Raw genomic sequence first — 144,179 nt, forward strand, 5'->3', positions numbered from 1 at the left:
AGTCCATTTATATCTTCATTATAATATGAAAAGTAATTCTAACAAATTTTCACATTTTTTCTAAGCCAAAATCATGAAAACCGAAATCTATTTCCCTTGTTTCTTATAGGTTGAGTTCCCCATTTGTTATATTATAGGTCGAATCTTACTTAGACCATTTCCATTGAGTTTTCCGTTCAATGTTTTCTTAGAACATGATATACCTATTGCTGGTGAATATTGGAGTTGAAATTTGCATCTAATTGTTGAGTTGCTCTTGAAATAGACTTCAGAATCACATAGGTCATGACTTTTTCATTTGAAAAAAGAAAGTGAAATTTGAAAAACAAAATAAAACAGCATTGGTCGAAAAATGTATTCATAAAAGAGTAGAAACTAAAGTAATTCACACCATAGTAACATTTTTATGCTTTTGCTTGCTATTTTAGTTGAAGTTATGACTTGAATTGTAGAATAAGCATATCAGCATAAAATTCTTTTAATTCCATATTGAAATTAGTGGTGTAATCTCATTTTTCTTGAATCAATTTGTACCTAAATTTTTTTTAGTAATCATAATCTAAACCTATTCACTAGTTCCTTTTGAGTGTCTTCGTCTAAATCTGCTTTAATTTTTGTTATCTTTCCTTTGAATTCTTTGAGTTTTTTCATATATATTCTTTCATTTGAAAGTTATCTAGTTTCAAATTAGTCCTTCTTGATTTTTTTATTCTTACTCTTAAGCGAAAAATAAATTGATTAATGCTTAATTGTTTTTTAAAACTTACCTTTCTTTTAAGGTATCATTTTAGATGTTGAATGGAGAATTGTTGAAGTTACTCTTTAATAAAACAAATTTACTTTAGAAGAGGGTTGGATAAAGCATATAAACATTTTTTGTGCGTAATTAGAATAGATGTATAGTAACAAGAATAAGCATACAAAAAATTATATTGTTTCATCCAAACTCATGAATTACGTCTAGTTCTCCATCTGGTCTACAAAAATTAATTCTCTCATTATGTTAGGAACTCTCCCAAAACTTGGCTTTGATATCACTTGATAGAACAATTGAGCTCTAGAAGGAGAATTGAATAAAGTTAGTAGACACTTTTTGTGTAGAGCTATATGTCTAATAACAAGAACAAACATACAACGACTTATAATACTTCATCCAAATTCATAATCTACTCTCTTAAGTCTTCAACATAAGTTCTATTAATCAAACAATTTTATTACAACAAGTACACCAACGTTCTTGTTTGTACCCATTTTTAGCTTGTGTTTGTTCCCAAGAGTGAACTACTCTATACTTATGTTTTTCACAAATAGTAAAAACAAAGAGTGGTCATTTGATATACTGCTCTATAATCAATTATAAGCCAAATTAACTACTTTTACATGGACTAAAAATTAGTAATTTAATTTATTTGTTAATTTTGTTTTCATATAATTGAGGCATATTTCCTATATTACCGTCAATTATATTTATTAAGAATGGTGATTACGTTGTAAAATAAGAATAATTAGCAACATTAACTAGGATTTAGGAAATTGAAATCTATATACATTTAAATCCACAGTACATATATGTTTTGCTTACATTTGAGTCTAGAAGAAGTAATAGTCTAAATTGCTTGCATATTTGATTTGGAAGAATTTAAACTCATTTCAACTGCCTAAATTGTCTTTATCATACACATGTGAGCATACAACACCTTACTACAACAACACGTCTTCAACGGTCTTCTCGTGAGAAACTATATTGAGTTTAGGAAGTGAGAAAGAACCTTAACTTGATCTTCGATAATAATATCTGTAAGAAATTGAAGATGTTATATGATAGAGTATCCAAATAAATATATGTTCACATAAATCTAATTATGATGAATGAGCATGGATGAAGAGTGAGAGAGCATTACACATATATATTGATGTTGTAAATGGAAGCATATTTTCTGAGGAGTCGTTCTATGGTGTACCACTCAGAACGATCAGATCCATCTTGATAACCAATTCGTGGCATGTGCATTGATGCTTTACAGAATAATCAAAAGAATTTTGTATCAGCGTGTTTCAATCGTCAACTAAAATTATAATCATACACTAACAGATTATTTGGAAGTAATTGTCAAAAAGAACTTATAGCTGAATGTCCGAAGAATGATTTCCAAGCCACAAACAGAAAACAGGGTTAGTATATGTACACTATCTCAACTGAAAAAGAACTATCAGATACAACGTAACCTATAGCAATTGGGAACAATTTTCCTAACACTAATGAGATAAAGATGACTTCACAATAATGAGATTATGCCACACTTCGATACATTATTACACATAATTTCCTTTTCAGGTTTTGTATTCTCTTATATGATTGATATGATACATGGTAAATATGCAAGATCAAGGTACTGCAGCAGTGGCAAAACAATTTAGTAATTAAATGTAAATGAATCATCAAAATTAACTTTATGCGTCGAACAAAATCGTTAATAATCACATGCATGTACGCAATAAGCAAAGAAAATGACAATATAATAAATTATAAAAGTAAATGGAAGATTAAATATTAATTAAATAAATGCGGAAGCATGTTACCAGAATTCTGAGCAGCTGAGAATGCTGCCTTAGATAAGCAGCTTTCCAAATGGGGAAGTGAGATTTCACTGCGTGGAATTTTGCGCCTTGGATTATATGATTGAACCACAGCCAACGCAACCATCTTGGGAGTATTTCCAGTCATATCTTGTTCTTGACAACCATCTACAAGTAACAGGACACCAATATAGCAGACACAACCATACACACATATTCACCACGTCACAGATTAAACACATGCGAGAAAAGCTCTTCAGAAATTATTTACTATCTGCTATTTTGAACACAAATAAGTTAATCAAGACTAGCCTATTTTTGTACAAAACTATTCCTAATGCATCGGTCAAAACTTAAAAAAAGAAGCAATCTCCCCTCAATAATCAGTCAAATGTGCCCATACTCCAAAGACCCTAAACTTGACTGGCTAATGTTGCATTTTTTTAACATAAAGAACACAATCACATAATTCATCACATAGATTGTAGTAACGGAAATGAGCCCCGTGCCACCCCACCTTGCAGAGGAACAAAAATATTCCAGACAACATGATAGGTCTTGGAAGGTTTACGTCAAAAAAAATAAATAGGACAGTTAGTAAGTGGTGGTTGAGAGAGTTAGGAGGAGTTTCATAGCAGTAAGGGGTAGTTTTTCTTTGGCTGTTGACATTTTCCTTTGTTAGTTATGTTTTGTTTGTCTTTTAAGAAGGGGGTGTGTATTTTGGTGGTTGTTGAGTGTTTTATTTCTGAACAGGGACTGTCCTGTGTAGAAAGGAATGTTTTCCCTTGTATGTTGTTGAATGTTTTCTGTATTTTTCATTCAATAAACTGCTGCCTCACAGTGAGGTTTCTTGTCTCTGTTTGTGATTGTTTATTTTGAGATAAAATTTAGGTTTCTTCTCACCAAGAAACCTAACACAACAAGAGGTAAAAGTTAGGCGGTCAGCATTATTTCTCTAAAAACGGCTGAACTACTTCACTGAAACTTTCAAACAAATTATGGTAACATAGAATAAGACAAAATGTATTATTGCACAATGTGAAAAAAGGTAATAATAGGTAATGATATCCAGACAAATAGGTATGGAGATGACATTGAAACAGACTGTTATATAATAATTGAGAAAATTTCTGTTCTGATAGGAAAATGCGAGTTAAGGTTGCCCACTTGTAGGTTATATTCACTGGCGTGAAGCAATCTATACAATCCATATAGACTTAACATAATTATTTTGAATCACTATAGAGCTCACCATCAAGCCTTATAAGATGCAGATCACCAAGATGCAGATCCCCATGCTCAGAAGCCCGTTCATATGCATCACCAATGCTTGTAGAAAGTTTGGACAGTGCATCAAACATTCCACCGTGGCCCCAATGTCCAGACGTGTCAACACAGCTGTAAAAACAGAATATTTACAGTTAATTTTGAAATAAACAACTTCGTCAACACAAACAGTTAGTGAATTCTCAAATTTAGGAGAGAGAATATATATTTTATTATCTGTCTCCTTACATGCATTGGATATATATACAAGAGCTTATTTAATGAGCAGCCTATTCTACGGAACAAATCCCTAAAATTGTGGGATTGTTATTCTAGTAATAATAGCAAGATAATAATAGGGCATATAACAAATTAACTACGTGGGAATAATATCTAAAGTTTCCTAAAATATATTTTGACACTCCCTCTCAAGCTGGTGAATAAGTGTTTTCCATTCCCAGCTTAGATATAATTCTTTCAAAATTACTGCTGCTCAGTCCTTTGGTGAGTATGTCTGCAAGTTGACCTTGAGTGGACACATATGGGGTGCAAATCAAGCCACTGTCAAGCTTTTCTTTGATAAAATGTTTGTCCACTTCAATATGTTTGGTTCTATCATGTTGTATTGAGTTGTGTGCTATACTAATTGCAGACTTATTATCACAATATAACCTCATTGGTTAATCCCACTTTATCCTTAAGTCTTCCAATATAATCTTCAGCCATAAAAGTTCACATATTCCTTGGGCCATTGCTCGAATTTCTGCTTCAGCACTAGATCTAGCTATCACACTTTGCTTTTTGCTCTTCCAAGTTACTAGGTTTCCACCAAGAAAGGTACAATATCCAGTAATTGACCTCCTATCCACAACTGAACCTGCATAATCAGCATCTGTATATGCCTCAAGACTGGTACTCTTATTTCTTTTGAACAAAATTCCTCTTCCTGGAGTCCCTTTTAAATACTGGACAATTCTAAGTGCAGCTTATAGATGTGCTTCCTTTGGTTGGTGCATAAATTGGCTAACTAAGCTCACAGCAAATGCAATATCTGGCCTAGTGTGAGATAGGTAAATGAGTCTTCCCACAAGTCTTTGGTACATTTCTTTATCCATAGATACATCCTCCTCTGCACTTCCCAACTTTATATTTGGATCTACAGGTGTACTTGATTGTTTGCAAGTTGTTTTACCTGTTTCCTATAGCAAATCAATGATATATTTTTGTTGGGATATGAAGATTCCTTTCTTGGAATGGGCTACTTCAATCCCCAAAAAATATTTTAGCTTCCCTAAAGTCTTGATTTCAAATTACTTGGCAAGGCATTGGCTCAACCTTTGTTGTTCCTTTTTCTCAAATTTAGAAGGAATATTATTTCTCTCTTATTCTCATTATGAGGTTATTAACCTCTATAAATATAAATGAGTTAGCTGCATCTTTTAGGAAATGCAGACTGTTAATTCTAAGAAACAGATCCCTATGATTACGGGATCAATCATACATAAATAAACCTAATAAATGCAGCACATAACTGTTGCATAAATACAGCCCATCAAATATAAAAACATCCTAAAATATATCACGACAATTACTACCACGTCAATCAAGGTTTTTGACACTCCCCCTCAAGCTGGTGAATAGGTGTTTTCCATTCCCAGCTTGGATATAATCCCTTCAAATTTACTGCAGTTCAGGCCCTTGGTGAGGATGTCCGCAAATTGGTTCTGAGTGGACACATATGGTGTGCAAATCATGCCACTGTCAAGTTTTTTCTTGATAAAGTGTCTATCGACTTCAATATGTTTAGTCCTATCATGTTGAACCGAATTGTAAGCTATGCTAATTGCAGATTTATTGTCACAATATAACCTTATAGGTTCGTCCCACTTTATCTTCAAGTCTTCCAATATAATCTTCAGCCATAGAAGTTCACATATTCCGTGAGCCATTGCACGAAATTCTGCTTCAGCACTTGATCTAGCCACTACACTCTGTTTTTTACTCTTCCAAGTGACTAAGTTTCCACCAAGGAAGGTGCAGTATCCTGTGGTTGACCTTCTATCTACAACTGACCCTGCATAGTCCGCATCTGTATATGCTTCAAGACTTACACTCTTGTTCCGCGTGAACAAAATTCCTCTTCCGGAGGTTCCTTTTAAGTACTGAACAATCCTAAGGGCAGCTTGTAGATGAGCTTCCTTTGGTTGGTGCATAAATTGGCTGACTAGACTTACAGCAAAAGCAATGTCTGGTCTAGTATGAGATAAGTAAATAAGTCTACCCACAAGTCTTTGATACATTTCCTTGTCCACCGCAATATCCTCCTCCATACTTCCCAATTTTATATTTGGATCAACCGGAGTACTTGCTGGTCTGCAGCCTGTCTTCCCTGTTTCTTTGAGCAGATCAGTAATATACTTTTGTTGAGATATGAAGATCCCTTTCTTGGAATGAGCCACTTCAATTCCCAAAAAATATTTAAGCCTCCCTAGCATCTTGATCTCAAATTCAGTGGCAAGACACTCACTTAACACTTGTTGTTCCTGCTTGTCGTCCCCACTTACTATAATATCATCTACATACACTAATAAAAGTGTTACTCCCCCTGAAACTGAATGTTTGATAAATAATGTGTGATCTCCTTGGCTCTATTTGTAGCCCAGACCTGTCATGACCTTGGTAAATCTTCCAAACCATGCTCTTGGAGATTGTTTTAGCCCATATAGAGCCTTTCTTAGTTTGCAAACAGTTCCAGCAGCAACCCGATCATTGTAACCAGGGGGCAATTCCATGTATATTTCTTCTTCAAGATCTCCATGCAAAAAAGCATTCTTCACATCAAATTGCTGCAGATCCCAATCATTATTAGCTGCCAATGACAATATTACTCTGACCGTGTTCATCTTAGCAACCGGGGCAAATGTCTCCAAGTAATCAACTCCATAGGTTTGAGTGAAGCCTTTAGCTACCAACCTTGCCTTGTGACGTTCAATGGTCCCATCGGCCCTATACTTTATTGTATATACCCACTTACATCCAACTGGTTTTTTTCCAGGAGGTAGAGTGACAAGTTCCCAGGTTCTATTTTTGTTTAACGCATCCATTTCCACATCCATGACATGTTTCCATTTCTTGTTAGACAATGCTTCAGATACAGAGGAAGGTTGTGTGTGTGGAGTTGAGGTTAGTGAGAAAAGTTTTATGGGTAGGAGAGAATTTTTCAAAGGATAAAAAATTTGACAGTGGGTAAAGTGGTTGTTGGGTGCATGTTCTAGTTCCCTTTCTAAGGGCAATGGGCAGGTCCAAAGTTTGGTCCACCTGTGCTTCTAGATTTTCAGACAAAAGCTCATTAGAATCACTTAAATTTATAGGATTTGAAGGTGTTACCTCATGCAGTGACGGTGGGTTGGATTCTTGGACATTGCCGGATCCTGGAATGGCCTTTTCTTTCCTTGAATATACCAGATTTTTCCCAAACTTTCCGCCTCCATCAGGTGCAGGTGCAGGCTGTTTTGCTGGTTTAAGTGTAGGAGTTGCAGGTGCAGGAGTTGCAGGTGCAGGAGTTGCAGGTGCAAGAGTTGCAGGTGCAGGTTGTTTTGCTGGTTCAGGTGCAGGAGTTGCAGGTGCAGGCTGTTTTGCTGGTTCAGGTGCAGGAGTAGTTTCAGGGTCAACTTCTGGGCCAATTTCAGGTCCAAACGTCATATTTGGGGACATGAGAGTCTCATCTTCCTGTCTTACATTCTCCCCCTGAAGATGAGGCTGTTTAAAGTAGCTTTCTTGTTCGTTGAAGGTGACATCTCTTGACACATAGAATCTTTTTGAGTGGGGTTGAAAACATTTGTACCCTTTTTGTGTGGTAGAGTACCCTAAGAAGACACACTTGACAGCCCTAGGATCCAACTTTCCCCTTTCATTACTATGAATATGCACAAAGGATACACACCCAAATATTCTAGGTTGAAGGTTATTTGTAGGATCTAAGTGTGGGTAGAACGAGGATAGAACTTCCATGGGACTTTTAGAGTTTAAAACCTTAGTGGTAACCTATTAATTAGATAGGTGGCAGTAAGAAGGGCTTCCCCCCAAAATCTCTTAGGAACATGGTTTTGAAAAAGTAGAGCTCTAGTTTGATCTAATAGGTGCCCATTTTTCCTTTCTGCAATCCCATTCTGTTGAGGTGTGTTTACACATGAGGACTCATGGATTATCCCTTCCCTTTGGCAAAAAGAGTTTAGTACAAGGTTAAAGTAGTCCTTGGCATTGTCAGACCTAATTCTTTTGATACTGACCCCAAATTGATTTTTAATCATTGAGACAAATTGGATAAACATAGAGCTAACTTCAGATTTTTGTTTCAATAAAAACACCCAAGTAACCCGGGTACAATCATCAATGAATGTTAAAAACCATTTAGCACCTGAGATATTAGGAACATGGGCAAGACCCCATACATCAGTGTGAACAAGAGAAAACGGGAGACAACTCATCTTATTGCTAATGGGAAAAGGTACACGCTTGTGTTTTGCAAACTCACACACCTCACAATGGAGACTCTCCACATTTAAATTTTTAAACAGGGAAGGGAACTACACTTTTATAACACAGAATGATGGATGTCCTAGCCGGTAATGATGAAGTTGAGCTTTCTCTTTATTGGTCATGATGGATGTAGATATAAGACTCTTGGTAGGCAGATTAGGGTTCTCCATGTAGTATAGGCCATTCCATTCTCTAGCATGTCCAATCGTCCTCCCCGAGTTCTTGTCCTACAAGATACAAGCGTTGCTGTAAAAGACAACATTACATGAAAGATCTTTGGTAAGTTTTTGTATGGAAATCAAGTTGGTGGATAGTTTAGGGACATGAAGGACATTTTTTAAGGTCATGGATGGGCTTAGTTGGACCTCTCCTTGTCCGGCTGCAGTTATAAGGGTTCCATCTGCGGTAGAAATTTTCTTGTTGCTAGGACATGGGAAATACGTGGAAAAGTATTTGGGTAAGGGGTCATATGGTCAGTGGCTCCAAAGTCTAATATCCAGTAATGTGTAAATGGTGTATCTGAAACATTGAGCCCAAACAGAAATGGAAACTTACCAGAGTATGTCAATGTACACGTACCTGTACTGGTGGGCTTCTCCAATTTACTAAGAAAGGCTCTTACCCGTTCTATCTCTTCATGATTCAACTGTACAGATTCTTCACTTTGACCATTAGCAATGTATGCTTGCCCCTGCCCTCCTTTTTTGTATACGCCTCCTTTTTGCCCCCACTCTCGGCTTGGGTTTTTTGGCCCCATTCTCGGCTTGAGATCTTTCCATCTTTCAGCCCCCATTCTCGGCTTGGGGGTTTTCCGTGTAATTTCCAACACTTTTCCCTTGTGTGGCGTGGCTTATTACAATGAGTACACCAAACCTCCTCATTTTTTTCTCCATATTGGGAACCCAGTTTTTTTTCTGGTTGGCAATCATGATTGTTCCTCCTTCAGCTATCATTGCAGAATTTTCGGTGGTTGAGGTTTCCAGCATCAGCCCTCTCCTGCTTTCTTCACTCCGGATAATGGCCACCACTTCATTAAGCCCTGGAACCTTTTCTTTTCCCAGGATTTGGATTCGAACTTGGTCATATTCAGGGTTTAGGCCTACCAAAAAATCATAGACCCTATCTTGTTCAATATACTCCTTTAGAATTGCTGAGTCTTCTGAGCATTTTGCTTTTGTAACTCGATAGTGATCCAGCTCCATCCATAGAGACTTGAGTTGATTGGCATATTCTGTGACTGATTTATTTCCCTGTTTGGCAACCACAGTCTTCACTTTTACATCATAAACTTCAGCAGCATCCTTGGCCTTAGAGTAAGTTTGTTCAGCTGCCTCCCAAATTTCTTTTGCTGATTTCAGAAACATACAGGTATAACTGATTTCTGGGACCATTGAATTCCATAGCCATGCCATGATCATGGAGTCTTCTTCATCCCATGATTTGAATTTGGGATCAGTCTCATCTGGTCCATTATCAGTCAGGTGACTGATCTTCCCTTTACCTTTCAAGATGGTCTTAATGATTTGAGACCATTTAACCTATAAGTGGAATGAATATTCTGCATTTCTCCAGTGGTTTGGGGACTGTCCCCAGTTTCCAGATTCACTACTTCAGCCATAACAAGGAGGAATCAAGGTGGAAGGAGTTCCACTGCAATGAAGGCTAGCTCCGGGGCGCAACAATAAAGGCTGCGATTTTAGGTTACAGATCGTGCAGCAATGAAGGTTGCGGCTGCAGTTTGGTGGCACGGTTAGAGACTCCCAGGGATCGGGAGCTTTGATACCATCTCAAATTTAGAAGGAATATTATTTCTTTCTTATTCTCATTATGAGGTTATTAACCTCTATAAATGTACATGGGTTAGCTGCATATTTTAGGAAATGCAGACTGTTAATTCTAAGAAACAGATCCCTATGATTACAGGATCAATCATACATAAATAAACCTAATAAATGCAGCACATAACTGTTGCATAAATACAGCCCATCAAATATAAAAACATCCTAAAATATATCACGACAATTACTACCACGTCAATCATGGTTTTTGACACCTTTTATCATTCCCACTAATAATTATATCATCCACATAGACCAATAGTATTGTTACTCCCCTTGAATCAGAATGTTTGATGAATAAAGTGTGGTCCCCTTGGCTATGTTTATATTTAAGACTTGTCATAACTTTGGTGAATCTCCCAAACCATGCTCTAGGTGATTGTTTCAACCTGTATAGTGCCTTTTTAAATTTGCAAACTGTGTTGGCCTCAATCTGTCCCGTATACCCGGGTGGTATCTCCATGTATAGTAGGTCACATATTAAGTCCAACAAACATCACCAGGATAGACTTTGATAATGTAATAAAAAGTGAGTTTTAAGCCTAATTCAATGGTGACACATTTTGTTCTAACATTTATAGTTTTATTGTATCTACAATAAAGGCCCATTCTATCATTAATCAAAGCCTATAAATAGACTAATGTTGAACTCAAAGTAAAAATCCCCTACGTTTATGTTGCAATTCTTACACCTAAATGTGTTCTTTAAATTGTAAATGACTAATGATTCTATGAAAAGCACCTAGGTTTGTTCTAATCTATCTACATTTTAGTGTTAATTGCAAAGTGATATTTACACCCACAACCCATAAGTTGGCTATATATTTAATCGATGTGGGATCTCCAATATTTACCATGGCCATATCTATGGTATTAGTCATTATAGGATCTTGACACATCATTTTACACCTACGATTAGACATTTCAACCTACAACGTTGTATAGTCTCTTTTGCACCTATCATCTCTATCAAAACTATGTTGCTCAATATGTATTTTAGGAAGTTTTTTATTTTATCTTTGCTATAATTTAGTTCCTTATTACAGGTATATCTTGCTATTAATACTAGGATTATGTGTTTAAAAACAATTGTATTGCATGGATTTGTTTCCTTATAATTAATATTCTATATTTCCTAAAATAACCACCTGGCTCATGTATTTATAGGTTGAATGACCTCATCGTTGAAATATTTAAGAAATATATTATTTTTTCTAAATTAGAGATTCTCCGATGTCCTCTTCTATTCTTTCTCAATATTTACATTATAGACTTATGCCAGTAAATAAATGCCAACAATAAAGCTACATTACAGGAAGTAGATCTGTGCTAATATAAGGTAATAAAAAAAGAAAATCTATACAGAGAAAAAAGGGCCTATCCTATCCTAAAGTACTGAACAAAATACTGCTTAATAATAGTGAAATCTGCAAAATTCTTCCAAAATCTCCTCGGGATTGGGGACAATCAGGAAAATCAAAAAAGAAAAGAATCTACTATAAAATGTTTATCATGCAACAGAGAATGCTACCAAAACCGAAGAAAGCTCAGACAGAAAGCTGGGACATCACAACAAAAAGCTGCAGTGAAGAAAAAAAAGAAAGTTGACCTGAAAATCATAGCTGGTTCAGATGAACAAACATTTGATGGAGCTGTACAATCTCCATACACAAAATGAACGGACCCAGTAGCTGATGTAATGTCATTGTCTGTTTGGGTGAGAGGATATTTTACATTCAATGATTGATATCCAAGAGCTTTCCACCTGGATAGCTTCTTTTCCTCTGCCTTCTTCATTGCAGACTCAAGTTTTAGATTCTTTTCCTCTTCTGAGTTTCTTTTGCTCCTCCAGTCCATCATTGAGTTGCAACTTGACTTAGACACTTCCTCAAACTTGTTAACCCAAGAAAGATATGAAGCCTCGTCAAGACCAAGATCGTGAGAAAAAGTAGTACCTCCTTCCTTAACATCATCACCTTGTAAAATGTTTCTTGGACTGACCTCAAATTTCCTATCATCCATATCGCGTATTTGTTTGTCACGCAAGGCAAGCACCTTGTCAGCCATAACACTAATTTCTGATAAGTTGATATCCCTATGATTTCCGTCAGTAATCTCAGTGGGATCTAACATATGTAAACCAAATATGATGGATTTCAAATCTCCAGTTCCAACTTCAGATGTTTCTTCATCATCATGGTTGAGAATGTTATCACCAGTAACATTGATGCTCAGAAGCAATTTTCTTTCTGCCCTCCTCATAATTACCTACAGACATGAATTCCTAGAGTATATGTAACACCTCCATTATCGTAGAATAAAAATTTATAATAAACATAAACATACTTCCTCCACTGTCTTCTCTGTAACAAGGTTTATACACAACACATGGTTCATCTGGCCAATTCTATGTGCTCTCTGTAAAGCTTGCTTGTCCACCTGAGGATTCCAATCTTGCTCATAGAATATAACCTAGAGAATGACATGCAAGAGAAAATTGTCAAGTATGTTTTAAACTTGCAGGTGATAACTTAAACTTACAATGCTTAAACCATCCAGTTAAAGAAACGGGAGTCTTATTTCGATGGATTTTGTGGTTCACTTAAAAGGGTTATTTTTCATTCTCCCATAATTCTGGGATGGTTTCCAAACATGCTAGTGCATGTCACAACCATATTTTCACCTTTAAGATGACAAACATGAAATTCATGTTTAAGAAAATAACAAGACAGTAAGTCTGGTTGGAAGAGCTTATTTGCAAGGTTTTAAAAAGGTCCATCATGTTAAAAACCAAAATAAATAGAAGATAAAAACTTATGAATATACTCAATATTTCTTAAAATAGATGATAAAAAGTTATGAATATACTTAAAATAGAAGAAAATAAATCAGTAATCAGGCTCCAATCCAGTGTACGTTGAAAGCTTGTCAGAACTCACAGTATCAGCAGCCACAAGATTCAAACCAACTCCCCCTGCTCGTGTTGAGATCATAAACACAAACGCTCCATTTTGTTCAGCTTCAGAAGTCAAGCCTGAAGTAGTTGATGAGCTACTGAAACTTCTTATAGCAGCAAAGCGCTCCTCAGCCCTAATTGATCCATCAAGACGCTCATAAGAATACTTTCGCAACTCCAGAAAATCCTATATGAGAATAAAAAGATATTTCAACAATATAGTCCCGTAACTATGACAAAGCACTTAATCCAGGTAGAAAAACCTCACTTGCAAAATGTCAAGTGTATGGGTCATCTGAGCAAAAAGAAGAACACGGTGTCCAGAATAATGTAACTTCTGAAGAAGTTGGTCCAGAATAAGTAGTTTACCACTGGCCTGATAGAGCAAAAAACAATGTGGAAAACATGAAATATAGTGCACGAGCTAAGTGTATATAGTGAATAATACTCTCAAATTTAGAAAGAATAATATATTTCTTCTATATTTCAATGATGAGGCCATTGGATCTACTGATACATAAGCATGCTGGTTAATTAATGAAATATAGAGACATAATTCTAAAGAGACAAATCCATGTAATTATGGGAATGTTTTAAATACATGATCCTAGTATTGGTGGCAAGATACACTTGTAATAAAGAATAAAATTATAGCAAGGATAGAATATAAACTTCCTAAAATACATAGTGAGCACCATGATTTCAACAAAATCCCCGGGATTGTGAGAACCATTATTGTCTCTTTCAGAATGAACTAGCTATAACTTAGAAAAAGAAAATCAATAATTTAGTTCTTGCCTTTTGACCTAGTAAATAGATAGGACAGTAGAATTTGACAGGTTATTTCTTTTTTGTTGATCTCGGAAAAATTGTCAAAGTGATTTGATAAATCCAATATGTAAGGTCTTCAAGAAAAGATAGTGTTTGAAGACCACTCATCTAGAACTATTGAAGTGGGTATTTTAATGTTGTTAAGAAGTGGACTTTAAGCCTAACTCAACCCCATAAAATCAATTTGTAAGGTAAGGTTTGCATCCGCTTATATATTCTAAATTTGCGTTAGCTCTAGTCATTGTGGGACTTCCAACACACTCCCCTCATGCCGAGATATATACATCTCGTGCATGGGACTAGACATTAATGGGTGGTCCAATAGCGACCCTTTAACAAGTGAAACAATATGTCCAACAAACAACAAATATCGCTAGGGTAGGCTCTAAACATGGATTTTACGCCTAACTTAACCCCACAAAACAGGCTTGTAAGGTGAGGTTTGAACTCACTTATATACTCTAAATTAGACTTATCTCTAGTCGATGTGGGACTTCCAACAAATGTCTTAGGTAGTAAGGTTTCAAATCTTGATAAAGTGTTTGATCTAAATCATAATTGATAATTAAGTATATTTCAATAAAGTAAAATTGAATCTAACAATAAGTTCTATAAGAATATTTTAAATTGATTAAATTCTACTTTTGACTTGTCAAAATATCTCGATTATCAAAGTTTAATTTTTGGTTGATATTTTAGTCTCTTAAAGTGAGTTGTTAACAGGTTGCAATATCTTAGTTTTCAGATATATATATATATATATATATATATATATATATATATATATATATATATATATATATATATATATATATATATATATATATACTATGAACAGTTTAATCAACTAAAATAACTATCAATCACAACAGATTTATGAATCCTCATAGTGAGGAAACAGTTTTATTGAAAGGAAAAACACTGAAAGCAATCAACAACAGTTAAGGGAAAAACATTCCCTAACACAGGACAGATCCTGTTTCCGTAATAAAACACTCAACAACCACCAAAATAAACACCCACCTCCTTAAAAGGCATAAACAAAACATAACTAACAAAGGAAATTGTCAACAGCCAAACAAAACTTCCCCTAACTGCTATGAAACTCCTCTAACTCTCCCAACCACCACTTACTAACTGCCCTATTTATTTTTTCTAACGTAAACCTTCCAAGACCTATCAGGAACACTACAACAAGGAATAACATCTTTCTTTGTTCCAGCAAGATAATGTTTCACCCTTGCCATGCCACACCAATAAGCATGAGAACAAAATTTACATTTTACTTGTAGTCTATTCGTAGGAAGACTTTCACGATAGTTCCAAGAAACATCAAACTCTCCTTTTTGTTTACCCACTTTCGAAAAGCAAGACTCCAGCAGAAAACTCACTCAGTAGTAGTAGCAGATGTAGCAATTGCACAATAGCAATAGCAAAAAACTCACTTCTCCCACAGTTCACACTGGCAACTATTTTGCTCTTGTAATGTTTCTCTACTACCGTAGTTTTCTCTAAACACACTTCGCTCTTGCAGCTGTTTTGCTGCTACTCCCGATGACCCACTCCTCCAGTAGTTTGCTATTCTTGTTCTACCGCAGTTTCACTAAGTTTATACTAAAATGGTTGGAGGAGAATAAAGGAGAAGCAGAGAAAGTTGCACGTTTCTATTGTGTTTGGGGTTAAATAGAAACAAATTTTAGGGTTTCTACCAAACCGGATTATGTGACGAAACCCAGTTCACTGAAAAAACCAAACACACATTTTGTGCAATTCAAGGCTCGATTCATACTAGGATTGCAATCCATATGATTCTGAGACTAAATCACACAATATAACCACAATATAAGAGTAAAAACGAGTGTTTAAGCAATTTGTATCATGAGAGAGAAGAAGAGTATTGTTCTGTTTATTGCAAGATACTTACTACCATGGTGGGAAATGCAGCATTAACAATAAATTTAGTAATCTGACAGCAACCAATGACTTAAAAGACTCAGGATAGGTCCCAAGTTATGCAGTATAATATAAGAGAGGTAACTACCTGAACTAGATGTTCACCTTCTTCATAAGGTTCAGGCTCAATACCTGGAAAGAGATAAGGATGGCTGCATGCTTTTCTTAGCTGTATCACCTATAAATGTGATCACATTTGTCGTTAATGTGAATAGAACAAGCAGAAGATGATACTAAAGTATACCATACTTTACGGATGGTACTCATTATTTTTACTTACTAGAAGATTGTGCCAAATAATCTGTTAGATAATCGCCGAAACATCAAGGGCATGTTTGAATTTAATTATTCCAAGAGAAAAATTGCTTTATTTTCAAAATTTCTCAAGAAGCTGGCAAAAAAAGAAAGGAACTTTTCTCCTAAAATAAGTTGAATGAAATATGCACCAAGTAAATTATTATATAACCTTGATTTACAGTGGACCAAATTACCCTTCATTAAAATATGCAAAACCATCGCCTAATGAATGCTCTCTCCTTCCATTTCATGAAAATAAGAAGACAAGGATAAAGTTGAGAGATAATAATTAAAACTTGATTTTATAAACTGTTCTAAAAATTGAAACACGTATTTTTTAACATGTAATTTGAATCGCACCCCCAAAACTAGTGGAACAAAAAATAGCACAAGTAAATGTTCAAAACAGGCTTGACTAACAATATTTTGTAGTGACTGGTGATTTGAAGTTCCAGATGATAGTGCAAGTAGCTTATGGAGTTCTTTCCTCAATATTGACATATAGACCTTTTTCTGCAAGATGACAAGGGGAACTAACCTGTTGGACACAATTTTAATATTCAAAACAACTTCATAATTATAGCTTAAATTGCAATAAAAGTGTTCAAAGCAGTCTTCGAGTGGAACAAGATACAACTTACACGGTTGTCTCAGTAAGAGGTGGTAGAACTAAATTTCCACACTCGATAAGCTTTGACTTGGTACGTCGAAGCATAAAGGCTCCCAATACACTTCTTAAAATATTAAGCCTCTCCTTTACCTTTGGAGCATCATGAACTGTTTAGAAACAAAACTGCAATTATTAGAAAGGGATTAAAGAAGTTAATTTTATTAACGTATAATGTTTACACTTTTGCATCATCATAGGTACTCAACAAGAAACCTTCTAACATGTGTTAGCAAGAATGCAAGAATCTAGCAAGGAAAATTTAAAAGTACCTACAGCCTTTAAAAAGTTTACATCACTAGTTATGGATTATTGAAAACAAATTTATGAGAAAAGAAACTATGAATTGATCATTCTTAACAGCTATATATAAACTATAGAAGCTCAACTAACATACTGGATCAGTTAAAGCACCTGACGGTGGCAGTTGTAACAAACTACTCTAACAAAATTTAGCAAATAATGATAGTAATAACTTAATAACTAGTTCATAAAAGCACTTATCCACCAATGTTATTCATATCATGTCATTTACCTAGGGTAAGGTCATGAACAAAGCATGTACAACCAAAGACAAGAGGAGAATGGAGTAAAGGTCTTTTGTTGGATACAAGAGAGTAAGGAACCTAATTATTAAGTACAGAGGAAGGCATGCAATCAATCAAATGTCATGCTTTGAGAATTGCATCTCCCCAGAAGCAAAGAGGAACAATATGGTGAAGAAGAAGGAAACAGGTAGTGTTAACTGTTAGATATATTATATCTTTTATCTTTTAGTTAGTTTGTTATTATTTCTCATTTGTATTTTGGGCTTAGCCCATATTTCTTCTATTATAAATAGAGAACCCTATGTGCGTATCTAACACAAGACAGATTAATCTAATATATAATTTTCATTATATTCAACATGGTATCAGAGCAGGTTCTCTGAACCTCTTCTAGTGGTCTCTGCCGGCGGCCGGCCGCCAAGGCCGCCGGTAGCCCCTATAAATTTCAGTCGGCAGTCCATTTTCTCTTCTTCTCAGTGCACCAGTCCAGACCGAGTGTGCCACTGATGTCGCCGCCACTTTCCGCTGCCATCGCTGCTAACTCTGTCGCCGCCGCCGCCGTCATAGTTTCGACTGGTGACCTGCGGATCTGGACCGTCTCTTCGAGCGACGGCCAACCACGCCGGTTTCGAGAGCCAGTTCTCAGTCACGCGCCGCCACGCAGCGCTTCTTTCCGGCCAGTCCATCGCCGGTCGCCGGCCGCCGTCACAGTTTCGACCGGTGACCAGTAGATCTGAAGCGTCTCCACGAGCGACGACCAACCCCACCGGTGCCGGCGTCTGATTCTTCCGAACGCGCCGCCACGAGGGCCAAATAAGTCCGCCGTCGACCATCGTCTGCCGCCGGCCACCGTCGCAGATTCGACCGGTGACCAGCGGATCTGGATCGCCTCTTCGAGCGCGACCTAACCCGGTGGTCGCCGTCTCTGTATCCGCTCAACGCGCCTCCACGCGCCGCCTGTCTCCAGCTGAGCTCAGACGCGTACTGTTCACGCGCCGCTGTCCCGCTGTCGGAATCACACTGCGCCTCTGCCGGTCGTCTCGCCGGACCTCCCTCTCTCTGTTCAGACCTTCCAGAGCAGCCATTGCTGCCATCTTCGTTTGTCTTCGTCTCCGTCTTTGATGATCCAGGCACCGTTTGCCGCTGTCCAGCCACCGTTTGCCGCTGTCCAGCCACTGTTTGCCGCTGTCCAGCCACTGTTTGCCGCTGTCCAGCCACTGTTTGCCGCTGTCCGTGCCGTTTGACCGCTGTCCAGGCACTGTTTTCCGCTGTCCAGGCACCGTTTTCCGCTGTCCAGGCGCCGTTTGCCGCTGTTCGGGCGCCATTTGCTGCTGTTCGGCACTGTTTGTCACTTTTCGGTGCTAGAGTTAGCCCGATGTTTGGCACTGTTTGCCGCTGTTTGGTGCTAGAGTTAGCACTGTTTGCCGCTGTTTGGTGCTAGAGTTAGCACTGTTTGCCGCTGTTTGGTGCTAGAGTTAGCACTGTTTGTCGCTTTTTGGTGCTAGAGTTAGCACTGTTTGCCGCTGTTCGGTGCTAGAGTTAGCCCGATCTTCTTGTGATACACTGCTAAGTATCACCACTTGGGAGTTGTCCAGCAAAGAATTTTGGACCTCCAACATGTCTTTGGATCTTTGATGCCTTTATTTCAGCATTATAGCTTAGTATTTTGTTTCTGCTTTAGTGGTCCAGCAACTGTGATATTCCACATTTTCGCCCTTCACACTAAGGGGGAGTACACTTCCAAGACACTGCAAGTCACATATATATGGGTGTAGTCCCTGCAGTTTTGTAGATTTCAACTACTACTGTTGATCCCGTCACCCAGCCATCATTGATGAGGATTTAGTGTAGTCCCTGCAGTTTTGTAGCTCTTAGCTTTCAGCTACCACTGTTGATCCCGTCACTCATCCATCATTGATTGGAAATCAGTCCTTGCAGTTTGTCATTGTCCACCACCGCTTTCCTTCATCCACTTTTGAAGTTGAAGTTTCACAAGCTGATGTTATTCCATCTATGTTTGCCTCACACTCTTGAAGACAAATCATCTAGTTCAACACTGAGTTCATCTATTCCAAGCTTAGTTCATACAATTTGTATGCTCCAGCTTGAGGGGGAGTGTTAGATATATTATATCTTTTATCTTTTAGTTAGTTTGTTATTATTTCTCATTTGTATTTTGGGCTTAGCCCATATTTCTTCTATTATAAATAGAGAACCCTATGTGCGTATCTAACACAAGGGAGATTAATCTAATATATAATTTTCATTATATTCAACATTAACCAAGTGTCGATTCTTTATTTCATGACACGGTTCTATTGTGGTGTGAGAAAGTTGTTTGATGAAGAATACCATGTGATTTCAAAATAGACTGAAATTGGGAGACACATATTCACAAGCATTGTTAGGTCGTAAAATTGTAATAGAGGTGCCAAATTGATTTTGAATTTCAAGTGAGAAACTTTGGAATATAGAAAAAACATCAAAATAATTTTTCATTAATAATAACCAAGTACATCAGCAAAAATCATCAATGGCACGACAAGGACTCCAAATATCCAAATGAACCAAGTCAAAAGGATACAGAGCACTTTTATTAACTCAAGGACCGTATGCATGACGAGTACATTTTCCTAACTAACAAGACTGACATTCAAAAGATGAACGATAAGGAAAACTTGGAACCATAAGACACATTTTGTTAGTGCTAGGATGACTTAAGCGTTGATGCTCCGGGGATTGAAACGTAGTGGAGGTACACACAACTGATTGTGGAAAATAGTAATGTATTAGACACAACTGACATTCAGCATATTTGTCTGCATCATTAGTGAAAGGCATGATGATAGGATATGTAATGTATTAGACAATTTGTAGACAGTTTTTAGATAGTTTGGCAAAAATAAAACATAGAAGTTAGTATGAAGTGGTTAGGGGTAGTTAGGAGGAGTTTAAACAGCAGTTAGGGGAAGTTTTGATTAGTAGTTAGGCATTTTTTGTCTTTTAAGGAGGGGGTGTTCTAGTTCTGGTTGTTGAGTGTTTTATTCTGAACGGGGACTGTCCTGTGTAGAAGGGAATGTTTTCCCTTGGATGTTGTTGAATGTTTTCTTATTTTTCATTCAATAAACTACTGCCTCACAGTGAGGTTTCTTGTCTCTATTTGTGATTGTTTATTTTGATATAGTATCTAGGTTTCTTGACACCAAGAAACCTAACACATGAGGACACCAAAATCTACAATTATGTGGTCAAGCTTACTGAGATAGGTTTGTATATTGTGGTCTTCAAGCTTTACGGAAATAAGGTTGGAGATAACATTGTATAGGTAATGATTACTATAGGATAGGTAATGATTACTATAGGATAGGTAATGATTACTATAGGAATAAAGTCTCTTGGATTTGTTCGAAACATCATAACAAGTAGTAACAGCTTGATATTGGGGTTGCAATTTGCCATCAATGGAAAACCAAACAACGCTACATAGAGGCATCAATTTGCTTCCATTGGGCATGATCAGCACTTGGAATATCTTTGGCTTGTCTTGCCAAGTGGTTTTCAAGACCTTGACCCTGAAACCACAACTGGACAGCAGCAACCCAAGAAATGTAATTGCTTGTTCCAATCAGTTTTTCACATGGAATTAGTAGAACAACAGTAAAAGTCACTACAGAATCAGTATTTGAGTGGGAGTTGGCAAAAGCAACGGGAAACAAGCCAAAACAGAGAGCCTGGATGTAAGAAAGGGGTAGAGTGCGCGTCATGAAGTAGGTCGTGCTGAAAGAAAGAGAAAAATCACAATATGTTACGAGTGTGTGAAACGCACGCCACAGGAAGAAGTTGTTCTAGTAGCAGGGTCATCGGAGAAAAACAGCGCTTGGTGATGAAAAAGGAAAAGGCACGCAATGACCATGGGTACTATTCACCCGAGAGGATGGGAAGAGGGATAAAGAAAAACTAAAACTACTTATACTATATAAAAGAAGAATTATCATATTCTCATGCAGACCACATAGTATGTATTTATAGTAATTTATAAAATTAAATACATTAAACTCTTGCTTAATAATCAAGGATCAATGATCATAATTTCCTAGAATCTGTACCAGCTAATGATTAACAAATTTGTATAGTTAATTATTTACTAATTACATTCTAACACTATCACATGGGAGTTATACTCTGTTAGATATATTATATCTTTTATCTTTTAGTTAGTTTGTTATTATTTCTCATTTGTATTTTGGGCTTAGCCCATATTTCTTCTATTATAAATAGAGAACCCTATGTATGTTAACACAAGGGAGATTAATCCAAAATATAGTTTTTCACTATATTCAACATGGTATCAGAGCAGGATCTCTGATCCTCTTCTAGTGTTCTCTGCTGTCTGCTGGCAGCCGGCCGCCATGGCCGCCGGCAGCCCCTACAGTTTCAGTCGGCAGTCCATTTTCTCTTCTTCGCAGTGCAGCCAGTCGCCTCTGCCGTCGACCAGGCACCGCTTTCCGCTGCCGTTGCTGCTATCGCTGTACCCGCCACTTTCCACGGCCAACCACCGTCGCCGCCGCCGCCGGCCACCACCGCAGTTTTAGCCGGTGACCTGCAGATCTGGACCGTCTCTTCGAGCGACGGCCAACCACGCCGGTTTCAAGAGCCAGTTCTCAGTCACGCGCCGCCACGCAGCGCTTCTTTCAGGCCAGTCCGTCGCCGGTCGCCGGCCGGCGTCACAGTTTCGACCGGTGACCAGCAGATCTGAAGCGTCTCCTTGAGCGACGGCCAACCCCGCCGGAGACAAGACCAGACTCCTCTTCACGCGCCTCCACGCGCCTCCTCTTTGCGTCAGATCTCGGGCACGTGTTCTGCACGCGCCGCCTTCCCGGTGTCGGAGTTTCACCGCGACACCTCCATAGCTCTCGCCGGACCTCCCTCTCTCTGTTCAGACCTCAGAGCAGCCATTGCTGCCATCTTCGTCTGTCTTCGTAACCGCTGTTGATGGTCCAGGCACCGTTTTCCGCTGTACAGGCACTGTTTGTCGCTGTCCAGCCACTGTTTGCCGCCGTCCGCGCCGTCTGCCACTGTCTGCGCCGTCTTCCGCTGTCCAGGCGCCGTCTTCCGCTGTCCGGCGCCGTTCGGCGCTGTTTGCCGCCGTTCGGCGCTGTTTGCCGCCGTTCGGCGCTGTTTGCCGCCGTTCGACGCTGTTTGCCGCCGTTCGGCGTTGTTTGTCGCCGTTCGGCACCGTATGCCGTTGTCCAGGCGTCATATGCTTCCAACAACTGTAGGCCCCCATCACCTCGTCAGTTAGTGATGGCAGTCCCTGTAGTTTTGTCGCTTCCAGCCACTACAGGCCCCATCAGTCAGTGATGGCAATTTAGTCCCTACATTTTTATAGCAGTCAACCGCCGCTGCAGCAACTACCGTCTCAGACAGACGCAACTGTGTCAGTTCTTCTTGGGCTAGAGTTTAGCCCGATCTTCTTGTGATACACTGCTAAGTATCACCACTTGGAAGTTGTCCAGCAAAGAATTTTGGACCTCCAACATGTCTTTGGATCTTTGATGCCTTTATTTCAGCATTATAGCTTAGTATTTTGTTTCTGCTTTAGTGGTCCAGCAACTGTGATATTCCACATTTCCGCCCTTCACACTAAGGGGGAGTACGTTTCCAAGACACTGCAAGTCACATATATATGGGTGTAGTCCCTGCAGTTTTGTAGATTTCAGCTACTACTGTTGATCCCGTCACCCAGCCATCATTGATGAGGATTTAGTGTAGTCCCTGCAGTTTTGTAGCTCTTAGCTTTCAGCTACCACTGTTGATCCCGTCACTCATCCATCATTGATTGGAAATCAGTCCTTGCAGTTTGTCATTGTCCACCACGGCTTTCCTTCATCCACTTTTGAAGTTGAAGTTTCACAAGCTGCTATTAGTCCATCTATGTTTGCCTCACACTCTTGAAGACAAATCATCTAGTTCAACACTGAGTTCATCTATTCCAAGCTTAGTTCATACAATTTGTATGCTCCAGCTTGAGGGGGAGTGTTAGATATATTATATCTTTTATCTTTTAGTTAGTTTGTTATTATTTCTCATTTGTATTTTGGGCTTAGCCCATATTTCTTCTATTATAAATAGAGAACCCTATGTGTGTTAACACAAGGGAGATTAATCCAAAATATAGTTTTTCACTATATTCAACATACTATAACATGGATCAAGTTAAATTTGTGAGCACTAAGATTCTATTATTGTGAAGCAAACTTCTAGAAGAACCAAAACAACATAATACAATGTTAAATTAAATAAAAATTACCTGATGAAAGATCACTGATGTCCTTAAACGTAGAAAGGAACTGATCCAGTGTACCACCAAAGACAGAAGGCATGCAAAAATACATCAATGCCCACAGTTCAGAAAGATTATTTTGAATAGGTGTGCCAGTCATCAGCAATCGTCTTGGCATTATGTAGCGATCTTTGAGAACATTAAATAAAACCTGTTCATGTCTAAGAGTTTTAGCATGTACCAATAATCTCAAAGGATGAAGACTACTACATTGTTCAAATTTTCACCATTAATCTATCTGAAATTTATGATTTACATATTTTTATCCTAAAGAGCTAATAACATGAAATGGACTGCATACAGGTATGTGTTCATGAACTGCATACAAGTATGTATTCATGAACTGCATACAGGTATGTGTTCATTGACATATCCTAAATTATGATTTGCATATTTGTAGAAATAAATCCTAATCATTTTTCTACATTTTGTGTCAATTCTGTCACACAGGTATGTTTTTATTGACGTATTCTTGTAAGTTACAATTTTATTTTGGATTTAATGTCTCAAAAGCACCCTTTACTCACTATTAGATTTTAGAATCTAGAGCCACCCACCATATGATACCCTTCCCTAAATATTTTGCCACATATTTCCCATTTCCTAGAAACAAGAAAATTTCCACAACTAATGGAAATAAGATAATTGCAGTTGGCAAGGAGATCTCCAAATAAACCCAACCATAATTCTAAAAAGTGTTCTGCATGTGCTTAAATTGTCCACAAATTTGATATATATACAAAAACTTACCAAGGATCTCTTGTGTAATTTGGTTTTTTTATAGCAACTCTTGCATATTGTAGAACAAAAAATCGGGAAAAACGATTGGACATGCTAAATCTGCCCTTTAAAAGTCAATCTTTGATGTCTGAATCCTCCATTACCAACACAAAAAACTCAATTGCTTCATCATCCACTAGGACATCCTTTCGTTTTATAAAGCTCTTGTATCTTCCTTGTTCAAAAATTTAAATTTGCAGAGTCTTCGTTGTGAGGTGTGCGAGTTGGCAAAAAACTCTAGGGTCCCTCTAATGGTCCTAATATGTCAAGGACTAAATGGTTTATCACATTTATTAATGATTGTACAAGGGTATCATGGCTTTTTCTGCTTAAACGCAAATCTAAGTTAGCTCTATTGTTGTGCATTTTTAGTCGGAAATAAAAAAATTAGGAGTTACTATCAAGAAACTTAGGTCTGTAATGCTAAATATTATTTCAATCAAACCTTAAATTTCATTTTACAAAAAGAAGAGATAATCCATGAATCCTCATGTATTTTCATACCCCAACAAAATTAAATTGCTGAACAGGAAAAATGGGGACTTACTATAACAAACTAGAGCCTTGCTTTTCCAAAATAAGGTTCCAAATAAATTTTGGAGAAAACCATACTTATTGCCACTTATTTAACTAACAAGTTACCTTCTACTGTTTTTGTCATTAATTATTCACTCATTCTATACACATATAACTCATTAACCTTCCACCTAGAATAGTTGGGTGGGTCTCATTTGTACATATTCAAAACAAAGGGAAAAACTTGACCCAAGGGCTATTAAATACGTTTTCATACGGAAAAACTCAACCCACAGCAAAGTTCAACACAGAAGATTCTAAAATTAAGGGGGTTGATGGCCACGTTAACAAAACTTACAGACTCAGGAAAATTTCTACTTAGCATTCGAGGTAATATTCCTTACTCTTGTGCACTCAATGCCTTAAATTCCCCTAAAGGTGTTTGGGTAATTGATTTTGGACCCACAAACCACATGACTCGATAATCTACTGCGGTATATCTTATAGACCCAGTCCAAGAAACAAAAAAATTGCATTTGCAGATGGAACTTCCATTACATTTGCTGAAAAAGGCGATATTATGATAAACCAGAATCTAATTCTGATCTGCATGTGCCCAAATTATCTGGCAATTTCATTTCTATTCACAAACTTACAATAGATTTACAATGTTTGGTGTTTTTTAATCCTACAACTTGTCAATTTAAGGATCAGGGAATGGGGAAGGTGATTGGCCTTGCTAAGGAAGACAATAGCTCTACCTTCTTCGTGGCTTCTTCTATGTCACGCGTGAATTAACTCTTTTGGATCATGAGGGCAAACCTAACCACTAATGTCAGAATGTAAGTCAGTGAAGATTTACCCAAGACTTGTTCCTCAGAACTGGGTTTGGCCTGGGCAATCAATAAATCGAATTCTTGGGCATAATCTTCAACACTACCGATTTGCCTCAGGGCTGCCAGTCTTTCATATATATTACCACGCCCATTTTCACCATATCTCTCCATTAAAGTTGTGGGAAAGTCTTCCCAAGATGGGTGTCTGACTTTGTTACGCAATATTGGAACCAGTGACATGCATTACCTTCCATACTGATGAAAGTGACAAGCAACTGCTCTGATGGCTTAACATCTTGCTTTTGTAAGATATTCCTAGATGAGGCTGCGAATTTTGTTTAAGTCAGGCGTGTTTTCTTTAATGTAAGTGACATCTTTCTGACACTCTGCTAGTTTGATTCCCTGATCACTGATCATATTTATTGCTATCAAGATGTGTTTTTCCATCATAAAATAAGGGGAAAAAGGCAGGTCGAACCAATTGTTAGGTTTTCTGTAATGACAGAAAGAAAAGGACTTTATTTGTCGCTGGGTTTATTGAGTTACAAAGGAGTCTACTCCTTCATACTAGAATCTGTCCAGTTTTTATCTAACCAGAAAATCACCCTTCCTTCCCTACAGAGGCCTAATTTATGAAAGGCAGAAAACAACTAACCTACTATTATAGAAAACCTAACTAATACGTCAAAGGATAAAAAAGGTTTAAATCCTGTTTTTACCTCTCTTCCTATAATACACTTTTAAAGTCCTATTGGTGTCCTGTGGTTCAACATATCTCCAATACATACCATATGTAATAACTAACACTTCACTGAAATGACATGTAATTAAACAAGTTTTATATACAGAAGCATATTTTTACTGAACACCGCCAAACATAAGGCATTTAATAGTTTTTTCAACATACACTAGACGGATTTTTAAGTCTTTGAGCTTCATCAATGATTGCATACTGCCATGGTATTTGAGAAAGAAAATCCTGATCCACCAGTGCAATGTCATATGAAGTTAATAGCACATCAAAAGGCAACAAGACCTGCTAAAAGTTGCAGAAAATGAAAATTAGTAGACATTCAAAACCCTTAATACTATGTTTTGAAAAAGACTTTGCATGCCATTGCACACATCAAAAGGCTATAAGACCTGATAAAAGTTCAACCAAATAATAATTAGTAGATATTCTAAAACCTATAATACTAACAACCATACTACTACGTTTTGAAAAGGACTTTTCATGTGATTGCCATTTATGTCCAATTCCAATCACTTCATTATTTTATTTTCCTCCTATTGCGTTTTCCTCAAAATGAGAGAGATGTTACACTCAAATTGTATTATTTGTGCTTGTTGATTGCTAAAGATCATAATCCTTCTCCACTTGGTAAGTCACCAGGTTATACAAAAAAGTTGTGTTTTCCACGGTATTCCCCTGTTACAACTTCCACAACAATATTTGGTTATCCAAACATTGTTTTTTAATAAATGTCATCCAGAACTCCAGATTCAAAGAGCATACGGGATAGTATAATTTACTCACATTCATTGTTGATGACTGTCTTGCTACATGTTCATGTATTTTCATGCGTAGATTGCGCCTATTTTCTTTATCACCAACATATTTGAACACTGTTAGTTTGGGGGTAAATTTAACTATCTCTAAGACCCAACCCTCAGTCACACTTAGAGGACATATAACCACTGAAAATAAAACAAAAGCATCAGAGAGCTAAATATTTAACAAAACACAGATTACAAGATAAAAATATAAAATTCTTAAATTAAACCAAGATTCCTTCACTCACAAAATGGCCCATCAGACAACTGGCACACTTTTAAATAGCTTAAAAAGGAGATAGCTTGCAAAGTCTTACCCAGTCCCATCTGTCCATATCAAAAACAAACATCAAAATTAACAAAACTAGGATCACATCTTGATTTTGTATTTCAATAAGAATATTGTGAACCTCGTATTCGGCCTTACATTTGGTGAATTAGGGAAAAACAAGACCCAAGAGAAATTAAAAAGCATTCACAGCTCTTAGAAGTTAATCATTTTTAAGATAATACAGCTCTTTGTATGTGAACAAACAAGATATGAACTCTTGACAAACATGTAGAACTATATTTATTTCAATACATATTATTACAACATACTAATGTATTTATAGGAGTAAAAGTTAGGCACCTCCTTAAGTTAGGCACCTCTAAGTTAGGCACCTCCTATGTTAGGCACCCCTAAGTTAGGCACCTCATACCTAAATAATTACAGAAAAATACTTAGTAAGTTTTTCTCTAATTACAACACTCCCCCTCAAGTTGGTAAATGAATATCAATCATTCCCAACTTGCTTACAAGATCTTGAAATCTTCCCTGAGGTAGCCCTTTTGTAAAAATATCTGCTAGCTGAAGACCTGTTGGAACATGAGTTATAATCATAAAGCCTCTATCTAGATTATCTTTTATAAAGTGTCTGTCAATCTCAATGTGCTTTGTCCTGTCATGTTGTACTGGATTATGAGCAATGCTTATGACAGACTTATTGTCACAGTATAGTTGCACAGGACTGTCTATCTTAATTTTAAGATCATCCAAAATGATTTTCATCCAAAGTCCTTCACACATTCCTTGAGCAAGGGCTCGAAATTCAGCTTCTGCACTAGAGCAAGATACTCTGTCTTGCTTTTTGCTCCTCCATGTTACCAGACTATTTCCAAGAAACATACAATACCCAGAAGTAGATTTTCTATCAGTAATAGACCCTGCATAATCAGCATCAGTATATATTTTCATACCTAATGTGTCTTCCCTTTTAAACAACAATCCCTTCCCTGGACTTGACTTCAAGTACTGGAGAATTTTATCAACTGCTTGCATGTGTCTATTTCTTGGATCATGCATGAATTGGCTTACTACACTAACTGCATAGGCAATGTCTGGTCTTGTGTGTGATAGATAGATCAGTTTTCCTACTAATCTTTGATACTGGGTCTTCTCTACAGGAGCACTTTCTTCACTTCCAATTCTATGATTCTGTTCTATAGGAATTGTTGAAGTTCAACATCCCAGTTTTCCCGTTTCTTTGAGGAGATCAAGTACATATTTCCTTTGGGAGATGAATATTCCTTCCTTGGAGTAAGCAACCTCTATTCCAAGAAAGTATTTAAGTTTTCCTAGGTCTTTCATTTCAAATTGAGCTGCCAGTTTTTCTTTTAATGCCAACTTTTCTGCTTCGTCATCTCCTGCAATAATCATGTCATCCACATAGACAAGCAATAGGGTGAGTTTACCTGTAGATGAATGTTTTATGAACAGAGTGTGGTCTCCTTGGCTTTGTCTGTATCCCAAGGAAATCATTGCTTTTGTAAATCTTCCAAACCATGCTCTAGGGGATTGCTTAAGACCATACAATGCTTTCTTTAGGAGACAAACCTTGTTTCGTTCATTTTTCACTTCAAACCCTGGGGGAATATCCATGTAAACTTCCTCTTCCAGATCTCCGTGAAGAAAGGCATTCTTTACATCCAACTGGTGTAAGTCCCATCTAAAATGAGCCGCCAAAGCAAGAATAACTCGAACTGTATTCATCTTTGCCACAGGAGCAAATGTCTCCTCATAGTCAATCCCATAGGTTTGAGTATAGCCTTTTGTCACCAGTCTCGCTTTATATCTTTCTATTGTTCCATCTGCCTTATGTTTCACTGTGAATAGCCATCTACATCCTACTGCCTTCTTGTCTCTTGGCTTGTCAACAATTTCCCAAGTTGAATTTCTTTCTAATGCATTCATCTCTTCTTTCATGGCTTGAGTCCAATGTTCAAGTTTCATGGCTTCTTGGATTGAGGTAGGAATTTTTGTTGTATCAATGGCAGCAATAAAACTTCTATGCTTATCCGAGAGATTGTTAGTGCAAACATGTTGAGAAATGGGATATTTAGCACATGATCTCCTTTCTTTTCTCAATGCAATGGGCAAGTCATCAGTAATACTTACCTCTTCGATGTTGTCTTCAGGGATTCTCACCTCCGGATTAGACAATTTTTCTTGCTCTAGAGTCGAAGTGGGTTGTTTTCTTCTTTCATATTTTTGACCAAAAAATTTGTCTTCTTCTTCATCCTTATTATGGATCCTGATAGTTTCATTGCTCAGGTCTTGGGCATCCTGCGAAGACTGACATGGTAATGACAAGAAGGAGAGTTCATCCATTTCAAGTGTTTTCTCCCCCTGAAGTGGTGAACTGACATAAAAGGACTGTGTTTCATGAAATGTGACATCCATGCTGATAAAGATGCGACGACTCTGAGGATGATAACATTTGTACCCTTTTTTATTAGAAGGATACCCTATAAAGATACATTTAAGGGCTTTTGGATCTAATTTGCTACGATTAGGGTGATCAGAGTGAACAAAAGCAATACATCCAAAAATTCTACTAGGCAGACTTGATATTAAAGGGGAAGAAGGAACAAAAGACAATAAAGACTCTATAGGACTAATGCCGTTTAAGACACGGGTAGGTAACCTATTGATGAGATATGTGGCAGTTAACACTGCTTCCCCCCAATAATTTTTTGGAACAGACATTTGAAAAAGAAGAGCTCTAATTACTTCAAGGAGATGACGATTCTTTCTCTCTGCAATCTCATTTTGTTGAGGGGTGTTTACACATGTAAGTTCATGAACAATACCATTATGAGAGAAAAAATTGAGGAATTCATGATTAACATATTCAGTACCATTATCAGACCGAATTCTTTTGATATTTCTTCCAAATTGATTTTGGACAAGATGAAAAAATTTAACAAAGATTTGGAAAACTTCAGATTTATTGTTCATAAGGTATGTCCATGTGACACGAGTGCAATCGTCAATAAAGGTAACAAACCATTTTGCTCCAGAAATAGATGCGACAACTGGTCCCCAAACATCAGTGTGAATTAAATCAAAAGGAGAAGTACTCTTTTTATTACTAATAGGATAAGATGCACGATGATGTTTTGATAATTGACAAATATCACAATTAAAAGACTCAACAGACTCATTGGTAAACAAATGGGGAAATAAAGACTTGATAACGTTAAATGAAGGATGTCCAAGCCTTTTATGATGAAGCCATATTTGAGAGTTTGCCCACGTCTCAGATGTAGCTTGTAGACTCAAAATATTTGTTGTGCTTTGGTCATTAGTCTCTAATAGATACAACCCACTTTGCTCCTTAGCAGTTAAAATCGTCTTCCCCGTGGCAAGATCCTGAAAAACACAATGAGTGGAGAAAAATATTACTGAACAATTTAAATCCTTAGTGAGTTTTTGCACAGAGATAAGATTATTGGCTAATTGTGGAACATGTAAAACGCCCTTTAATATAATGGATGATTCCAAAACTATATTCCCAGAGCCACATATAGGTATACCCTGACCATTCGCAACAGTAATAAGTTGTTCTTTACTGCTTTCATCATATGAGTTGAAAGACACACGACAAGGTGTCATATGATCAGTTGCTCCTGAATCAAGAATCCAAATACCTTGAGTCATATTACCAACAGTATTGAGACAAATCTTACCTTTCATGGACAGAGTACATGATCCAGAGGGCTTACTCATTGATTCAACCATTGCTTTCAAGCGGTCGAGTTCTTCCTTATAAGCTTTCATGTCAAGATCTGGTGGTGGAGAAACATTAGATTGATTGGTGGCTTCCTGTTCTGAGGTAGTGTGATTTACCCATTTTTGAGTAGGCCCTTTGTTATTCCTCATACGCTCTAGAACATTACTTTTCCCATGGAGTCTGAAGCATGTTTCTTTGGTATGTCCAGATCTTCTACAAAATGAACAATAATCTCCACGATTTCCTGTTTCAAATGACTTTCCTCCAGTGTAATAATCTCCACGATTTCCTCTTTCAAATGACTTTCCTCCAGTGCTCGTTCCTTTGTGGAATCCCTTTCCGGTTGTCATGGCAGAGCCTGTGTTGGAGATCCCCCCATCAAGCATGACAGCTCTTCGAGTTTCTTCTCCTCTTACCATAAAAAATACTTCTAATAAGGAAGATAATTTTTCTCTTCCTAAGATCTGTACCCTGATTGGGTCATACTCTTGATTTAGGCCATGGAGAAATTTAAAGATTCTTCCTCTTTCCACGACTTCAGCATGTGCGGCAGCATCTGTCTTACACATCTTTATTGTTTGGTATTGATCTAATTCAATCCAAAGACCATTCAAAATTCCATGATATTCTGATACAGAATGTGAGCCCTGTTTTGTATTAAATATCCTGCTTTCAATGTCATAACATGCAGCAAAATCCTTTTTTAATGAAAAAGTATTTTGTAAATCATCCCATATCTCCTTGGCAGAAGAATGAAACATGTAATTTCGACTTATCTCAGGAACCATGGAATGCCACATCCAAGTCATAATTAGTGAATCTTCATTGTCCCACATTAGGAAGTTTGAGTCATCTGGTTCTGGTCCTCCACCATCTATGTGGTCTAGTCTTGAACGACCCTTGAGAATCCTTCGAATGTACTGGCTCCATTGTAAGAAATTCCGCCCATCCAACCGATAGGCACCTATCATATTTGGAAGATCATTAGGACCCAAAGGAATAAATTTTACCTCAGACATCCTTGGGAATGCAATCTGGGGACCCTATCTGCCGACGAAACAGTGGAAAACGGTGCCGGACAGCGGCAAACGGCGCCAGACAGCAGCAAACGGCGCCCGGACAGCGACAAACGGCGCCTGGACAGCGACAAACGGCGCCTGGACAGCGACAAACGGTGCCGGACAGCGGCACAAGGCGTCGGACAGCGGCAAACGGCGCCGGACAGCGGAAAACAGTGCCTGGGCAGTGGAAAACAGTGTGGGCTACACAGAATAATATGGAGCAGTACTTCAAAACTCAAATTTACTCCGATCTGAGCCAAAATGGGTTGTAACCGGCCCTTGTAACGGAATGAGGAGGCTTCGGCGACTCCTTCTGTGACGTCGGCGGCGAGTGGGTCTCGCCGGAACTAGGCGCGTGGGCTACACGCGCCGGCAAGTCTGGTTGTGTGTGGCGGCGCGTGGCGGCGCGTGGCAACGTCTTCTCCGGAGCGATTTGCAATGTTGTGTTTGCTGCAGATAGGCGTCCCTTTCTGTCCTATCAGTGATTCCAATAGTTTCTGCTACAGTTGTAGTGGCTGGCTGGATAGCTGCGGTTGCTGGTGGCTGGTGGCTGGTGGCTGGTAGCTTATCAGTGCAGCGGAAACAGAGCTCCCAAGATCGGGAGCTCTGATACCATCTTGACAAACATGTAGAACTATATTTATTTCAATACATATTATTACAACATACTAATGTATTTATAGGAGTAAAAGTTAGGCACCTCCTTAAGTTAGGCACCTCTAAGTTAGGCACCTCCTATGTTAGGCACCCCTAAGTTAGGCACCTCATACCTAAATAATTATAGAAAAATACTTAGTAAGTTTTTCACTAATTACAACATGAACAATGGTGATAAATAATCATGCAGCTCAGAAGCAACAAAAACAATAGATGTTTGCATGACATGACTAAATTCACCTCCATTAGTTCATTAAAAATACTGAAACTCTTAGACAAGTAAACTGCAATTTCAAGAAACATATGATATCTGATAAACATGACACAGACAGCACTTCTGCCAGGTAAAATATACTGATTTTACATAACAAAAAGACAATAATGCTGAAAGGAAAACTTGGATCTGTACAAGGGACTGTTCCCTTCTTAGGTTCTCTTTAGGTTTTCTAATCTGTAATTACTGCCATGAGCAGCTAGACCTCTTCCTTGGGATTGTATGTCATCTTCATCTCTGAAATATTCTAGTGATATATATATATATATATATATAGATAGATATAGATATATAGATAGATATAGATATAGATATATAGACATATGTAGATATATTTATTCAGTTGTTCACTTCCATTCGATATTGTTATATTCATTTTGTGTTTAATGCTTATTGTTAGATATATTGCATGTTAATTAAGGAAACGAGGTTCCTATGTTAATTATGTTATTTTTACATATTCATTTGTATTTGGGCTTAACCCACATTCTCATTATTATAAATATATTACCCTATATGTATTTTCTACAAAAGAGAGATTAATCCTATAACTAGTTTTACTATATTCAATATGATTTCTAGAACCTAAAGCTTTTGATAGTCAATATTTGAATTTTGAATTCATTAAGAGAGGATTTTCTTGGTTCTTGTCATAAAACACTAGTTCTTATCAAAGATTGAGATCTCTATAATGAATCTTTATTGGCATCTCTCTGCTTATTTTTGCGCTCTTCTCTTATTTTCTTTGTTTATCCTACAAGAGAAATCAAATTCAGAAAAGATCGTACTCTTTCCTTGATAGTAGCGATCAATTGCACTAAGGTCGCCTCCTCCTCTTTCAGGACCTATGCTTGTTACCCTAATTGGAGAATCTTAGATTTTTAGGATTTTTCTCTCTCTTATTCATCTATGGCTAATTGCGCTGCCGCCTCTAAAATCTCTTTTGCCACCAATGTGTATGACCTGACAATCTATACTATGTCAATGTGCATTTGGCCATTGATAAGTTAGATGACACTAATTGTGCGACTTGGGCGTCAAACATTAAACTTTGGCTTAAGAGTCAAGAGTATCTTGATCATCTTACTCAAAGAGTGACTGCTATTGCTCCCGGTGAAGTTTCTTATTGGAAGAAAATTGATGCTCAGTCATACATAGTTCTCAAGGGTATCATTCACTCTTCTTTAAAACAAATCTTTCGTGCCTACAGCGCCTATTCCGAAGTCTGGGAACAAGCAAAATTATTATGCACCAATGATACTTAACATCTTTATGGTGGTTGTCAAGATCTTTTCAATATTGTTACTCTTTGAAGCCTTACTTTATGGCTGATTATTTGGGTAAGATTCATGGTCTTTTCATGAATTTAATGAGTTATTACATCTGACTCTAATCCTGCCCAAGAAATCAAGTAACGGTCATGGTATTGGCTTTACACAGACTTTCTGATAAATATTCCCATGTCTGTGATCAGGTTTTGGGTTCCCCAGTTATTCCCAATTTTACTTATACTTGTTCCACTCTTTTGCGTGTGCCAAGTAAACCCATCAATTATACACATGTTTTTGGCCATGATTCCTCTGCATTGACATCTCAATGTGATGATCGCAGGCCAGGCAAAGGGCGTCACAAGTGTGACCAATGTGGCAAGCTACGCCACAAGATTGAGAAGTGTTATGCATTACATGGTCGTCCTCCTCAATCTACTTTTGTTCTCAAAATTTGCTATGTTCAATGAATTTCTTAAATGGTTGAGGACCATCAGCCCTTTAGTTCCACTACTTTTGTTACATCTTTTCTTGGTCTGACTCAATCTTCCTCTATTGGTCCTTGGGTTCTCGACTTAGGAGCCACATATCACATTTCTGATAACAAATTTTTGTTTTCTTCTTTATCCACTTCAGAAAATTTACTTTCTATTACAATGGCTAATGGGTCTAAGGTTTTAGCTCATGGTGTTAGGACTATAAACCTTTTTCCTTTTTTATCCATTAATAATGTTCTTTACATCCTTAGGTCTCCTTTTAACCTATTATCCATTAGTCATCTAACTCGTTCTCTTGATTGTGTTATTTCTTTTACCAAAAATTCAGTTTGTTTACAAGACCAAAGTTTGAGACAGGTGATTGGCACCAAATGTGAGTCTCATGGTCTTTATCATCTCCATCCTTCTATACATGTTACCACAGTTCTGGAGTCATCCCAGTTTGGCCAAATTTCAAGAGCTTGATCCCAACTTGTTCAAGTTATCTAGTTTAGTCATCGAGTCATGTCAATTAGGGAAGCATAGTCGTAGTTCTTTTCCTCATAATATCTCACAACGTGTTTCGTCCCCTTTTGCCTTAGTTCACTCTGACATTTGGAGACCTAGTCTTGTTAAGTCTAATTTAGGTTTTCAATATTTTGTTAATTTTATTGATGATTATTCCATATCCACTTTGTTATTTTTAATGAAAAATCGCTCTAATTTATTTTATATATTTCAAACTTTTTATAATGAAGTTAAAACTTTGTTTGATGTTTCTATTCAAACTTTGCGAAGTGATAATGGCTGTGAATATCTTTCACATTCTTTTAAACATTTTGTAGCTTCTCATGACATTCTCCATCAAACTTCATGTGCTTATATACCTCAACAATGAGTTACCATAGATTATCTTCACCTATTTATACCTGTCTTTCGTCAATTTCTTTTATGTCCATTTCTAAATCTGTCAGTAATGCCTTAGCCCATCATGGTTGGCGTCAGGCTATGCTAGATGAACTAAGTGGTCTTCAAAATAGTGGAACTTGGAATGTCATCCCATTACTATCTGAGAAACTGTTGTTGGTTGCAGGTGGGTCTTTGCTATCAAAGTTGGTCTTGATGGTACTATTGATCGCCTCAAAGCTCGGCTTATGGCAAAAGATTACACAAAGTTTTGGCTTAGATTATGATGATACTTTTTCTCTAGTGGCAAAGATGGCTTTTTCTCGTTTATCAACTGGATGTCAAAAACGTTTTCCTCAATGAAGATTTGCATGAAGAAATTTATATGGAGTAAGCTCCCGGAGTTGTTGCTCAGGGAGAGTCTTCTAGAATGGTATGTTGTCTTCGCAAATGTTTATATGGCCCCAAAAGAGTCTCTTAGGGCTTGGTTTGGAAAATTTAGCAATATTGTTCAACAATTTGGTATGACTCGGGGTGAGGCAGATCATTTAGTCTTTTACCGTCACTCAAGTGTTGGATGTGTCTATTTGATATTGATGACATTGTTCTTGCAAGCAATGACCACCATGGCATCTCCCAAATGAAACAACACCTTTGCTACCATTTTCAAACCAAAGATCTTGGGAAACTCGAATATTTCTTGGATATTAAGGTAGCACAACCCAACAATGGTATTGTTATATCTCAAAGGAAGTATGCATTGGATATTTTGGAGGAAATTGGGTTGATGGATTCAAAATTTGTTGACACACCCATGGATCCTAATACCAAACTCCTACCAAATCAGGGGGGGCCTATTTCAAATCCTAAGCAATGTAGAAGATTGGTTGGGAAATTAAATTATCTTACAATTACTTGTCCTGACATTTCCTTTGTAGTCAGTGTGGTGAGCCAATTTCTCAAATCCCCATGTGAAGATCATTGGAATGTTGTCATTTGTATGTTAAAGTACATTAAAGGGTCTCCTAGAAAAGGTTTGGTATATGGTTCCAATAATCATACAAAAGTTATTTGTTATTCAGATGTTGATTGAGCAAGATCTTCTTCTGACAGAAGATCTACTTTCGGGTATTGTGTCTCCATTGGTGGTAACTTGATCTCTTGAAAGAGCAAGAAACAAAGTGTTGTGACAAGATCTAGAGGAAAAGTAAAATAGAAAGTTATGGCCTCAGCCACTTGTGAACTTGTTTGACTTAAGCAATTGCTTAGAGAGTTATAATTTGAAGATGTGACTCAAATGACACTTATATGTGACAATTAGGTTGCGCTTCACATTAGTTCTAATCCAGTTTTTCATGAGAGGACCAAACACATTGAAATTGACTGACATTTCATTCGAGAAAAGATTGTATCCGGAGATATCAAGACTGAGTTTGTCAACTCAAATGATCAGTTAGCATATATTTTCATGAAGTCTTTACGAGGACTGAAAATTGATTATATTTATAACAAGTTTGGTACATACGATTTATATGCACTAGCTTGAGGAGAAGTGTTAGATATATTGTGTTTTATGTTAATTAGGGAAACAAAGTCCCTATGTTAATTATGTTATATTTACATATTCATTTGTATTTGGCCATAGCCCACATTCTCATTATTATAAACACATTACCTTATGTGTATTTCTTACATAAGAGAGATTAATCCTATATCTAGTTTTACTATATTCAATACTTATATTTATCTTATTCCTAGTTTTAAGATTTAAAATCTAAGTTCCGGCTAAAAAGTGAGTATTGGACTCTAAAATGAATGAGATATACTGGAATAAATTTCAATATATCAAGTTTATCTAACATCAGATCATAATGCTCAAATGTTTGTTATGTTTGAGGAATCAGCATTAAATAATCATTGTTAGACAACTTATATTTGAGGAATCAAATTAAGAAATTTTAGAATGTGCACCTATATCAGTGGGAAAGAATGTTATATATTGATATTGATTGTTGGAATATGGATGAGGTGAATGATGAAGTCCAATCCCAGCTTTCTATCAACTGAATTTTAAATTTCTTTCGAAACAACTTTCAACTTCAATATTTGAGCCATTGTGAATTTCAATTTACAGAAATGGATTCAAATCAGTTTTTTATTGCATATATAATTGACAAGAGTTAAATTTGTGATAATGATAGATATTTTCCATGTACATGTGGTTCAACAACCCTAACCCTAAGTGGCAACTTCGACTAAATTGGTGCACTTGCCAAAATAAACCATTTTGATTAGTAACTAATTTAAAAGATGAATTTCATGACTATAATACCAATTAGATTACAAAATTTTTCCTGTTAGTTTACACAAGCTCTGACACAGAATTGAAGAGTGTACCTCATCCCCTGCAAATAATAGAAAAATTCTAGTCATAACCTAATAAAAAATGTTGCTTCATAAATACTATCAAACCCACGAGGTCTTAAATCTTCAAACAGAATAAGAAAACTAAAAACACATCATCTGTCAACACTGGATATTTTTTCTTCATTTTCGCAAAGAATTATAAACAAAATTGCTGACTTGTGCAGCTTGGTCATAGGTTTCAAATCTTGGAATCAGCCTCTGGCATACAAGGCTAAGACTGTGCATATCCACCCTCCATAAACCCCACCAAGCCAGAAACTCATGCCCTAAGACACCCTATTGTTACAAAAAAATGTGAAACAACTAAACAACATGCCTTACTGCACAAAAACATCAGTAGATTGGATTGACATTGCATGGAGAAAAGTTCCTACTTGCCAAACACATAGAACACCATATGGATATCACCCAAACTCTAAAATTAATTGAATAAACAAAAAGTCCATAACTACAATTTCAGAGTAAATATATGTTTTATCCCTTCAAAGAATATTCCATAATCCACATTACATTACCTCTAATCCATTATTATAAGAAATATTAAACTTGGCACTTCAAAGATAATGCCATCAGTTTCAATTAGATATTATAATGAATGGACGTTAAAGGACTAATTTTAAGTATTTAAAAAGGTAAGAATAACATGACGACATGTGTTACTACCTCTAGATGTTGGCAACACAATTTTTTCAATAATCTCTGCTATCGGTTGAATTCCATGTAGTTCCCACAAAGAGAAAGACAAGACGACACAAAATTCATCCAAAAATGTATTTTAAAGAATATGATGCTAGTCTTGCTTTTTACAATATTTTGAAGGCGTAAAAATACACGTTTACACCAAAATTTATATTTTTTAGTTATTTTCATATTTTTTATGATTATATATTATAACATAAAATTTCATACGTATAAGTGTCAATCTCAATTTGATCCCTACAAGTAAAAGTTTAATAAATTAGTCCTCATGTATTATCTCTACCACTGTTATTTAATTGCATAAGGATCAAATTAAGAATGTAACATACATTTAGAGAGACCAGGTTAAGGACGCACAAAACATGTATAACCTATAGGAGTCAAATGAAGAATATGTAAGAAAGTTAATAGTCCATGTATGAAGGAAGGGACCAAACCAGTAAAACTTACATTACAAATACCAATTTAATAAGTGTTAAACTATAGGATCAAATTGAAAATCTGCTCACATGTGTAAGAATATTATGTATGCACACACATTAGTCAGGACCGGACCAAAATTAACCCAAACTTCCTTTCAAACTCTCAGAATTTCAATGCAGACAAACACAATGAACCGGAGATTAAACCTCACAATCTCCGAATTCATAATTTTCCCCCAAAGAATGTTTGGAAATGGAACAAAAAAAAGGGACACCCCCATAGTTTCTTTCACATTCCGACACATTAAGAGCAACGAAACACATTGAAAGTGTTACAGTCTCACCGAGGACAACGTTGACGCCGAGTTTGTACCTCCGTATTAGCCAGGAAACCCCTTCCACCTGGTGCGGCTTGAGAGTCGCCCTGAGCCCGAGCTCTTCCTCACACGGCGGCACGTCGCCGGCGCGTGCCTCATCGTCTAGTATGATTTTGGCAACGACTTGAAGTTTCTGTTCATAGCTAAGATTCATGGCGTCGATGTGCGTCGAGTCGGTTGTTTGGGAAGCTTTTGAAGCAAAGAAAGAACGAAACGGCTACTCGGTTGTTTTGAAAATATGCGGGTGCTAAACACAATTTTAACATCACTTGCAAAAACATATTTCTGCATTAAATTAGATTATAAGGTAATAGCGAATTGACGTTTACATGTTAATAATAATGGTGCAAGTCACATTTATCCCTAACATCAATTCAAAATATACAAGTGACTACAATTTTTATTTATCAATATAAAAAGATGTATTATCGACTAAAAATAATAATATTAAATTAGATTTAAAAGTTATTTTTTTAACTTTAATTTTTTTAATTTTTTATTAATTTTAATTTCTTGATAATATATCAAAATTAAATAAAATAATAAATATATATATATATATTAAAAATGTATTAAATTTAAAATTAATATACATATTGACATATAAAATAGAAAAAGTTAAATTTTAACTGGATAAAATAAATTATAAAGAATAAAGAATGAAAAAAAAAACAGTTTTAATAGTTATTTCAAAGAGATAAATCAATAAAAGAACAAATAAAACGGTATGTTTGATCATCGTATTTGACAATATTTTAATATCATCTACGCGTAATTCTGTGATTGATCCAAAATTACTCCACAATCAATAATTATTATTATAAAAGGCATCCTGAACCAATCACAAAATAATATGTAGATAATGTTAAAAAATTATAAAAAAATATTGTCAAAGTATCATTATCCTTGTCAAAACGGTAGTTTTAGTTGTGATTCTATACATTCTTGATACTATATGGTTCATTGTAAATACGGTTTGTTTATGAAGTAAGAGTATTTCTTATAATAGATTTAGTAATAGGATTTGTACCGAACTACAACCAATAAATCACCATGACGACAAAGTTTTTGAGCCATGACTAACTCAATATTAGATTGATAGTATCAAATCATATTAACCTTAAAATCCACTAACTTAATATTAAAGCACGATTATTAACTTTTAAATCATAATTAGAATAATTTTAATTAAAAGTTTACTATAAAATTTATAAAAAAAGATTTAAGTTAAGAAGATAAATTATACATTAAAGTTTATTTTATTTTGATATTAAAGTAGTTTTTGTATGTACTATTTAAGCAGTTTAGACGTATGGAAAACTTCTCGCCAAGCCAAACTTAGACTTCGGAAACACTTTGAGGACTGAACCGTTGACCTTGATCTTGTATCTGAAAAAGTTTTACACAAGAGTCAACATGGTTGGATCTTAATGCAATTTTAGCATGAAATCCAATTCTTCGTATATCTTGTAAAAGGGGAGAGAGATTTTGTTGGAATAAACTTAAAATTTAGAAAGGATTTATTTGTAATTTCTCGGAGTCTTTATTTTACTTAGGTGTAGTATTTTTGGGTTCTATTTCTTTTGCCGCACGCGTCTGTTTCCATTTTTGTGTTGCTTATATTGTGTCCGATTGTGGAGTTTGGGCTGTTTCTTGTTTCAGTTGTTCAGTTTATATTTTGTAAAGTTCTGTTACCCCTGCCGCTATTTAAAATAGTTTGCGGCACTCAATTTATAATACACTGAATTATCAGAAATATTTTTTTGGTGTGTGTTGCTGGGTTTGTTTATTTAACAGATTTTACGAAATTGATAGAAAAAGAAAAGGAAGTCCACTTAGTAAATTTCTCTGTATTGATATTCAGACAATATTTTGCTAGACGAAACTTTATTTGGAATTTCAATTTCAATTCTAAACCACTGAAAAAAGAGCAGAATGGTCCATTCCCTCTTAGAATGAGAAGGGAAATTGATGGTTAAAATTAGAGGCTGCGCAGGAGAATGCCTTCAAAAGTAATTCCTGGACCAAATGCCAGTCCCAAGCCCCATTCTTCAGCACCATCTTTCAGAAACTCCCTCATGTACTCCATCACATAGAATATAGTGTTGCTGCTAACATTGCCATAGTCCATCAGTGCCTTCCTACTGCACTCTAACTTGTCACTGCTCAACTTCAGGGTACTCTCAAGCTTGTTCAGAATTGCAGGCCCTCCAGGGTGAACTGCCCAGAACAAATCATTGAACTCCTTCACACTGCTTTTGGCCATCAGCTTTCTGCAGAACTCTTCTATGTTGTCTTCAATTTTCTGAGGGAGATCTCTTCCAAGTTTGAAGTTTATGCCTTCTTCAGAGAGTCTCCCATCAATCACACTGTGTGTCTCAGGCAGAAACTTTTGGACTGCATAGCTCAATTCCATGAAGGGAGACTCTTGACCCACCACAGGGTTGGCTCCAACTATGACAGCTGCAGCTCCATCACCAAAAAGTGCAGCCCCCACAAGATCATAAGGCCTGGCCTTGTTGGGGGGTCTAAACCCAAGAATGGTGGTCTCAGAGGTAGTGACCAGAACCCTGCTACCAGGGTTGTTCTCTGCAATGTCCTTGGCCACTCTCAGGCCTGTGACACCACCATAGCAACCTAGAAAGTACAGCATTACACGGCCAACGTCACTCCTGAGACCAAGCTCATTTGCCAAGTAAAGGTCACCACCTGGTAGCCTTATTTCACTCGAGGAAACATACACAATGTGGGTGATGTCTTGAGCAGGCCTTCCCCATTCCTTGATGCAGCAAAGGCTGGCCTTGGTAGCCATCTCTACCACTGCAGGGTTCGCTATTTCAAGCTTCTGCTTTATGGTTGGGGAACCCTCTGTCGCCAACTCTGGATACTTGTCAAGGATCTCCTTTGACATCACTGTGTACCTTGTCTTCACAGTGGTGTTTTTACCTGCAAAATGGAAAATCAAGGAACAAAAGATAACAGCTTAGCTTACTAATATTTTCGATAGTTCAGTATGCATATTTCCAGATCCACAATTGTGGTCACTAAGATTCTATTAACATGTCTCTAAGATTTCTAAGATTTCTGAGTCATTTATCTATTTGACGATTAAGAGATATCTAGTTGCGACAAAGTCTATTAATTTACTTCGAACAAATAAGTTTTTATCCTGTTTTTCTTAGTATTTTCAGCCATGATCATATAAAGCAATAACTGTTTTGCATGTGTCAAAAACTTTTCTTTCTTGATTCTTGGTTTCTAAGGATTGTTTCTAGAAGTTCCTTACCAGAGAAACAATGGTTGGAAATTTCTAGAACAGTAAGAGTTTTCTAAGATTTGCAGTAATATTAAACTTAATTCAACTCTATAAAACTCACTTCTAAATTGAAGTTTGTACTTTTGTATGAATTGATTTTATCAACTTTCAACACAACTGGTTTAAAACAGTCACAAAAGAGAAAGGAAATAAGTAATATTGCACTTACAGAGACGTTCCAATTTCTCCTTAATATAAGCATCTACGCACTTAGTGTCACGGATATAGCCCTCAACCAAACACTCCTGAGGGATGATTTGGCTAGGGAAAGCCTTGCCTATGGCAAGTATGGTGGCCTTCCCTGGTGTAGGCACACGCCTAGTATTAGTAGTGAGTGCAGCATGCTGCGTGGAGCTACCGTTGGAATCACCTTGTGGCATTTTTTCTGAGGTTTAAGCAAATGATGTTACTTACTACTGTAGAGACAATGAAGACTCACACCACACAGAGAATTCACAAGCTATCTGGTTATAAATGAAGCATGGCATGCGAAGGAAACGAGGTTGGTGTGAAGCAAGTCCAGCATGTTGTGAGAAATTGTTACCTTAGTGAAGTTTGGTGGCATTTTGATGTTCATGGTTTAGATGTGTGAGGGGTTTCACAGCTCAACAATCTTTTACTTTCTCAGTTTAGCACCGAATTCATTTCTAATTTTGCAACACTTATTCGTCACTGTCAAGTGTCACACAATATAACATAGCATATATTACACTAAGGTTGGTTTGAGAGGGAATGTGTACAATAATTTTTATTTATAATAGAAATTATTTTAAATATTAATAATTTTTAGTTTATAAAATAATATGTATTGATTCATTATTTTTATCTTTAAAATTTGTTACTATTTAATGATTTTCTTACAGTGATACTTTCTAACATTAAAAACGTTTTTACCTCTTAAAAATAAAGGTTAAAAAATATTTTCAAATCTTCTTCATTTTTATAATATCGTGATAATACTTATATAATTTTATATGATAACACGTTAAGTTATTTTTTTATAATGAAGCTATTGGATAATTTTTACTTTTATTATATATTTCTTATGTAATCTGAATAAGTTAGATTCGTGAAGTTTAAAACTAGGGAATTGATTACTCAAATTTAGGTACTTTCTTTTGTTACCTCCTTAAATTTCTTTTTTTCATTCTCATAAATTTGGATTGTGTAATTCTTTTAATGGCTTACATTTAAGGGGTCTGAGCCAATGATTTGATTTGTTTGTGACAAGAAAAGGAATTTTTTTTTTTTTACCAAAGTCATTTTCTTATTGGCTATTCAGATGAAATTTTATTTTGGTTAAAGTAATTAACTTTGTTAGTAGAAAAAAACTTGGGACGTTGGATTTATTAAACGAGAGTTCTCTTACAAATATATTTTAAAGGGGATATGATGAAAGTATTTTTAACTATAAGGAGACTTCGTTAAAATTTTAATAAAATTACTTTAGGTTTTGGATTAATCAATAAAAAAGAACAACCGATTAAAATTTATTTATTTTACTTAGGGCATAAGTGATCTATATTAGGCTAAATCTAATTTAATTTAACATTCAACTAAATCTAATTAATCTAATTTAATTTAACATTCAACTCAATATATAAGAACCTACAAAATAGAGTATTAAAGTTTATAGGTGTATTAAAATAATGAGATCGAATACTTTATTATGAAATAATTTTATAATATAAATATAAATTTTTAAACTCGTCTCATTACTTAAATCACACTCTACCTCTCTAGAACTATTTCTATTTGTTTCCTCTCACTTCTCTTTAAGTGTTTTTAGAAGTTCCTTGCGGTGAAAGCAACTGTCGGGGAGTATTTTAGAATGAATGCAGGGAGCTCAACATTGGGGGTTATCCTAACACTCTAATGGTCTTTCATTATCAAAGAGAGAAGATTGATACATGTACGTAGGAGGTCCTAGTCTAAGCGTTACTTAGAGGCCTATGACACGGTAACCGACTAAGCTTGTGTGGGTGGTAGAGTGCAACCCATTGACAATGACTTTGCAAAGCAATAGAGGCCACCATAAGTGCACAACCTGTCATAGCTCGGTATTCATTTTAAGTTCGGACAGTCGGTTTAGGTCTTTGGATATTGAGATGGTTGGGTTGATATCTTTATGTATGATTCTTGTATGATATATTATAAATTATCTTTGACTTGTTTCGTAATCTAGCTTACCCTTTCTTGTTGTTTTTGTTTGTTATTATGTTTCTTTAGTTTGGTTTGACGATGATCATCCGGTGGGTGTGAGCAGAAGGTGATGAGATCTTTGTTGAGCAGACAATAGATGGTGGAGTGGTTGACGTGTAGCCTCCTTAAACTGTGATCTTGTGTATTTTTGTTAGTACTAGTTTGTATATAAAGTGGCTTTTATAGTTATTTTGGGATGACTATAAATCTTACTTTATTTTTCCTACTTATCGTAATTGTTCTTGTAAATATTGGACTTGTAATGACTCTTTTATATAGCACTATATTTTTGTGATAACTGTTTTATATAGCATCATCTGCTCCCGTATAACATTACACATTATACGATCATCGCATTCACATTCACAAACATAAATATGTATGGGGTAAGCTATCAATAAAACAATCATAATAATAAGATATAAACACATTGAATATATCAACCATAACAACCACCTCACACCCAATAGTAATAATAGTAGGATCCCTAAACATCTAACACAACAATCAATCATGATAAATTACTAAATCCTCGAAACTCGATCATTCATCATCACATATCTAGATCGTAGCCTATCTATTCACCAGTAGCTATATTGTTTACACCACATAATCTCATTACTATCAATATAGCATTCCTTGGAGCATCATCATCATTACGATCATCCACACATGTACCTCCATCATGACACACCCTATCATGATCACCATCATCATGACTATCCCAGTCATGAACAACCATGAGCATCTCCAAACCATAAACACCGGTGGAAAGAGTCAACCCATTCTTATACCTTAGCTCAACGACTGTAGATTCCTCATACAACTCATCTGCAGATTCTCCATACAGATACATTTGAGTAGTTCCGCAATCTAACAAGGAACATGTAATCATGTCGCACAAGGACAAGGAAGACACCTTCACTCCCACACAAGGAAAGCTTGATACCCAAATAACCCTTCCAGTGCACACAAGGCAAATGGAAGTAGACTTTATCATTCACTTTCATGCTCATCAATGACATACTCGGGTACATCCCAACACTTATTCATACTCCAATTCACAATCACAAGTCAAAATTGACCCTAAACATGCCTATTACTCTTATTCCTTGAGTACCAACGCATTCCACTGCTTCCTGGGCTTGAACCACGCCCATTCTTCATCAAATTCGTCATTTTTCATCAAAATACGTTGTCATAATCGATTATCACTTTTGATAATCAATTATCTCAGTGAAAATCACCCAGAAACATCACGCAAGAAGGGATAATCGATTATCATAAGTGATAGTTGATTATTCCCGCAACTAGACTTAATATCGATGCACAATAATCGATTATCATTAGTGATAATCAATTATCTGCGAAATGAAACATATCTTGAACATAATTCAAGTCTGCAAACATAGATGCAACAACCCTAAATCGGGAGAGAATTCCCCCAAAACATCATTCATGCATTCAAGCATCACATACTCTTGTAAACATACTCAAATACATACATCACAACACTTGAATAACCCAAACAACACAATTATAATGCATATAATTATTATTGTACCCTTAAACATACATTTGCATGGAAAACCCCCAAGCCTCATAACTTTATTCTCCCTTAGCATCAAACTCTCTGTTGGAATAACCCAACAACCATACATACATTCATAGCGAAAACCCAACACAAATATTACATAAATCCTATGCCTATGCATACATAAACCATTGCCCAACAAGAGCAACATAGAACCATAATCATAAGCATATAACATATATCAACAAGGATTATTAATCAAAATAACCAAGAACATATATAACATACAATAATTAACAAACAAAGGTAAGTTTCCTATATATTGGTTAATCATAGAGTTTTGTCTACACTCTAAAACACCATCAATCTCTAAGGTCTCTGTAGTTCTTCATCTTCTCTCACAAAGCCGCCTTTCTCTCCTCCTCTCCCTCTCTCTCTCTTTCGTTCTAGATAGGTTAGAATGTGCAATCCTAGTTTCCCTTTCTCCTTTTTATCATTTCTTATTCTATTTTTATTTTTTTAATTAAAATAATATCAATAACCACTAAATCTTTTAATTTCAGATTTATTTTCCTTTCCTTTACTTTCCACACTTCCATAACTTAATTTTTGCACTAATTAATGAAGCTAAAATGACCTTTTTGCCCTTGGGCCTAAAATATAAATTAAAACCCAAAAGTTTACTTTAACTCTCTTTCTCTCTAGAATTTGGCCCACACCTATTCAATCCTAAATCACCCTTCCACCCTCAATCCAACACATCATATTAAGTATTGGGTTTCTCTTTTCTTTTCTTTTTTTCTCTCTCTCACTTAAAGCATGCAAAAATTCACATCTACACATACACATTAAATAAAACCACCAAGAAATATATCCTCATAAGGATTTGAACTCAAGCCCCCTTACTTACAACCTCATGTCTCTACCACCAAGCTACAAGCTCTTTATTGATATTTACACACATATAAATTATACCAAACACACCACATATATATATAAAACAATAAATAAATAAAACTATAAATCAACTTATCCACCAACAAATTTAACATCAATCCACACAAAACTAATTTATTTTATTCCATGATATACCTTATGTATTATTTTTCTTCGTGTTTTACAAGTTTCACCGTTGCTTCGGCTCGTTGCTAAGTATAGTGCCTGGTGTAAAATTCATCAAAGTTTTTACTTGTAAGTCCTTGAGGAACACAAGAAACAGGTCTTGATGCGACGTCATGATGACTTAAACTGGTCGATTTTGATGAACAAGTGTTATGGTAGGGTACGGTAGATGAACCACTGGTTTGTAATAATTAATGAGGTGTACCGTGTTTGAGTAATTTTTGTGTGTTTAAAATTGAGATGAATATTTGACATTTGTGAGTTCTTTTATTTTGGATTATGTTTGATTATCAGTCAGTTCACCCTTGCATGTTTGTTTGTGTGTGTACGATGATCCTATAACTTGTGTCGTTATACGGGGATGATAATGCAGATAATTCAAATGCAGTATAGCGTGACAAATTGATTGAGAGTTGGCAAATTTTACGGTTTTGTTTTGAGCGAACTATTTTATTTGGAGTTTTATTTTGTAATAAATTAGAATTATGACTTATTTTGGGTTAATTGTAAAGGCTTATTGATTTTGGACTTCCGTAATAGTATTTTGTTTAAAAATTTAAATTTTTATTCATAATCGTGACATCCCAAAATAAGGTGTTACACTCACACCTTAGACTTATGTCAAAGGGAAAACTTAAGTGGTAGGGCAATGTCCATCTCCGTCATGCTTATCACCTTGAGGCAACCACCACCAAACTCATTATATTTAGGCTCGCCTAGGTTCATCACTACCAAATAAAGAGTTACATTGAGGAGAGTGAGACTCTAATATTATTAGTTACTTCTTATCGAGATAATTCCATTATTTTATAAAATATAGGGCCGAAATTGATACATATTTTAAAGTAGGAACAAAATACAATTTTAGTCAATAATTTAAAAACAAAAACATATTTAATCATTTTCTATTTGTTGTCATTATATCTAACACGCTTCTCATAATTTCAAAACTTAATTTATATATATTTAATTTTTCTTCTATTCTATTATTTGTTAAAGTTGTTCACACTAAAATATAATACTTACAAATATTAAAATTTTAAATTATAACAATTGAAAATCGTCACAAATATATAATACTAAACTTAAAACCATAATTTGTCTAACCATTATTTATTTGGTACTTTCTAGAATTGTATATCTAATTTTTTTATGATTTTTTTTTTCAAAAATATATACTACAGTGGAATTGTAACACTCCAATTTATGAGATGTCACGCGTTATTACAAATCGATAAAATTTAAAATTTATCATAGCACAGAAACGTACTTAAAGAAAACCTTATACAATTACATTATTTTGAGTAATAAAATAATGAAGAAAATAATCCAATTATATTGTCTTAACTTGTAAAACAAAAATAGCTTTAAATAAATCTCAAGGTTATTCTCCATCCTCTCTCGAGTCAATATCGCCTCTGGAACATTTGTAACATTATCTGCTCACATATAACACATTATACGATCATCGCCAATAATTTCATTCACAAACACAAACACGTATGAGCTAAACTACCGGTAAATCATAACAACATTATTCATATATACTAATTATATCCATCATAATCAATCACACAACAAGATACAAACATTTTGATTATATCAACCATAATCAAACACCTCATACACATAAGTAATTGCAACAAGATTTCTAATCCTCAGAACATAACAAATCTGAATACTCATTACTCTATCCTCGATCCTTGATTTTCACTAACATCACACACTTAAACTAACAGTCTATATTCATAGTAACACCTATTCCAAGTATACCACCTAATACCATTACTATCAACATAGTATTTCTCTGATGCTCTATCATCACCATACTCATTAATGTGTACCTCCATCATGATTAACCAATCATGATCACCACCATGAGCCTCCTCCATTACCATAACACCATAATGGAAAGAATCAGTCATACTCTTGTACCCTACCTCACTGATTGTAGCTGCTCCTACAACCCAATTTGTAGCCTCTCTCACATATACATTCGAGTAGTTCTACAATCTAGCTAAGAAACATGCCTTCCTGCTACACCGACAGGGAAACCAAAATGCCAAAATGTCAATCTCCTTTCTTCTTCTGTTTTCTCTCTTTGATTTAGAGTTTCTAGGGTTTCTAAACACAAAACCACCCCTCAATTAATTTCTACACCAATTAAATAAAGGTAAAAGACCCTTTTACCTCTAGGAAAAAAATATAAAAATAAAGAAATAAGATAACAATTATGTTCTAACAAAAATATACACTCAAGAACATTAATTTCCAAACAAAAACCCAAACTCTCAAAACTACTTTATTTTTAAAACCCGTATTTTCTCAGATCTTACAAGAAATGACAAAAAAATGTTCACAAATGAAAAAAAAAATTATAAATGCAATCATACCTATGAGTAAATGGATTTATACTATTGTAATCATAACCAATAAATGGAAATCCAATTCCCATTCATAACTTACACAATACAAGGAAATTGTGGTAGAAGAAAAAATAAAAAATACCCTTTCAAATACATAATCATTTAATGAGTCTCAAAATACTAGTACTTAGAACAACATTTTAACAAAATTTATGTCATCTTAATAACAATTAGTAGAGTAGAAATTGATAATCAATTTATTTTGAGATCAAAATTTCATAATACTAAAATTAAAATCCTAAATTATCACACCACTATTTATATATATAATTTTTGTATGAATCTTTTTTCAAAAAAACTATATACTACTTCGTAGTGAAAATATTTTCCTATTGCAACTCAAGGAGTTTCGACATTAGGCACTTTGTTCTCTAATAAAGTTTTTTTTTTTTAATTTGAAGTTGATTTTATTAGAATTTTAAGTGTGAACTTGTAGTTAAATGATAAAATTTTGATAGAGTTTCTATCATCTAGAAAGAGACTTAGAAACTCCTCGTTATTGAGAGGGAAACCATTTGTAAAAGACTTTCCAATGCTCAAATTAATAAGAGAGTTCGAATTTTTGTAAATATAATATGTATGAGTGTTTATGAAATAAGTATTTCTTAGAAAATACTATTGTATTTATAGATCAACATAACCTATAAGCCTATGTTTCTATTGAAATAACATTTATTTATTTAGTATATATAATAACAATGTAGTAAATAATAATAGAATAATAAATAGTTACTACATACAAAATTGTAAAAATTTAGTTATAATACCTGAATATGATTCAAATAAGCTGAACTACTTCATAATGAAAAGAAATTTTATTAGACCATATTTTTAATATGTCTATTGAGTTGAATACAAATTAAAGTTAATTGTCTTAATTAAAATTAAAAAGTAAAATATCTTTTTTCAGTTCATCTTTTTTAAACAAATATTGATACATAATTTATTTTAAAAGAAAATAATAATGTAATATAGTAAATACATATTAAAAATCAAAGTAGTTCAATTGTATAAATAATCTTTACAAATATATGAAATATGGAAATAATTACATTACAAAAATTTAATTTCATGAATTTTGGTTGAATTTGGTTAATAGTTAAGGTTAATTAAATACATGTTTCATCTTTAATAATGATTACGTATATTTATTAAAAAAATTAATGCATTTATTAATTGTCACATGTTTTTATTACAGAAAAAAATTAATGTTAATATTCAATTATTCTTCAAGTAACCCCTAAAGATCTCAAGCTTACAAAACAAAAAGTAAAATGCTAGAGACTTAGTTATCTTTTAAATTTTTCTTTAATAAATACACATATTAAATGTTTCTATCTAAATTTCTCGTATCATGGAAAATTTATCTACTAATGTATACAAGCCTTTACGCAATTTAAAAAATAAAACAAATTTGTATTTATATATCAAATTCTTATAAAAAAACTTATATATGCCAGGACAAAGAATTTATTTATATAAAATATTAACCAGTACCTATCGGTTAACACATCCATTTTCCTTATTTATCTTTTTTTTAAATATACATACTCAACAAGTCATTTTAAATTTTAAGATTAAAAATAAATTTATCTCAAATTTATAAAATTAAAAGTACTTAAATAATTTTTAATGAATATGTTTACCTCTTTCCGTTTTTTTGTCATTATATGTCTATTTTAAATATTTTTATCATTTATTCAGAAACTTACATAAACGCGTCACAAACGGCGTGAATGCTTATATTACGAAAATACCCTCGTAAACTTCTCCATATTACATTACAACCATTTTGATTGAAGAAAAATACAAATCATTCCTCTTCCCCTCCTTGGCTTTCAATCCAGAGAAAGAGCGAAAACAGCTATGCAAAACGCTGTAAGAGGGAGAGAGCACAACACTCACATATTTAAACTCTAGGTTTTGTTCCTATCGATAGGGCCTCGAAGTAGATAGATAGCGCGGAGAAAAACTTTTTTTTTTTAATTTCCCTTTTGTTTTTCATGTTCACTAAGTGGGGTTTGAATTAGGGTTTTGAGGGATTGATTATTCTCAAATTAAAGTTTGTGATTTTGTTTAGGGGTCAGTGGGGCACCTTGTGGATTATGTTTTTGTGACAAATGAATTTGAAATTTTGTGATGTGAGTGAAGTGGGTGGATTCTAGGGTTTGTGTGTCTGGTTTCAATGGGGAGTATGAGTGACTCAGACCGAAAACGACGTCACTTTAGCTCCTTGTCCCCAACACCTGCAGCTGCTACTGCCAAGAAGCTACCCTTCTTGCCTGTTTCTGAAGACAAAAAGGTGCCACTTTGTTTTTTTTTTTCCCGATGATTTATTTATTTTTTCCTCAATATCTGAAGCTTGTGTTTCAAATATCCAATTTCTCATCCGAAACATGTCATTGGTTTTGAGTGGTTAGCATTTTTGTTCCTTTTTATGAACTCAAATAGTGTTTAGTCTACTCTCATGCTTTGATTGAAAGTACATAACATGCATATGTTTGTACCGAAATTGAACGCTTGCTTTGAAATAGTCTGAACCTTGATTCAATGGAAAACAATGCTTTCTTTTGATCTATTTAGCTTACCCACCTAGTGAGGTACGACTTAGTTGTCGTCGCTGTTGATCTGAACCTGGAGATTTAAGCAAATGTCCGGTGTAATTTTTGCATTACTCTTATCAATATATTTTACTCTTTTGTGTAATTTCTGTAATCGATGATATTTTATTTTTGTTAGTGAGTGTAGTAATGGTTATAACTTTATGCAATGCGTTTTTAACTTTATTGTGCTAAATTGTTCTTTTTTGGTTTCATAATATATCAGGCTTTGAACACCTGCAAATGTATTGCTCTGACAAGTTTCAATATATGTTTCTTGCTTTGGGATTCTTTGGATATAATTCATATGTTTTTATGGTTGCATTTTGCTTTGCTCATAACAATCCCTTTTCAAACTTTGAACTGGGGATGAAAATTATGTTGTTGTGTGGGAGGTGATGATTTATCCTGTTACTCTTTATTTGGGAGGTAGTACGTATACTGGTTTAAACGCTGCAAGTTCTTTTACTAAATTGGTTTGATTCTTTGATTTGCCATGCACAGGCAGGCAATTAAGGAAGATAATTTTATGCCCATACAGGAAAATGGTGATTTAGTTTCATTTTTTCAAAAATTAATGCTTATGCAATGACTGTAGATTCCATATCTTCATTGGACATTGTTACCCTTTTTCACCGTATGGGACTTTAGTTTAATAGCGGTATAAGTCATTTTTCTACTACATAATATGCATTTCGTTTACTGATACACCATAAAAACTGAGCTAATAAACTGTATCACTGTTTATTCTCTTATGTTTCAGCTTGACATTGTTGTACTTCAGTATCAAAATCAAAAGCTTACACAAAAATTAGAAACTCAGAAGTTAGAGTATGCAGCTCTTGACAATAGGTTTACTCAACTGAAGGAGAGGCAAAAGTCATATGATCCCACTTTAGCAGTGGTCAAGAAATCTTGGGAGCAGGTAATTGGCTCCCATTTCTTTTAGCTCATAGGTCACTGTTATATTACATGGTTACATAATTATTTATCTTTGGTTTGTATGATGACTTATGGCTTATTGGGTATTTTCCATCCTTTTGCAGATGGTCAATGATTTGGAGTTGTGTTCTGAACATATGAGAGAGTCAAGTGGCAAATCAAATTATAGATTTGTATCAATCATGGAAGGTGAGATCATTTGCCCGCCCATTGCTATTACTTTTTGTGTCTTGTTGCAAGACTGATTTAACTGTTTGTTTAATTGCATGTATTAACCGTAAAATAATTCGTTTTGTTCAAATAACATCTGATCCATAATTTTTCTTCTTGGTGGAAAGGATTGGAAACTTACTCCCAAAGTTTCAGTTTATATAATTTAAGGAAGATTTATTGCGATCTAGTTCTTCCTATGTATATTCTATAAATGTTAAGTGAACTGATTAATGAAAGACCAAATCATACTACAGAAACCAATACTTTCTCTGTGGGGTGTATATACAAACATTTAATGTAATCTGTTTTGTGATTCTTAGTTTTGGTCTTTCATAAGTATGTTGTAAAAATAATACTTTCCTTGCCACATTGATGTAAATTTATGGCAGAAGGCTTAAAAAAGTTTATTTTTTTGGAGTTTTTCTTTGTTCGAATGGGCAATGTGCATCTCATGCCATGTCGCACAACAGAGTATATATAAAGGGTAAGAATTGAATGGTTTTTATTATGTAATTTGTGATTGTGAAATGGTATTTATAGTCTTTTGTTAGAGTTCTAGATCTAACAAACTGACAGCTGTGTTGCAACAAACTCAATATCTGTCATCACACTAACGAATAGCTCTTAGCCACTCAGGTATATTCTATTTACAATAGAACGTATATGTCATATACACTTTCATGTATTCACTGCTTTTGAGTTAAACATAGAGATAAACTAGAGGGATCAATTGTGGCTTACCTTCCCAAAAAATCAAGTAAATTATCACTAGGTGCCTCCTAGGTTTCTTTCCTATATGTACTTAAATTAGAGTTCTGGATCTAACAAACTGACAGCTGTTGCAATAAACGTAACAGCTATCTTAACACTAACTGAGGTGTAGCTTAGATCTACTCACAGGTCTATTCTACTTATAATCGAGCTTATACATCATATACACTATCATGTATGCATTACTTTTGTGTTTAAGATAGAAATAAACTAGAGTGATCATTTATAGGCTAACCAACCGTTTAAGTTGTCACTGGTTGTGTTTGTAGTTTCTTTCCTTCATGTATCACTAAAGGTCATGTGATTGATCATTCTTTTAAGAGCATTTGAATGCCTTGTGCTTGTTTGGATTACCTTTCTTTGATTTAAATTTCGCCCAAAACTTTTATCTTGGCATTTTGAGGGGAGAGTATGATATTTCTAGGAGCAAAACAATCCAACCTGATAACACCACTGATATAGCTGTGTAAAAGCTAATTCTAGCTCTCAGTGGTTTGTAGCTCTTATTTTAGAGATCCCATTGGAACCTTACTGTGGCCAACAACTTAGTTTTAAATGTTTTAGAGACTAGAAGCTTCGTTTTAAACATGTAACTTTTGCCCTCCTTATGGCTTGACTACAGGGAACATAGTTTGCCCAGCATTTAGGTCTTACTAGGTCACTGTTTTATGTTTAAATTTTGAAAGAAAGTCAGTTTTCAAGACATTGTATGTCAATGCACTTGCTATCAATTCTGTGTTTTAGTCCCTTTGATTTATAACCTACTCTTGTGCCAACCTCTGACCTGTATAAAAAAGTAGCCTAGATTCTCAGTTAGGAGTTAATAAAATCTAAATTACATAGAAAACAGGTTTTGGTGTGGTGTGTGAGAATCAATTCAATTTAGTACAGGAGATCTAATTGATGTAACTCAAATAAATGCTTTTAATTGGGAAAATAAAATAAAAGCTTAAATATTTTAGAGATCCCATTGTTACTGTGGCCAACAACTTAGTTTTAAATGTTTTAGAGAACTAGAAGCTTCGTTTTAAACATGTAACTTTTGCCCTCCTTATGGCTTGACTACAGGGAACATAGTTTGCCCAGCATTTAGGTCTTACTAGGTCACTGTTTTATGTTTAAATTTTGAAAGAAAGTCAGTTTTCAAGACATTGTATGTCAATGCACTTGCTATCAATTCTGTGTTTTAGTCACTTTGTTTTATAACCTACTCTTGTGCCAACCTCTGACCTGTATATTCCATCCATAAAAAAAGTAGCCTAGATTCTCAGTTAGGAGTTAATAAAATCTAAATTACATAGAAAACAGGTTTTGGTTTGGTGTGTGAGAATCAATTCAATTTAGTACAGGAGATCTAATTGATGTAACTCAAATAATGCTTTTAATTGGGAAAATAAAATAAAAGCTTAAATATTTTCCTTCCATGTTGATATACAATATATAATATGAATGTGAATTTTTATTTGAGTAGTCAACTTTTTAGAATGGAAATGCTACTCCCCCACCCTCATTTGAAGAGTAGAGTTTCCGCGGTCCTTTATTATGGTACTGTACCTTTGTCAAAATTCATGTACCTTTTTTCTTCTAATGTTTTAATTGCATTTCTTTTTGAGTTCATTCTATTTTTTAAATTATTTAAAAACAATTAAAATAAATAAAATTTGAAAGTTACAGAATGAATTTTTAATCTTGCATTAGTTACAGATTTTTTAAGATTAGACTAATGTGATAGAAAAGTGGAAAAATATCTTTTCAGATCTGATGATAAAAGTAGAAGCAAAAAAAAAATTAATTTATGTAAAGAAATCTTTCTTCAGTTTTTTATGATTTTTAACGTTAATAATTTCTAGTGTTTAAACTTTTTAGTGATGATATTTGTTTTAAACTAAAATAAAAAGTATTATTAGAAAGTGATTTTATTTCAGATTAGGTGAAAAATTGAATAAGTAGTTGTCATTTTAGATTTTGTTATAAAGATAATTAATGTTAACATATATATTTTTTCAATATAGTTTCTTTTACCGCATAAAAATTTGTAAAATAAAAAATGGTATAAATATATGTTGATTTCAAGGACATAAGAGGATCAGGAGGGATAAAAGATCATAACTTGACTAGTAAGAGTTGTGCTTATAGGAAAAATGATATTTAGACATGTAAATAAGTTAGAAATGACATAGACAAGGAAAATAATTAGTAATAAATCATAAATATTGAGAAGGAATATATGTTAGATTGTTATATTTTACTATAATAACAAAATAAGAATTATCTTAGAGGGAAATCTTTGAATGGCCAAAGCAAAATGAAGACTGATGCACCCCCAATAGTTGGTCACTGTCTGTGAAGATAGATTGACAATAGTGAAGGAAGGCAGTGCTAGCAATGGTGATGCAAGATTTGGAGATGGTTACAGAAACCATCTTGATGGTGATGCAAGTGGCAACGACAACAATGTAAGTGTTGTGATGATGGGTTAGTTGTGATGGACAACAACAGTGGACAATGATGATGTCAATGATGATGTGTTTTCTCGCTTAGGTTTCCCATACTTGCAAGATCGTGCCAGTTTGCGAGATGTTGATGACATTGTCTGAAACTATGAATTTTGAGATAGAATTCCTCTTCATCTGTCTTTTAGGTTTCAGTGAAAAATATTAAAATTATTTATATGGAGTCTTTGTCTTGGTTTGATACAAAATTACTATTTTTATCAGATGTAATGACTGAGAAAAAAACGTAGCAGTATTAATTATTAAATCATATTTTCTGAGCAAAAATATATTTTACTCCCTGATTTAATATTTTATATTCAATAATGGTGTACATTTATCAAATGACTAGTTGTGTTAAAACATTGCCAAAAGTGAAATATATTAAAATTTAGTATCTAAACCTTTTAGGACAATATCCATTATAGCAATCTTCTATAAATGGTTTTATAGACATGTCATAAATTTGTATAGTTTTTACAACTTTATAAATTTAGATGGTCATGCTTGGTAATATAATGAAATATCAATTCTACTAGGAGGAATGTGTTTCAGACTATGAGTGCTTTGTGGGTCCTTTGATTGCAAGATTAAATCCTAAATAACATTCCATTTCTTCTGGCCAAACAAAGCCTTAGTATGATGTGCTTCCATATATCTGTTTATGTCAATAGATTTTTACCATTTGTTCGCATTTCCTGTCTTTGAAAACAACTATGTGATCCTGACTAACAGAAGGGTGAGAGTCCGGGGTAAGTGAGGGTTCCAAACCAACTGCCAGGTTTAAAAGAAAATTGTGTTCTTTATTTAAAGTACACTGCTTTGTTTATCCAGCTGATTCTTACATTGTGTTGACTTTCCTATTTAATGTTAAGAATGACTTGTTATTCATTGTGTATGATGTCCTTCTCACTAGCTTATATTCTTTCTAGGTTTGGGAAATTATTTAGCAAGTGTATTTATGTGTGTATAATTGTTTGCCATTGGCATATTACCAACTTGTAGTGTTGTAGAAATTTTAAACAAAATTCTGTATTCTATAATGCACTACAGATTAGATCAATTTACTTGAGTGGGATAAGGATCTTGTTGCTATTGTATTTCAAATTTTAATGGGCTGCATATTTCTTTAATATACGGAGTACTTGGAACTATTGGTCTGGAATGGTATTTGGTTTTCCTTCTTCTGGTTTTTATATTTGTCTTTTAAATATGCAATAATATGTCTATTTTTCTTCAAGACTACCTTGAAGTTTGAATTATTTTCAATGTATGGTGTTGGTGCTACCCCTGTTTCTGGGGATTGGATAACCTATCTTTAAATTACTTGATATTTTTGATATTATATCAGAAACTTTATTAGTCTGAGCTTTGGGAAAGTGTGTTTACTAATGAGGATCCTTTGATGTGTTTGCCAGATGGTGGTCCATCTACTGTTCAGGATGTGTTTCTTAACCGTCTAATGCAAACTGGTGCAACTGAATGTGCAACTGCGTATAACTTTGCAAACCAGACTGAAGAACATCAAAAAGTTATTACTGAAAAAGCTAGAAGTATTTTAAAAAATATGGCAACAGCTGTTAATAATGTTTGGGTTCTGATGGATGGATTGCATACTGCATCACTGAAAAAGCTTCCTGTGGATGGTAAGATGCGAGTGCTTGTTGTATATGATTGTTGGATGTTAGGGTTATTCTGCCAGAGAAGTCTCTGTCATTCTGGTTAAACTGTTTGTTTATAGTTTTTTGTAGGCAGAAAGTGTCCTCTGATCTAGATGTGAAAGTTAAAAACATGAGATTGGAATTCAGCGAACTTCATTCAAAGCACAAGTCTTTATCAAGTGAATTCCAAATTCAGCGAGATATTGATGCAAAAAATAAAGCTGACCTTGAAAGACTGAAAGGTAAATTGTCTTTACTGTGTTTTTTTGCATTGTATCCCGACTGTGAACTATGGAGTCTTGAAATGACTTGTATCAACTGAGAAAATTATGTTGAAATCACAGAAATTTCAGTATCACAACTAGTTATGCTTTTTGGAAAACTGCCTGTGCTGTATCACAACAAAAATCTCGATTTTTTGGGATAAAATGTGTTGCCAAGTAAGACTTCCGGGTCATGGGATCTGTGTATTTGTCCAGTCCTCCTCTGGTCGTTTACGTGGTTCACAGGTTGTGTTCTGCTTGTTTAAGTATTCATAGCATTTTTTGTTGTCTAGTTGCCCCCTCTCCCTGATTAGAATGATTGTTGGGTCGTACTTGAGTTCTTTTGTATCTCAATTTCAGGGCTGGGTATGTTGTCCTAGTTTAATGAAGAAAACTAGAAAGAAATCTTTCAGAAATGTAATGTCTGTATCAATTATTGAGTTGTTCTTTTGTTTTTCAATTCCGTTTCTTGCTTGTCCAAGAAATAATATTCCCTCCAATGAAAAAAAAAAATCTAATTGTGGGACTTCTAACATCTCAGTATCTAGATATTTAGGTCTTTCCTTTATCTAGTTTTTATCTTGGAGTCCTCTTGATGTATCTGAACGACAACATTCCAGTTATCAGTATGAGGAACTTGTCTAAACTGACTAGCCACACTAATTGCAAAAGTTAGACCTGGCCTATAGTGAAATAAATAAGTTTTTCCACAAGTCTTCTGTAATTCTTTGGATATGAGAAGGGCTCACTTTATTCTTCCATTTTTATTTTGATTCATAGGACTATCCATAGGTCTACAATCAATCATTCCTATTTCTTTCAAGATATCTAATTTATATTTCCTTTCCGAACTCACAATACCATCTTTTTGATTGAGCCACTTCAATGTCCAAGAAGTATTTGAGACACCCATGATCTTTGGTTTGAATGATCTTTGGTTTGAGACACTCAGGAAGAATGACCATAAAACACTAAATGATCTGCTTCACATCGTTTCAATAAAAATGCTGCCCAACACGACTGAATTTACCAAACCAAGCTTGAGGTGATTGTTTCTAGCCATAGAGTGAATGATCTAAGTTACAAACTAACTCAGACTCCCCTTGAGCAATAGATCCAAGAGGTTGCTCCATGTATATACTTGAGATTGAAATTGTAAAATAATTCTTGAAGGCTTGATCGATCCCTCTTGTAATCTTCTATTTATAAGAATAAATTGATACAAGAGTACATGATAATTAGGGTAACCCTAGACACAATATAATCATGATAAATAGGGTAACCCTAGACACAATATAATCATGATAAATAGGGTAACCCTTGACACAATATAATCATGATAAATAAGGTAAATATCTTAATAAAACCAAAAATGTCAATACAATCACCGTCTCTGAAATGCAATTACATCAATAGAAGATGATATAAAGCATTCTAGCATGAACATTGTTTAAGATAGAAATTAGAAGGACATTTCATTTCTTACAAAATTGAATATGTGGATTTATTCTTTTTATGGAATTTGGTACTGAATAAAAATTTATGGTATAAGTTTTATAGAATTAAATATGTTGGTGATAGAATTGAATTGTTATCTGTAGAATTGATAGAGATTTGTTTCACTGAAGTGCTGCAATCCTAACCTAGATCCATGAAGAAACCCATTTGGCCATGCGTGATTATCATAGGTGAAAATTGATCCCCCTTTTCAGTTGCAAACCCCTTGTTATAAGCTCTTCCAGGTCTTTTGAGCATTATCATCACGGAGTCATGAAAGGTTGTCAGTATTAGATGTATGTTATGGTTAAATGCGAAGCCCATAGACCATGTAGTAGTTTGGGTGTGGTTGAGTTGGATGACAACTGACTTAAGTTATAAGTTGGATAACTAGACATTATTCACTTTACTATTTTATTACAACTAATGGTATAAAAAAATCATGATTTGAGCTGCACGTATTGTTAAATTATGTTGTTCTCTATATATTTTAGGAGTTTTGTACTTATTGTCTTGTAAAGTTATATTTGCTATTTAATGTTGGCTCTACACAATTAATATAATGTTTTGATTTGATATTTTCTCGACTTTGCTGTTCTTGTATAGTTTGGTTGATCTACTTTTTGCTTGTTCTCATTATTTCTCAGAAACACTTTTGTTGCTCTTAGATAGTGGATTTAGGTCTAACTCAAAACTAAAAGACTGGCTTGCAAACTGAAGTTTGCACTCACTTATATACTTTAATTTAACCATTTCTCTAGTTGTTGTAAGATCTGTGCACCTTATGGGATGTCAAGGACTAGAGTTATCTTGAGTGTAGGACCATATATTTGTTGGGGACCTATTAAACCTTGTTTGGATGTGCTTTGATAATCTTATGGATTTGTGTGTAACTTAACCTTACAAAATTAACTTGGAAGATGAGATTTGTATTCACTTATGTACTATTATGTAGTCATAACTTTAGTTGATGTGAGATCTCCAATGCTTGCACTTGAATATTTAGAGAGAAAGAGATTAAAACAAAACCTCTATTATTTCTTCTTATTTCCTAATACATCACTAATCATACTTATACAAACATAATCAACAGTGAAAGTAGGAACAGTGAAAACAAAGGAAAAACATAGAAGACTCCTAAAGAATCTATATCTAAAACATATTACATTTCAACACTCCCCCTCAAGCTGGAGCATATAAATCATATGCACCAAGCTTGGAACATATGAATTGAATTCTAGGCCCCCTTAGAGATTTGGTCAGAATGTCTCCAAGTTGTTCATTAGAATTGACAAATTCAGTAACTAGTTCCTTGGATAATAACTTCTCCCTAATAAAATGACAGTCAATTTCTATGTGTTTCGTTCTCTCATGAAACACAGGATTGGAAGAAATGTGAAGAGCTGCTTGATTGTCACAGTACAGTTTCATTTGCTCATTTTCACAAAATTTCAATTCTTGAAGAAGTTGTCTAATCCACACAAGTTCGCATGTAGTTAGAGCCATAGATCGGTATTCAGCTTCAGCACTAGATCGGGCAACAACATTTTGTTTCTTACTTTTCCAAGATACAAGGTTCCCACCGAGTAAAACACAATATCCTGTAGTCGATCTTCGATCAATTGGACTACCAGCCCAATCTGCATCACAATATCCTTCGATTCGAGTGTTTCCCTTGTTCTCATACAATAGTCCCTGTCCTGGGCTTCCTTTTATGTATCTGAGAATGCGAAGCACTGCATTCCAATGATCAACATGTGGATTTTGCATAAATTGACTCACAATTCCAACTGAATAAGAAAGATCGGGTCTTGTTATGGTGAGATAGATGAGTTTTCCAACTAGCCTTCTATATCTCTCTGGGTCTGAGAAGAGTTCACCCTGATCTCTCATTAACTTTTGATTTGGATCCATAGGACTATCAATGGGCTTGCAATTTGTTAGACCTGTTTCTTCTAAAATGTCAAGAGCATATTTCCTTTGTGAAATGATGACACCATCTTTTGACTGTGCCACTTCAATACCAAGAAAATATTTTAGACGACCCAGATCTTTAGTTTGAAAGTGGTTGAACAGATGATTCTTTAACTGAGTAATTCTGGATATGTCATTTCCTGTAATAACAATATCATCAACATACACCATGAGATAAACACATTTGTCAGGAGAAGAGTGACCATAAAACACTGAATGATCTGCCTCACATCGTTTCAATCCAAACCTTTGCACTACCTGACTAAATTTACCAAACCAAGCTCGAGGTGATTGCTTCAAGCCATAGAGAGAACGACGTAACTTACAAACCAAGCCAGACTCCCCCTGAGCAATAAATCCAGGAGGTTGCTCCATGTATATTTCCTCTTCCAGATCACCATGAAGAAAGGCATTTTTAATGTCTAACTGATAAAGAGGCCATTGACGAATAGCAGCCATAGCAAGCAAAATACGAACTGTACTGGTTTTAGCCACAGGAGAGAAAGTATCACTATAGTCAAGGCCATAAACTTGAGTATAGCCCTTAGCTACTAGCCGAGCTTTAAGACGATCAATTTTACCAGTAGGACCAACTTTAATAGTATATATCCATCTACAACCAACAACCTTCTTATCAGGAGGAAGAGGGACAAGATCCCAAGTATTGTGTTCAAGAGCCATCATTTCATCAACCATGGCTTGTCGCCAACCAGAATGACCAAATGCCTCATGAATATTATTAGGAACTTTAGTGGAAGATAACGAGGAAACAAAAGAGAAATATGAAGGAGACAATTGATGATAACTCACAAAATTATAAATAGGATATGGATTACGAGTAGACCGAGTACCTTTCCGAAGGGCAATGGGCCAGTTATCATCTGAATCAGTAGAAGGTGAAGAGGATGAAGGATCCATGGTATGGTGATCTGATGGAGGAGGAACTGAGTCTCGAGGATCTTCAGTGTTTGGAGTTGAAGATTGTGTCCGACGCTGATATGTGATAAGAGGTGGAGGAACAATGTCATTTGGATTTTGAGTTTGAGGTACAGAATCAGGAATAACTAAAGGATCAAATGTTGGCAAAGGAAACATTTGTTGAACATAAGAACGATCCTCCATGGAGGAAGAAAAAAATGGTTTATCCTCAAAGAATGTGACATCTGCTGACATATAATATCTCCCTGTGGAGGGAGAATAACATTTATACCCTTTCTGAAGACGAGAGTATCCTAAGAAAACACACTTGATAGCTTTTGCTGAGAGTTTATCAAGACCTGGAGAGACATTATGAACAAAACACTTACACCCAAATACTCGTGGGGAAACATGATACAAAGTGTCATTGGGAAAAATGACAGAGTGAGGAATTTTATTGTTAAGAGAGGAAGAAGGCATCCTATTGATAAGAAAACAGGCAGTAAGGACTGCATCGCCCCAATGATGTACAGGAACATTAGTATTCAACATCAAGGAACGTGCAGTTTCAATGAGATGTCTATTCTTTCTCTCTGCAATGCCATTTTGTTGTGGAGTATGAGGACATGTTGACTGGTGTAAAATTCCTTGGGAAGATAAGAGAGAAGAAAATGCTGCAGAGAAATATTCCTTAGCATTATCACTTCGAAGAATTTTAATTGTCTTCCCAAATTGGTTCTTAATTTCATTAAGAAAAGACTTAAAAATAGACAAAAGTTCAGATCTCTCTTTCATTAAATAAACCCAAGTACACCGAGAGAATTCATCAATGAAAGTTACAAAATAATTAAAACCAAATGACGTAACACGACTAGGTCCCCAAATGTCTGAGTGAATAATTGAAAAAGGAGAATTACAATGTGTCTCAGATCTTTTAGGATAGGAAGATCTAACATGTTTTCCTAATTGACAAGACTCACAATCTAAGACTTGAATATTTCTGAGACTTGGAACCATCATCTTCAACTTGAGCAAACTTGGATGGCCTAAACGATCATGCAAAAGTTTTGGGGATGAAGAAGTAAAGCAAGAAACTGAAGAACAAGATTTTAAGAAATAAAGTCCTTGAGACTCATGTCCTTCTCCAATCAGACGACCTGTCCCATGTTCCTGTATAACAAAGGAATTAGCAGTAAAGGTTATGGAACAATTTAAGGAACGAGTCAGCTGACTCAAGGAGATTAAATTGTATGGACAATGGGGAACATATAAAACTGAATTTAAATTTAGTGAAGGAGATAAGGAAACTTTGCCAATTCCTTGAGATGTCACTTTCGATCCATCGGCAACAGTAATAAGATGAGGAATTTTTGGAGAAGACATAGAAGAAAATGAAGAAATGTTACCAGAGATATGGTCAGAGGCACCGGAGTCAAGAATCCATGGATTATGACCTTCCACAGATTTAGATAGATTGGTTGTAGGCACACTGGTCATGGCAGAAGATTGACCAGGATTAAATGATTTTCCAGACTTGTATCTGAGAAATTCTTCATATTCTTCATTTGAAATTCTGGATTCTAGATCACCAGCTTTAGAAACATGAGCAACTTTGTCTGGATATCCATGTAAAATATAACATTTGTCCCGAGTATGACCTATTTTGTTGCAATATGTGCATTGAGGACGTATACTACGACCACCACGTCCTCGGTTGCTTCTGCTTCCTCCTCTCCCTTGTGGCACTCCTCTTCCTTGGGGTATTGTCATGGCTGATGTTTCAATAACCTCAATTGGATTCTCATTTTTCACTGATGTAGGTACTCGAAGAAGTCGAGTAACTAAGCCATCCATTGATGGGATTTGATCACCAGCTAAAATCTGATCACGTACATGATCATAATCTGAGTGTAAACTTCTCAGAATTAGGACCATGTAAAACTTGTCAAGCTTCTTATTGATCCCTTCTAATGAATCAGCTATAAAGAAGTTCTTTAATTCTTCTACAGCAGCCCTAGCCTTTGCTATATGAGAAACCATGTCATGATTGACTTGCTTTAGAGATGCTGCTCTTTGAGTTGCATCAAAGAGACGTTGTACATCATTAGCAAATATGTCTTGTGCCCTTTTCCAAAAGGATGAACAAGTCTTATAGGGTCTTAATATATCTAGAACTTCTTGCTCAACTGACTGCCACAAAATTGCACATAACTGAAAATCCAATTTTTGCCATTGGGATTTTTCGTCGTCTTGAATCATAGAAATGTCTTGTTCAAGATGATCATGGTGTCCTTGACCAAGAAACCACAATTCCACAGCAGAAGACCATGATAAATAATTTCTCCAATTGAGCTTTGCAGAAGTGATGATCGGAGTAGCAGATAGAGAGGAATTAATTCCAATAGAAGATGCCATGACAGATCTGTAAGAAGAATCTGGAGTCCAGAATCAGAAATGAGATCTGGAAACAGTAAAAGATAAGAGCCAACTTGAGGGGGAAACCCTAGGTATCAATTACAGCCCCTGAAACAGTAAAATAAGAGCCAAAAGAAGCTCTGGAAAGTCAGACGAACAGGACGACAGTGGTCCGATGATCGTCCGGCAAGGATAAGGCGGCGCGTGAACAGTACGCGCTTGACGTCTGACGGAGGAAGGAGGCGCGTGGCGGCGGGTGCAGCGGAAACAGGGAAAGCGACCACCAGGGATGGGTCGCGCTCGAGCAGGCGCACAAAACCCCTAACTTCGCCTGAGAAAATGAGTCACCGGCGACGGCGGCGGCGGCGGGGCGGCGGCGGATATCGGTAGTCAGACAGAGAGCCCCGGTGGTTGGCTCTGATGCCAACTTGAATATTTAGAGAGAAAGAGATTAAAACAAAACCTCTATTATTTCTTCTTATTTCCTAATACATCACTAATCATACTTATACAAACATAATCAACAGTGAAAGTAGGAACAGTGAAAACAAAGGAAAAACATAGAAGACTCCTAAAGAATCTATATCTAAAACATATTACATTTCAACACTTGCAACTGATGGAGTGTATATAACTTTGCGGTATTGAATAGGATTTGAACTTTTAACATTTATATTCTATTGTTTTGTCTCAAAAAGATTGAGGAAAAGAGAAACCAAATATGTTTCTAGTAGTCACTTATTTTATTTTTTGAAGGTTGGAATGTGATAAAAAATTTATTTCTTCTACTGTTATTGATTTACTCAGGGGAACTGGCTAGTGCTGTTGCAGAATTAGAAGAAAGCAATCACAAACTTGCAACTCTTAAGGCTGAGAGAGATGCTGCAAAAGGGGCAGTTCTCCCAGTCTTAAATGTTGGAAGTACACACATTCCTAGTGATAAGATCAGAGATAAGCAAAAGGACTTACAAGATTTGGAATCTACTTTGAAGGAGCTATTGGTATAGTTCTTGAATTCTTTGATTTAGTTTCTGATTTTGTAGAATATAGTACCTTAATTGTTGAGTTTCTCAGGACCAAAGTTCTACTCGATTAATTGAACTGAAAAGTCTTCATGAGGAAAGAATAAGAATATTGCAGCAGTTGTGTGATCTACAGGTTTGTTTCCCTTCGTGCTCTGTAGTCCAGTATTTTAACTAGTATTTGTATCAAAAAATGTGTGTATGTGCATTTTTTTTTTCTTTTTACTGCTATAATTTTTGGTGCTGAATGTTTGGATCAGAACACTTTGAAGAATTTCAAGTGTATTACTTCATCCCATGCTTACCAATTGGTTAGAGATCAGATAGAAAAGTCAAAATCAGATGTTCTGGAGTATCAGGCCTTATATGAGAAACTACAGGTTGTAACTGGTCGGTAGTTTCAGTTATGCATCTTGATTCTTACCCTTTTTGCTAGAATAAAATACTGATTATGAGGCTCTCCTTCCAAACCAATTTTTTGTTATTTTTTTGTAGGTTGAGAAGGATAATCTTACTTGGAGGGAGCGGGAGTGGTACATTAAAAATGATTTAGCAGATATTTTTCAAAGATCTGTGACAGTTTCAGATTTTAGAGTGGCTCATCTACACTCTGAGATACAGAAAAAGATAGAGGAAGGAAATATGATTGAAAATAAGCTGAAAGAAGAAGCAAGAGAACCAGGTTTGGATCCACCTTCCCCTTGTTTAAGGCACGCCATCTTGTTACTCTTTGGTTTTATAATTTGTGCTGCCTTTGGTTTGAGTTCAGGAAGGAAACAGATTATTGCTGAATTCAAATCTCTGGTTTCTTCATTTCCTGAGGAAATGGGGTCTATGCAAAGCCAACTAAGAAAATATAAAGAATCAGCTTCAGATATCCATTCATTGCGTGCAAATGTGCAGTCTGTTTCTAGTATTCTTGACAGGAAGGTTAGTATTTGTTTACGTGAACTGCACATTTTGATAGCATGAGTTCACAGGTGCTGAAGATTTGTTTTTAAATAACAGGTAAAAGAATGTGATGCATTTTCTGTTAGGTCTGCAAGTCAACTTGCTGAGATAGAGAGGCTGCTTGGTGTGGTATGTTGTATTTGACTCAAAAACTTAAGCCATGCTGCATTAGTGTGCTTATTTGTGGTTGTCTCTATATGTTGTATCAAAAAGATTATTTGGTATTCTCTGTATTATTGACATTTAATTTACTGGGATAGTATATAGGGATTATTAATTTAATTAATTTGTAAGATGTATTTCAATTGTCACTTCTGACTTAAGAAGAATACATTTAATGAAATTGTTGCATGCCAAGTCTTTTAAATGTTATGCAGGCAGATAGAGTTGACTTCCTAATTCTCTATTTTCTTTCATGTTAGAAACATTGCTTTGCTTTTGATGCAGTTTCAAGATTTGAGAGAAAGCGAACAGGACCTGAAGTTGATGTTAGAAATGTTTAGACGCGAGTCCATTGATTCAAGGTTCGAGTTTCAATCAGGATCTTGAATTCATTTGATGTTCTGAATTGTTCTAGTTTACATATTTTTCTTTCTGAATAGGTTTTTACATTTGAAGAATCTTTCTAGACAAATGTTTATGAAGAAATGAATTTGGAAGCAAGTTACAATTTCTTTTTATTGTACATTAGAAAAAAACGGTACGAGTATAGTTTTTATCAGTCCTGAATAGCTGTGCGGACTTGATGCCCATAAAACTGCACCATTATTCTGAAATTTAGGAACAAAAGAATTGTGGAAAAAAGATAAAATTTCTTTTTATTGGAGTTTAGAAGAAAAGTTAGCAGCATAGTTTTATCAACTCCTGATAGCAGACTTGGACATGATGACCATGAAACTGCTATAGTGGAATGACCATTTTTTAATACACACCCTTGAAGAAATTTAGTGAAGTAAAACAGTGAATAAATTCTTACACTGTTACACTTTTACTACTGTATATATAGAGTACAAAGAGGCAGAATACAGAGGGTCAAGGCATTGCCCTAAACCCTAACCCTAAAGTTGGGTTCCCATACATGAATAATAATAAAACAAAAACACTACATTTCAATACTCTCCCTCAAGTTGGAGCATATAGATCATATGCTCTAAGCTTGGAACGTATAAATTGAATTCTAGGCTCCCTTAGAGATTTAGTTAGAATATCTGCAAGTTGTTCATTAGAGTTGATAAACTAAGTAATAAGATCCTTAGATAGTAGCTTCTCTATAACAATCTGACAATCAATTTCTATATGCTTTGTTCTCTCATGAAACACTGGATTGGAGATAATGTGAAGGGCTGCTTGGTTGTCACAATATAACTTCATATGCTCATTTTCACAAAATTTCAACTCTTGAAGGAGTTGTTTAATCCACACTAGTTTACATGTAGCTAGAGCCATAGATCTTTGTTTTTTACGTTTCCAAGATACAAGATTCCCTCCAAGGAATACACAATACTTTGTGGTAGATCTTCTATCAATTGGACAACTAGCTCAATTTGCATTACAATACCCTTCAACTTGAGTACATCCCTTGTTCTCATACAACGATCCTTGTCTTGGGTTCCCTTTTACATATCTGGGAATGGGAATCACAACATTCCAATGATCAATGTGGGCATTGTTGTGGTGTAGTTCTTCCAAGGTTGTTATCCATTGGTTTCACCATGTCTCTTAGCAACGGGTGGTAATTTTGAAATTGTAATGTTAGCTCAAAATTATCAAAAGGTTCAAATTGCCACAACCTAATTTTCATTTTTGATTTAGGAAAATAGTCAACAAGCTTTTCTTACTTTAAGTCACTTCATAACCTAGGAACTTCCTGCTGATACTTTTACTAAGCCACATAATGAGAGCATAGTTAACCATGTCTGCATGAAGTTGGGCACAATTGTGATTCAAGCTCCAACTTTAGTGAGATTGTTTAGTGTTAATGATATTTTAGTCTCTATTTTATTTGTTATATGTTTACAACATGTATTGTTATGTAACATCTTGTTTTACATAATAGTCTTGAACCCAATTGATGCATGACTTTCAAAACTGTGATTTCTTTGTATTGAAATTCATCTATAAAATTTTAAGATAATAAATTTTGAAAATTAAAGGACAAATTTTAAAATGGTTGGCATTTTGTTGAACTAATGACATTTTGCCATGCTAGTTCCCCAACACATGAAACAAAAATTGTAGAATACTAACGGAGATCTGTGTCTGTAGGGATGTCATGGATGCACGGGAAGCAGAATATAGAGCATGGGCACATGTTCAAAGTTTAAAGTCATCACTCGATGAGCACAACTTGGAACTTCGAGTTAAGAAAGCCAATGAAGCAGAGGCCAGATCACAACAGAAGCTGGCTGCTGGTGAAGCTGAGATTGCGGACATGAGACAGAAATTAGAAGATTCTAAAAGGTTGGTCTATGCTTCTCACATATACTTACTGTAGGATGTATTGTTGAGTCTATTTTTGCCATACTAGATATCAGAGAAAACATAACAGGGATAAAATGAACTGTGAAATTATAATAAAAGTGACAGTGCAAAGAATTATATAGTAGCTAATAAGCTGTATGACTCACTTCTGAGTCAGCAACTACACACTAGCTAACAGTCTATCAGAAGAGTTGCAAGTGAAATTGCAAAAACATAAATGTAGAGATCATCTTATCTCAATATTGCAATTTATTTCTGATTGCATTAAGGTTTCGTGAATGGTAAGATGTTCTTTTGGTCTTCTTTCTTTTTGGTTGCTTGGTTTTGTTTATAAAAAATAAAGGTGACATTTTCTTACTAAAGTTACAATTTGTCTTTATTTTTTCCCTCCCTCTTGCAGTGGTTGCTCTCAATTGTTTTTTTCTTACTCATGTTTTTTATTAGTTTTCTTGGAGATCCTTCATTAATTAGAGACATGGACAAAATATAATAAATGAATGTAAACCTCTCTTTATCAAGCCACTTTTGTAGGATTGAGTTAGATGTAATTTTCAGTTCTTAGCATGTGGGATTATGTTAGAGTGATGAGGCTCAAAGAATGAGTGGGCTTACTCGACCAATAGCCTACGAAGGTACCAAGACAAGTTGGGGAAAAGTATACGGAATAAAGAAGAATTCAATAGCTGAGTTGGCAGGAAGTTAGAGGAGAGAGAAATTGTGTAGGGGAATAGAGAGATTCTATTTGTATTCGGTTTTGCTGAGAGTTGAGGAGGATTGGATTTTGATTGAGAGAGGAGAGGAACCGTTTGTGTTGCTCTAGAGAGAGGAGTGTAGCTCTGGGTGGGATTTGTTATCCTTCTATTTCATGTTTTTGTTGACAGAATAATACATACATCAGTGTTCATTTCATTCCTTTCTTTTTCTTCTAAGCTTTTAAGGCGTAGGTTTGTATCATTTGGTTTGACATGCTGGATCCCTTTGTGTCTTTGAATGCCACCAAAGAAAAGGGAAGTAAGGTGAAAACAGGGGAACCAGAAAATACAATATTCATGGATGCTAGGGTTGAGATGGTTGAAGGAGAATTAGAACAAATGAGAGCTGTCATGGAGGAGATACGAATCCAAGCACTCCAAAATCAATCAGCGACGATGCATAAGGAAGCTGTAATAAACCAATCAAAGTTAGTGAAATTGATGACTCATAGCTGGGAGAAAATCCCTCAAGTGGAGGGAGAGAACTCTGTTGGGGCTAAGAAGGAGTCATCTAGTGGTGAAAGTGGCTTGAAGTCTTTAGAAGGAGAGTTGCTGAATGAATTCAGACTATCGGTGAAATCTATTTTAGAGTCCAAGAAACCAGTTTGGTGAATCTTGCTCAATTGTGCATGGAGGGGGCCACGATCCATTCTTCAATGCACTATTAAATGATTATGATGAATTAACTTGGGAGGATTTGAAGAAAGAATTGATTGAAAGATATGGAGGTTTGGGTTAGGGAAGTGTATTCAAGCAGTTGACGTCATTGCGGAAAACAAGGAGTATAGAAGAATACAGATAGGTTTGGAATTGTTTATAGGAGGAGGGATAAACTTTATGAACCTAGCAATCTTGCTGAATTGATGTCTAAAGCTCAAATGGTAGAGGATAAAATTAGAATCACTTCCAAAGGAGGAACACAAGGTATTAGTCACAACCCTACTGGATACAAACAATATATAGTCACTCGAAGTTTTTACCAAGAAGGAGGAAATTCTCTGCCTACTAGTACTTCCAACAAAGGCAAAGGGGAGGGTAGTGAGGTATTGAGTTCTATGAGCAACAATTCTGGAGGGTAGAGACAAAGAGGTGCTCCTTTCAGAAAATTATCTGAGGAAGAATGGCAAGACAGGTTAAGGAAGGGACTTTGTTTGTTGGACATATTATTCCAGCTGTCATCGGACCGTTATTAGACCATTCATTAATGTCTAATCTCACACATGAGATTTATGTACCTTGGCATGAGGGGTGTGTGTTTGAAGTTTCATATCGACAAAAAGGAAGGTCAATTTATAGTACATACATGAGCGCAAATCTCATTTTATAAGCCGGTTTTGTAGAGTTGTGTTAGACTTAAAGTCCACTTCTTAACTTCATTATATTCTTAAAGTACTTTTATCAAATTTGCTTTTGTTAATTCTCATGATTTTTTCTATGTGAAAAATATAGTTCTTTCATGTTGGTATGTACCTGGTGATGTTTGTATCCTTTGAATTTGAAATTCTATTTTTTATTTTCTTCGTTATTTGATGAATTTGTTTGTGCTTTTTCAACAGTGTGTAAGTTTATCTATATTTCAATGAAAACAGCTGAAGGTTTTTGTCTTTCATCTGTGTGCAACTGTATTTCCTTAATTTTGCTGTATTATTTAGTTGATGGTTAACTCTATTTGTCCATATTGTTTTCTATTTCAGGAAAATGTGTGATCTGTCTGATATCTTGAAGTCTAAGAACAAGCAAAATGAGAACTACTTGTCTGAAATAGAGGTATCTTAATGGGATGGAATTCTTTGATGCATAATGACATAGTTGACTAATTACTCTCTTTTGTAATTGTTTCTGACTCTGAATGTGTTTTTGATCTGTTGCGGTGCAGAGTATTGGACAAGCATATGATGACATGCAAACTCAAAACCAACATCTGCTGCAGCAAATTACTGAAAGAGATGATTACAATATTAAGGTAGTTTGTCTTGAAATCAGTTGCATCTTCATAGTTTACTTTTAAAGTGACAGTTTTTCTCTGATGTGTTTGTGATCTGCATATTAACAAGTTCCTCTGTATTTCACAATAACTTGCATTCTTGGATGGGTATTGGCTGGGTTTAGAAGAAGTTAGAGCTAATATGTTGATAATGTTGTATTCTGGCTGTTCTGCATCTGTCATTTGCTTTGCCTTTATTTAGTCTTCCTTTTATATTTTTTAACTTTTGATACTCACTTGATATACCAGTTGTTGTTTTCCGGAGCTTTCCCTGAAATTAATTCCCCCTCAGCTAATGTCTGTAGCCTGCTGTCATCGATAAGCACAGTCTGTTCTTTCTTTTCTCAGTATACTCATGGTCCTGTGTGTGTGTATGTATGTATGTATATGGATGTATGGATGTATGGATGTGTGTGTATATGTAATGCAGCTTTAGTGCCAGACAAGACTTTTCTTTTTAAGCCGTGAAGTGCATTCATTTTATTTATATTTTAGATATGACCCTTTGTTTTGTCTAAATGGAGTGCTGTCTAATATTTCGAGTTTGGTGAATGTTTTAGTATCGAAATTAAATTGTTTATATCTTTGATTTGATGACTTAAATGAATGTGGTATATTTTCACACAATACATTTTCGAAACATTATGTTTTCATATTAATAAACAATATATCTTCTCACATGTACTGTACTTTTTAGTATTTATGATATCATATATCAACTTCCGCACTCAAAGTGTTGTTTATATGTAGCTATTAACATGTTAAGAGTTGGAAAGAGAAAGGGAGAAGATAATTTCTAAGAGAAAAATATTATTTCATTAACTATTTTGAATGTTACGTCAGAGACGTTGCTACTCTTAGATTGCTGAGCAAGCTACTGAAACCAAGATTGTCAAACTACAGAGTACAATCATTGTAAACTTGTGAGAGTTTACTTTGAATAAAATTATATTAAAATACTTACAAGTAACATGATAATCAGTATTATATGATGTTATGAATAACATTTTATATTTTTACTGTAATATTATTGTTAGTTGATCATATTCTATACTATTTTTAAATATTTTTCATTATATTATATAGTATGCTTTACAAAGAAAAGTTTTTGGACTTAAACTGAGTTCTAACAGTACAAAATAGCAGGAGAGGAGTAAAAGAAAACTATAACCCTAATATGACCCAACCCACTAATTTGTAGCTTGCACTGGCCCTGTCTATGAAATGGAGAAGCAAAAGGAAATGGGAGGGTGGTGCAGAGCTGAGAAAGACCCCAAGGCAGAGACCTGTTATGCAATAGGATAATGCAACATCAACACCCAAAACGGACAAGAACTTGCAAGAGATAACCAATGAAGCATGACCTAGCTGTGGTTTTTTGCATATATCGTGACTTAGAAACAAACAAAGTCATGTCCTTTTTGGCTTTTTTCTGATGTCCAATTGAGCTTGCTGAATCAGCTCTAAACTCACAATTTTAGTTGAGTTAACTGGGTTCAAGACTGTGGGAACGTAAACTCAGACTAGGAGTTTACAAGTTGATCACAATTTTGATTACCATGACTGAAATAGTTAGTGACATCTGTCATAACTCATTTCTAACTAACAACACTTCGGACAACATTTGACAACTGGCTATTGACCGTTGATAGAAGGCTGTCATAACTATCTTTCCCTTGTATTCTAAGGACCTTTGGATACAAGCTGTAAGTGCTTTTGAGAGCTTTTCTTCTGGAAGCATTACCTTTTTTCCAGTAGAGTAGCTTTTTAAAGAATTTATAGCTTTGTATTCAAACAGTCATTCTAACACTTCTTGTAGTTGTTCAGCCCCTTTGTTATGCAATTTCTGTGTTCTGTTTGGTGTTGTGGAAGTTCTTTTTTCGGAGAGAAGGCAAGATGGTTGGAGTTGTGAGATGAGGTAGGATATGAATGCATTATACTCGTATTATACAACAGGAGAAAAGAGGACATGTTCAATCTTAGGAGAACCTTCTCCTACATAGGCTTTTTAAAAAGACAACCAATAACCAGCTTTTCTGTACCCTATATATGACTTTTCCTTACAGCAGATAAAACTTGATTTTCTAACACAATATTGTCAAAATATGTTATAAATACCTTTCGTTCAAAGGGTTTTGTATTAGTTGAAGAGCTCACATAGACTAAAGATAAAATCAAATTATAATATATAGATAAATACAAACCTCGAATTATTAAATTATTTGAGGTTGAATCAAATTTAAATTCCACTTTCTTAAGAGTATGTAACACAACTTTGATTTCTTTTCCCAAAATTTCTACTTTGCATTGAGTATTTTCTAATATTCCTGAAGACCAATCATATGTTAATATAATTATGTCTGTCACTTGGATTTTTTATTCATTGTCTCATTGGTGCAGCTTGTTTTGGAGGGTGTAAGGGCAAGGCAGAAGCAGGATTCTTTGCTCATGGAAAAGCGGGTAATTGAACAAGATATGCAGCAAGCGAACACATCCCTGAATTTATATGATATTAAAGCTTCAAGAATTGAAGAACAGGTAGCTGGGTCTTGCTTTAATTCTTAAATTGCACTTCAGATTTGACTTTGGAATTTTACTGATCCTTACTTGGTGCAGTTGAAGTTTTGTTCGGATCAGCTTCAAAGACTTGCAGAGGATAAGCTTCAATGTTCTGTCACTTCAGAAAATACACAAAGAAGGCTGTCTGATATTAGAAGACAAACTCAACAGATTAGGGATACAGTGGTCGAATTGCAATCAAAAATTGGTAGTAATAGGGTGACACGTATGGAGTTACGAGTAGAACTTGAGAAAGAAAGGTATACTCTGTCATGTATACAATTTTTGTCAAATGTTTTCTGCACACTTTTGTTGTAAGCTTGTCTTTTTATTACTAAGGTTTGCCAAGAAAAGAACTGAGGAGGATTTGGAGGTGGCTAGGAGAAAGTTTTCACGCCTTAAAGAACAGAATGAGGGATCTTCAATAACTGAAAAGCTTCAACAAGAACTTGAAGAGTACAGGGAAATTATCAAGTGCAGTATCTGTCAAGATAGGGCAAAAGAGGTATTTTTAAGGACATATGTTATTTTTACAGCATTCTGTGTCTGTCTTTTTGTGCATTTATTGCTTATTATAATACTGGAGAGAGATAAACACGAAAGTATGTTCTATAAATTGTGTATTGTATGGCATCGGTCTAAAACTCATTGGAAGCACCTTGTAGTTATGATGGTCAAGCTGATTCTGGAGTTTTGGGGAAGGAGAGGAGGGGGGGGGGGGGGAAGGAATTTGTTGTAGCTTCATATCTAATGTGTTAAGACCACATTTAAGCTTTTAGAAGCAGTGATTTTAAGATTGTACAAAAAGTGATTTTAATTTTATGGATTTTCTGAAAAGCATAGGTTGTATTTTGTTGTGACATTAAAATAACCAGAAGTTTGATGTATTTTTTTAGTTTCCACTTTTCTAATCTTTTTAAAAAACCTTTAACGACATGATAAAAAATTTAAAAGTGATTTTTTCTGAAATATAAATGTTTTTCAATTTAAGTGATTTTCTCATTCTGTATGTTGGTGGCAAGTGCTCCTCGTATATAGCAATAAGTGAGCATTAAGGGAGGCTGTGGGTATAGTTCTATCTAATAAGAGTTTAGGGGCGAGGCTGGCACATAGATGCAAGCATGCATTCTGTTCCAACCAAATACTTGGATATTTAGAAGCTTATCTACCAAAAAGTACGAGTTTGGTGTTGACAAAAAACATATTAAGATTTTTCCATGTCAAAGTAGCTATTTTAAATGCCAAAGTAAATACCCTGCTGTTTCTGAAATTTTTACCTGTAACTTTGTCGACTAATGAGAATTCTCCTTTCAATGTTATATTGATTGTTGGGAAAGTACTCATTTTTTGGGAAGTGCTATATTAAATCTTTAGGATCATGAATTCTCAGATTCATGTGTTGTACTTCTTCCTGGTAAATTTCATTTTACATACTAAGGCCTTTTATTCAACTTTGATGAAATGCAATGTTCATATAAAGTTTTTAAAGTGAATAAGTTAGGTAATACTTTGGTAATAAGTGGACCCCTTCCCTTCTCATGGGTATTATAATCAACAATAATTAAATGAACTCTAATTCAAAATGGGTAATTGATGTTAGACTGTAAGGATGTTCAAATCATTCAATGAAATAAATAGGTTCCGAGTAATCTTTTTGAACTGTTTGATGAATAGCGTTAATTAGAAAGAAGACAAGAAAATAGGCTCCGAGTAATCTTTTTGAACTGTTTGGAAATGATTAAATAGGTTCCATACTTTTAAAATTTATAGTTGAGTTCCTAAGCTTATTATCATTTTCAACCAGGCTCCTTTTCCAGGGTTTTGTTAAAGTAGAAGAATCTTAATCCTTGCTAAAGTAAATGAACTTATTTAGAAATGCTCAAATAGTTTAGGGACCCACTTCATAAGGTTAGACAGTGTCTTGGTTCCGAGTTATTTGAGAATTTCATATACCCTATAAACGCTGTCTTATTTGGTCAAATCGTAGAAATCTTCGGGTAAAAATATTACAAACAAATAGTTTTTTAATGGATCATAAGTGGTTTTGGGTTTGAGATAAATAAAAAGAGACTATACTTGAGTGAGTTTGAACACTCCTCTCATGTGTTCTCATATATATTGGTAGAATTTTGATACAATGAGTATATCAACCTAGATTCCTAGTTACAAAGCTAGGTACACTTCAGGTACAGCATATAGCAGTTTACCAATACAACTACTTCCTATTTTTAATACCATTCTAACAAATTTTGATCCATTCACTGTAATCAATTTGAAATGTTATTCAATGTATTTACTTGACACCCTAGAGCATAAGCTAATTACTTTATTTTTTTCCATGTCTATATGACGATTTGCTGCATTCATTACTGTTGAATATAGGCTATGTTTGGCTAAATTTCTCTAAATAGGAAAAGTAAACAAGAAGGTAAAACTAAGTAAATTTCTCATAAGTTTTAAGCTGAAACCAGCTTTTGGAAAAATTAGATAAAATCAGCTTCAGCAATAGGCTTAAATTAGGATGTTATATATTAGTTAAATAAATTAGCGTATGGGAGAAGCTTATTACAGATTTGTTTCTCATTTTCTTGTACTGGTTATAATGCTCTACTGTTTACAAAAATTAAGATCTAAAAGAAAACCAAATCTGTCCTTTTTGGGGTGAAAAGCTTATTTGTCCTTTTTTTTTGTCAGGTGGTAATTACAAAATGCTACCACTTGTTCTGCTTCTCATGTATCCAGAAAGTTGCTGGGAGTAGGCATCGGAAGTGTCCGCAGTGTGCTACAAGCTTTGGGGTTAATGATGTGAAGTCTGTTTATTTGTAACTAGAAACATGGTTCTGTCCCGCATGTTGAAAAGAGGCCGGTGTTGTTTTGGTGTATGCATACCTAGGAGGTTCAATTGTATACTTATTCCCAACTGTCGAGATAAGGAACATTGGCAGCGATCAATGAGTGCCTGTCTCCATTTGGACCAAAAATGATTATTTTTTGCTGGTACTTGATCTTACTAGTACCACCTGTGCGCTTTTCTTTTGAATATGGGATTGTGTTTAGTTTATCATTTTTAATAGATAGAACTTGGAGCCATAGGAAACGTAATATTTGTTCATTGCAGATTTATCATAATACATCTTCCAATGCCATTTGGAGAGGTCATGAAGGTTGGTATTTATACCGTGCAATTAATAATTCAAATCATTCCAAATCTGGAATTGGCCATCATGCCAAATTTCCTTTGAAGTTTACTCCAAAGCTGGCATCGACATGTCTTCCATCTCTAGTTCTTTTAGAAGGACGAATTTTGGTCTCTGGGATCTGTACATATGTTAGATTTTAATGTGTCGTTCAATTTTGTTTATAACAGCCTGTAATTTGTGTAATCGTGGATGTGCAAAAATATAGTTGTAATTGATGTTGTCGTAAGTTATGAAAGCTCCATTTGTTCTATGTACTTTTTTGGATGTTGCCAAATTATTTTAAAACCGTTGCCTCGTTTTGATACATCCATTATGTTTGGGTAAAACACAGTCTGTTGAAACACCCTCTATGACGTGGTTGTATTTTAGATCGATATAATCTTGTTTTCACTGAAACCAAGCTATGTTAGAGTGCATTGATGCAGCCACCGACATTTGTCCACGTTATCTCACGATATGATCACGTAAGAACTACATCAGTTTTCAAAACCTTATTATGTTGTAATTTAGCACATGAAATGCTTTAAACTAGAAATCTTTTCACCGGTTGTCCTTTGTTTTCACGACTAGGAAACAAAGCTTTCTTCATAGTGTAAGTGTGCCCTATATTTTAAGTAGGGTTGAAGTTCTTAAGTTGTACATCACAGGACCTATTAAGTAGGACAGCACTTAAGTGTTTGAAAACAGTTTCTAAAATTTGTTTGGTTGGTCGTAAATAATATTTAAAATTTTTATATATATGTTTCTTGGATGAGTAATGGTTAGATGACATATTTGATAAAATGGTTTTTTGTATTTTTTTTAAAAAAGAGAGTAAAAAGTAAAAAAAGATAGTGTCAAATGAATATACAAAATTTAGGTGTTAAAGAATTATTATTTAGATATTGCAATTTTTTACAGAGCTCACAAGCTTCAAATTGTGTCCTATTAAATGATAATTTTTTGTATTTTCTTTAAGAAAAAAAAAAAAGTAAAAAAAGAGTGTCAAAATGAATATACAAAATTTAGGTGTATTAAAGAATCATTACTTACATATTGCAACTTTTTACAGAGCTCACAAGCTTCAAATTGTGTCATATTAAATGATATGACTGTGTACTGTAAAGTCTTTTATAACAAAATTTTCATACACTATCGTAGGTAGTGTAGATGTTCTCCAATTAAGTTTGGAGAATTTTGTTAATTTACATGTTTTACATATTATTGTCTTAATATACTAGTTTGTTCTATTCTAAGACTTTCTTCCTACAACTCTATAAAAATTAAAATGACCATTGCATATCTTATGCTTTATTTCAATGATGTCTCCTCATTCTTCACTTTTACTACTTGCGAGTGTTTTTTTTTTCTCTATTGGAAGTTTCTATTTCATTGCTTTAGTGGTGATTTAAAGTTGGTTAGCTTTCGGTAGGTGTAAAAGGTATGAATGAGCAACAATAACAGAGTTTTTATTTCGTTTCGAGATCATTTGATATAAAATTGAACTTTATGGAACAAGTAATCCATAAGGTATATACATAAAAATGTAATCTTTTCTGATTATTCAATCTGCAACGTCAACTTTTGATTTTTTATTAGAATATTCCAAAATGTTGAGATCAGTGTTTCAGATTACCTATTATGAAAACCTTCTAGATCAAAATTTTCGTAACATAAATCCTACATTGTTTCAGAATATGCATTTGGATTGTTCAATTCTTATGTCAAATATGTACTTTGGAAAATGTATTCCAAAACACATTAAGCATTTCAGAAATCATATATGATTTCAGTCCGGATTAAGTGTTCTGGAAATAAAATGTTTTTTTTTTCATGATTTCATTTCTAAGAATCTTGTATATTAGTTTTTGACAATTTAAACTTTATTTTGTCAGTGATGAAGACTTTTACAAAAGGATATCACATGAAATTGACATGTTTCAAGGTTTAGATGACTTTGACATGGATCGTGTTCTCCCTTCAGATGCAACGCATAATATAATGAATTTATGCGACGTGATTGTAGTGATGCATTCACAATGAATGTTTATAGTTATTTTGATATCGTAAAGTTATCATCATGTGACAATGTTTTACATGTTTCTTAAAATCCTCATGAATGAAACTAGGTTCCACACATTCCTCATGTCTTATATAGAGACAATTGGTCGCACACTATCGGGAAATACACTAAAACAAACCTATAAATATCATTAAATAAGCTTATGTTAAAATTGTAGAATAATAGTAAGTAAAAAATATGTTCCACAATAAGAATTCTAGAATCATGTTGAGGTTTCGTCATTCAAAATATACCCTTTCGGATTGTCCAATCTAAAACAGGTTTTCAGAATTCGTATTCTAAAACATGTTTCTTGACTGGTCATTTCTATACACCCTTTTTATTAGAAAATACATGAAAGTGTTCCAGAATTATCAATCCAAAAACATTGCATAAGCAAACACCTACCCTTTGATTAATTTGGAAATATTACAAATTGAGCAATCTAGAAGTCTTTCCAAATTACACTTTCGGGAAGGTAAAAAAATAATCACTTGCGACAATGCAATGGTTTTTAAAGTCGAAGGCTCCCACTACACAATTCACGGGGACAAAAGACGTGTAGGAATGGCATTGGTCTAATGGAGGGGTGACAATTAAGTTATTCATGAGAGGTATTTTAGTGTTTTTCTTATTAGTGTGGGGAGGTAAGTATTATTTGGTTGTTCTCAAATTATTATCTCATTTTTTCTAAAGTTTCTAACTATTTGGTCTATTTTTATTTTTTATTTAAAAGAAACATATCAATGTGATCCTTTTGTCAAATCGACCAATGCAGTTAGTTGCAAAATGATCCAAATCGATGCAGTTATTTTGAAATATTAGGAATTGTAAAATATACAATGCATTTTACTGCAAAAATAATGCTATTATGAAGGTGGTGATGTTGAAAAATGGATATATATGGTACACATGGCAAGGAAATAGGTTATGTTAAAAAATCCAATTATTAAAGTCAAATCTTGGCTTATTGTGAGTCAAATTGGAGGGAGTAAAAGCCAAAGACTTAACTAGATCTTAGGACCTACCAACTTTCCAAAGGTTATAAGTCAAGTTCAAAGTTTGTAAAGACAATTTTGTAGTGACTCATCATTGGCTTGAATGGTTATTTTCTCGAGGAGGAATGTGAGTGAAGGAGGGAGGACCTTGTAAGAAGATGCTTCCAATTGCAATATTGTGACATATGATGAGAACAAATATTCATGGAGTTAGCTTTTGAAATTGCTAATTCAAGTTGGTGGTATCACCAAATGTTATTTATTATGATTTTTTGAAATAGAAAAAGAAATATAAGAAATGAAGGTTGAATTGTGTTTTTAGTTTCTTTCAACAATTCTGGCCAAATATTATCTGATAATAAACATTCAAATAATTGTATATATATCAAGTAAATAATGTAAGTTAGTTGTTTATGATGAAGTGTAGCATATGTAACTTTATAGATTAACTAATTTACTTATTTAAAATCTTCTAGATACTTGTTCACATAACAACTCCACTTCTAAGTTACTACAAATTAAAATATTATGTGATGTATAAATATAAAGAGAAAAATAAAATACCTATTATACTTTTAAATTAGTTTGTTTGTACAAATAAAAATATTATGTGATGTACAAGGAGAAAAATAAAATACCCGTTGTACTTTTAAATTGGTTTGTTTGATCACGTAGACTTTGTCAAATTCTCATGGTTGAGTTTCACTAGCCAAAATAATTATGAGAGGTATTATGCGAGTACTTTTTAGGCTCGTAGCTATTTGTGGCTAATGAGTATTGTTTGAGCTTGTAGCTATTCTTGACTAATCTCTTGACTACTCTTTTACTAAGTCAGTCTTGTCTCAATTAAGTATTTTTTTTCAAACCACTTTTGGCTTAACCAAGTAATGTTTCAATAAGTCACACTTGGTTCAATGTAAGTATTATTTTGACTCCCAACCACTCTCAATTAACCTCGATCAAGTATTCTTTGTCCAAGCCACTTTTTGTCAGAGCGGTGCATCATAATGGTTAGTGTGAAGAACAAACCAAGAGGGGGATGAATTGGTTTCTAATCACAAATTGTGCCTTTATTAATTTTCTTTTATAATTCAAAATCTTTAACGATAAAATAAAACAAATAAGAGAGTAAGGAAGAGAGAAAATTGCACAAGTGATTTTGTACTAATTCAGATCATAAGGATCCTACGTCCAGTTGTTAATCTCAAATGAGAACTAACGATCCACTATCACAAAACCAACAGATTGTTAGAATCCTAAAGAAATAATGTATGCACAACGGTAAAAAACATGCTTGAAAACTCTCATAATTGTACGTGATAATCGATCATGGTAAGTCATAATCGATTATGGATAATCGATTTTCCTAAGCTGGTAATCGATTATTCCAGAGGAAAAATGAGTTTTTAGAAAACTTTTAAAATCAATTTGTGATAATCGATTATATTAGTTGCTAATCGATTATTGCAGAGATTTTATGATTCCAAAATGAAATTTAAAGCATAGAATACATGAAATCAAGGATAAATAACACCATATACATAAAAATACTAAATTACAAAAACTTTAACACAAAACAAGTCTTCATGAAAGTCTTCTTGAAACATGAGCACTTGATACTTGACTTTGAGACATCATCAAAACTCTTAAGCTTCATCTTTATGCGAACAATCTGCCCCTTTTTATTATGATCAAAATCCTTGGATTTAAAACCTTTTGTAACTTGTAGTAATCTGTAGTGCATACATAACATAAAGAAAAAATATTAGTAGATAAGAGATAAATAAAATCAAACCTTTAAACATACTTCTCCCCCTTTTTGATCATTATTAAAAAGAGCTATGTATGATTAATGAATTTCTCCCCTTTATATAAGAACTCTCCCGGAAAATAAACAATAAATAAATACTGCAAAAGAAATAATAATGAAAATTTTTCATTAATTAAAAAAAATATAAAACAGGAAGAGAAAATGCAAATAAGATACAACGAAAATGCATGGAACTCTAGAAGGTATCACTATCGCTATCAACAGCAGGATTAACTAGGTCCTCTAACACATGGACCCTACCATCTAGATCCCTAAGGAGAGCACAAACTTCTTCGAGCCTAAAAGCCTAAAGGATAGACATGTTAGACAACTGCCTAAAGATACTTTCTAAAGAGTAAAAGGAGCTGACAGGAGTTGAGCAAAAGGTCTCGCTTCATCTAGGATGTCATCCATCTGCTGGTCTTCATCTTCTTCAATTGGGTTCCCCACATCATCACGGTGGATGTAGGTATTACCTTGTAAGATGAAGCCCATCTGGCAGAGGGAAGAATTCCCTATCTTACTTCCATTGTGAGTGCTCTGAAATGCTTCACCGAAGACATCGACCTCTTTATATTCACAGATTCTGGATATAAAGAATAGGGAAGAGGGTAGTGCGGAAACCTCTTAGCCTTCATCATAGTGTCACAGATGAGGTGGGCCAATGAATAAGAATATCATTAACTATCCCATAGATAATCATCATATCTACCTCGGAGCACCGCACATGGTTTGAAGCTCGTGGACATATCAACCAAACGATCAATAAATGGATCAGTCTCTCATCCTTTTTGAGACGGTCCACTAACAACTACTTCCTGTTGATGTGTACCTTAGGATTCTTCAAGGAAGAGCGGAAGGCCATAATCTTGTTGAAGCCTTCAATATCCTAACATAGGATCACTACATCCTTATGTAATTGAAAATGCGCAACCGTCGTCCATATGTCGTCGTCCAAAACAATATCTACTCCTTTAACTCTACTGGAGTAGATCCGATCTCGTACCTTCAGATTAAAGTAGAAAACTCTGACCAAATTCGAATAATACTTACCTTGCATCTTCAACATAGACATGATGTCCTGGTGAAAGATTTGCGGAGGAAACTGAAACCCATAAATATGAAACCAGTTCAAATCAACATACTTGGGAAATATCAACTTCCTTTCTTTCCAGAATGTGTTGGACTCACAGTGCTTCTCTTCATTGGAGATCCAACCACTCAAATTATTGTCGTGACCTCTCAGATTTGTAGAGGATGAAGGACGAGAATTCCTTCTGGTGGGAAGCTTTCTTCTATCTGTGATGGTAGAAGGTATGAGCAAGGAAAAACTAAAGGGATGGGTAGCTAGATGCACAAATATGATCAAGAATGCATACAAGACTCAAAGTATGATAAAAAAAATCGATTATGGACCCCTACATATAATAATCTGACCCTGGATTCAATATGAATGTGAAATATGGCGGTTTATGACCATTACAATGACTAGTTTTTTAGTTTCAATGGCCAGAACTCGTGATAATCGATAATCGATTATCACTTCAAAAACCTAAAGCCCAAAATTAAAGATAATCGATTATGGCTTCATAAGAACCTATTAACATTATTTAAAGGGAAGGATAATCGTTATAAGCAGGGGATAATCGATTATTGCCCAAAAATTTTCAGAAAAATGAAAAAGTGAAATAAACAAGACCCTTAAGCAATTTCTAGGACCCAAATCCCTTCTAAGCTCATAAAATCTCTCTTTGAACAATGCTTTTGTGAGAATGTTTGCTAATTGGTGCTTGGTGTCTACAAACTCTATCTCACAATCCCCCTTTTGGACATGGTCTCTAAGAAAGTGATGCCTAATCTCTATTTGTTTGGGTTTAGGGTGCACAATGGGATTCTTAGTAAAATTGATGACATTGGTGTTATCATACTTAAGAGGTATTTAATGCCTATAGCAGACTGTTTAACCCCTTATATATCCGACAAGCATTGTTTTGCAAAAGAGTTTTTGGAAAACACTATTCATATACCCCATTTCTAGTGTTTTTCTTATATTTCACAATGATGCATGTGTCTCAAAGGCATACCTTAGAACTTTATTTATGTGGTTGTTATAAGCTTTTACCTTTTTGTCGGTCTAATCACGGTCCAATCATAACTTTATCAGCATTAACATGTTGATTCGTGATTATCATTCTAATAATCTAACCATTATGTAACCGATAAACCATACCGTTATGTCAGGATGGTTAACCACGAGTGATATGTCCAAGAAGTCAGCAGAAAGATGACCAAAGATGGTCACCCAATAGATGAACGACCAAAGATGGTTGTCCAAGAGTGGTTGACCCATAGTAGTTGATCAATTATAATTGGCCAAGAGTAGTTGGCTAAATGTGATCTACATAAAGATAGATGACGAAAGATGACCGACCTTGATAGTTAACCAAATCTAGTCAACCAAAAATAATCGGCCAAAAATATGATTAATAGTAGAATTAGACCATTTCATTAATAATTAACTAGCTTTAAAATTTAGACTATACTTAAAAACCTGAATGTGAACCACACTCAAAACACCAAATATCCTCGTTCACTTCTTAAGACAAATGAGACATCCACGTCCCAATTAATCTAACATAAGTTTATACTAATATTGAATAACGTCAAACTTAAAACAATATACTTTTATTTAGACCAATATTTTTAAAATGATATAAGTAGTGTTAGAATATATATGGACTACTCTATCGGATAAAAGTGTCTATTAGTAATCATAGTTTTTATTTTTATTTTTTTTGTCCACCCTTTTGTTGTAGTATTTTAGTTGGAACAATTATTTTACATCCTTCCTCTCTCATTATTTAATTTAAATTTTGGTTTAATTTTTTTAAATTTATTATTCAATTAATATTTATACACTATAAATATTGGAAACATATATCAAAACATATTACATAAAAACAATAATTTAAAAGTATAAAATAATTTATAATATTTTAGATAGTGGTGGGTTTAGTCCACACTCATCTACCAGTTAAATTTAAGTAAACCCACACCCATAAAAAAAAAAAACTGTACAAAGGTATAAAGAGAGTATTTTAAGTCATGGTATAGAAGTGCACATGAGTATTGATTTGTAAATTAACCTGTAATTTATTAACGACTTTGGTTGTTATATATTGAAGTTATGCATATCGTGCTTGTTAAAATAGTTGTTTAACTTTTACTTACGAACGTGAAAATATTAGAAAATGTGATTAGCCAATGGTAAATAGTTGAACTTATATGCATTAGCTGTAATGTGCTAACAACGGAAAATTCGGACCGGGAATATTGTTGTTGCAGGGATTCAGTTTAAATCGACCACAAGACTTTTGAATCTATATCACACTGTTTTAGAACTTCCCATCTTTCTTTATACGTTGAAATTAAATAAAATAATATAATTCACAACGATTCTTCTTTAAAGAAATAATTTATAATTCAAATACTTGTAATATTATAAGGATAAAATAAATCATATAATGAGGACAATTAACCTTCAATGCCATATTTTAATTTTTACTTTTTGGTTTATAATTTTTAAAATTTGTAATATTTTTTTTTCTAAAATTAATTGTATATTAAGTTAATTTTTTCACAATAAATAAATGTAGTGGTTACTAAATTTAAATACATACTTAATTACCTATGACCCTAATAACTAATGGAGTTCAAACAAAATTAATAAAATTAAATATTTTACTGCAATTATTTATTTTATTATACTAAAAAGATATATATTATTACTTATAATAAAGTGACTATTCATCCTTAAAATGATTAAACTAATATATTATATAATTATAGAAAATGTTATATACTAGTAAGCACTACTTTATAATAAAATTATAAATTGGTCACATTTCTCAGTTAAACTATTAGTCTACTAATTTAACATATTAATTTGTCTATTTTTAGATCAGTAATTTGGTCTTTGTTTAAAATTTTAATTAAATATGTTGAAGATCCAGTGAAACTAAATTATAATATATAAATAAAGTGTGAATCTTATTTCACAAGTGATTAACCTAGTTACATATTCATTTGTATATCACATCCGTTTTAAATATTGTATGTAATGTAAAATATATTGCTCAATTTTGACGTGGTATGATTTGTTTCTCTTCAACCTATTATTCTGTAGTTACAAATTTATCTCAAATATCACTCTAGATGATATATTTAGGTATTTCTAACATCTTTTTCTCAAACTTTATAATTTAGATGGGGTTGATAACTAGGAAGAAGATGGGTTCAAAGGAAACAAAAATATTAGGAAGGCCTCAACGAAATATATACTAAACATAAATGGATGCATATCTAAAAAAATAGCCAAACGAGTTAAATGTAATGTATTCATTTTCAAATTAATAGGGTTTTTAGAAAGGAAATTTACTAAAGAAACATAATACTAGTGAGACCTAAGTTTAATCTACATAAAATATGACAGAATTTTTAATTCAAAATATTAAGATAATAAATTTATGCATTTTTTTATATAATGATTAATTTTCTTATATCTGTCAAATGTGTGAGACTTATACTAGTTGGATTTCTAACAAATATTATCTTTGACATAAATAGTGAGATGCAATTAATATTTAATATGTTCATTATTGTGTAAACAAATAAATACACTGAATTATGTAAATAGGAAGTATCTTATTCTTATCTTGTAAGGACACCAATTATGCGTTAAAGGATCCATTGGTAGTGATTCTTTTAAATTTTCATGAAGGGTCTATTAGAATTTGTTATTCTTATCATTAATTTCTTTGCAAATCATTAATCCACACATACGTTGCTGGATAAATGCCTAGTTTATTGGTATATTTTATTTTTATGCCACAAGAAAAAAGTTACATTTTTAATACACAACTTTTAATTATTTTTTATTTTATCTCAACTCTAATAGTTACCTAAACTCCATTAATAGTTGAGGTAAGTATACACATGTTTCATTTTTTTCATTTTAGTAAATGTCATGTATACGCAACTATCCTTGAAAGGAGTTTTTTATCATTTATTTTTTGTTTTGTAAATTTAAAATCATTAATGATTTTTCAAGATAAATAACTGTATATTAACATTTATTTTTTTAATAAATACATGCGAAAATTAGTAATGATAAAAAACTCAATTACCTTAAAAAAAATAATATTAAAAATATAACTTTTTTTATTATATCAAAAACGAAATATACTAATACTTATCATTATGAACTAATTATTTATCATTCTTTTGAATCAAAATCTTCAATTTTTTAAGCTGATTTTCGTTGAAGTAATGCTTTTTTCCTAATTATCTTATTAAATTAAGTTTTCTCTCTGAATTACACGTGTATATTTTATAAAGATTCGAATAGAGTTTATTTAAGACTCCGACTAGACCAACCAAATATAATTGTTTAACTTGCTTATGAGTCAAGTTTCAACAATTCAATTAAGGGATTTTCTATCCCAGAAAGTTCTTTTAGATTTAAGTGAAGCACTAAACATATAATCAATCATGGAGTGAGTTTTGATCTCTGTCGCAAAACTATATATATATATATATATATATATATATATATATATATATATATATATATATATATATATATATATATATATATATAAAGAAGGAAACATGCATCAAAAGCATACAAGTCACTCAGATATTAGAGAAAAGCAAAGGGTCCATTCCCTTTCTACGTTTAATGGAGAATGAAGCACTGAATCGTTCTTCCCTTTTCCACTCCACAGTTGTTAAAAAAGAAATCTACTGATTAATTAATGTAAAGTCCTAAATTAAATATTGCTTAGTTAATTGAATAATCACAAATATTATTGCAGAAAGGTGTTAATATCCAGATAAATTTTGTTTACTATTAGATGCTTTTTGTGTTCTCAAATTATTGTATTTTTCACGTGGCATTGTCTTTCCACACATTTAACTTTAGTAAGCAGCATTACGCGATTTTAGTCAACAATTGTGTTTACCAAAGCCAACTTCTTCTTCTTATCTCCATATCTGGTATGTTTAATTGTCTTACGTAAAATATACGAGTTGTTAATTTTGGAAGAAATTATTTTATGAATTCAATTAAAACAAACACGTTTGGTTATTCTTAAAAGGATTAAATTTAAATTTTATTGTTACTGAAATATCACTTCGATTTATTGAATACATACATTTTTATGGATTTAACTAATTTAAAATAACATATTGGAAAAGAGCATAATTAATAGGCATCAATTTGAAAAGAAACTAATTAAAATCAAAAGCAAACCATGTTAAAGAAACTGGATTTGAAAGCGGTAAAACGATCTAAAAATTAATAATAAATAACGTAAATTTAAATCTTTATAACTTGAAACAGAAACAATATAAGTTGAAGTGATAGTAAGTGAAGCAACAAGATAAAATGCATAAAAGTAGTGAGAAAATGTACGTAATAATTGCAATATTTATTAGTCATGATGATGAGATGATAGAGTTTTCAATGTAGTTCTTATTTTTTTCATACTTAAAAATTGTAGCCACAGTCTTTATTTATAACTTTATTGATAATTGCATATTCTTAATGTGTTTAACATGTGTCACTTTACTATATCGATCGTTAATAGCTTATAATGTGTAGAAGATGCATATTTTTTATGGTGGTTTTGATCTCTAATAATTATCTACTTGTTAGTAGAGTTGTACTTCTCTCTCAACTTTCTTCATTTCTTATTAAACTTTTCAAAATTTTTAAGTTAATATCTTGACAAAATATCTAGTTGATTTTTATTTAAAGAATTGATCAATTTTCATTTCATATTACCCTATACTGTGTTTAAATGAGATATTTTAAAAGGACAATTTGTTTTTTAATAATCTAAAATGCTTTATGAAAAAATACGTGGTTTGGTTAAAGAAATGTGAAAGAAAATGGAATTTTAAAATTTTATTAGAGTATTTTGATTGCTTAAAATTAAAGAATTTTAAATTTTACTTAAAAAAGAGTACAAATTTAAAAATCTTTTTATTCTCAAATTTATATTTTAGTTATAGTAGTTTGAGTTAACTTGGCTTTTGAACTGATTAAGCTCGACATGAGCTTAAATAGATTCAGTTCAACTTTACATGAGATCAATCAGCTTATTTTGATATGATCATAATTTTGTGTCTTGATCTAATACGATCCAACTTGACTTAGTCATACCTGACTAGATTTGTCTCAATCCCATATGACCTAACTCGACTTGGACCTGAATTGAGCTCAATTTGACCCTGACATGAGCCTAGCCAAACTAGGTTGAACGTGATCCCTCCTTGACATGACTTGACTTAGAACCAAGTCGATTTAGCTTGAACTAGAATTAGGTTGACTTGGTTCAAATTAGGACCATGTCTACTTAGCTCAATCTGAGATCAGATCAACTCGGCTCAACTTGGACCCCGAGGAAACTCGACTTAACTTGGGTTAGAATTGGCACTGACTTTGTTTGACTTGGGCCCAACTTGACCTAATCTTTGTTGAGATATGTCTGATCTTGTCTTGATCGAACTAGGAACGACTTAGACCTTGCTAAAACAATTGAATGTGGATAATACCTCACTCAGATGAATTTGGGTTCATCTTGACTCGACTTAACTTAGGTCCAAATTTATTCAACTTGACCTAGGCTCAAGCTTAGTTAGCTCGATTCGGCTCTCTCAAGTGTGCCCAACATGACTTGACTTGATTAAGTTAGGTTGAACATGGTCTTGATTAGACTAGGACTGACTTATTGTTGGGTCTATCGAGGAAGAGGTTCCCTGTGGGTTACACAAACACCAATAACATCCGAGCCAACTATATAAGAGATCGACACCACTCTTTACCCAAAACCTTAAGGCAATGGGTTAATGGGTCTTTCACCTTTATATATTGCTCTACTTTCTCATTTCTATCAAATGTGGGACTTAGACTCGCACTTGGATTCCCAACAATCTCCCCTCAAGGGTGAGTCCCTTCCACATAGGTACACCCCCCCTCCAGCGGAAGCATTCCCAACCAACCCACAACCACGAGTAGCCCTTTCCAATCGCCGTTCATCTTAATGGAACTCACTTACCTGGATACCCTTTTCAAGGAAGACTTTCGGTATAGGGATCATTATACTCGTTTGAGCCGGTCACCAAGACAAACTAGGCTCTGATACTACTGATAGGAAAATCTCACAATATACGCACTCTAATATTTTCCTGAAATTGAGTCTTGCTATTCATTGATAATTGAAGGGTTTTAAATAGCCATAACACTTACAATATTACGGGGAATAAAAATAAAATCTAAACTATTTTAAAAATAAAATCTGCTTAATTTATCATAAAATAATACTGTACCTAGATAAACCGAAAATCATAACTATGTATCCTTATTTTATCTCTATTAAATCAAACTAAATATTACTATACCCAAAAATTAATAAAATAAGATTTAAACAAAATTATTAATAAAACCCTAAAATTTAAGTTTATCCCAACAAACTCCCCCATAAACTTAAATTCTTCCTTCCTTCAGTCGGCTTTCCATGTGCATCACCCTACATCGGGTTTGCTTCTTTCAATCAAATTTGAGTTCTTCTTTTTCCTTATTCCCTCCTGTCTTTTACCTTGGTTGACCTCTTTAATGCTTTGACAAACTTTGTTATGTCCGACTTCTCAATAACCTTGACCAACTCGTTTCTGACCTTAGGCGATTTCTCAACCATCTTGGCCGACATCTTCATCGGGTTCTTCTCAACATCTTCATCTTTCCTTCGTTTGGTTCAAGAACACTAGATGCTTTCTCCTCTTTTTCAAGAGCCTCCTTCTTCAGCTCCTCAAGCTTAATCCTTTGTTTATTCCTAATTTCATTAGCTTCATCTAGAAGCCTCCCTATCCGCTGAATCTCTTCATCTTTTTGTTTGAGTTCTTTCTCTAGGTTTTCCTTCTCCACAATTGTTGCTTCCTTTACTAAGATCACTTCATCCATTGTTGGGATTGGGCTCTCTATGTACATTGCATATCCGAGCTCTTTGCCATAAACATGATTCCACACTCTTCTTCAACATCTTCAGTAACGAGATTCGTCTCCCCTTTTGTCTCGGACTTGAAATACTTTGCAATATGACCAATCTTGCCATAGTTGTAGCACTTGCTTGATCTACACTCGTTTGCATAGTGGCCATACTTGCCATACTTAAAACACTCAACTCTTGACCGATCTCCACAGCCTTTTCCTTGTCCTCGGTCATGTCAATTCTGCTGACCGGTTTTCTCTTCATTATCATTCTCAAAATTACCTCGGCCACGTCCACCTCGGCCTTGTCCTCCTCACCATCTATCGCTAGGACCTCGGCTCTGAGTAATCCGAGATTTATTCGAGTCAAACTGTACCTGTAGTGCTTGATCATCGAGTTCCCTCTTTTTCTTTTTCTTCCTCAATTCGTGGGCTTTTAATGAGTCAGCTAACTCCTCCATAGTGAGAGTTGACAAATCCTTTGTCTGTTCAATAGTGACCACGATACTTTCAAAATCATCCATCAAATTTCTCAAGATCTTTTCCGCAACCCGGTTAGGAGGAACCTCTTCTTTGTTCAATCCGAGTTGGTTGGCCATCTTCTGCACTCGAGTTATAAACTCGGCAATTCCCTCATTTTCATCCATCTCCATATGATCAAACTCTCTTCAAAGAGCTTGTACTCGGACCTGCTTCACGCGGGTATCTCCTTTGTATGCCACCTTCAGAATTTCCCATGCTTCTTTTGCTGACTTTGCATTAGCTATTTTCTCGAATCCAGATTCATGTACTGCATTATATAGAAAGTACAAAGCCGATCTGTCTTTCACTCGTGTCTTTTTCAACTTGGCTACAAAATGCAATCACAAACACTTATCATATAATTATCATTCAAATCATCACGTTAGCCATACACACCAAACTAGATTCATAAAAACTACCAAATTTCATTCCGAAATGCCATATAGTAGTGACATGCAAAACAACAAATTGATAAAAATTCACACAACAAAGATCAAGATTAGCTTCTGTTGAAAAAACATCAAATTGATAAAAATTAACACAACAGAGATCAAGACTAGCTTCCCTTACTTGACAAAACGACTCAATAGATTGAAACATTTCTAAGAACTCCAAACTACCTCCAACCATACAGGATTTATATCCACACAAGATGTTTTATCCACACATAGAAACATCACAAGAACGATAAGACCAGACCATCATGATTATTGATCGGTAGAGACTCAAAAAGAAGATTAAAAAGACACATGCAAGCAAAAAAGGCTCACATGTAATAAAAAACAAAAAGTAGACCAAAAAAATTGTTGAAACTACTTATGCGAATAGAGAAAATGATCGATCCAAATTGAAGAACTCACTGCAATGACCACTTCTACGGACTCAGATCTTGAATCAGATGAACGAACGATGAAAACTCCTAGAGAGAAGTCAGATAACTCTAGAAAAGTGGTCTCTAAAGAGATGATGTGTTTTAAAATAATAAAACTTGTTTATAAAACTTCATATTTTTTAAATTGTTTTAATATTAAAATAATTGAATCTTAATATTTTTAAACATTATATGCATTCTAAAATATCAGGTTCTCGCAAATCTTGTTTGTTTTCTACTTTCTTGTATAAAGAAGTCAAATTATTTTTGTTTTTTGCTTGTGTAAAATATGTGATTTATTTTTAATAAAATAAATGTTTAGATAAAGAAATTAGAATTTAAATTAAGTTAAGACCTACATTTATATTTATTATGGTAACCCATCGAAATTTACAAAATTAAATAATACAAAGAAAAAAAATCAAATAACTACTACTATCTAGGTTTAGATTTTCAAATATGAAACTTGACATAAACTCTTGGATATCTCAACTTGTACTTACTTTCAAAACCACAGGAGAGTCTGTATGGGATTTAGATTGAGATCTATAAGAACAAATTTTTCATATTGTAGTAATTTTAATATGCAAGTTGGAAGATAAAATATGGTAGTTGGTTATATTGTTCTCGCATTATAATCTCTGTAATAGTCAGTTGGAAAAAAAACGCACAAGTTACTCCAAGAAAAATAATTACATGAATAAACTGATCCACGCAGTAGAATTAGAGAAACATAAAAATAATGATGAATGAAATGTCCAAACCGCAAAAAAAGAAAACATATTACTATACTAAAAAACATGTCTTTTAAATAATTAACATATAATATTCATGGCCTATATAAAAAAAGTAATAGGTGTTTGAAACATTAGTCGCCTAATAAATATGTAACTCAATGTTTCAAAAATATTAAATATGCAAATTTTCATGTCAACGAGTAATTGAAAATCTCAACAACTCATATGAATACAATATTTCATATGTATATAGAATTTTCTTAACATTTGATATAAAATGGCTTATCATAAGGAGATAAATTTTTGTAAAAAATAAGTTTATACAAAAAGTTTAAATAATTTTATATTATACACATCCAGATACATCTTAGTTTTGATGGTACAGAACTTGACCAAGTACATGTTGGCCTAAGTTGATACGTACCCCGTCCACACATGATTAGCTAGTATGAAATATTGATTAGTTACAATAATCCACAATTAAGCTAAGAAGGAATAGATTAATCTAATATTAACATGTAATTGGCCACGTGACCAAAACCCATTAAGGTAAGGACCCATAAACAATAATATAATTAACACATTTTACGAGGTACACTAATGATCATATTCATAACTATCTGACGCACATGACTGACTTGAGTGTCTTCTACATGCATATCCTCCATTTCGACTATAAATTATGAGTGCCCTTTAAAGAAGACGATTACCTGATGTGTAAAGTTGGAAATGCTTGGAGTTAGAAGTCTTTACAGAATATTTTATAAGAACATTTTTTCTTCTAATTTCCAAAGACAAATTTTAAGGATAAAACTATAAATGAAATACAAATTTGAAAGCAAATAATATTTCAAATACATTATATTATTTAAATGAATTTGATGTGGAAACAAGTATCATATTTTAAGAATCTTTTCTAGCTTTTATTATTTGTTCCATATTTGTTAGAAATTATGCAACGAAATGGCTCGTGAGCGGATAATAACCAAGAGGAGGTGAGTTGATTTTAAGATAAAAACAATGCCTTTTTTTAAAAAAAATAAAAATCTTCCCCTTTTAAGAATAACTTAGCAAAAGAAATAATCACTCTAGATTATAAGAAGTAAATAAAAGAGTATAAAGAAAGAGAAGCGAGTATAAAGAAAGAGAAGCTTGCACAAGTGATTTTTATACTAGTTCAGATAAAAAGATTCTATGTGTAGTTGAGAGATTAACCAATAACTAATAACAATCTAGAACTTACAACATATAATAGAGTAAAAGTTTAGAGTTCACCTTCTTGACAAACAAGAGACGACCAACACTTCCTTTTAATACACAAAAGGATGAACAACTTGACTTTGCTACAATAGAAATGTTCTTCACTTAAATACACTAAGACAAACACTTCCTTCTACCAAACAAAGTTCAAAACCAAACAAAGTTCAGAAGTTCTCACTTAAAGCATAAAGAGTTCTAAGTAAAAACACTTAAGTTCTCATAAATATTAAGTTATTTTAAAGTTCTTAGAAACGAGGTATTTATAGGCTCAATTCGAAATTATGTCAGAAGACAAAGAGTCTTTTCATAGCTGTCGCTATAATCGATTATACCATGTGATAATCGATTATCTGCTAATCTTTTCAAAAGTTATTTTTTCTGAGATAATAAAATATCCCAAGTGATAATTGATTATTTACGAACCTATGCAAAAATCATTTTTTTAGGATAATTGATTATCGTTGAAAATAATAAATTATCTATGAAATCTTGCATTTCTGGTTTTAACTGGGATAATCGATTATTCCAACTAATAATCGATTATTCTGATGAGTTTATGAAATAATACTTTTCTTCGAAACATTTCGTACATATTGCTATTTTAACTACCGTATTATTATTAGGAATGAACTATTACAAAAGATTTGACATTAGTTTCTTCTTGTTTTTAAACACTTCACCAAAAATTATTTTGTCTTTAATTGCGTCTGTTGCTAACAATGTTGTTCTCCCAAGAATATATTGAATTTATTTTCTCGATGATGTTAAACAATCTCCATGTTTTTGAGACATTGCATCTATCTATAGACCTTTTGTTTAGAAGGAAACTGTTATATATTTTGTTAATTTTGAGACATTTTGAATCTTTTTTGGTTTTTTTTTTTCATTTTATTTTTATATATTAACTAATGTGCTAAATTCATTACATATGGATTTATTTATGACTAAAATGGAAATTCATCTTTCATTAGTTTTACATGTTGAAGTTAGATTTGTTGAAGTAATTTAGAGGAATGAAAATAAAGTATTAGTAAAGGATTTAGAACTAACATGAAAAGCAAATCAAAATAAATAATAATCAAAGTAATATCTGTGTGGAAAGGACAACTCATACGATTGAGTTTGAACAATTTCCAACAACCATAGACTACTAATTCAAGGCACTAGAACTATATAAATGTTTAATTATACGAAAATATAGTGGAGTAAAATAAGAAATTTTTGTGTTTAGAAAGCAAACTCAATTTTAAAATTATCTAATAAAGACTAATAATTTTGAAATACTTATGTCCTTTTGATAATTTTTTCTTACACACACACATTAATAGTCTATAATGTTTTTATATTTTAAAGATATATATTATATTTAGATAATAGAATATTTAGACAAGAAAAAAACATTTTAAAAAGTCTTATTTTTGTATAATATTTAATACGTTTTTAACTCCTTAATCGGTAAGGTAATGGGAGGGTTTAAAATGAGGGTTAACTTGGAGGGACGTGGACATGTAATAGTGGTAAGGTTTGTTAATTAGCTAACATGTTTGTATTTGCGAAAACTTATGTGGAGAAAAGCTGGCACTAATCATTATAAGTCCAATACAGAGCCGAATGTGACGTTGAAAAGATTATTAGCCAATCGTAAAATAAATCATTGTCAAAGATCATATAGTAGCACCTTATATATTCATCTTTTTTTCCCTCTTTTTCTACAAAAGGAGATGGTGTCGTTTAGCAATTTTGTTTAGTCACTTTTAATAATTCAGATCGGAATCCTTCATTTATACTTTAATCCATAAATAATAGGTAAAATATAAAAGCACATGTGAACCATTCTGAGTAATAAAAATTGTTTTACCAATTCTTAACTCAAGGTATATTCAACACTCAATCGAATTCGCGACTAAGTAATACATATAAAATGGAGAGTTTTGTATATAAAACATATATACACATGTACAACAAATCATATTATAAAAGTAAATGTAAATAATTAAAGCATCTAGACAAGCATCGAGTGAGATACAATTGGCTTCGGTTAGAAGATGCTTGGTGGGAACTTATATATCGAACTCCTACAAGTGTGTGTGTATATACAAACAGGAATCTAGATAACTTTCTTTTATACTTAATAAAAAGTGATGATGGAGGAAGAATTATTCCATCGAGGATTTTTATATGAGCACAAGTTGCTCCATCATAGTTTATTTAATGAACCAATTGGTAAAGAAATGATTAATATATGTGCAATTAGTCTTGTGGATATCTTTCCAACTGAAAGATAAAGAAAAGAAAGAAAGAGTTTCAGGTTGGCTTGCTTTACAGTCAACAACAGCATCATCAAAACTTGTTCAAAATGCTGAGAACAAAATCAACAAAGAATAACGTTCTTTTCATGCAAGATCTATTCTCCATATTACCAGATAAGCCACACATGGTGAACAAATGGTGGATTCCAATACCTCCCAAATCCAGTAACTACCATTCATTATTTCACAGTGAAGACTGAAATGAAATTTCCATGTGATGTATGCACAAAAGAAAGAAGCTTCTTTTATTGTTTATACAGTGGCAGACATTTGTCACATTTGTCAAAATTTTCCCTTTATATTTTAATCCATAACAAAACAAAAATAGCAATAGGCAACATCAATTTACAGATTAAATGGTAAACTTTTTCCCTAAGTGGTATTCTAGCATCAGATTGCACTATTGCAGTAAACAGGAAGATTAAACCTCAATTTTGCAGTCTTTTTCTCTTAACATTATTATTATTATTTTTAAAAATGGAACAATCTGCAACAGTATGCACTGCTAGTAATTCTCCCACAAAAATTGCTCTTCAAGCCTGAATCCACTATCAGCAGCACATAAATGCCAAGAAGAAGAATAGGAGAAAAAAAGTCCATTGTTTCCATCAGGGAAAAGATCTGGAAGGTCAAACAGTGTGTCATCATCTGCAGTAGAGTGAGAAGTTGAAGACCCTTGAGTAGTGTCCATGGATAGAGTTGAAGGTGAAGCTTCTTCTGCTTGAACTTGCTCAACCTCAGTATTCTCCATGCATAGAGTTGAAGATGAAGCTTGTTCTGTATGGTTTTGTTCATCCTTTTCTGCTTCACAACGCTTGCCATCATCAAAGAAAGTGGTTGCTGCTTTTGCAGCTGCAGCTTGAATGTCCTTGGGAGATGTGGTGATTGGCCTTGGAAGATCTTGAGCTAAATTGGGGAAATTGAGGTAAGCCGAGTGACCCTTTATGGCTAAAGCTGCCACATCGTGTGCTCTGGCTGCCATTTCTGCTGTAGGGTATGTTCCAAGCCATATTCTCGACTTCTTTCTAGGCTCACGTATCTCAGACACCCATTTGCCCCATGCTCTCATTCTCACACCCCTGTAACTGGGGTGCTTGTTATCATCACCATTTCTTTGTCTTTTCTTGCATTCCTTATTTGGGGTGTTTTGATTCTGAGCTGTTGTTGAATCATCTGGAGGACTTGTTTGGGAGTCCTGCTTGGTGCATGAGTTTGAGCTTGAGGTAGAAGATGCCGATGATGAAGATGATGATGGTGATGATGATGTGATGGTGGTGGTGGTGGTGGTGGTGGTGGAGATGGTCATGGATGTGGAGGAGGAGGAGAAGAATGTGGTGAACAAGTTTTCCCCAGCATCACTTTCCATGTTGATATGTTTCCCAAGGAAGAAAGGGTGGGTGGGGTTTGATTGGAGAGGCACAGAGAATGAGTGAAGGGCACATAAAAATAGAGCTGTTTGTCTTTTATGATTCCCCCAAAAGGAATTGGGTTTATATAAAGAGAAAGAAAAAGAAGAAACAAATTTAAAGAAAAGAAAAAGAAAGCCAAAGGAGAAAAAAAGAAAAAGGAATATAAACCAGAATGGGCTCCAGAAGAAGGCTACAGTTCAGCTACTTGGTTTCCCATGTTGAAATTGAATAACATGCCTTTAGGTACTGATATTTATACACACACACATATATATTATATGGTTGCGTACATTTTTGTTCCAGTATATAGTCTCCTTTTATCTGCTGTTTAACGTTTGTCCTACATTGGAGAGCAGCTTCTGCTTGGGTTCGTTTGATATGACATGTTTTCTGTAGCATGATATTCACATGAATTCTTCATCTCCTTTTTATTTAACATTATTATGTCCTAATATTTTCGAGGGACACTTGGGTCCACAGATATTATACGTACAATATTTTAATCTCTCTATTTAGACATAATTTACATGAACGATTTCTGTGTTGGTCAAGTATATGTAAAGTTGGCGTAGGAGAGAGAGAGAGAGAAAAGAAAGAAGGAAAAGAAAATGGAAAATGCGATGAGTGGTTTATTAAAAACAAGAGAAAGATAGAAAACGAGTGATGATATAAATGAATATAAAAGAGAGAAAGTGATGATGCGAGCGAATCATAATTATAAACTTTATAATAAGTTGGTTAAAACATAAGGTGTCAATGTTTCTTGAAAATCAGAATTTAATTATATAATTAATCAGCTTGCTGACTCAATTATATACGGCCTCCTATGAAAGGTCTTTCAAAGTAGAAAAATGTGTTAATTATTTTTATACACAGATGTGACGAAAGCAGAGCCAATGAAACGAGGACTATTGTCATAATTTTTGGTCAAATTTCTGTGATCAATAAACGCAGTCACCTAATGCATAAATCATTGACTTGAGTATTTGTATTCATTGGAAGTGTTGGTGAGATCTAAAGTTGACACTGTAAATTTTGGTGGAATCTTAGATATTTACTTAAAGATAAACATGATTAACGTACTCTGCGGTGCATGTGCTTATTGGCTCCAAATGTGGTGCAGTTTTATTTTTTGTGGTTGAGGAGTCAAATTATGCAGCCACGTTTTTCTCCTCTTCAATTCTTAGTTCACTTTCACTCTGCATGTTTTTTTGTTAGCCTTGATGCATGTATGCGGAGCTTGTACAAAGATTGACAGAGAAACAAAAGAAATAATTGCAAAAGAAAGCGAGCTATTCTCATTTTCGACTTGTTTAAGATTTTTTTTCTCTCTGAAAGATACTTGTAGATTTTTTATCAATAAAAACAGAGCAACTCTGAGATTACAGAAAGTGATATATTCCAATGCCAAAAAAAAAAAAAGATAAAATCTGCCTAAATTTCTACCAATAAATGCTAAACAAAAATATCAATTGCATTAATTACCTTTTCCTATGAGGATAAATTAATTCAAGTTATTAACATATACTAACTAACCTTATAAATGTAAATCTTTTACAAAATAGTCTTTGAGAGACATAGAATGTAGAAATATTTAGATGATAGTGGAAAAAAAAGTTTTCAAAGTAATTAATTTCATAACCATAATTTTTGTTTCGATCTACAAATAACTATATCAAATGAAGTATACAGGATGTTGCAACATGTGTATAACCAAACATATACACAGACATCAAAGATAATATATATATATATATATATATATATATATATATATATATATATATATATATATATATATATATATTTATTTATTTATTTCTTGGTCAACATTCTGTGTTGAACACTCCTAAAATATAAAATTTGTTAGGATTAAACAACTTTTTCTTTTCTAAACTATTAAAAAATTCTTCTATATTTCTAAAGTAAGTTATAAATTATTTAATTCCTGAACTTTATAAAAGTTATATTTGTAGAATAACTTACATATGGATGTTATATTATATTTACTGTGGAATTTTTGTTACATGGTTGGAAAGAATATTTTACATTATTTTCATAAACATATGAACTAAGCATACCCATACATAATTTGTCCTTACATAATTTGTCCTTTGGCTTAGATTACATTGTATAAACTTGCCGTCACTTTATAAACAAAAGCCAAGATACCTAGTAATGAAAGTGAAAATAAGAGAATTCTAGACTCTAGAGTTTGAGTATAGTTAGATAATTCCCTGAGAATAATCATGACAATTGTCTGAGATTCATAATCATCTAATCCTTTAAACAAGCTGATATGTAATGTATTAGATTCAACCCTATAACTCTTCATTTTTCTGTCTTTTTCCTTTATAATTTTTTTTTAAAACTCTTTTAGTTTCTAAATCTTTAGAATTAGATTAATTTGTGATTAGGATGTTAAATAAGCTTTTCTTATAAAAATGTAGTTAATTGAGTGTTTTTAGAAGATAAATATGTTTTTGTTCAATTTTGGTTCTTGCTTTTCTAACAAAATCTAAATAAAAATTGCAAATCTTTTCTTTTTCCTTAAATAGGTTTTTGTTTTTTATATTTGCATTCTAACCCCTCTCCAATTTTTTTCTTTTTTCATATGTGCCCTTGGTTAAAAGGGGTTGAATTTAGTAAACTAAAAGGGGTTGATAAACCAAAATGCACAACTTGGCACGTGCAAAGGCTAAAGCAGAGTTTATGCGATGGGGTTCGAAATTCTCCTCCAATTTTCACGAGCTATAGTTCCAGAGCTCAAGATACATCAAAGAGCCTTTGTGAGACCTAAGAGCCTGCATTTTAGTGGATGGATGTTGATTACAAAGGTTTGGAGCTAGTTAGAGTGCGAATAAAACTCCTTGAAAAGGGTTGGTTCGAGGAAGAGTTGGGCACGAAGGAGGGTTCGACTTCTCTTTTCTTTTTCTCCTTTTTCTTGTTTTCTTATATATAGAATATAACGTTTCTAATAAAAAAAAGAGAATGTATAGTCGTGTGTATAATCTGTAAAATACGTAAGATTGAAGAATCATTTTTTTCTCATTCTTCTTCTTCTTCAATCTTCGAAACAAAGTGTAGGATAGTAGAGAGATTTAGTGTGATTCCTGCAATTCTAGTGGAGGTTGCACGAGTTGTGATTTCTTCTGGTATTCATGTGCTTTGTAACTTCATTTCTGACTTTCTCAATCAATAAAATTTTGGTTTATATTCTTTTGTTCAATGTTGAATTATTTTCCCTTTTTCTTGCAAGAATTTAATTTTCTAGCTTTGTTCTTACTATTTCTGCATTTTGGAATTTAATTATGGGTTTAATGTTCATGATTGTTTTGTTTTCAATCTTGAGTGTTGTTTTGCAATGTGAGTTGAAGGTAGTGTAGGTAGATGATAATTGTTTCAATTTTGTTACTTGTTTTGGTGTGCATTCGTAGTTTCTTGATTCATCTTGTAGTAACTATGTTAGAATAGCATTTTCTTAGACTAAGAATAATCTAGAATTGTGAAGTCAATCTGTTTGGTAGTTGGATGAGAACCTGCACATGTTTTGAGTCTGAAAAAGAATATGCATGACTCCAAAGTGCCTGACTTCAACTAGGATGTCTTCTTAAGATAGGTTGGGATTCAATTACCTAAATGGACCACTTCTCATATATGAATTATGCCTTGCTTCTTAGAAAACTTGCACATGTTGCTTCTTTTTTATCTTTGCACTTTGTTCAGCCTAATGAGTGAATAATCTTGATAGCTTTAGGTATATCCATTCTTGGAAATAGCCAATAGACTCAGTGTTACCCTTATAAAATCTATTTAAGTTTTTAATTCTTACATCTACATTTGCATTTCATAGCTCTTATTTCAGTTTTGTGGATGCATAGGCTAACCATCATTTCTCTGGTTGCTTTTGTGAGTCAATATCCAGATTCTTGTATGCCTGAGTTGATCCTTGCTAGCTTTGATTGAGTGAATGAGAATAGCCAACTTTAAGGTTCTGTAACAAAACCTACAAGATCCCAAAGTGGGCTTGCTTGTTTGCAAAATGTCTTTTTGTAGAATTATTGGGATTCACTAAATCAAAAGCATAGTAGGACCAATTTTGGGATACATTTTTCTATTGTTTTCATTTTGTTTTGGTTCCAATTATCAAGTTTCATATGATCCATTTAATTCATATTATTTTATATGTTCTTTACATCTTTTCTCAATTGCACATAGTGATTTCTTTCATTCTAATATTGTTAAATGTAAATAGAGATTATAGATTCGAAATTTCTAACTTTTCTTGCATTCTTTGGTAAAATAAGAACACCCTTTGGTAGATAGGACCATTCTACACTACACCAACTAGCATCTGTAATCATCTTCCCCTTCTTGCACCACATTCACATAGGATTCATATTACAATTAGAAAAATTTGCACTAAGTTGATATGTTAGAAGCTGAAAAAGAATTGTCCAAATGCATATATCTAGAGTTTGCATTCCATTTAGCCTTCTAGCTTCATATTACCCATTGTTAGACTAAAGTACATTTCCATATATGCATTGCATAACAAAATACATGTTTCTGCAATGGCCTTGACATTTTAGCTAATTCATGTATTAATCTTCTACACATAATCATTCATTCATTCAAATTTCATTCTCGACCTTGTTTTGGTTTACTTAGTTCTTAGATAGGATTAACTAGCAAATTTTAGAACTTAATAAGGACAAATCCTTGGATTCGATACCCGAGGTTTCCTTATCCTACATTAATAGGGAAGCTTAGGTTTGGTTGGTATTAATGCGACTAAAAGATCCTTTTCAAAAACTACCTTGTCCATTGTTACAAATTACTGATACATGTAGCCTAATTACAACTATTCTCATCTAACTACATTTGAGTCATTATTGTTCAAGGTCTACTTTTGTGACTTAAGTTTTTCTAGACAAATATTGTTAGTTAATTTTCACTAAAGTTTTTATCCTTGCCAACCTATGCAATTGTCCACACAAAGAACACACATTGTACATTATAAAATTATTTCATTTCTATGTTACACCCAAAATTTATTGTTGCAATCAGGTATTATTGTTGTAATCAACCATCAATGTTGTAATCAACCATCTCGTACCACTTGAGTTGAAAAAGGGCCTCACTCTTAGACACCCATCAATTTCTCATCAACACATTAATCTCCTCTGATATCTGTTATAGTTCTTATTAATTAAAAACTTTATCATTATTGTCTTTACACTTTACAATGTGTTCTTGTTATATTATTATATCTTTGATATGATGCATTATAATGGGCATAAACACCAATAAAAGTATGAAAAATTCAATTTTGGGATTTTACACTTTATCCAATAACGTAACAAACTAATAATAAGAATAACATAAAATAGTAATTATTAGTTTAAATGTACATGATATATATTTACTATAGATAAAGTCAAACAATCTGAATATAATATTTTTTATGGGTTTATTTGGTAGGTAGTTAATATAGATTAAATATGCATATAATTATGCAGAGGTATAATTATATACGAATGCAGTCCGTATATGAATTCATTCGAATGTTGTTTGTAATAAGTAGTTATATAGAGATATATTTCTAAGAAAACGAAATCTAATGATCTTCTACTTTAATTTTATAGGTATAAATACTTATATAGTTAATATAGAGATATACTTCTCACTCACATATTTACTTGATGGTGAAAGGAGAAGAAGTATGTCATTCCTTGTTTGTGTTTAATTTTTGAGCTGTCAAAAATGGGTAACCCGACTTGATCTGGTTTGGCTCACCACGGATTATTTACTTAGTGAGCCAACCTAATCTGACCCACTTATTAGCAAGCTGAAAAAATTCAAATTTGATCCAATCCACCACGGGTTGGTAGGTTAAACAGATTGACTCACTGACTCATTTAATTATAATTTTTTTTTAAAATAAAAAAATTACAATTATTTTTAATTCAAATCTAAATAAACGTCATACTAAATAACTCCAAAGACAATTAAAAAAAAGTATCATACAATCCCAGCATAATCCAAAAATGTACAAAAGGTGAACAAATAAGTTTTTAATATCGATAATTTTTGTATTACTTATCCATTTATAATATTAGAGTCTTGAATAGATAAATTTATAATATTTTTCTCTTTTGAAACATCTTCTTCTTTATCATTATCTACAATATAATAAAAAAATGCTGACTAATAATATTGAAACACAAAATAATTAAATTAAATTAGGTGGGTTGGTGAGCCAACCCGACTCACCACAGATTCAACCCGGTAAACCGGGTTCTAAGTGAGCCGAGTTGAAAACCAGCCCGCATAAAAAAATTATAATTTTTTCAAACTCATTCCAGCTCAAACTCGTGGTGAGCCAGATTAACTCGTGAGTAATAACTCATTTTGACAGCACTGATTCTTGCCTTTTGTTTCAATTCATACCAATATATACCTATAAAATTAGTTTCCACCATTATGCATACTAATGGATTATTCTATGTTACAAAAATAATCTGATTCCCAAATCCAAAATGACACATTGAAAAGTTAGAAAACCATAGAAGAAGAATCTTGTAAGATCCAGTAATTTAATCCACATGCTTTTCTCATTCTTTTATGAAATATAAAAAAATAATGATAGTTTGACATATATCTACATTTATTTGAAACACATGATAAGATAAAATGATCATAAAAAATAAATTTTTATATTTTAAAAAATGTCAAATAAAAAGAAAATGGTATGTGAATAAGAGCATTTATCATGGTCACTTTAGATTTCACTTCTCCTATATAAAAACTAATGACATTATTAACGGAGGTATATTCTTAATGGAGAAATAAGCCATATAAATAACATTCAAGTGATGAGAAAGGATGAATGAATCCTAATTTCTTAATTAACTACAATTAAAATTGATTCAGCAATTAACAATTTTAGCTAAAATTTTCTAACTTTTTGCATGGATTGTAGTTATATATAATCTGTGAAAGTGATTAATCACTTCAGTTATAATAACACCAATATGACAAAAACCATTTTTTTTAAAAATTAATTGGTTTTTTCATTTATTTTCTTCCTTATCAATGGAGATAACAAATGGCTAAATTAAAAAAATTAAAACTTATAACAATATTATAAAAACATATACATTCTAAGCTACTTCGTTGTGCCTAATTATATTCTAAAACAACAACAATCATACAATGTGACATATTACTGATCTCAATAAAGAAGATTGGTCAACACTTTCCTCTCCATTATTGAGCCAGATTGTCGAACATTCAAAAGTTGAAAAACACAAGCCAAATCAACTAAAACATAAAACATAATTGATTTTGTTAAGTATTTTATATGCTTTCATAAATCAACAATATATTAAGACAATCCTAAGCATAAGTTTTATGACACGTATCCATAACTCTCAGAAAATATCAAAAGAATGTCTTTACAAATATGGATTTTTATATACTTCACACTAGTTGATTAAACTAAGCAAGCTCATATAAATAAATGTATCTCAATCAATAAAAATAGTGGATTATACCAGTATTTTTTATAATTATGTATTTGAAAATATGACTTTTGCATATAGGCTAATCGATTATATTACAATTCCTTAAACTCAATATTGGAGATAAAAAAATGACTTTTTATTTTAATTGATTACCACTAGTCTACTTATCATCTACACGAGGTTTATTCGAACTTTTTCAGATACTTATTTCAATTGGGTATGCTAGAAGCCATCCATTAAATACCCTAAATTATAAAACCTTCTAGTTTAATTGGTTACATACTTAAAACAATTAATTAATTAAATACATTGCTGTTATGAATAGAGATCTTCTTGTAGAAAGTGAAAGAAATTAGCGATGTTATAGTATATTTTTGAGTAAATGGAATTAATATTTAGGTTATATTGCATCTGTCACTACACCTGTCGCTACCAATGATGACGTCATCTACTGTTGTCGGTGACACCATCGTTTACCATTGTTACTATTGAAGTTCTAGTTTCAATCGACAACCGCACAATTTTTATCGTCTCGACCAGGCAACCATTGTGTTATCATACGCCTTCATCAAAGCTCTTACGCACTCTCCACCTTTTGAAGTTGTAGATTTGCTCCATTTTTCGTCGTGCATGATGACACATCTTACAGCGATTCAGAACTTCGAGGTCGCTATTTTCCCTTTTTAAGGTTTGTCAAGCGTGGTCGCATGTCTCGTCTCTCAGATAACTATTCAAAGCATCGATGTCACTCTTTTTCTTTTTCAGGTGCCTTGATTGGAGAATCTAAGGTTTTTAAGGTTTCTTTTTTGTTTATCCATGGCTTCTTCCACTGCTGTCTCTTATGACTTCCCTTTTTCACCATTGTGTTTGATCCGTCTATATATGTTTTTTCTCTCGTGGCAAAGATGATTTTTGTTAATTTATTTATAGTCGTGGTGACTCTAACAATGACATCTTTATCCCCTAGATGTCAACAATGCATTCCTCAACGGTGATTTGCAAGAAGAGATTTACATTGAGCAATCTCCCAGAATTGTTGCTCAAGGGAGTCTTTCTGGGTTGATATTTCGTCTTCTATGTTGTCTTCGCAAATCATTCATAATTTGGTGTCACTCAAGTGTAGAAGCAGATATTTTCACTAAGTCTTTATGAATCATATTAGTAGCAAGCTTGATACATACGATTTGTATGCACTAGCTTGAGGGAAGTGTTAGATATATTATTTGTATCTTATCTTTATATTTTATTTTAGTTAATTTGTTATTATTTCTTATTTGTATTTTGGGCATAGCCCATATTCCTAGCACATATTTCTTCTATTATAAATAGAGGACTTTATGTATATATTCAACACAAGAGAGATTAATCTCATATATAGTTTTCACTGTATTCAAAAGACCCAACCTAACTTGATTGAGTTAGACAAAATCAAATATTTTGTCAAATATCATACATTTATGACTCTTGATTTTGGAGATTTGCAATATTAATTTTATTTTATGGTGTAATATTACAGTAATTACTGTAGTTATTCATCAACATCCTATTTAAGAAAGTATTTGTCTATATTACCATGATTATAGGATCTTAATTGTATATCGTTGTTTGTAATTAAACCATGCATGATCAACATTCAATATAATTTTTTATCTGATTGGACATAATTAAATCGATTTGTGTTAGATCAAGTCTGATTAAATTTTACATGATTTGAGTCCAATTAACTCAACTTTGTCGTACATGAGTTGGACCAACCCATACTAATTCTATCTTACACAAACCTAACTCAGACCTAAAATTTCATAATTTAAATTGATTTAAAATATTTTTATTTTTAGATATTCAAAATTTAAAAGTTTAATTAACGTAATTCCAAATCTAATTAAATTTGACATAATAACTAAAATTAAAAATTTAAATTTAAAATAAATTCATTAAAATATACTAAAAATAATAGATTTAAATAACTAATAATTGAATATGATGAATTGGATTTTCGTTTTTCTTGCACCTTAGAACATATTCATAATATTAACCCTCTAGGCAAACGAGAGACTCATTCTAATAGAGAAATATGTAATTATAGTATTTGCCACGAAACGTTGCAGAAAAGGCAATACTGAAACGCTTGGTTTGTTTTTTTATTGGAGAATGGCAATATTTAAGAGATAAATATAATAAAAAAATACATCAGAAATGATCCCAGGTTTCTGTGCATGCAGCTGGTATGGTAAAACAGGGAGTAATAAGAAACACAAATTCCCATTAAAATAGAAGCCGAAAAGCAAAGCTTCCAAATTCGCATCAATGGCCACCAACAGCTCCACTCCACGCGCTCGCCCTCAGTACTTCCCCCATCACATTCCTGACCCCTCCTACGTCCGCATTCTGGACACCACCCTCCGCGACGGAGAGCAGTCGCCCGGCGCCACCATGACCTCTCAGGAGAAGCTCTGCATCGCGCGGCAGCTGGCCAACCTGGGCGTCGACGTCATTCAGCCGGGCTTCCCCTCTGCCTCTGACGACGACTTCATGGCCGTCAAAATGATCGCTCAAGAGGTCGGCAACACCGCCGGTCACGACGGACACGTCCCCGTCATTGCTGGCTTCTGCAGGTACCACTATTAAATTGTATTTAACTATAAACATAAAAAATGTGGTTTAAGATTTATTTAAATGATAATAATTAAAAGTTAAAGGGGAGCGTATGACAAGTTCTGCATTCAATTTTCCATACTAACAATTTAAAAATATAAAAAATTGTGAAAGAAATTATGAGTTCAACAACATATTTCGTCTCGTTTATAGAGATTGAAATAAAATGAATCTAATTTCTTTTGGAAATTAGAAATATTAGTCAAGCATTCATTTTAGATTTAATTCAATTGAATATATTTTTCTTTAAGTTTATTTTATATATTTAAGACAGCTTCGTAATCTGGGTTTATTTTTTTTAATACCAATTTAATTAGAGTTTGTAAATATTTCACAAAAAATCATTCTAAAGATATTAATTAAAAATTATTGTATTAACCTATATAATTAGAAGTAATTAAATAATTATAATAAAAATATATAAAAAATAATAAAAATATAATGAAGAGTTATTATTAATATATTTCAAGTCAATCAACTTTAATCTAACTCAAATCTAATCTAACTAAATGATGATAAATCGAATTAACTCTCATAGTTTAGTCCATCCATTTTGAATATCTATCATTCTATTTTATTTTGATTTATTTTACATGAGATACATAAGATTTGTAATATATATATATATATATATATATATATATATATATATATATATATATATATATATATATATATATATATATATATATATATATATATATATATATATATATGGGCTTGCTAACGCGCGTACGCCTGTTTTTCAGTTGGTACATTTTAGCAATGTGTTATATATAATGGATTCTAAGTTTTAAGGTTAAGGGTATTTTAATAATTTTCATTCCCAAAACTAAAAAAGAAAAAAAGAAACCCCCAAACCCTTACTCACCTCTCATTCCTCTCAACCCTTTCTCTTTGAAAAAATCAGAAACAATTGACGTTAAACAATTTGCTTTTGTAAAGAGTTGAGTCATTGACATATTCACCTTTAGGCAAAGGTTCATTGAAGATCTCTTCAATTTCACCATCACTAACTTCTCTAATTTCATCATCTGCATATATTGAATCATCACCTCTAAAAAAATCATCCAGACCAATTATCAATTCCTTCGGATGTCATTATGCTTCTGAAAATTAGATAAAATTATATACGACAAAAATTATAAAATGAAAACTCATTATAAAATCATTTTTTGTAAGAAATTGTTTAACAACGACTGTTTCTGATTTTTTTCCAGGCCAATTACCAATTCCTTTGATGCCATTATGCTTGTGAAAATTAGATAAAATTATATACGACAAAAATTATAAAATGAAAACTCATTATAAAATCATTTTTTGTAAGAAATTGTTTAACAGCGAGTATTTCTGATTTTTTCCAGGTCAATTACCAATTCTTGTGAAAATTGGATAAAATTAGATAAGATAAAAATTATAAAATGAAAACTCATTATAAAATCCTTTTTTTTAAGATTGTTTAACGACAAGTGTTTCTGATTTTTTCAATTGGGGCTACAGTAGTAGGGATAACAGAGAAAATATTGAAGTGAGAGAGATGAAAGAGAAAGGGTTGAGAGCACTGAGAGAGGTGAGTAAGGGTTTAGGGTTTTTTTTTTTAGTTTTGGGAATGAAAATTATTAAAATACCCTTAACCTTAAAACTTAGAATCCATGATATATAAGGGTATTTTTGTCTACTAAAACCCGGTACACATTGCTAAAATGTACCAACTGAAAAACAGGCGTATCTGCGTTAGCAAACCCCATACATATATATATATATATATATATATATATATATATATATATATATATATATATAACATACATTGAAAATTTAAGTTATATCTTAAAATATTCTTCTAAATTTAAATTTATTTAAATTAATTAAAAAATTTGTTTTCAAAACCTAAAATAAATATTAAATATATAATTTATTAAAATGATAAGAAAATGTATAATATTAAATTAGAAAAAACAAATTACTAATATCTACAAAATTAATAAATAAATATATAAATTTATTAATAATAAAACAAATATTAATTATATAATAGTTTATAAAATTTATTAAAAATAATAATTTAAAAAAAATTCTTAATTTAATTCTTAAAAGTAAGTTAAAATTTAATCCTCGAAAAATCCAATTCGGGTATAACTTATTTTAATTATGTATAAAAATAAGGGTTTGAATTCCCTTTCAACCAAATTTTGATTTTGAATACTATTATTGAAGAAAAATTGTAAGTAATATGTTATTTGAGAAAATTTTATTTAAAATCATATTACATTGATAAAAATTTCACCAAATTCTGGTTATAAAAAAAATACTATTTGAATAAATATGATAAATAATATGCCATGTAAAAACTTTTATTCAAAACCAAAATACTTCAGAAAAAAATCTAAACAACTCGTTGTCAAAAAAAAGAGTTAAGCATTTACCATAAATATGAAAATTTATAGAAAAACTTCTAAGTAATTTATTATTTACTAATAAACAAATAAAGAAATCTGACTAAGAATAAAGTAAAATAAAAGTGAAATATAAATAAAAAAGATTTAGTTATATTTCATAACATAAACAATTGTAGTACACCAAGAAAATATTAAAAAATATAAATAAAACTACAGGTACAACTTATGTGGTATGAACTAAAATGTCCCATTCTGCTCATATTTTTTTCATTGTGGATTAACCTATCATACATTAGCAAAAGCCAAATATATTACACTGACGTACTTCTTGAACAATTCAACCAAATTAACTTTGAAGTCCGTAAAAGGTTGAAGTTAAAACATTATTTTATTGTAAATTTTACTCAGAAAAAACTTGAATATATAAACAACTCCCAATATTTTATGAACAATTCTATTAGAAATTATATAAAAACATGACATGACTTTTAGACAAAGATCTTAACTATGACAATAACTCATTTTCTTTTCTTTTTTATATATAACATTTATCTAATTCTTTTCTATGCATATTATTAGAATATCCAACTAATTAACACTCTAATAACAACTAATTAGAATAATTCAGATTGAAAGTAGTTTAATTAAGCTGGTGTAAAACATTATATTGTTATTATTATTATTATTATTATTATTAGGGTTAATAACGATTTGGTACATATTAACTAAACCTTTTCACTTAAAACATTCATCCTATTATATAATGTTTATTTACTGTCTGTCTCAAAAAAATTGTTTATTATTTGTCAACTATGAAAGAAAATACCATACGGATTTTTTATACTTATATATATATATACATATATATATATATTAATTTTAAATAAAATTAACTTTAAAATAATTTCAAATAAAATTAGACAATAAAATATTATTAATACAAATAGAAATAGTCTTTCTTAAAAATCAAATATGAATAAGTTATATAAAAATATAAATTTTAAAAATAACATCCACTTCATATATTTAAATAAATTAAATATATAAACATCAATTTTATAAAATTATTAAATAATTAATATTTCTTTCATTATTTAATATTTAAAGATATTTAAATAAAATTACAGTTAAAATTATTAACGATAATATATATCCGGAAATTAGATGTTATGGTATCCTTTCGTGTCCCATCAAGAAGTATATTATTAAATATTGGCTTAAACCCTTACTTGGTTCCATATTAAGAGGTGAATTTTTGTTTAGTATCCGGTTTTAAAAGTGCATGGATTGGGTTCCTACGTTATTAAAATTGTATCAATTCAGTCCTATCCGTTTAACGGTGTTAAAATTGATAACATTGAAGTTACTGTGAGGTGACCTGTGTAAGAAATGAAGACGTGGCATTTAGTTGACTTAGAATCATTTAACGCGGCAGCCAACGAAGGTCGTAATCACCCACATGTGTCTTGTCCTTCCACTCTTCGACGACGCTCCCCCTTTCCGTGGAGAGACCCAACGAAGACGTGATAGTTTCGTCGCCGAAGGGGACGTTCACGGCGGGGTTCAGGAGCGTGGGGGAGAACGCGTACTGCTTTGGCATTCTCGCAGGCGGAGAAGCATAGTGGTGTGGATGGCCAACCGCGACGTTCCAATGAACGGGAAACGCTCCTTGCTCTCCCTCCTCAAGAACGACAACCTCGTGTTGTCTGACGCCGGACATAGCAGTGTTAAGCCACCACCATTTCAATCTCTCGGAAACCGAAAAGGAAAAAAAAAAGAAAAAGAAAAAAGGAAACCCCAATCTAGGAGTGAAGGACATGGGGAAACAGGGGAAGAAATGAAAAAAGGGTTTCCCCATTTAAAAACCCTAATGATTTTATTTCATCGGTTCAAAAATGGGAGTATAGATATCCATCCAAGCTTTCTTGAGAGGGTATAACGATGAGGTGGAACATTCACCTTGCGGAACTGAATTTATCCATCATACATCTCATGAGGCTTCAACGCCTCAAACTTTGGCTTTGGTGGCAAAACTTTGGCTTCTGATGCTACAATCTCAATTTCCATGGTAGAAGCTGTCTGATTCGAAACCATTATGTACCTGTTCAAAAAGCAAACCAAAATAACTTGATTTAAAACATACAAAAGGCAAACAAATGTTTATTTCTCCACTTCTAGTTATGAGCAGCATAATTATCAATCACAAATAGTTCTCACAATAGTTCTCAATAGTTGTCTTCACTCATCACCGCCATAAGGGGTGAAAGCCACGTCCTTGTAGCCCTAGAGAAAGATTCCCGCGGCGATGGTTTTTGGCCGGTTAATGAAAACGAGGTCGTGGGTTTTGAATATTTCTCCGGCCACATCAACAGATGAAACGATGAACGTGGGGATTTGCACCAGCTGTAGCAAGATGAGAGGGCCATGCTTGTGAGAGAGGGCTTGCAAGGAACGGTGCGGCAACAAGCCAAGCTGATGAAGATTCCGATGAAGGGTATTTAATTTCCCCAATTTAAACACATGGAATGTATTCTTTTGGCTGCCATGTCAACTAATGTAGCTCAACTCATTGCCACGATGACATTTCTTGCACACTTCACATCCATAGTCAGTTCAACGTTTTCAATTTTAACGCCGTTAAAGGAATAGGACTGAAGTCATACAATTTTCATAACATGGGGATCCAATGTCTTCATTTTTAAAACCGGATACTAAACAGAAATTCATCTCTTAACATGGGACCAAAGTAAGGGTTTAAGCCTTAAATATTTATATCTTGTCATATTTAATAAAAATATTCATTTAGAGTATGTTATTTAGAAAATTTATCTTGTTACTAACCTAACTATGTTAATGAATGGAGTTAAATTACTTTTATACGTGTTAAGTGAAATTTCAAGATTGTGTTAAATCAATATGTAGATGCGTTAGAAAGGATATTGCCATTGCATGGGAGGCTGTGAAACACGCGAAGAGGCCTCGCATTTGTACTTCCATTGCGACCAGCGACATTCACATGAAGCACAAGTTGCGAAAGAGTAAGAATGAGGTTATTGGGATAGCCAGGGATATGATAGCCTTTGCAAGGAGTTTGGGTTGCAATGATATTCAGTTCGGTGCTGAAGATGCCACGAGGTAAGTTTTCTTCATTTTTTTTCACACTTCATTTAAAGTTTTTAATGTTTAACATTCCTAATAATTTGTTTAGGTTTTAGAAGAAAAATATTCTTAATAGGATAGGTTTAATGTCTTGGTAGGTCCCTATTTTCGTGTGGAATCTCAAATAGGTCATTTTCTTTTTCGGCGTCTTAATTAGGTCCTTGCTTTTGTAAAATTGAAGCAAGTAGGAGCTTTCCGTCAAATTGAGAAGAAGCCGTTAAGGAGGGTGTCACATGGCATGCTGACAATGTCTTTTTAAATGATGTAACATTAAAAATGTGTGTGAAGTGTATTTTTTTAATTTTTAAATTAAAAAATGGAGTGCAAAGAGGGAAAGTAAAATTTAAATAAGGGCAATTCATAGAACACATGGAAAGGTCCAAAAGCACTGCCAGCACCAAACATTGCTCCTGGAATGTCATCCTTCATCTTCTCCGGTAACCAAATCACGCTTCCATAGCAGCCACCGTAGACAGAACTGCAAGTTGCAGGAACCCAATCGCGAGTTCGCCCAACATTTTCACCACTGCGAGACAAAATCAGAACCTGTGAAAATTCCCAAATCAAAAACCAGAAAAAAAGATGTATGTGAACTGATGCAAAATTGACAAAAAAAAGTTGAATCTGCGAAAATTCCCAAATCAACCGCCACTGTGAAGCATCTTCACCTGACCACCTCGTCAATGTCGTCGTAGAGACCACCCAAACACCAGTGCCTCTTTGCGAGCTACTCGCTAGGCCGCCACCAATCGTGATTTGATCTCCACTGTCTTCGCAACCTGAAACGTAGAAAAACCAGAAACAACAGAGGAACCCTAAAACGCAGAAAAAATCCTCAAATCAGTGAACCCTTGTCGCTCAAGCACGATCGAGACTCAGGAGGCGAAACTCAAGAGCGTGATTCCTTTCGTTTTCCACCATTATTGCGAGAGATAAATAGAATCGTGAAGCACCTGTAAATATCAAAACGCAACCACAAGAGAGATTTTTCTCTCGCACACAGAGATCTCCATGGCAATTGGCAGCAGCACAGTTCGTGGCACAGGCAGAGGAGGCAGAAGCAAGCCTTCCAAATCCCAATTCTGAAACCCTAATTTGGGTGAGAAAGGGGCTTCCACGTGGCAAGCCCCCATTGGATACTTAATTTAATTTGATTTCCCAACTTTGTCCTTACTTATATTATATTTTCACTCTGTAAACTTTATTTTTTAATTCAAAAATAAAATAAATACAATTGACACACATTTTTAATGCCACATCATTTAAAAAAACACTGTCAGCATGCCACGTAACACCCCTTCTTAATGGCGTCTTCTCAATTTGACGAAAAGTCCCTATTTGATTCAATTTTACAAAAATAAGGACTCAATTGAGACGTCGAAAAAGAAAGGGATCTATTTAAGATTCCGGACGAAAATAGGGACCTACCGAGACATTAAACCAATATGTTATTATTGCTTTCTTTTAAATGAATGTATTTTTGTTAACAACAAATTATTTTAGACTTTTAAATTTTGTAAGGAAGTTGAGAATTATTATCTGTTTTCATTCTCCTCATATTCACTTCTATTTACTCTAACGACTTAGATTTTATATATATATATATATATATGGGTTTGCTAACGCGCGTACGCTTATTTTTCAGTTGGATTTTAGTAGACAAAAATACCTTTATATATCATGGATTCTAAGTTTTAAGGTTAAGGGTATTTTAATAATTTTTCATTCTCAAAACTTAAAAAAAAAAAAAAATCTCAAACCCTTACTCACCTCTCTCATTCCTCTCAATCATTTCTCTTTCATCTCTCTCACTCCAACCTTTTCTCTGTCATCCCTACTGTAGCTCTAATTGAAAAAAATCAGAAACATTTGCCTTTAAACAATTTGCCTTTGTAAAGAGTTGAGTCATTGACATATTCACCTTCAGGTAAAGGTTCATTCAAGATCTCTTCAATTTCACCATCTTCACTAACCTCTCTAATTTCATCATCTGCATAATCATCTCTAAAAAAACCCTCCAGGCCAATTACCAATTCTTTTGGATGTCATTATGCTTGTGAAAATTAGATAAAATTATATACGACAAAAATTATAAAATGAAAACTCATTATAAAGTCATTTTTTGTAAGAAATTGTTTAACAACAAGTGTTTCTGATTTTTTCCAGGCCAATTACCAATTCCTTTGATGTCATCATGCTTGTGAAAATTAGATAAGACAAAAATTATAAAATAAAAACACATTATAAAATCATTTTTTGTAAGAAATTGTTTAACATCGAGTATTTCTGATTTTTTCCAGGTCAATTACCAATTCCTTTATGCTTGTGAAAATTGGATAAAATTATATAAGACAAAAATTATAAGATGAAAACTCATTATAAAATCATTTTTTTGTAAGATTGTTTAACGACAAGTGTTTTTTATTTTTTCAATTGGGGCTACAGTAGGGATGATAGAGAAAAGATTGGAGTGAGAAAGATGAAAGAGAAAAGGGTTGAGAGGAATTTTTGATTTTTTCAATTGGAGCTACAGTAGGGATGACAGAGAAAAGATTGGAGTGAGAAAGATGAAAGAGAAAGGGTTGAAAGGAATGAGAGAGGTGAGTAAGGGTTTAGGGGGTTTCTTTTTTTTTTTTTTAGTTTTGAGAATGAAAATTATTAAAATATCCTTAACCTTAAAACTTAGAATCCATGATATATAAGGATATTTTTGTTTACTAAAACCCGGTACACATTGCTAAAACGTACCAACTGAAAAATAGGCATACGCGCGTTAGCAAACCCATATATATATATATATATATATATATATATATATATATATATATATATATATATATATATAATATTTGAATAAACTTATGTCATTTTATGAGCACAAAAAGTTCATTTAATTTCGTTTAATATGTCTAGTTTAAGAAAACCAAAATATATCAAAGCGATAATAATTTTTAAATTATTAAGATTGATTAGGTTTCGCTTCTAATAAAAATCTAAACATATACACGTTTCGATATCGGTTTGTCTCAAAATAATTGTCTAAAAGTTTCCATTAATTTAAAAGATGTTACTAATATTTTTGTATTTAATTTTTAGATAAAGGTTTAGGCTTTTGTTATTTTTAGAGGTGAAGCCTAGGCATCCGCTTAGGATTATTATTTTAAAAAATTTTACACTCGTGCCAAACATTTCGTCCCTACAAAAGTTGTTTTCCTTATTCTTACATCACTCCTCCCTCCTTCCTTCTTTCTTCTTTGTTTTTTAGCATCTCCACCAAATATCGTCGAATTCAAGTCATTATTGCTCAACATGAGTGAATAGTGATTGAGTTTTATTTCTTTCCCATTCAATTTGTTTTCCCTCGTATTTTGTCGAGTTTGAATTTTTTGTTGGGACTCCTCAAGTGAAGGTGACCTACATGGACTTTGGGCTTTGATTGGGATATCTGGTTGCCCTAATTTTTGCCGATTAAGATTTTTGGCTGTCTTAATTTTCGCCGATTGAGATTTTTTGTTGGACTGATATTTTTGCAAATATGGATTTTTGCGGTGTGAATTGGTTTCTCAATGTACAGATGAAGATGATGGATCTCATGCTTGCGTTTTTTTTATGGAGGTGGAAATATGATGGAGAAAATAAAGGTTGATGAAGATGAGGAAGAACAAAAGAATGAATGGGAGAGGAGGCTCAAAATAATGGGAAAAATGGAGGGAGATTAATAATTCACGCCTAATATAAAAGTTTAGGCTATAGTTCATAACCGAAGCAAAAAATCCATCATTTTTTACCTCGTCTAGATATGTTTTGGTTCTTGAATCGCAACACATATCTAAAATAACTAGTTTCAAATCCATTCCCTACACTAATGAGACAAACTTGCTCGTGTGAAGATTTTCACATCATTTGAAAGGTAAGAACCTACAAAAGATAAAATTGTTCTGATCTTTTTATCGCTCAAGTACTTGTTGCTTGAACTATCATCCCTCCTTTCACATCCCTTAAGTGTCATATTAACACATGAGTGAAGGAAGTTATACGATCTATACTTTTACCAATTATATTATGTCTTAATTGTCCAAACTCTAATTTTATAGTCAATAATTGTTGTAAATAACTTTTACTCAAAATCGTTATCTCAAATCTGATATACAACTAAAAATAAGTTGATTCAAATATCACCATCATTCCTAAATTACCATATACGAAAACTCACTCCTACACTAGGGGCCTTATACTACATCTCTTTAGGTCTTAGGTTACGGTTAAAAAAACTATAGTTTGTGCGGTCATAGTCTAAAATAAGCATTTTAAACTATGATTTCCAGCCATAGTCTATCTTTCATCATTGAATATGGTGCATACAAAGAATTGTAGTCTATTTGTATTCAAATAGGCTACAATTTCCTTGAACCCGTAATCTATATGATTTCAAACATATTGTAGCATTCAAACAGGCTATTATTATTTAATGTAATCATAGTTTATTAGAATAATAATAGGCTACAGTTCTTGAATGTAATTATTATGATTTAAAAATCTTAGACTTATATAGACTATAGTTCTTGTATAAACCATAACCTACAAATAATTATAGACTACAATTCTTGTAGAAACGGTTGCCTACAATGACATATAGGCTACAATTTTGCACTTAACGGTAGTTTATATAAGATTCTTTTTAATATTTTGTTTTATTTATTTCTCTACACATAATTAAGAAACTTGAACAGGAAAAAGACAAATAGAAGCAAAAAGACATCTAGAACCAACTAGAAAGATATATAGAAATGTCAAAATAGTAAACAATATATATCGAAGTTAACATAGATTGTGTATTTACATAGAAAAAGATAATTACAAGTCATCTACCATAAACTATTGTACAAATTTATAAGATATGTAACTAATTGAATCTAGATGCAATGGTTGAGGATTGTCGAAATGTTGGACAAAACAATATAACTTCAATTAGTACATAAAAAAAACTATTTTTATGTGAATATCAACATGAACAATGGATGTATCAATTGTATAACATAGCTACAATTATAAATAATTGAGGAATAAAAAAAGTAAACAATTATAATTGGACAAAAATAACTAACATTGAGAGACAACCATGTTAGTTTTCTTGATCTTGCAATTAATTTACCTTTCAACATATTATATCTATTGAATGCACTGTAAAAAAAAACATAGCAATTAGGGTCTTCTTATCTAAAAATGAAAGTACATAAATTTAAGGTCCTTACCAATCAAGTATTTGGTTTAGATGTGTGGGGAATTTCTTATGCAATGAGAAAAACTATACAATTGTGTTGAAATCACAATTAGTTGCTGCTTGAATTGAAAATAATAATTGTTAAAACAAAAAATGATAGATTATAATTAGAAGACAACAAACTACACTTATTTATGAATATATGGGACAAAATATATATGTTTCCTATTGATCTAAACAATTGATGATATATGTTTGGATGTCATTTATTTTATTATCCAATATACGAAGGAGTTAGGGCTCATGAGTTAGGGCTCATTAATTCACACCCACGATCTAATCCGTATTGTGACTCACTCCAAACATATACCTAAAAGCAAATAATTTATATAACATAAGTATGTAATTAAATACAATAATTTCCTATAAAAAATAGTTCAAAGACTCAATAAGTGAATAATTGGAATATTCAATTATTATTCCCTTGCCACAAGTTCTAACACATTTGACATGTATATCTTGTTAGTCTTCCTCCCAATTACAATAGCATCTCACGCAACTTCCATGTGTGTTGTAGTAATTTTTGAATCTTCTGTTGTAAGTATTTTACATTCATGAATGTCTGATTTTTGTATGATTGAATCTGTATGAGAGCAGATCTGAGAGAGAGTTTCTGTATGAAATTCTTGGAGTAGTCATTGAAGCTGGAGCAACAACAGTGAACATAGCTGATACTGTGGGCATATTAATGCCATTTGAGTTAGGAAAACTGATAACTGATATAAAAGCCAATACTCCAGGAATTGCAAATGTTATTGTTTCCACTCACTGTCATAATGATCTTGGTCTTGCTACTGCTAACACCATAGAGGTATATTATTTTTTTAATATCCATGCATCAATGTAAACTCCTGACAATCATGTTTAGGATCTTAAAAATTCATAGGTAATAATCAACTTAGTATAATAAATATTGATATATTAAATTTTTAGTACAATAAAAAAAATTATATTCTAATACAAAACTTTTAATTCCATTAATTCTGTTTGATTTCAACTCTTAATTTAAGTAATTGAACTGTATTTCGTCTTTAACACTTTTTAACATTTATCACATTGAGTTTATTAAGAAAAAAATAGTGTTAATATATAATTAATTTTAATTCTTTGAAGATTACATATTAGCATTATTTTTCCTTTTAATAACTAAGTGACAACTATTAAAGATAAAACATGTGTTTAATTATTTTAATTATTAGTTAGTTTTGAAATAAAATTAGTAAAACTAAAGGTTTTATACATATTTTTATTTTTATTAAAAATGAAATATCAAATTTTATATACTAAACATATTATTTATATCCAAAATTTATTTTAAAAAAATATATAAACATGAAGAACAAATCAGACTTATATATATTGAGGAAAGCAATTCAACGATCTTTTATATGAAGAATCTCGAAAGAGAAAAAATGATTTTATCCTTTTACCTTGCGAGTAATTTATAAATAAACTCACACTTTAAAAAAAAAATATTTACGTAGTTTATTTAAACAATTAAACAATTAAACTAGATTGCAAATTTTTAATGTGAAAGCTACTTCCAGGGTGCTCGTGCAGGTGCTAGGCAATTAGAAGTAACAATTAATGGGATTGGTGAAAGGGCTGGTAATGCTTCGTTGGAAGAGGTGAGTGTCAATATTATATTATGTGAAAAAAATGAATATTCAATATATTTTTTTTTGTTGCTTTAATCCTCAATACATTTTCTTAATTATTAATTAAAATAATTACTGTTAAATACTTTTTTATATTTTCAAGATATTGACTATATTTCATTTTTCAACTAATATCTTTAAATAGTATTAAGTTTGTTTCTTTTGTTAATTTATCGACCATTTAAGTGGGAAACAAATTGTTTGAGTTCAATCAAAAATTTGAAGTATTTATTATTATTATTATTATTATTATTATTATTATTATTATTATTATATATATATATATATATGCTAATAAAAAAATCAATTCTTTTTATTCTTCAAGTTCTTTTCACTTTAAGATGAGGAAGGAGTTATTAATACTTTTTTGTTCTTTTTTTTTTCTATGTCTTATTTTAAAACCTTTCTCTCTCCCCTTTCTTTACTCTTTCTTGTGACTCTTGCACCATTTTCTTGTATCTTTTCATGCCATTTTTGCATTAAGAATTCAATCTCTCTTGGTTTTACAGGAGAAAATTTTTCTTAAGAGAAATAAAGAACACAAATATATAGGGAAATACGACGTTAGATAAAGTAAAAATTTTAGATAAACTTTCTTAATGTTTATTCTAAAAGTGTTTAAGCTTAGTCTAATTTTGTATAAAAAGTTAAACTTTGTTTTTTTTTTAATTCAAAAGGCCTTAAAGAAGATGACTTTTCCAAATTCTAAACCAAGAAAGAAAATGTTCAATTGAAATAGAAGCTAGTTATCAAAACAATCAATTGTTTTTTTAAAAGACAACTTTCAACACAAAACTCTCATAACTTTCCAAGAACACTAAAAAAGGCTTAAAAATGGTATCGTAGAAAATCAGAATTATCATAAGAGTTATGTTAAGACTACTGAAAACAATACTGTAAGCAAGTTATCAAAAGATAAAAGTCACAAATTTCTATTTCAATTTGGTCAAGTTTAAGAACTAAAAAAGAATGTGTTTTCAATATTTTTAGGGAAGGCGTCTTTGAAACTTGTTTCAAATAATCGAACTACTTTAATTTTAACTTTTCTTTTGTTGTTTCTTTTTCTCTCAAAACCATTTCAGCCAATGAATTTTCTTTTGATCCCTTATTAATTTCAATTATAGTTTCCACACTTGACATTTATATATAGTATGTTAGATTATGAACCAAAAATATATATCAATAATTAATTAGCAATAAACTTTTTCTTAATATAGAAATTGTTAACTACCTTTATAACATAAAACTCAAGCATATCTATATTGGTTATTGATAACAATATATTGGTATATCATCTTTCTTCTATAGAGCACTTTAGGTTTTCTTTTTAAAATATATAAAATTATAAAATACTTTAAACTTAATTGATTATTACAATGACCACATGTTAATTCCAACTTTTATTATAATGATTATATATAGAGTAATTGATATTTAATCAATATTTTAGTAATTAATTTTTCCTTAGTCTTTCTACAAAATTACTTTATAATTTTTTTTTTCAAATTAGGTTGTGATGGCCTTGGCATGCAAGGGAGATCATGTCTTAAACGGTCTGTATACACGAATCAATACACGACGGATATTGGAGACAAGCAAAATGGTTTTATTTATTTATATATTTAAAGTCTTGCTCTATATTTTGCATTTCTTTTTTATTATACTTTGCCCTTTTCAAATTTTCATAACTAATATGAATAGGTTGAAGAATACTCTGGTATGCATTTACAACCTCACAAGGCCCTTGTTGGAGTTAATGCATTTCTCCATGCTAGTGGCATTCATCAGGTTAATTATATTCAGTACATTTTCTACCACATTAAATTGTAAATTATCCCTAAAGACTAAAGCTTTATGTTATTAATTATAATTATGCCAATTTGCATTTTTTTTAAACTTGATTTACTTAAGTTACTTGACAAAATGGAACACGTATTAGTAAACCTTTTAATTAGTGCAAAAGTCAAATTTCAAAAATAATGTTAGAATAATAATTTGTGTCCTTTGATAAATCTGTGAAATTAAAACATTGTATTGTAATTAAATATTCACAAATACATAGCTTTACATGATGAGTTAGAAGACCTGCTTCATGTTCTTTGAATCTATTACCCTAATATATACTTGGTTTTTACTTTTAGATTAGGATTATCATTAGCGTATAAAAGAACATTAAGGTATTTTTTTTATTACAATGAAAATTATTTAGAAAATGTATTAAATATTTTCATTAATTTCCAATTCAAAAATGAACATACAAATTTTTAACCATTAAATATTATTAGGTTGTTGAATTTTTTCTTGTTAAATATTTATAATAACAATAAATTATATATTTGCTGATAAAATAAACAAATTACATGATTAAAACTTTTTAAACATCATTTATGCAACCATTGTAAAATTCAAAATCAAATTTAACTATAATTTTATTTTGATTCTTTTTGCATAATTGAAGCTCTTTTTATACGTTGGTTTCTCATTTTTCTCTCTAGAGTCAACTTACATGAAACTAGTTTTAATTTTATTCAATTTTTTTCCTTTGTTGATTTGTACCTTGCAGGATGGGATGCTAAAACATAAAGGTACATATCAAATATTATCTCCTGAGGATATTGGGCATAAAATAACCACTGAAATTGGTATTGTGCTGGGAAAGCTGAGGTATGTAACTTAAGTCTTTTCTTCAAATATCTCTCAATATATAAAATATGGATGAATTGAAAAACTATTTTTTTTTCACAAATTTGATTTTTAATGTTGGTATAATCAAATTATTATTAGAAAGAAAAAAAAGAAAAGACACTTCTATTGTGTATTAAAATTCTTTACAGTTTTAGAAAATACAATATTTGATGATATGTAGTTAAAGACAAATTTTTCTTTGACGGACAATTTATCAAATTTTTTTATAAAATTAATTGTAAAATAACTTCTTTTTTATAATAAATTTAATAACATAAACAAAGTTAGAAAAAGACGAATTTATGTTTGAGTTTTATATTGGTTTGTCAATATACTTACCCAAAATATTTCCAATTTTTAATCAAGTTTCACTAAGTACAAAAATGTTACAGAAATACACACGAGTATTATTTGAATATATGATACTCTTAAATGAAAAACTAAGTATTATTTGGACATGCAATAAAAATTCAAATATTATTTGGACAATAGTCTCTTGGCTCAAACTTGAGTATTGTTTGGAATCTAACAGTTTTGATTTCAAAATAAAATGATCTAAAAGATCATTGGATTTTCAATTAAAAGAGGTGTAACATATTAATATGGATACAATATAAGATTCAACCTTTTAGGTTGTAAATGAACGCAAATAATGTTTTTAAGAAACTTTATAAACATAGAGGTTTTTGTTTAGAACTTTGATATCACTTTCTTTTTTGTTGACAAGTTTCAACAATGATATTTATCTTTAGCTTATGTCTATCACACATAATATAGAAATACATTAAATGCACTTCAAGCAATATGAATATTTATCTCTTCTTTAGGCAATATTTCGATAGTTGACATGACTTATCAAGCATAGGTCAAAATGATTCTATATCCAAACTTGAGTGAAACATAAGATCGTACATGAAAGATAACTTTTCTAGAGTTGACATAGAGGTGTGGTAGGATGATTATGGAAGTGAAACAACTTTACTGTATTTTTAAGAGACCATAGAGGCTTATGTGAGCTTTATGAGATCTTCATGGTAGATGTGGGATGAAAACATTATTTACAAACATTCTTAGTTAGACTTAGCTTATTAGATAAAATAAAGACTACAAGATGTTGTCATGTCTGTTAGACGATACACTTGCATCTTGAAGATGTGTTGTTTAGAAAAACTTACCTATTTTAAACAAAGTGTTTTCTTAATTTATTCGTTGATGCAAAAACATATAATCAAAATTCTTTAATGAAAACTTTCTTTAAAAAGATTTAAAATATATTTTAAACTTAATTACTTTAAAATCATGTGTCATAACTAATAGACTAAGATATTCATACAAAAATTAGTTAACTTATTTTAAATTTCACATATTATATCTATAGGTCATGTTACGTATATTTGTAAATACTTGTATATATGTGTCTTCTGTAGTTTACATGATATTTCTTCTACATATCAACTAAAAAATGTAATTAATTAATCTTAATAAATGGAATACTAGTTTAGTTTATAAATATATGAGTACAGTATATTGAATGATAGTGATATTTGCATTAAGTTGTCCAACCTAATTTAAGTATTTTAAATAATATTATGTTTAATGGGATACTAATTTAGTACTTCACCTATAACTTTTCTTCATTAATTTTGTATTTTAGATATTGTGCAACTTATTGTTGACTTGTGTTCTATCCATTTCTATTCTTTTTTTATATTTGGTCGTGCAGTGGACGCCAAGCTTTGAGAAAGCGACTAGAAGAGGTATACAATTTTTTTTAGATTGTGAATAGTGTAAATTTTAGGAGGGTAAATAATAGCATGTTTAGATTTCTACCCAAATGTAATTTAAATCTTCATATTTATAATCTCATTATATAACTCTTTTCCTAAATACGCTAAATTAAAATTCTATCAAAATAGGTGGTAGTATAAAGTTTTTCATACCATGGTTTTCTTTGTTTGTTCCATATGTATTTATTTCATAATTTCCTTTTCTTACTTCATGATCTTTTCAACTATAACTTTTTTTAAGCATTTCATGCGTCGATTAGAACTCAACTACCGTAGTACATAGGATTCATTATGAAACTCACTTTAATAATACTTTCTTAATGTGTGTGTATATATATACTTTTAGGAAAGAATGTCTAATTCTATTCTATGTTTGAAAAAAAAAATATTTTGACCTTTTCTTATTTAGCAATTATCGTTATTGCATGACAAAAACAACCTATTTATCTTATTTTTCTAAAAGGAATTTTGAGAGTGAATTTTATACATGATATATTAAAAAGGGGGTTTACAATAACTTTTTTTTTTCAAAAAGAAGAAAATTCAATTATGCTTCACAAAGAAAACTAGAACCAAGGACATCAATTAATAAAAAGTTCCTTAAAATGTTTTCAATTATTTTATTGAATCACACTGTAAATGCTACCCTTATTTACATATATTATTATTCTTTATTGTTTCAGCTCGGTTATGAACTTAAGGAAGAAGAAGTTGACAGTTTGTTTCTGCCCTTCAAAGCAATGGCTGAGAAGAAAAAGGTTAAGATATAGTGATTTTATTTTCTCTATATAAATGGGTGGTGTGTGTGTGTGTAAGCATATTTAGTGACGAGAAATAAAAACTATAAATTTAAGTTATACAATTATATGAAGGATTAAGATTAAAACAGTACATAACTATTTAAAAACTTCAATGCATTTTTATTTTAAACTATATCTTTTCTTACAAGAAAAGACATGTTATTAAAAGCTTTTCAACCTTGGGACACGATTTTCAAGAAATGGAAACATAATGTGTATTAAAAATTTCCCATTTTAGCAATGTGTGCCTAAAATCTCAGCAAAGCCAACAAACTCACAGGAAATGAGAAAACACAATTGTGTACACAGTGGGTGGAAGGGAAAATACACAACTGAACAATGAAGAAAGCGATGAAAAAAATTAGGATTTAATTAAATAAGCATAAGGTTAGTTTGGGTATTTCATATAATTGATGGGGGTGCAGAAAGAAATTTGAGAGAGGTACAAAAAGTAAATTGTCTAGTCATAGTGGTTACCATTTATTTTTATTTGAAGAACTTTAATCCTCCAAAATAATAAGTGACCATAATGATAATGCAAAAGCCAAAAATATTTTCTTTTAACCGTTAAACTAGATTGAATTATTTTAATATTTAGAAGAAAAAGTCAAGTTGAGCTCATGTTGCAGTAACAATAATACCTTTAATAGATCACAAATTTAATTTCACCAGCACTTTTGCTAAGGGTAATAGTGTAGAATTTTTCCTGTAATTGTCCAACACTTAACAAATGCTTTTCATATCTGGAACATATAACATATTAAAAATAGTTTCAATAAACACATTCTAGGTTTTTATTAAAGCTGTCCAAATGGGTTAAAACTCGCGGACCAATCCGACTCACCACGAATTTGAGTCGAGTTGGGTTTGAAAAAATCGTATTTTTTATGCGGGTTAGATTTAAACCCGGCTCATGCGGGTTGAATCCGTAGTAGGCTGGGTTGACCCACCAACCCACCTACCTAATTTTATTTTATTAAAATTTAATTTTAATTTTATAAAAGGTATTTATTATTTTGTTTTTGCTTGAAAAAATTATTTAAATTCCTTATTTTCAAAATTAATTAAACACCCGGGAGTGAAATTTGGGAGTGAAATTTGTTTAGATTTGAATTATAGAAAGTTTGTAATTTTTTTATTTTAAAAAAAATTGTAATTAAGTGAGGCAGTGAGCCAACCCGTTTACCCACCAACCCGTGGTGGGTCGGGCCGGGTTCAATTTTTTCTAACTCGCTAATAAATGAGCCGGGTTGGGTTAGCTCACTAAGTGACCAACTCGTGGTGGGCCGGACCGGGTTGGATCGGGTGGCTCGTTTTCACAGCTCTAGTTTTTATATTTACCCTTTTCCATCCCTTTTAGCATTGAGCAATCTCCAAAGTTTACAATAGACTAAAAATTTTCACTTAAAAATGTGTTCTCACTCACATGGTTATTGCAAATAGTCATTTTTTATTATCTAAAAGCACATCTTTTTTTAATCTTAAATAACCATTAGCATCATCTCATAGTTTTCTTTCATTTTTACTATATTTCACATTTCCTCCTTTTTCTTTGTCACGGGGCAATTTGAAATGACATTTCTAAAATATAATGATCAAATTTATGATATTTAAAAAATTCTACTTTAGTTTTTTCATGTTGAGATGACTCTTGAAATTTTCAAGTCTATATGATATTCATATTCCAACTCTTGAAATTGTATTTAAAGTCTTCTTTGTCTTGTGCCTCTACCTCTACCCCGTTTGAAATTGTTTAAATATTGTTAGAGGGTTTCAACACTTATTCCTCAACTTTTGGGTGTTTAATTTATTTCATGCACCAATAATGAACTTTACAATTCACCTAGTGAAAGAGCATCAATGTTTTTCGATTTTTCTATAACACATACATTAAAATGAAATTTTATTTTTAAAGTAGTCCAAGATTCTTTAGACTTCATCTAAATTGTTTCAAATTCATCACGAAGAGGTTGAAGTTGTCTTGGATATCCTTGACAATTCTTCTTCTTTGAATTCCAAATATCCATAAAGAATTCTTTTTTGAGAATGATTTCTAGAATAGATTGATCAATGAGTTGAAACAAAGAGTTTTTTTGCTTTCAAGTGTTTTAGGTTAATGCATCCAATTCCATTTGTTTTTCATCAGAATTTCCTTCCTTATTCTTTAGAGCAACATGTCATATTACTTGTCAATATACTCCTTGGACCATCAGAACAAGAGATTGTTGATTGTACAAAGGATGTTTCACTTGCTATTTGTTACCACAAAGGAATTTCCACAAAGAACCTTGCTCTTGATACCACTTTTGGAATTTATTTTTATTGGAATAAGATGAGGAGATTCATCACTTTTGAGGTATGTGTTGTCCATATAAGAGACCTAAGACCACTTAAACATAAAACCTTATAGCTCAATGCTTGTGAGGTTCTTTTTACGACATGTTTATGCCATAATAGGACATAATTGTTCCACCTATTTTTCTCAAAACACTTTCCAATTACCCTAGTTGTGGTTGTGTCTTACCATAATGGGATGCACTTGTTTCCATCTAAGACAAACATCAAGACAAAATAGTTTCGATACCATTAACAAAAAATTTAAAAATTTATTGGAAATCTTATAGAAAGGAATCTTAATGCTCAATTGACATATGTATTTAAGTGTACCTAACTGATAAATTCTTATGGGAAAATAAACACTAAATCAACAAAACAAAAAAGTAAGGAAGATAAGAGATGTTATATTGTCATTGTTTTTGTGCTAGATAAGGGATGAATAATTTTGTTCTTATTTATGATAGAGATTAAGGGATGTATGTGGTATAAATTTTATTTACAATACAATAAATAAGAAAAGGGAGAATTTCTTTGAAGTTTGTTACTTATAACCTTGTATTAATGCATTTAACTTATATCATATTTTAACAAAAGTTAATTCATTTTGAAAGCGACGAGAGAGAAAAGAATAAGAAATATCGAATTTCATCTTAATTATATATGGTATAACTAGTTTTAGTGTCCTTCTATGTGGGTGTGTCAAGATCTTGAAAGTGTCATTTCTTTTATCTTTTATCCAACTTATATCAATATATATACCTTAAAGTTTCACCTTTGTACACTGTATATATCTCATTAAAACAATAAAGTATATTAAATTACATTTCTTTGGTATAATTTAGAAACTTATACTAAAATTTATGATTTGTTGTATTTAATAATATAGGTGATTACAATTCATACTCTTTCATGCTATGCTACTTACTTTAATACAATAGTTATAAGTGTACTTTCTTCTTGTAGGTTTCATGTTAATATGTCTACAAATCTATTTGGATAAAATTCTTATTGTTTGATTTCCATTTTGATGTTCATAGGTTGTAACTGATATTGATCTCAAAGCATTGGTATCATATAAAGTTTTCAATGCAGAACCGATATGGAAACTTGGTGATTTACAAGTATACTTAAATTTAAATATGCTTAATTTGAAAAAGATGCTTGATGTAATGTCTTAACTTGAAAATAAATAATATTTACCATTGTAGGTGACTTGTGGGACTTTGGGTCTTTCAACAACAACAGTAAAACTTGTTAATATTGATGGTACTACACATGTTGCTTGTTCAATTGGTACGGGAGTGGTAGATTCAGCTTACAGGGCTATCAACATCATTGTAAAGGTTTGAATTTCATTACCACCTTTTTCACTACTATGTTCATTTGATTTTAAAATATTTCACCAGACATCTTACAACATATATAAACATTTAACCCACAGTGTGAATTAGAAGTACACAAAAATTTCATAATTGCTAATTAACAAAAATTGTGTAGCTTTGATTATTAAGACAACTATGAAACACATGATTTTTACTACTATGAATTTTTTTAACCATGAATGTATATACTTCCTCTTGTAATCTAATTATATAAAAAAAAAAACTAAGTTTAAAACATGAAAGTTTTTTGTTGTATTTTCTCCATTTATGTAAGATTATAAATATATTTTTATAAGAAAAATATATAAAGGACGAGAAAGTTTTCTATTTAAAATCGTGGTCATTTTTTACACAAAACACTTAATTTTTCTTATCTTTGAATGTAACTTTAAGAATATAAAGGATTATGGACTATTTTATATTTATCTAAATAAAATTGATATCCACTCATTCAAATATATATATATATATATATATATATATATATATATATATATATATATTATTACACAAATAAAAAATATGATAATAATTAACTCGAATACACATTTAGGTTTAAAAAAATGTTCTTCTATATTTATTCAAGTGGCTATCAAAACTTAAGTATTATCTACTTTTATATAATGTATGATTATTAGTTATTGCAAGAACAAAAACATGAAATGGAAAGCTAATTTAAATAAATAATCTATTAGGAGAGGCATTGTTAAGAAAGGAATCAAGTCTATCTAGACACCTAAAACTAAAATAATTCTTGTTGTAGATACATATTGCCATAAAAACTATCTAACAATTATTCAAAAGAGAGTTTAATGTTCTAAAATGTCATGGGTTTTTCAATATTTCTTGCTTCTATTTATTTAATGGGATATGTAACACTCTCTTTTTTATCATTCTTATTAAGGGGTCTGACATTTGTGTCCGATCCAATCTCCATTGGCTAATAAGTATAGTCTATAGGTCCTTCCATGGTTTCGAATGTTAATTAAATGACTTTTTAAAAAATTCACAAATAAAATATGACATTATCAATATAAAAAGGGCACACATTTTCTTTTCTTTAATGTCACATATCAAAGAATAAATTTTAATTGTTTAAATATCAAAATAAAATACTAAATAATAATTACCTACATGTTATACATTTTCAAGTAACAAGAAAAGAAACACATAAAATATTAAAAAAAAATAAAAAATAAATGTGTGTCATATAAATGATTTAATTCAATGAATTTAAGATTTTCATTTTCTAAAATACAATACACTGATGGAATTGTAGAAAATAAAAGAAAATATAATCAAGGTATGATGAGAGAAAAGATGCCTTAAATACCTGAAAAAAATTGATGGATATAAAATTAGTGAACCATTGAGAGAAAGAATGAAAAAATGTGTAGAAAAAAATTTTCTTCAAATGAAACAAAACTAATAGTAAAAGGAACAGAGAAAATAAGTTTTGTAGGTTACCAAATAAATCAAGGGTTACAAAATTGACTACTTGAAATTGGGAGTTAGATGTTCTCATGTTAAAAAAATAATAAAATTATACAAAGGAAAAAGGAAAAACAATAATAACCAAGGTTGTGATAAGAGGAAAAATATCATAAGGATGTGAGAGAACTTTTTTAGGGAGAATAAAAAATTGTGTGGCAAAATTTTTTTTATCCAAATGAAAAAAAATTAAGGACAAAGAGAACAATGGATATAAATTTTCATGTTACCTAATATATCATGTGTTTTTTAGTAATTTAAAATGAGATGAGTATAGAGCATAAACAAGACACATGTACATATTCATCCATGTCTATATAACTAATTTAAAACAATATAATATTATTTATACTCATACTTATATTCAATTAATATAGAAATTCTTTATTAGTATAAAAAAACAAATTTTTTATCATCTGTAATCACTAATATTATAATAAATGACTCCCACGTAGAACAAATTAAAAAAAAGGTAAATTGAAATTAAAAGAAAGCTGACGCAAAATGTTTTCCTTAATCTTGAAAATATTTTTGGAAATATGAATTCGATTGACTTAGATTCTTAAGATATAGAAAGTAGGATCATACAATTCTAATATTCCAATGTTACTATTATGATAACATACATCATATATGTGAAGCAATATCAACCATATCAAAAATATTAAAACACTAAGGGTAAGAGAAAAAGAAAAGAAAAAAGATTTATACTATTTTAGTTACCACTGTTACGACTTATATTTAGTACCCAACAAAAAATTGTGGAATTATTCACTTTGTAAACTTGTTTTAAAAGAAATATAAGCATACCTCTCTTCACTACGTCAAACCTTTTCTTTAAACTTCTCCAAAAAACATTTTCACAAATGTACAAACCATGAGATAAAGTCTACTTATGATCATTGAATAAATCATAATTCGGATTATCAACTACATCCAATGTGATCAATCAACGAATTTGACCAACTACTAAACAAGCCAGTCAGCCATGAACCAACCTAGATAGTCAATCCATAGCCTGTAGTGTCGGCCACCGAGCCAACCATCCACCAAACATGCTGGCATGCCACATACCTGCCTAGATAGTCAAATACCAGCTCAACGAGCAAGCCACCTAGCTCAACCGACCAAATAGGTTGGGCGACTATGCACCAGCTTGAATAAGTCAACCATCAGCTCAGAAAGCAGGTCACAAAGCCTGAATGATCACCAATCAGACCATTCGACCTTTAATTTGATTGATCGGGAACGACACCAAAATAAATTAATCCTAAAAATTGATCAACTTAAGGTTAAAGTGTAATTACTCATAATTGGGCTATAATTAGACCAACGTTAATCAAAAGTTCACAACAAAACTTATAAATGAATATTTGAGGTAAGAAGGTAGGATACATAAATTAACTATTGAATTAATTGCTATCTGTCAAACGTTAAACTGAATTTAGCATCGAACTACCTTCTGCAAGTACCATCCGACGTGTTTGGATGCATGAGTGACAGCTCATTAGACAACAATTGGACTTGAACTACACAGCACAACCCGAATATTTGACCTTGACCCTGTTACAACTCAAATTATACCAGCAAGTATATTGAATTGTTGTAGTAAACAAGTGTTATATCCATAAGGATTTGACGAAAATTGCAATATTTTAACTAGCTTGATCTTTTGTAAACCCATTATGTGTAAGAAATGTGAGTGTGGAATTTGAGAGTGTTGTAAAATCAACTTTAGAACTTGATTTAAACAATCAACATAGTAACTTTATGATTGAATCATGTTAAAGCTTGAGTTCATAGATTTCTCCTCTCTTGTACCAGATCCACCTCCAAATATGAAGCCTCAAATGATCAAGTTTTAGGAGCCTAAAGCCTAGTATGTTGCCAATTGTCGGGTGTGAAATCTGTTAGTGACTGCGTATGACTCACCTACATTACAATTTAGACTTTATTCTAACTACACACCCTAGATCTTTTCCTAGCATCCAAAATCCCATAAGAAAACTGATTAGACCACAACTTAAGACTAACTTCCACCCATTCTTAAGTCAGTTAAATAAGATAAGTGATCAATTCATCGAACAACAAGAATAAATCAATTAACAAACTTTAAACCAAAAGAAAACATTCATAAATGGAAAGTTTAATCGAATACAAGAGTTTAAATATGTTAACATCATGCTCCAACACTAGGGAGATTTAGTTCCTCATAGATGATGGAAGAAGTACAAATAATGAAGAAGGAAACATCTCTTAATCTTCTCAAGATGTGTCTTTTATTATAGAGGATAGATGTGAGAAGACTCACTAGAGTCTCACTCTAAAATCACTCTTAGAAAGCCTAGACTGAATTCCTTCTCTCTCTATTTTTTCACATCTCGTAATTTGTCCAAGGTGCTTGTATTTATAGACTTTCATAGCACGACTCAAGTAGTGATCCAAGGCTCTAGCCTTGAGGTTTTTTTCCTTATTGAGTTTCCTTTATGGCTTAAGCAGTGAAGTCATTGGAGTTGCTTGAAATGACTTAAAATGAAGAACTCTTTTATGACTTGAGCTTCAGGTCAAGGTTTGAGGAAATTTTAAGTGGGTTTTCTTCATAACTCAAGTCCTCATTATAGTTGTATTGTGACATATTCCTTTGAATTTGTGATTTTTTTTTTCTTATTGTCTTCAAAATACAAATTTAACTTCTTGAATTCATGTGATCATGCAAAACAAGTGAAATTGAAGTAATTATTATAGATTTTACACACAGTAAAAACAAAATAAGTGCTAAATCAAACATTTATCAGACACTATGTCCAAAACATAAAGAATGAAATAGATTGATATATTGAATTAAAAACTTAAATTTTCTCGATTTTAAGAAAAGAAATCCAATAATAAAATTTAATCTTCTTGAAATTTAACGATCTTTAAAAAAATAATTTTTTTTTCTCAAAAATGAGTCTCATAATTGAATTGATATAAAACACTTTTATATGAGATACAATTGACTTTAATAGAGACGTGATTTGTTATTATGTTATTTTTGGGTTTGTATTACTAATATATTATTTATTACTTCAAGTTTTCTTTTCATCAATCAATGATAGACTATCTACGTTTCAACTTATCAATGTAATTGACAAACTACCGTGTAACTTTAGAGGATAACAGCAAACAAGTTTCAAGAATTAATAAACGATTAAATTTATCTGTTATAATAGTTTTTAATGAATGAGTCTTCTGGTTATTCATCATATCTGGTAATTAATTATCCTGATTCAAAATTTAAAAATCTGAATTAAAAGTAAGATAAAAAAAATCATAATCTCCTTTAATCAGTTAAAATAAATTTACAAAAGCAAATTTAGCAAGTTATTTCTTTTCTCCCACTTTCAAAAACAGAAAAGATTACTTAACAAATGAATAATTTTTTTATTGATTTATTATGTGTATCATTGATTTTGGTATTGAAAAGAGTTTTCAATAATTTAACATAGTTATGTTTTCAGAATTCATTTGGTTATTTCTAACCCTAAACAATACGAAAATCAAATGACAACAAATACAAATTGTCCTCACACAGTCCAATGGTAATATTTTTTTTCTAAGATGCTATAATTCGCAAAAGCACATAAACGATATCATTAAAAAGAAAAAAAAATACGTAGGACTAATGATTTAATAATAAAAACCACAATCAAAACTCAAAGAAATCAAAAGCCTTCAAGTCTTCCCACACATCAACCTTTACATTACTTTATATTCTTTTATTTTTCACATCTTACTCTATTTTATGTAGGAACCTATAAAAGTTTTGGAATACTCATTGAATTCAATGACAAAAGGCATTGGTATAAGTGCCACTGCACGTGTTGTAATTTGTAGGGAGAATCATTCATCTACTAATGCTTTCACTAGAGATGCTACTTATCCAACATTTAGGTATGCTAATTGCACAAGTTTATTTCTTTAGTGTATCTTACTTTTAATAATCTTATGCTTATACTATTTAATTCTTAATTTTGTTATATAGTGGAACTGGAGCAGAAATGGATGTTGTTGTTGCAAGTGTTGAAGCATATCTTGTTGCAGTGAACAAGTTGTTACGATGCAAGGAATCATTTATACATTCAAAATGAATTCAAGTTTTTAAATTGTTTTGAATTTGTGTTAGATTAAAACAGAATGTGAAGAATAAAAAGATGTATGTTTTTTCCATTTTTTTTTAAGTTTCACTCATCTATGCAATAACATGTCAACACTTGTTTGCTTTTGTCTTTTAATTACAATATAGCACTAAAGTATTATGGTGATTAATTTTATTGTTGGTGAAAGTATTATCAAGGTGAATGATGAAAATCTTATGATGTTATTTGAAATAAAGTTTGCGATTACTTCTCAAAAACATTGATAATTAAACATGCGTGATCAATAAAGTTTGAAATATCTTCCATAACTTATTATTCTCCACAAGATAACGTTCCACTAAAAGAAACAATGTAAGTTATACTCATGAGTAAAATAACTATGTATACATAAATGATTTTCCAAAATAAGGATGTTGAAGAAGGTTGTTTGTATATTAAATATTGAGATAAGATAGAACTTATTTAACATTTTATATCGAGATAAACTAAATCCTGTAAGAGCAGTTTATCTAGCTAACAAAAGGTTAGGTTCTAAGGTTAATTAAAGATTACGTACTATAAAAGGGTTAGTGCCTTGTAGGATGATAAATCTGATGAATAAAACTCTTTTATTGTAAAATAAATGGAAGGGTGAGTATATTCTACTCACCGCTAAAATTCTAATTGAGATAAATTTCCTAAACTTTATTATACAACATTAGTGTGATAACTTAAGGTCATTGATATCTTGCCACAAATTAGATATTTTTATCATTATGTTTAAATTAATTCATCCAATGTATGCAAATAATTTTTATTGTCTTTATGTATATCAGTGATGTGTCTCTTATTTCCCACAATTTTCTCACATATTTCCCAACACAACCCAATTTTCTTTATCCGAAATCTTTTTCACTCTAGGATTTTCCAATAAACTGGAAACATAAACAAATTAAGATTCATGTATTACATAATTTTTTACATACAAAGATTAGAATACATGTTTAGCATAATGCTTCGCGAATGAATTAATTATTTTTTAATAACTTCATACACTCTTCTAATAACATAGTCTCTACATTATTTAGCTTAGACTAATAAAGTTACATAGTTTAACAAAATTTAAACAAAGAAAATTCAAACAATAGTCAAGGGTTAAACACCCAATAACTTAACACAAGAATCTTTGAACACAGAATAACTTAATAAACGTAAGTCTTAAATTTTATATCTAGGATTCATCGTACAACCAACTTGTATAACTTAAAAACAGCATTTGTTAAAAGAGTTGCAGACTCTTGTAAACCTTAGAACTTAAGGTTAATGTCAATGATGTCGTTTAGTAAACTAACGAAATCAACCATACTATCTTTTGTTTTCACGATCTATTTATCTGATGATGTAATATTTTTGTATTTATCTTTATTGTTTTATGCACCATGAAAAAGATAAAGATTATTAGAAAAAAAATACAACGCCCTAAATGCTTTTATTGAATGCTCACATACAACGAAGCTTAGAGCTTAAGCTTCAAAACATGAAGAATATATGATAAAGCTTATTAGATTATGAGCTTATGTGCTTCATTTGATAAATGGAGAATTATGTCAAGTTTCACTTTTATGGAAATCAATTACATGATAACTACAAGTCAAGACGTTAAGCTAGCATACTTGAAGAATATGGTAAAGTTAAAGTTATGTTGTAGAGAATGCCTTCATTATCTATCTTCATTGAGATTCGTATTAAAAGTTCAAGTTTCATTCAAATGTCTCTTAGAATTTAAATTACAGTTGAAATATCTCCTAAATTATCTCCTAAGTATAATTTTCATTTTTATCATTCAAATTAAAAAATGCAACCTACAAAGGTAAGTACTTTCAACTATCAGAAAAATTATATAAAGAAACAAAGAAAAATTAATGCTTCATGAAACACATTAAATGCTTCTTTCTCAACAAATGATAGCAAGAAAAAGATATTCAAGTGATTTCAAAGCTACTCAATGGGAAGAAATTTTTTAATAAAGGCGGCTTCTTCTTAAGCCTATATAGAGACATCTTTTGAAGAAAAAGATAAAAATAAAAGAGCTATTACTCACAAGAGTCAAAACTCTACTAAAATTTTCATATGCTTTAAAAGCTTTACAATGATATTTTATGTTACTAGTGCAGAAAGGATAGACGTATGTTATTTTGGGCTTTTAACGTCAAATCCCGATCCGACGTCTTTATGGTTGACGTTAATGAGACGTTAGACTCTACAGGTCCGACGTCTTTATAGACGTCGGATTATGTAACATCCCAAAAATTCACACTTTAAAAATTCAAAATTTAAATATTGTAATAATACATTTACGATAACATCTCAAACTCTCACACTTAAATCTATACATATGTTTAAGCTCAGATTTAACTGCAATTATAACATTGAATTCTTCTAATTTGTTCTTCCATCTCTTTCTTCATTTGCACGAGATCACGCGACAATCCTTCATCTGCACCCGTATAACGAATTATACGATCATCGCACATATAAGATTTTCCGGCACAAACAAACAAGTAAGGGTGAGCTAACATACAACACAACATTTATAAAACATGCATAATTACTTTGATATAAATATCATATAAATTTATGTCAGACATCTTCATATACCATCATACTACAATTCTTATTAGACACTCGCCCCACAATCCTCAATAAACACCACAATACCCAATAGACACTCATCCGGATGCTACGTTGATGAGTAATTCAACGGAAGATTTACCACTTGTGATGTCAGTCTTAGTCCCCTCACTATGTCCAAAACCGGCACATAGACCAGGACATTCGACCCTCCATATCATTCACGAGGTTAGTCCCCTCACTATGTCCAAAACCGGCACATGGACCAGGATATCCGACCCTCCATATCATTCGCAAGGTTAGTCCCCTCACTATGTCCAAAACCGGCACATAGACCAGGACATCCGACCCTCCATATCATTCACAAGGTTAGTCCCCTCACTATGTCCAAAACCGGCACATAGACCAGGACATCCGACTATAGGACCCTCAACATTAATATATATACAAATACCATAACATTACTGAATCTATTCACGAGACTCATACCATACTCATATTCCTTAACTCATAATATACCATTACAAAATCTCCCCATAATACTGATATCATGAGTAAATGCATAATCCCATATCAACATCATAAAATACATTCATCACAGTAATTTTATCATATCTCATGCATTCACATATATCATATTACAGCATATATTCCAAACATTTGTACACATAATTCAATTCAAACTCAGAATCCAACACTATTTGTAGAATACTATTTGAACAAGTACTATTCACCGAACTCTATTGAACGAAAGCTACATGACGAACGCTACTGGACGAACGCTACTGGATAACGCTATTCACCAAACACTATAAGACCGAACACTATTTGGACGAACGCTATCTGCCGAACGCTATCTGCCGAACGCTATCCGCCGAACGCTATCTAATGAACACTGAATTAAACACTGTTTGTACGAGCGCTCAAATATAAAACTTCATCAGGACCGAACGCTACCTAGAACGAGTACGGACAAACATCATCGAGAATGACCGTTCCATATGAACGATCACTAACAGAAACATCATCAAGATCGAACGCTCACTATGGACGATCACAAACTGAAATTGTTATCAAGACCGAACGTTCACTAACACATAATATGACCGAACGCTTCAGAATGAAACCTCAGACTATCTGATCAATAACGATCGCTGACAATCACTGATACATAAAAAAACCGAACGCTTACAACCACGAATGCCCAATACCAAACGCTTAAGATCACTTCCTGAAATTTAAGGACGAACGCCTACCACTACTATGACATCAAAACCTAAAATACCAAATTGATGATGAACGCTCACAATCACAATTAAACTAAGGCCGAACGCTCACATTCTTTATTACACTGAAGCCGAACGCTTCAGATTCAATCCTAATAATACCAACTTAAGACCGAACGCTTACGAACAACAGTACACCAAAACCGATCATTTAAGATCAAACACTATTAAACTAAACATCCTTAGAACAAACGTTTTTAATATTAATCGAACACCGAAAGTACTATGTCGAACACCTAAGAATTGGACGATCGTCTACAATCCTAACCGAATCAACACTTAACCGAATAGTAATAAATCATAGACTGACTGAACGGTACTAAATCCAATTCTTAACCGAACGGTACTGAACATTCCAGACCGAACGGTAACAGATCGATACTTAACAGAAAACTATTCAATCAAAATCAACCGAACGGTATAAAATAAACCTTGACCGAACAACACAAATTAACACCTAACCGAACGGTAGAAATTCATGGTTCAACCTACACTAACGAACGAACGTTAATATCACTTAATAGATGATCAAGATCGAACGCTAATATCACTATTGCAAACCAAGGACGAACACTAATGCTCGCTAGCTTTAAAAGACCGAACGTTCCAAAACTGGCTGACCTTGGTCGAGCACTAAACGGACGAACGTTCCAAATTAGCCGATTCGGGCGAACGCTCAGAACAATTACCGAACGTTCAGAAGTTGGCCGACCACTATTTGGTCGAGCACCGTTTGGACGAGCGCGCGTTTCTGCAGAATTCTACAGAATCGCACCAGGTTTTCCAGAAACCCAGAAACCCCATTTTTCATCCCCAAATTCCCAGATTTGCATCAAAGAGCAGAATATAACAGATCTCAAACACAGTTTAATATTTCTACAATCTATAGAAATAGATCTAGCTTCCCTTACCTGGTTTTCTCCAAGCACAACCATCTTACAGCCAAGAACTCTGCCCCGATCGGAACGACGAAAACGTTCGGTTGAAATGAAGCCCTCTACTCCGCGGAGGCCATGGTAGCAACAGAATTGAATTCCTATGGTTTAAGGTGCTGGAAATCTAGAGAGAAGTCAGAGGAAGTATTTATTGAAGTTTTAGAGAGAGGAATTGGTTTTGGAGAAAAATGCACTCCCCCACACAATTGCCTTCCACTTTCTACTTCCGTAGAATAAATGCACAATCATTTCAAAAGAAGCCAAAAATGACAATTGCTGCTCTCCATTTGCCAAAAATGAGACCCTCTCCTTATCCTCCCCTTCCAATAATTGCACTCTAATAATGCAAGAAGTGGTTGACTGCCTTGTCCCCACCATTTCTCTTAAAGTATGCGGTCCTTACAGATTACACCAAAACCGACGTCTAAGGGCTCTATAAAGGTCGGACATGACATTAACCGACGTCTACTGCAACTCATGTCTTTGAGTAGCGTAGTAGCACCTTCTTCCTTTGCTAGTTTCGTCATAAGAGAAACTTGCGTCTTTTGGATCTCTTATTGCATTCCAACCGAAAACCGAATCTGAGTCCTTGCCTAATTCCATTCCAACCTGCAATGAAAACGAATACGGTGACATGAGAACTAGGCAAGGACCCAGGTTCGGTTTTGGGTTGAAATGCTATAAGACATCCAAAAGACGCAAGCTTTTCTTACGAGGAAACTAGCAAAGGGAGAAGGTACTACTACGCTACCCAAAGACACGAGAAAAACTGCACCAAAACACAACAAAAACTCATTTTAATCGGTTCAAATGGAAGATAATCCATCAAAGACTAATTTAATCGGAGTAAAAGTAAGTTTAAAAGGATCAAAAGAGACAAAACGCACTTGGAAATGCAATGTCGCGGAGAGAAAAGGCGAGAAGGAAGACGATGAAGTGCGCGTAACCACAGGTTCGATTTCTGATTTAACAGGAACCAAGAGGTCGGGCACAGGGGGCACCGACGTCTATTTGATTTAAAAATTAATATTCGTGGTGTATATAGACGTCAGACGTAAGGGGTGCCGACGTCAAAAACAACTTTTCACCTACTCTGTTAGGCCATTTACACGTCGAATGGCGAGATCAGACGTCTATATGGCAAAAAAAACAACTTTTCACCTACCTGTCAGGCATATAGATGTCTGTGACAAGGGGGCCGACGTTGATAATCGTATATAGACGTCGGGGATGGAGGGATAAGACGTCTATATGATGGAAAAAAAGAACTTTTCATCTACCTGTCAAACATATAAACGTCTGTTAGGAGGGACATCGACGTCTATAATATTATAGATGTCGGGAACCCCCCTAACTGACGTCTATATGCCCAACTTATTTACGAAAATGCCACCGGTCAATAATTTACGTTGATTATTTTGTGGTCCGACGTCTATGGAGTGACGTTAAAGACCAATTCTTCACTAGTGTGTGTTTAACCCAACAAACAAGTTGAGACAGTCCAACCAATGTATACGTCAAAATATGTTATCCTCTCTCATTAGCTAGATTGTAATATATTGATCACTGAATCTTTTGTTTGAATAAGTTAGGAGTGCTTTGTCAAAAGGATGTTTAGT

At 32.8% G+C, this 144,179-nt stretch overlaps 5 protein-coding genes across 8 annotated transcripts; 2 read left to right on the top strand and 3 right to left on the bottom strand.

Annotated features, from left to right (window-relative positions):
• Positions 1–1,524: 1,524 nt before the first annotated feature.
• Positions 1,525–40,380, bottom strand: LOC108329477 (probable helicase CHR10). 4 transcript variants are annotated; one of them, XM_052872625.1, is made up of 16 exons: positions 40,091–40,380; positions 27,750–27,828; positions 27,485–27,645; positions 26,855–26,986; positions 23,783–23,966; positions 16,899–17,034; positions 16,678–16,795; positions 16,049–16,138; positions 13,445–13,552; positions 13,160–13,363; positions 12,567–12,692; positions 11,830–12,488; positions 3,830–3,975; positions 2,581–2,745; positions 1,902–2,016; positions 1,525–1,795 (listed from the first exon to the last, which is right to left on the bottom strand). In XM_052872625.1, exons 2-16 carry the CDS (start codon positions 27,826–27,828, stop codon positions 1,771–1,773), a joined length of 2,448 nt encoding a protein of 815 aa, XP_052728585.1. In that variant the 5' UTR covers positions 40,091–40,380; the 3' UTR covers positions 1,525–1,770. The 4 variants fall into 4 exon arrangements, with proteins under 4 accessions (XP_052728585.1, XP_052728584.1, XP_017419185.1 ...); XM_052872624.1 differs by lacking the exon at positions 40,091–40,380 and adding an exon at positions 32,567–33,620 and having other exon boundaries at positions 26,855–26,983; XM_017563696.2 differs by lacking the exon at positions 40,091–40,380 and adding an exon at positions 32,567–33,620.
• A 1,724-nt stretch (positions 40,381–42,104) lies between these two features.
• LOC108328859 (type III polyketide synthase A) lies at positions 42,105–43,862 on the bottom strand. The gene is made up of 2 exons (XM_017562746.2): positions 43,609–43,862; positions 42,105–43,069 (listed from the first exon to the last, which is right to left on the bottom strand). The coding sequence occupies exons 1-2, from the start codon at positions 43,817–43,819 to the stop codon at positions 42,105–42,107; spliced, it is 1,176 nt and encodes a 391-aa protein (XP_017418235.1). The 5' UTR covers positions 43,820–43,862.
• An 8,674-nt stretch (positions 43,863–52,536) lies between these two features.
• Positions 52,537–79,668, top strand: LOC108329163 (E3 ubiquitin-protein ligase BRE1-like 1). The gene is made up of 19 exons (XM_017563242.2): positions 52,537–53,025; positions 54,087–54,248; positions 54,370–54,454; positions 59,160–59,387; positions 59,483–59,644; positions 67,277–67,470; positions 67,544–67,627; positions 67,752–67,871; positions 67,987–68,173; positions 68,261–68,421; positions 68,500–68,571; positions 68,890–68,966; positions 70,708–70,902; positions 73,370–73,442; positions 73,552–73,638; positions 76,060–76,197; positions 76,276–76,478; positions 76,558–76,723; positions 78,913–79,668. The coding sequence occupies exons 1-19, from the start codon at positions 52,909–52,911 to the stop codon at positions 79,042–79,044; spliced, it is 2,643 nt and encodes an 880-aa protein (XP_017418731.1). The 5' UTR covers positions 52,537–52,908; the 3' UTR covers positions 79,045–79,668.
• A 19,594-nt stretch (positions 79,669–99,262) lies between these two features.
• Positions 99,263–100,770, bottom strand: LOC108328708 (ethylene-responsive transcription factor ERF034). Its single transcript, XM_017562605.2, has one exon. The coding sequence runs from the start codon at positions 100,382–100,384 to the stop codon at positions 99,524–99,526; it is 861 nt and encodes a 286-aa protein (XP_017418094.1). The 5' UTR covers positions 100,385–100,770; the 3' UTR covers positions 99,263–99,523.
• A 9,390-nt stretch (positions 100,771–110,160) lies between these two features.
• Positions 110,161–137,799, top strand: LOC108327483 (probable 2-isopropylmalate synthase). Its single transcript, XM_017561179.2, has 13 exons — positions 110,161–110,571; positions 115,933–116,145; positions 122,048–122,261; positions 122,998–123,078; positions 124,619–124,711; positions 124,810–124,896; positions 125,672–125,772; positions 127,517–127,550; positions 128,264–128,338; positions 131,755–131,838; positions 131,926–132,060; positions 137,381–137,523; positions 137,615–137,799. The coding sequence occupies exons 1-13, from the start codon at positions 110,264–110,266 to the stop codon at positions 137,718–137,720; spliced, it is 1,674 nt and encodes a 557-aa protein (XP_017416668.1). The 5' UTR covers positions 110,161–110,263; the 3' UTR covers positions 137,721–137,799.
• The last annotated feature ends 6,380 nt before the right edge of the window (positions 137,800–144,179 follow it).

This window comes from Vigna angularis, chromosome 2, assembly GCF_016808095.1.
Source record: "Vigna angularis cultivar LongXiaoDou No.4 chromosome 2, ASM1680809v1, whole genome shotgun sequence".
In the NCBI taxonomy this organism is placed as follows: Eukaryota; Viridiplantae; Streptophyta; class Magnoliopsida; order Fabales; family Fabaceae; genus Vigna; species Vigna angularis.

What these genes read in the sequence shown, in the direction of transcription:
- LOC108329477 (XM_017563696.2), bottom strand. An exon ending in GTTGTCTGATGGGCCATTTT is followed by an intron (nt 27,646 to 27,749) that starts GTGAGTGAAGGA and finishes TTTTATTTTCAG; the next exon opens with TGGTTATATGTCCTCTAAGT. An exon ending in AAGGTGAACATCTAGTTCAG is followed by an intron (nt 13,553 to 16,048) that starts GTAGTTACCTCT and finishes TTGCTCTATCAG; the next exon opens with GCCAGTGGTAAACTACTTAT.
- LOC108328859 (XM_017562746.2), bottom strand. Translation starts at nt 43,819, where the DNA reads ATGCCACAAGGTGATTCCAACGGTAGCTCCACGCAGCATGCTGCACTC. An exon ending in GGAGAAATTGGAACGTCTCT is followed by an intron (nt 43,070 to 43,608) that starts GTAAGTGCAATA and finishes TCCATTTTGCAG; the next exon opens with GTAAAAACACCACTGTGAAG.
- LOC108329163 (XM_017563242.2), top strand. Translation starts at nt 52,909, where the DNA reads ATGGGGAGTATGAGTGACTCAGACCGAAAACGACGTCACTTTAGCTCC. An exon ending in CTAGTATTCTTGACAGGAAG is followed by an intron (nt 68,422 to 68,499) that starts GTTAGTATTTGT and finishes TTTAAATAACAG; the next exon opens with GTAAAAGAATGTGATGCATT. An exon ending in ACTACTTGTCTGAAATAGAG is followed by an intron (nt 73,443 to 73,551) that starts GTATCTTAATGG and finishes GTTGCGGTGCAG; the next exon opens with AGTATTGGACAAGCATATGA.
- LOC108328708 (XM_017562605.2), bottom strand. Translation starts at nt 100,384, where the DNA reads ATGGAAAGTGATGCTGGGGAAAACTTGTTCACCACATTCTTCTCCTCC.
- LOC108327483 (XM_017561179.2), top strand. Translation starts at nt 110,264, where the DNA reads ATGGCCACCAACAGCTCCACTCCACGCGCTCGCCCTCAGTACTTCCCC. An exon ending in GTAATGCTTCGTTGGAAGAG is followed by an intron (nt 123,079 to 124,618) that starts GTGAGTGTCAAT and finishes TTTTCAAATTAG; the next exon opens with GTTGTGATGGCCTTGGCATG. An exon ending in CAATGGCTGAGAAGAAAAAG is followed by an intron (nt 128,339 to 131,754) that starts GTTAAGATATAG and finishes TGATGTTCATAG; the next exon opens with GTTGTAACTGATATTGATCT.